This window comes from Pipra filicauda, unplaced genomic scaffold (genome assembly GCF_003945595.2).
Source record: "Pipra filicauda isolate LSUMZ 115617 unplaced genomic scaffold, ASM394559v2 scaffold132_size2486313_pilon, whole genome shotgun sequence".
Classification (NCBI taxonomy): Eukaryota; Metazoa; Chordata; class Aves; order Passeriformes; family Pipridae; genus Pipra; species Pipra filicauda.
The window spans coordinates 2069962-2214140 of record NW_024103796.1 but is presented as its reverse complement, the minus strand read 5'-3'; the positions used below and the strand labels follow the sequence as shown (position 1 = coordinate 2214140).

The window sequence follows — 144179 nt, the reverse complement described above, 5'->3', positions numbered from 1 at the left end:
GTGACCACCCTCACCCAGCTTTTTGTTTCTTCTTTTTCTGTCTCAGATGTCTTCCTGTGAACCTCCTTTTGTCCTTGTGCTCCTCCTGAGTTGGCAGAAGCTCAGTTCCTTCAGGTGAGGAAGGGAAGAACAGTCTGTTATTACTGGATGCGAGTGTAAGCATTCATTTCCTCACCCAGCGAAGTACCAAGGTGCTACCGACTAACTCTACATCTTCCAGTATTTTGACCGCTGAAGCTTTTCATTACTTCTTTCAAATCTTTTCATGACTCCTTGGGAAAAAGGCAGATGTGACATAAATGTGAGAAGAAATGTGCACAGATACAATCATGAAGGATGTTTATGACTTGGCAGAAGAGATCAAGTTCAAAGGCACAGGTGGCAGCACAAGTGAGAGAGTTCACAGGTGCCAAGAACTCCCCATGAAGAGTATCTGGGTACATAGGGCACTGTAAGGCAATGCCACAGCCTGATTCTCAGAACTCCAAGAAATAGAGTGACTAATTGCAGAGGAAAGGTTATACTTTTACTGACCAATAAGGGGGTCTAGAGCAAGTTTATAAAAGATCAGATTCATCAAGAGACTAACACCTGTGAATTAAAACAGTGTATTAAAACAGCTCCTCAGTACACTGAAAAACTGGACATATCATTTACTCATCAACCTTATTCTGGGCAGTTTCATCCTTTGTTCTTCTGCCTCTAACAAAAAATTACCTATGGATCTAATTGCCAACAACTAAAATAAAATATTAAACATATATTACCTTTCTCACACGGTAAGGCTTCTGCAAGGTCATAATAATGTATTATTGGCAGGTAGCTTTCACAAGACCTATTAAACGGTAAGTCTGTGAGTTGATAAAAAGGTATTCTTTAAGGTTTTGAGTTTGCAAGGAGTGCCTTTTCACCTCATTATATGGCTGTGTTTCTGATCCTAGTTTGGAATTTTATGGAGAACAGCATGGGTTCAGAGGAAAATAAAACACTGATTGCTTTGGTACATTCCCATGTAAATAGTTCTTCTGTTAGGAGGCAGCTAAAACTAAAAGCTGACTATCTTTATCATATAAAAGTAAGCAAATGGAAGCATAGGAAAATGTAGAGGCTAAGGAAAAGTGACTTGTGTGCCCAAAGTTTTTCCTAACTCACTCATTTTTACTGGAGAAAGAGAAGGAAGGGACAGTCTCAGACAACTTGAACTAGGCTTTTGAACAGATGTCTTTCGTAAACTGAAAGAAATGGTGCAACATTTTCCTAGTCTTGGACCAAGGGCTCTGATCCAACAGAAACAGGGCTTTTTCCATTCAGCAGGTATGGAGGGAGGGAGTACTTGTTATACATGTCATCATTTTACTACAAAAATACGTACTCTGAATTAGTAGGCCAGAAAAAACTTTTGGAGTATCTTGAAGAGGTATATGTGAAGTTTCAGAATAATTGGCAAGATGCTTTCTAATGTATGGCCCTGGAACTTAAGACATAGCAAAGATATTCTCTTAAGTTGGCATGTTTTCTGTTTGTTTTTCCTGCTTTGCAACTGATGTACAGGTGGCACTGTGCCATCACCTCCTCTGCTTCTGACATGTTCTTGTATTTTGAATCTAGTCAGAGTATTTGGTCCCTGGATCGATGTTTTGGATTTTTTATTGTTGTTGGGTTTTAATGCTGTGGGGACTGTTAAAGGAAAAACAAACTCTCTAGGAGATTTTCCATCTGGAGAAATTCCAAAACTATATATTAAAAGAAGAGTGAACTTCCCCAAATGCCAATGACTGCAGTAACAGGTCACATATTGCACAAGTGTGGTACTTCAAGCTTTGAAATGGAGCCATTAGAAAATGTAGCTTTTAGTGCTGACTTCACTGTAATGTGCACAATGCTTTGTAATCCTTGATAGGAAAAGCAATACAATGTTATTTTATATATCTTTTATCCTTAAACTCTCAGTCTGTTTATGCTGGGGCTAAGGGTTATTGTGTCCATTTACTATGTGATGAGCTCAGGTAAACACAGGCTAGGTGTCACACTGAAGCAGTCAATGAGAAAGTCAGAACCACTGACCACTGGGCACCTATGCTGTACTTCCCACAGCATATACATTTTGCCACTGACCAGCTCGTTCTTCACCAGAGATTCTGTATTTGATGAAGCATTCTGCACAGAAAAAGATTTGGCAACATGAAACACTGCTCTCTTTTCTGTGTATGCTGAATAAAATACACGTGTGTGTGATATGAACAAGTAGAGATATGCCAATACATAGATAAAATGAATAGTGTTCTTACAAATTTAGTTTCTATTGGCTTGCTGATGTATTGGCTCATCCTCTTTTGTGAAATTGATGTAAAGTACCATAGCTGAAGTCATTATTTACTTCTTATTTATTTTGAATTCTTACCAATAGCCCCAGTGAGTTGATTGCCAGATCACTGAAAACTTTGTGTCAAAACAGCTGACCCAGCGGAAGTCAAAGTGGTTACACTTTTAATGGCAAAGCATTCCTCCGGGCATACCTGTGATTTTTGTGTGGCCATGACAAAGGACACTGTACAAACATTAGGAATCTGAACGTTGAGTTTCATGTGACCATGAATTCTGAAACTCACATCCATAAAGAGCGATTAGGAGATCCAAAGTGGTGCAGCACAGCTAAGATGAGAATTATTCAGGCCACTGTAGATCACAGCAGAGTAATATCTTTGAGTTACTGGAAGAACATTGTCTTTGCCAAATCCATCTGCCATTTTTCATCATTTCTTCTGAAGCTCAAGCTATACTGTCCTTAGGTGAAGGTTTCTGTGTTGGCATACATGGGCTGTAGTAACTGACATGGAGGAGGAGAAGGTAAGGAAACATGACTGGAGATAGGGCAGGGGGGAAAGGGCAAATTGAGATATGACAGTGTGTGGAAGGAAGTGACCTGGTAGGTGACAAATCAGAGAGGTAAAAATGGAAGAAGAAATACGCCAGTCTAACAGCTTGCTGTTGCCAAGGTTGTGGTTCTGCTTCCCAGATCTCCACTTGGAGTAGCACTTCTTCCTCTTTTTCACCTGCTCTGGCACTTGGTACTGTCTCAAAGACAGTTCAGCTCACTAAACCATGGTAAAAACAGCCTTTCTTCTTTCACAGTTTTTTCCCTTAGCCTCTTTCTCCCCCTTTCCTCCTCCAATGAAGTCTGTTCTCAGCTGGACCACTGGGCTCAGACAGGGCAAGATGATTTCACAGGAGCTGTGATTCAGGGTACTGGAAGCAGGACTGCTGTTTTCTTGAGCATGCGGATAGATTCTGTTCCCTCCTGAAGCTTCACATGGAGCATAGCCATCGCATCTTCAGGAAGTTGAAGGCACCTTGAATCTGTACTGAACTACCATCCAAACTAAAGGAGGAAAGGGTAGGTGGTTGCCAGCCTGAGGTTTCAGAGAAACTCTTAGGAAGGCAATATTGCATTTAATACATCATTCTTTATTAAATCATGTGATTCAGAGAGTCTGAATCTATCTGTTTGTTTGATACTGCCATTCCTGTTACTTAGGGTTGCTAAAGAAAATTCAGTTACAGACTCCGAGTTTATATTTAATCCTTTCAATCAGATCATGCTTGAGCACAAAGTTATTTAACAGAAGAAAGCTGTTTAGTAAAAAGTACTATTGTTACACAATATATAGATATACCCCTCATATGCTGTTCATACAAGATTCTCTTCAGATTCTGACCTCACAAGAATTTTAACCTTGTCCTTCAAGCATTAGCCAGCTTTTGCAAATTCAGGCCAATGCTTCTATGCCAGAGTTGACACACAGAAGCATATTCTATCTTCTATAAGGTTACAACAACTTCTGGTGTTATGAGGATTCACATACCCAAATAAAAAATAGAAAAATCACAATTAAATTTATTCTTAACTCCTCTGTCCTTTAGGTATTGTTAAGACGTTGAATTCAGAAGAAGGCTACAAAACCAGCCTGATCTTAAGAAAAATCTTTCATGCAGAGAGACTGGTAAGAAAAACATATTGAAATTCTTCAACAGAAAAAATAGAGGAGATCTTGCCATACTACATGAGTAACTGTATGGAGAAGAGATTTCCAATAGACTGTCATTTATGCGTGTAGTGGCAGAGCAAGATTCAATGGTTAGAAGTTAAAGCTAAAGAATGACTGTCACTCCCTTCCTCTACCACAGCTTCCCATGGGCACCAGCGTGTGGACTGCATTTGCAGGAGTCCTCACTGTATTGTATCCAGAGTGCCTCAGGGTGGGGGAAGACAGGGAAGAAGAACCTCAGGGGCTACAAATGACCTTTGAACTCTGAATGGTCCCAGCCTTGGAGTCCCATTTCTTGTGGAGCACTCAAGGATCCCACACGCATCCCCAAGGAACCATGGCATGGATATTCTCATATATTTTCATGCCATACTTGACAAAAACGTGTAGTTCTGTACTTCCCCATATGTAATTGTTTCTGTCACCCTGGTTCCTTGGTCCCATAACTGTCGGTCTAATCTTTTGCCAGTTTTTCACCTTCATTCTCCTATAGTGTTACCTTCTTTTGATCCATGCCTCTGGTAGAGAGCTCTCTGTGTATACTTGTGAGTAAGTCTCGGAGCATTTCACAGGAGGTATAAGAGGAATTGCAGCAATAAAACCCAAGCCTTCCCTCCACTAGTGAGAGGAAGCCATGATAAAAAAAGATTTGAAGTTGGTTGTTTCCATGTAAAAGGCTCCTTTATAGTGTCATAATTCAGGGACATCTGTCGTAGTCTGACCATCTGCTAGTGATGTAGTGCCAAGAAAGGGAAAAGACTCTACTTCAAGAGCCCATCAGCCCTTCTGGTCCAGCTGCTGGTCTAGCTGAGTGCTGTCCATCTGCAGATGCTGGAGTAACAGCCACTGTATGACTGGAGCTGGTACCAACCCTTGAACAAGGACTGTAGAAAGAAATAAATGCCTTATCTGAGGAGTGCCAGAGTGGCAGAAACATTTCCTGGATCAAATTCTAACTCAAAACCAGACCTAAGAAGAAAAGTACAGTTTTACACCATTACGTGTGATGAAGCCCTGCTCTCACGGGGATGGCTGAATACATGTGTGGTGGTTTGAGCCACCACAAAAATCCAAAATCCAATTTCTAGGCTTCCCCCACCCCTTCCCACAATTTTATCTCAGCACCGAAGAGAAACTTTCAGGCAAAAGGCTTCTATAGGGGAAAAGGGGAAGTATATATACATTTATTACTATACAAATAAATACTGTACAAGCTAAAAGCAACTACATATATAATATTACACAGTTCTATCAGTCCCTTTAAGTCTCTCCTTTTAATTTTACTCCAGGAAAAGCTTTTCAGGCTGATAGGTAAAGCAGTCTTTCTCTTGTGGGAGTGTTCAGGGAAAAGAGTTCACTCCTCCCACCAACCTCCAGCTGTTTGCTGAAGTCTTTTTTTCCTCACGAAGTCCAAGAAGATAGCTCTGAGTCCTTTCTCCTTGGTTCCATGCCATCTCTACTGTGTGCTTCTCTCTCATACCTCAGTTCTGTGCTGCTGTAGTTTAGTTCAGCTTATCACAGTACGCGTCTTGGAATCTTCATTCCTCCTCCAAGTTTTTGGCTGTCCTCTGTTTAAATCACTGCAAGAACATCCTCCGGGCCTTTCTCTGGTCCGTCTCCAATTTCACTTGGGGTTATCTCCCTGACACCGGGCTGCATTCCGCCCGTCCACTTTGGCTCGGCTCCAATGCCAAGCCTCTCCTCCACTTTAGAGTGAGAGGGAAAAAGAAGCCCCCTCTGCAGTCTAGCTGCAAAGGGGAGGGAAGAGGGCTTGGCTGCAAGGCCTGCCTCTCCCTCTCCCACTTACCTTCATGTGCTGTGAGTCCCTTCCCTCACAACACACATTCACTCCAATGCTGCCTCCAACCCTGGCTTAGCCAGAGCTGAGGGCTGCAGGGCCCCCTTTCCTGGAGGGCAAGAAAGGGGGCCCTGCCACCCCTGGACCTTCTACACCCACACACTCACACAGCAGCAGACACAGCAGCAGCCAGACAGACTGATTGCCAACAACTTCTGTCGGTTGTGTATATATGATTTTTCACAGGAGCGAACAAAATGAGCAGTGACTGGCCCTCTAGGGGAGACTGCCCTGGCACCCAATCACCTCTAAGCCCCCCGGCTCCCAGGGGGGGCAATTTTCAAACCATGACAACATGCCTGCCCATGGAAGTGGTAAACAAATTCCTTGTTTTGCTTTGCTTTCACATACATGTTCTGCTTTACCTATTAAATCGTCTTTATCTCAACCCACGAGTTTTCTCGCTTTTATCCCTCCAATTCACTCCCCCACCCCTCTGGGGGAGTGAGCAACTCTGTGGGACTTAGTTGCCAGCTGGGGTTAGACCACAACAGATGACCAGGTTGTTTGACATCCATGGAGGTAAACAAAAACCCATTTACCTATTCTGTCAATTCAGATGTACAAGCTAGAGACTACAACAGCTACTTGTTAGATAATGAGTCTCCACTGTGAATTTGGAACTCACATTTTACTCATGTTTGTGTTCCCAATATAAGGTATGATGAGTATTACTGGTTAGAGATCCAGAAGATCCCATTTCTGTGTAGTGAAAGATGTAGAGCTAGGGAACTGGGAATCATATCTCTCTGAAATCACATTCATTATTACTTTGAAACTTGCACTTTAAATCTGGCATAGATACACTCTCTGTTTTTAATGTATCAAATAGGATAAATCAGTATTTTTAGCTCATTGCCTAGTAGTATCATTTCCCTGGGGGAGGCTTTTTACATTCCTTCCAGCCAAGAGAGAGGTGAACTTTTGAACCAGGGCTTCAAACTATTCAGGGTACTGACAACAAAACTACACATTCGTATTGCTCGGTGAAGCCTGCTACAGGCAAGTTTTGTTGCAGTAACCCACTCAGAGTAAACACAAGGACTCATATGGTGTTTCTGTGGTCTCTCTAGCACCAATAATAACTGCAAAATTCTGTGTGCTACCCTACTGAAGTCTCAATAACATAAAAAGATCTTTAAAGCTTTTTTTTAGAAAACTTCTGATATGGCCAGCTTTTTAATGTTTGTTTGTTTTTGTTTTAATCACTACAAACAAGCCAGCATTAAAGGTAGAGTTTTAGGGTACCATTGGCATGGGAGACAAGAACCCTATGCTACTTTGTTCTCTAGTATGGATATAACATCCATGTGTACCTGGAAAATTAACAGTTTGAGTGGGTGTGCGTTTTTAGGAGGCCTTAGTTCTTTCTCTCTCTTTTCTTGGTTTATTTAAAACCACAACTTTCAACTTCTGGGTATGGCCTTTATGTAAAGCCAACAAAAACTCTTTAGCAACACTGTATTACAAAGAATCAAACTTCATGACTTCTGCCTATAAAGAAAATACAACCCGAAGTTGTATGGAGTCCCTGGCACATGGACAGAAAACAAATTTATGAAGTCAGTAATATCTGGTGAAGGACCCAAATACAGGAAAATGCTTACTTGAACAAGTAATGAGTTGCTTAATGAAGTAGATCATAGACTGATTTGTTCTGTAGAACAGAAATTTTAGTCCCAGATTTGGGTATCTCATATAAAATATTGGTCTCCATATAAAATATTGGTTGTGATCTCAGTCAAATCTAGTATTAATTTTTCTCCCTTGCCACACATAAACTTTTCTCCTCATATACCTGATTCTCTACCAAAGAATCAGAGGAAGGAAAAGCTGAGAAAATATCTTCTTAGCCTGGCCCCAAACCAAATTTCTTCTACTCCTGTGTCATGCCAATTTTCATGCAACTCTTGATCATTATGTTAAATCAAATGCAAAGTTTTGCTTACTTGGTCTCAGGCAACCAGCATATCAAACCTTTTTCCTCAGAACTCAATAGCACTTTATTGTTTTCAAAACAGATATACTGAAGGATGAAGCATGCCTATGATCCAAACCAAAACCAGAAATTCCCTTGGTATTGGGAAAATGTCCTAGTCAGTGGTCCAGAGTCATTCACATTTTCTCTTCTCTCCCTTTTCTACTGTCAGAAATGTCACTTTTAGGAACTTGATAATAGAGAAGTGGCAGGGTTGGGTGTCCCAGCCCCACAGCGGCTTCAGAGTCTTGCTATTCCCAAACAGTAGCATCCTTCTGGCCTTGCAGATATGCATTTGAATCTGATCACAAGAAAAGGCATACTAGCTTCTCTAACTTAGCATTTCCTACAGTTAATTTTTCTTTACTCTCCTTCACTTCCTATGTTCATTCCAAACCCCAGTTGGAAATACCTGAATCTCCACTTTTGTGTATAGCAATTACTGGCTTCTAAGCTAGAGCTGTCAGTGCCAGTCCAGGGGCCAAACAAGGGATAAAGATGGTGGAAGTGTCACCATTTCACATTCCACACTTGTGAACCTCAGAGAACCTGTTCTGTGGTTCTGAACTGGGTATTTGCTAGACAGTACTACCAACACACTTATACAAGAATGTTTCTGCAGTCAGAAATAAAACCAAACATTTTATAGGATAAGACACACACTCTAAACTTAAAATAGTTTATTTTTAAAAACAAGGAACAGGAGTCTAATTCTTATACTTTGTGCCCAGAGTCAAGTTGGTTGTCAATGACAAGGTACAAATGGCACTCAGTACTGATCCAAGGTTTTTCTGCTATGAAATCAGAAAGAATTTGTTTCACTCACTTTGCCGCTCACAAACTACTTAGTATGAAGACCACAGAGAAAATTAGTCCAGACTACAGGGATGACTAATGAGCTTATGAGCAACCGATGATATAATAGGAGCATGAAGTTCATAGTTTGCTAAATTTTTACAATTCACTTACGAAGATCATTTATAATATTGAGTTGACAAATACCAGGATCTGCACTGCTCCAAAGTCTGTGTCTTCTTCCACTTGCTTGGACTACATTTGGCTTCTTGATCAACTGTAAGAAAAACAACTCATCACAATCTCTTCAATTTCTATTTAAGATATACTCAAAAATTTAGTTCTTTTCTATGCATGAAGGCATGGAGAACTTGTAAGTAAAGCTTGAATCTGTAGAACCTGGGTCCTTTTTGTAATCCAGAATTATAAAAGAGGGTAGCGACTATTTGCCAAAAAGCACCGTTGACCTACTGTTCAATTTCTTGTTGTCCACAATCCTGCCTTCTGAAAGAGAACTCCTACCTCTGTGCACAAGAGGTGAATCTCACAGTAAATATAAGAGGCATATCTAGTCCAGACTTTGTGCCACAGAACAAGCTATTTAATTGGATACTTGGAAAAGAAAGAGGTATAATTTTTATATAGTCCCACAATATTTAAGACATAAAGCTTTTCAGATTGGTTTGCCTTAAAACTGCACAGCAGCTCTTAATGACAGATGCTCAAGTCCTAACCCAGCTGAAACCAATGGTTGCTGTACCAGTTTTAATAGGGTTGGGAAAAGAGCTGGAAATCCCATGTTCATATGATAAAGATGTGACTGCATGTATTAATTAGAAGCAGAAAGTAAGAAATACTTCACTGACAGGATGGCCTTGTTTATGTAGACAACTTGCTTTCAAATTCCTCAAAGCATCTTTAACCCTGAGGTAACCCTGCTTCTCAGCAGAGATCATGTTGTTTCTCACGTGCATATAAAACATGGTTCATGCCAGAGAACTGTCCACTGTGTAGAGAAGCCTAGGGAGAGAAAACCTGTCTGCTATGTACGTAAACATGGCAAGTAAGCCTACAAACATCATAGCAAGTCCATTTAAATACAGTCTGTCCTAGCATCTCATCCACGCTTTCTTGTACAAAGAGCCTTTAAGAAAAGGAACACTTCTGAGTGCTGTCTACACCTACAGTGTAGAAATGGAAAGCTAATACAGCAGTTGGCCATCTTAAACTCTCTCTAGAGATTTTGTAACCCACAATTAGCCAGGATAACCCCAGCCACATAGTTTGTCTCCCATGAAAACTGTTTGACCTCAGATTTCTTTCTTGGAGCGTGCAGCTGGGTTTTTTTTAACATGACCCTCCCCTGGGCATTCAGTGGAATAGCTCTGTTTACTAGTGTTTCAGCCATTCCAAGTATAATAGAAGGGTGTCAAAAACACAATGTAATTTCAGGTTTACCAACTTAAATTAGTGTCGTGGTTGGTGGCATGTGATTAAAATACAGATAATGTAAAAACTTCAAAGGAATGTTACGAAATAATAAAACTCTCTCAAGAGAGACCTCACAAGTAGTCAGAGATTTTTAAAGGCTGCTTTAAAGAGTCTCCATTTCACGTTTAGAATAGTCACATTTTGAGCAGTATCAGATCTGTTGGACTTCCATCCAAGGCAAATGTAGGTATATATTGATGCAGAAGTCCTTACACTCTGTGAATAAATATCATTTAGCAGTGAAGTATTGAAGCATTTATAATCATTAGTCCTATAAGAAGACACCCAACTTATTAGTTCAGCACCTCACATTCTACTCATAATAATACTTCAACACTTTTTGATTTTATGATGCAAAAATCACAAAACTCACACAAAACTTTTAGCGAAGTGTTCTTGGACAGTAGCTGAATCCTAAGAAGATTCCCGGAGTCCTTCTGACCCTCAATTTTGTTATTATCTCAAGTAGTCATAGCCAATAAAGCTGATAAGTTTTACAGTATGCAATTTTATTATGCTAAACCCTATGATCATGCATAAATCACACATTAAGATTATTGCAAATACCAGTATAAGGTGGTCTGTAGGGGCTATTCTTCATTATGTAAGCCATTAGCATAAAATCAAGATTGTAGAGTTGAGAATTTTCTTCCAGAAAACTGCATTATTTTGTATAATCCAAAGTCAATAATTCATCTCCAGATGGCAAGTATTCGAAGGCAAAACTGTAAGGGGTAAGCAAGGGACTAAGTAGGTCTACATTTTAATTTAACAGTATTTTGATATCAGATAACTAATAGATTTTTGATAGATAATAAGGGATGCATATTCCAAGTTGTGTGTATGATTCACGTGCACAGGAGTTCACAGTATCAACAGTGGTATTGGGGTTTAGAAGCTGTGTGCAAACCATACTGGTGGAAAACAAAATTACATGATCCCTGCCAACTAGTTCTTGGAAAATAAACCACATGTGTATAACTTGTGAAACAAGGAGGCAGAGTTTCCATTAAATAAGCTTGACTGAAACATCTACAATTTTTGTTTTGTTCTCAACAAGTATGTTTATGTGAACAGAGGCTACAGACAAACCAAGTGGCTGCTAGGAGCTTAGTGTCATCCTGCTGAAACTCCATTTCAGGTGAACAGGTAGCCAAAAACATAATGAATAAATGCTTCATAGTATTCTGGGAAGCTGGGAGTAAGATGGACCTAAAATATCATAAACTGTCCCACAAGGATCAATTTTAATCATATTAACACATCCAGTAGCCTAGATTGCTTTGAATATGCTTTGGGCCTGCTGGAATATATAATGGAAGAAACAGCAGCTACATTTGCAACTTGCTGCTCTGTACTCAGGACTGTTACCATATGATCTATACCTGACCAAAACAAGAAAAAAATATCTCTTAACGCTGTCAGTGAAACACTCTGGCACAATGTGTTTCGTTTCTCCCCCTCGCTGCATTTGAAAAGGAGTTTATCGCTGTAGCTACTACCCAATACAGTGACACTAGAGTGTTTTCTAGATAACAAAGAATTGAGGAAGAAAGCTTTGTCTTTTCCAACATGTAGAATCTCAACCAATATTGGGAATATTGTTAAATTACAACTTGAAAACCAGGTTAATTTCCGCATTTTCACTGAGCAGCCTTTACTTAATACGCAAATTCTAGGGAAACAATAACAACAGAGAGGGAAAAAGAGAGCAATATAGCATTTTGTGATACTGTCCACAGTGTGATACAACATGGCTTACTATAATATAAAAAATAATTTGGTATCTTTTCTGGATAATTTTCTTTATCTGTGCACCTTTTAAACTGTTTTTATTACAACCTCTTTTGCTTTCAATGCTTATTTATCAGGAGGGCTTTTGTTATCTGAAGGCTAAGTAAACAGGAGGGAAAACAAGAAATACAAGATGTTGTATGTCACCAGACAATGTCTTACTGCCACCTTGTGTTGAGCAAAAATACCTCATATCTCACAGATATTTAAACAACAAAAAAAAATGCTGTTTGGAAAATAAGCAAGGATAAAAACTTTCAGGAAAGTGTGTGTGAATACATGAATACATATGTAACATTATACAAATGGTTTAAGAGCTCATAAACAGAGGAAAAAGTTTATTTTCATTTCAAATTTGTCCTCACAAGCAAGCAGCAAATTTTCAGTTACATCATGTATAATGGGATTTCTTCAGAAGCTAGAGAGATTTTTATCCTACTCTTGTAATGTTAAACATTGCAAACAACACCTTTCATACACATCAATACATCCAAGCAATGAAAAATTCCTACAGTGCTGCAGCTTTTTACAGTTCAGAATAAATTCACATGCTGCACACAACTTTCCCATGCACTGAATAAATCAAATACAATGACAGAATTGCTCCTTGCACTTGAACAACTTACAAAATCAACACCTAAAGAAAATCTGTCCTCAGGTAGCTCCACAGACATGTGGAGCAATCACTGCACAGCAGCACATGCATACACACAAACACACAGATACAAAGACAAGAGATGACAAACTCTTCTGAAGCAAACGTGACCTTGTAAAATGATGATAAAATAGTTTATATCTTAGAGATGTTACCATTACAACGTGGTTGGTCTCTATCCATCATTACTACATAATGTCATCCCTACTGTGATGGCTCCCTAAACACCATTCTTTATGCTTTGAATTTGTAGCTTTGAACTTTCAACTTCTAGCTTGCAGATATCTCAAAGACCTGTGAGCTGTTTCCAAATTGTCTACAAAACCAGATTTTTAAAAAGAGTGCATTTTTTAAAAGAGACTATCTCTTTTGTAATTTACTACATATGCAAAGTTTTCAGAAGGCTTTACTTCTCCATTGGCCAAAATTCAAAGATGCACAAACTGAAGGAGGTAGGAAAGCACTGGATTAAGGCTCAGACTTGATCTCAAAACCTTGAGCACCACCCAATATCGCAACGTTTTCTTTGGGGCACCATTTACTTTTACCTTCAGACCTGTTGAAACCAGTGAAATGTTACTATCACCTTGACTGCTTAGTACAATGCCAAGCAAGTTATAAACTCCATGAGGATTTTCAAGGTTGCCATGCTTCCATGGCCATGGATTTCTTTAATACAGCAGATAACATGATTATTAGACAAGTCTTCAGTAAATTAGAAAGTGTCTTGGGTTGGTAGTATTGATTGGCAAGAAGTGGTTCCACTAATTCAGTCATCATCAAACAGTTCCTAAATGGCAGTGGATGGAAGGTATGCAAGTTCCACCTCCCAGGAATTTAGTGCCTGTGATGTCATTATTCCCAGCACAAAAGAAGTTCTATAACTTCATGCAATATGATAAATGGATGAACCAGTTACTTAATTTTCTGCAGATGATAGACTCTTTTTAGGAATTTAGGATGGTTGCTTAGCCCAAGTCATAAAAATGAGCTTGTTTAATGTACTTGACAGACGCACAATGCTGTCTCTCAAGGTTTCACTGACTTCAGTCACTGCAGGCTGTCCTCATGGCATTATGTGCAGGGTTGGTAAAAGTGCTTTTGCAGCAATAAAAACAAAATCAATATCAAATAGTAATAATTAAATATGTATAATATTAATTACCACTTAGGTTTTTATGTCTGAAGCTAGACTTCCCACTGATATATTAACTCCTTGCTCATTATAAGTAACTTTTATCTGCTAATATTATTTCTAACCAGGAAAATCTGTTCTTTAGGCAGTCATGGGAACATATTGACATGTTCTAGATACAGTGAGCGCTGAAGATGCTGTGACACAACTTTAGAGGCCCAAAGCTGAGGATTGCTTCATATTCAAGTGAACAACAGTGCTTGTGATTGCTGAACAGACAAGATTAAAAAAAAAAAAAAAAAACACAAAAAAAAAATCAGACCTCATAGACAGTAACAGAGATGAAATAATCAGAAAAGGGGGCAGAAAACACATTATTTTCCCCAAAATCCTCCTTTCTGTTAAGATATTTCTGAGAGGAATTTTCATACACTACAACTCAGAGTCTTGACCAGTGTCTTACAGTACCCATGTTGGGGGTCCCACTGTTTCATGGCAATGCTTCTACAGCCCCAAACCTTCCTTTCTTTCTCTGGAGTCCTTTGAGCTCTGGTGACAGTCATATCATCCTGTCTAAGTTCTGCTGGTCAAGGAGAGGTTGGAAAGCAGCTCTCCATTTAACTACTGCTGTATTTGTTACTGGCCTTTCCTACCTTCATTTAGTTTCATTTCCTTTCCTTATCTTTCTCCTCTCCTTTACCTTCCCCTTTTGTTACAAAAAAAAGAAGCAAGACATATCCCTTTTTAAATCCCAAAATGCTAGGTCCACCTAAGTCAGAGACTCCTCTAGATATCAGCAAGAAAGATGACAGTAATGGAGAGTTTAGCAGACTTTTTTTCTCAAGACGTTTTCCATTCTGTCATTCTTTAAGTCTCAGTCAATTGTGGGACTTCTATAAATTTATAATACGTTAACATGTTTGTATAAGTCTCCCCCAGTCTGCATAACCTACTCCACGTATATATTCACAGAAATGCCTCATGGTCTCATTCCAGATCCCGAAAAAAACCCGACTATGCAGTCAAATACCAGGAAAAAATTAGAGGCTCATTCATCTAAATGTCCTTGAATGTAAAGGAGAAGTAATTGAGCTGGTCTCTACTGTGGCAGCATTGTCAAGTTACCAGTGGTCATTCAGATGCCATGCTTTCCTCTGGCAGGATGTGGGCATAAGTAAAATCTACGAAAAATGGTTGACTGAAGATGTCCCTTTCACACTGCAAGGAGAAAACCGATCCATATCCACTGATCCATATTTCACAGGTGAAATACCTGCCGATATCAAGGTTGCACAGGATGGATTTAGACCGTAAATCTATGGGAAATCGAACTGCTGTCATCTGATGCCAGCCAACACTTGACTGTGTCACAGCCTTGAAGGTGTTCAATTAGAAAAACCTATCTAGAAGCCCTGGCACACGAGCTATGCCATTGGTGGTCTTTGAATTAGATTTGTTTGATAGCAGCCATTGGTAACTTTTAGCAGACTAGTATTTTCTCCTATTTCTGTTTGTAAATCCAGAAAGTTGGAAGTCAGTAGGACAAGGTGGGATGGCTTTAAACTGAAAGAGAGTAGGTTTAGATTGGATACTAAGAAGAAATTTTATACTGTGAGAGTGATGGGGCACCGGAATAGGTTGCACAGAGAACCTGTGGATGCTCCATCCCTGGAGGTGTTCAAGGCCAGGGTGGATGGGGCCTTGAGCAACCCGGTCTAGTGAGAGGTGTCCCTGCCTATGACAGGGGGTTGGAACTACATGATCTTTAAGATCCCTTCCAACCCAAACCATTCTATTATTCTATGACAAGTCACTCTTTTCATTTCAAGAATGTGGTTCATCTGCTTTTTCTTACAAGAGTTAGAAGTATTTCTTCATTAAATTCTTAATCCTTTATTCAGGGTTTGGTACTGAAATAGCTCTATATTATTTTAACTTGTCCATGAAAAAGAAAATACAGGAGAAAATGTATGGTCACAGAGCAGCCCATTGTGCTGTATAGATTCACCCACATCATCATGGACAATGGCTGCTCAACTGCCAGTATTTAACAATAAACAAACATCAACAAACAAAAATGTTTGACAATAAATTTAACTACTGTTGGGAGAGCAGTTGCTTTTTTGTCTTACATAACACTAAGGAAGAACTTGTTCAGGAAGGACAGTAAATATTTCAAGCAGAGGAGCTATGCAAGTACATCATCAATGAAAAGAGATCCCTGCATCTGGGACAGAGGATAAAAGGGAACTAAACAGCCAGCAGGATGCAAAATGACAGCTGTTTAAACCCTGTTTCTAACTGCAGCAGCCAAAGGTTTGATATCTCTGAGCAACAAGCAGGCAGTTGTGGAGGGGTGGGACACAATAAAACAGAACAGATCAGTATATTGTTACTTCTATTGTGATCAGACTGTCTGTTCCTGTCCTACTTCTATAACAGCTAATAACTAACTGCCAGAGTTTATACCATCCAAACGTCTCATTATCCAGATCCTGCTTTTCTCTCTAAAGCTTTAATGAATTTTAACATGTTTGAAACAGCGTTTCCCTCTGGCTTACCAAGATAAACCAAGATATAAACAGTCTCCTTGGGCCTGGTACATCCTCTGCTCAGTAGTGTGCCAAATTCCCCCATTCTCCCAGGCAACTTATATGCCCCTGGATCACCTCACTTCTGACTTGTTGAAAAAAAGCGCCTAGTGAAATAAATGTCCTATACCTTATGAGAAGGACTATTCCCTACTCTGTATAGGAGCAAGAATAAAGCTGCTGGAGGGGGTACATCTTACCACCAAATACTGTGGTGAGGCTTTGCAGCAACAGAGGATGGTACCTCCTGGCTCTGATACTCTTCTGCATGCTGCCTCCATCCATGACAGAGCACACCTCTCATCTTTAGCATCCCATCTGTGAATGCTCATAGCCCCTAACTCTATTTTTATACTGTTTGCATCAACCAGACCTCTCCTGTCTCTAGTGAGAGTCTAAATATGACCCACTCTCTCTAAATCTGTCTGTCTGACAGGAGGAAGCTGGAAATACAGCTGGCAATTCAAGTAATTGCAATAAAAAACAGTCTTCTAGGAAAATATAGAGTTGTACATGGCAGTGGGAAAGGATGAAAGGAAGGGAGGTGAGGCAAACTGATCCAACACTTGGAATTACTCCAAACATGCTTTACAAGTTTCCCATTAAACCAAACACCTGTATACCTTCACACGAAAGACTGATTATTTGCTCATCCAACTTCTTATTCTGAGCACCGAAAATACCTCACAGGCAGGCAACCTGTTTGATCTAGCACTTTGTACTGTCAGCAGCTGGAAACCAGAAAGAATTGTGCCAGTTAATGTTTTCATCCAATTTCAGTAATGTACTTCTATACTGCTTTGGGAAGTCTTATTCAGCTCTTCATACATGTTAGTTTACACTGAAACCAGTTACATGAATAAAAATCTGGCTTCAGATTTTCTGCATATAGTATGATGCAGAATATGATGGTAAACAATACATTAAGTTTGACAAGGTGTTTGTTGAAAAGTCATAGGGTACTGGATGAAGCTATCCAGTTTTTTGCTGTTTATAACAACTACCACATTAGAGGAAAAGATGTTTTTAACAGTGTCCTGTAAGCCTACTGCTATGCCCACTCAGTACACACTCCATCAAAGGCACTCTGACAATAAGAACATTCAGAAAGGAGGAGAAAATGGTTACATGACTGAAGGATGGATTTCTCTGAAGCCACTTGCTTCAGAGCATGGATGATTACCACAGCTACTGCTCCTATGAGCTCCTGCTTCTCTTAGTTCCAGTCTATTTATTACTATTACCTCTCCCGCCTTCTCACTATAGCTGCCCTAAAAAACCATCTCAGCTACCTCCCTCTAGCACCTTCCAGACACTGGTGCATATACATCTCAGTTCTTCCTGCTCCCCAGGCATGCTTCACTGTAGACCCAGCAATGAGAAACACAGCAGAGGAGAGCAGAAAGCTTGTGATTTATACCACTACACCTTAGGAAAGCTCATTCCCCATTCCAGGGCCCACAGCACCCCATGAACCACCTGCAAATTCTCTAAAATCCTGTCCATTTTTATCTGACTAGGATGAGAAGAGATGAAAAGAGCATAACAGGAATGGCGTTATGGACAGTTTCTAGGATCCAAAAAGAATTTGGATTGTATAGATAGAAAGCATAGCTAGAAATTACATCACACAGTGAGACACTCTTAATTGTTGATTAAAACACAGCAATTGTTTTGCTTTGTTCTTTAGTCAGGCAACAGAATAAGGTAACAAGTAGAGCAGAACTTTGAGTCTGGATCCAAAATTCATTTCAGAAGTAAAGCATATCTGTCCCTTTACCTGTAAATCCCTGGGAAGAAGACATTTACCCCTTTGTCCCTTCTGTCTTAGGAAGTTAACTGACTTCATTTTCCTTTCCCCCTTCCACATCCCTGAGACAACCCCTTGTTCTCCCAGGAAGGCTACCCTTTTCTGTCATTTTCCCTTCTTCTCTGTTTTTTTTTTTCCATTCACAGACACATATACACTCAAAGTATTTCTGCTATAGTTTGTTACCTGAGTATTGTAGCTCAGGTTTTAGGAGGGCTTATCAGAGAAAAGGGAAAGATGAGACATTCAGTTCAGTGGACCTTCTGCAGCCTGCCAAAATTGAATGTAACAGCAACAGACCAGCATCACAGGAGGTGTCGATGATGGCTCCAAGGTTGGAGACACAGAACTGTGTCATGGGTGAACATTACCTGTAAATCTCACGTGTGGTTTCAGCTGGAGGACAGCTCTCAACTGTTAGTCTCTGTTTGGGGCAGGACTTCATGGTTCTATGTCATGTTCTTTTCAAATTTCATTTTTCTAGGAAAAGGAACACATTAACTTGCAGTGTCCAGAGATATTTTTAATACTCCTCCACAGGAACATTCAGACTATATTACAGATTTATTTGGAGATTCCCTTACAAAGGTCTTTGTGGTTATTGAGATGATGACGCTATGACACTTATTTTACCAGAGTTTGAGTACTCTTGGACATCGTTTGAATGCATCCCTATATCCACCTGATAACCACAAATTTTTCCCTGGCTACAGACATATTGGTGAGAAATACTGAACACATACATAGCTTTATATCCATATGAGGCCATTATATCTGTTAGATTCTGTTTGATGGACTTCAGGCACCCGTGTAATCAGCCTGTTATATAATGTGCAGGAAAAAGCAGCAGCACAATTACACAGCCAGACTGAACTGCGGCATTTCCTGATATTTAATAGTTAACTGTGTTAACACTCTTGAGTTAATGTAAGCCTTTGTATTCGATTTCCTTTGGATTTGTTGTTTGTTTGTGATTTTCTGTTGAGGATAACCTGTCAAAAGCCTAATCCCTACTGCTTCAAAACTATGCTGCTTAGACAATAATTACACAGCCACTGTGAAGTGCTGTTGGTGTTTGACTCTACACTAGTTCAATTCTATTACTTTATTCTGCTTGCCTGTAACCAAGCTGCCTTTAAAGTAACATATAAATGAATTGTGAATAGCATCTTTCATAGTCCCTGGACTGTCACAATTTTTTTTTTAATTATATCCTATCTAGTTTGTAATTGTTTTGGAGTTCAGGGAGCTTGGTTTATATGATGCAAGCACAGACTATTTCTTTCATGCTTTCCAAATGCTCATATTTTACTCAATTAAAAACTCATGTTCTTTGCAAAATACAGTGCCTTGCAGTCCAGGAAGGGCTATTTCCACATAAGTTCCAATCTTTAATTTTTAGCTTTTTTTTTGCTCAAAAATAATGCAGCTTTTCCACTGCAAATATGTGGGGGTTTTTTACTCCATCCAGTATCACTAGGAAAGAAAATGTTCCTAAACTCATTTAAAACCAATTGCCTTTTCATGGAAAATTCCAGGGAGTGGATTAGAAAGTCAAATGGTTATCTCTATGCTGGGGTCCCTAAAAGCAAGAGGGGTCTTGATTAAAAACAAAAACAAACAAAAACAAACTCTTTAATGTCTAAATCTTGTGCTGGTTTGTATTTCTTTTTGTAGAAGCCTGGCAGATTAATACTGGGTTTTATCTTGCACACGCCTAAAAGTCTCAGGGATAAATGTATCAGTGATTCAAGGTAAAAGCATGACACTGGCTTTCTTCCCATGTGGATGATTTACATCATGCTGATTGTTGTTTCTGTCTACTATCTCAGAATTTAAGGTTCCAGGCAAGTTGCTCCTTTTCATATGTGTTGATTTCTTGCTCTATAAACTGTGAAGAACATTTTGAGGGGTTGAGAGAGGAGCCTGTAAGACTGGCAGGCACATATCAAATAAAAAGTAGCCTGGAATAAAACTTCCTATGAAAGTGCCTGACCACTAGGTTATTTGCTATGATAGACTTTGGGTTCTGGAGTGGGTTTTTTGTTTTCTTTTTAACTATTATGGTAGTTTGGAGACTAAGAAAACTTCAGACTCCTTCCTGGCCAATGAATGATCTCTAGTACTTCAGTTTTCTCAGGCAAAAATTCATGTCCCTCCACATTCAGGAATGAAGACCCTAAAATTGAACATGATCATTCTAAGAAGTCTCAGTTTAAGCCAAGGCAAGAAAACTTTCTGCTTCCCCGCAGACTTCCCACTGACAAACTGAGTCAGTCAGGGACAGACAAGTTAACTCAAAGCACAGTATTATTTCTTTAGGAGAAATGCCTCAAGGAGAAATGGTATTATAAAACAGTAGACTCTGTATGAATGTCAAGCTAACAAAATAAAGTATTGTCCTCAATATGAACAGCTACATCACTCATAAAATTCTCTTAATTACTACAAAGTTTTTTAGGGATGACCATCCAAAAAAACTTTAGTCTCTCTCTGAGCAATGTGGAAAGAGACATCTCCAAGGAACTGATGTGAAATAAAGAGTATGTGTAAAAGACTGCAGGGCAAAAAACATGTTTCTTTAAAACAAAAAATAAAAATAGTCTGCAAGATATCTGGTAACTAATCAATATACAAAAAGGAGAGCTCAATAACTGTCAGACTAATTTACCAGATTTTTTCAATTTAAAAACAAAGAGAATTTTTTTTTATTTTTTTTTTACAAAGATCTACATGCAGAAGCTTGTTACTTTTCATTTTATTGTAAGTTCTGGGTTTTTTTTTTCTTTTTGAACAGGTATACAAAGCTCCAACTGGAAATAAAGGTAATATTTCCCTTTTAGTATTTCAACTGTCCTCTTGAGTTATTTCTCATTTGAAAAACAATAACTAAATATTAAATATAAACTTCTTACAAGTATGGATATCCTATCAACTGAGTTCTCTTTCCAAAACTTGCTGATTGAATGCACTTATTTTTCACAGAGACTAGTTCTTATTACTACCCAATACCTCCCATCATGGAATGTAGCCTTCTGGGTCAGTTTTATGCTGATCACTTTGGACTTTTTCACCAAGTAGTTTTTTTCTCGGCCTTAATCCTGCTGGCAAACTCTGACCCTCGTTAAAGTGTTGTGCAACACTCATTGTGACTGCCACAACCTTTGAAGAAAACAAAGTCCAGAGTAAAAGTAAACCCACCGAATGCACTCATGCAGTTGTTTTCTCATTTAGGAAATTTCATTCTGAGCTCTAGATAATTTCATTCTTTCTGCAAGTGATGAGAATGGAGTTGTCACTATACTAATCTTTAGATTGTGACTCTATTAATCCTTCTTTTAGATTAAGATGTTTCTAAGGGGGTGGGCACAATTCTTGTCTAAATAACTCAGCTAAAATTTCAAGCCTTATTCCTAAGAGATTCTTTCATCAGTTCATCTTTTCTCTCATCCCCATGAACATGCATAGAAAAGTGGAAATCATTCATTCACTGAAAAAAAACTGTCAATAATAATTTAAATTAATTTAAAATCCAAAGTAATGTTTCCCAGTTTGGGGGATGGTCAGTCCCATTGTACTTAGATAATATTATATGTTTGAGTCAGACAAGTAAACAGAACAAATTCTCAGTCAGGAGAACTCAGGGTAAATCAAGTGACTGTGCTGATCTGAACTGACTACATCACTTGAACACCAGTCTTAGAGGGGTACAAGAAACAGTTCTAGATATATGGTGAAATTCATACATTCTTTTGCCATCATAAAGTAGCATTTCCCATACAGTTTTTTGCTAACACCCAAAGATCACCTCTGCAAGTTTCAAATATCACTATTCATAAAGAATGATCCACTATCTGCGTATCCAAAGAGTAAACAGGTATGTGCTTCCAAAATCAAAAATGTCTTTGCCCAGCTAACGCTAACAGCAGCATCTGGCAAACAAGTAAGTAAGTGCTGCAAAAATTCTCTTTAACTCACCCTTCTACTGTCCTGATATGTTCCTCAGCTGGAAAATAGGTGTAATTTACTGAATTTAGATAATAACTTTGAATGGATTTGATGAGACTAGGTAGGAGTTTATACCTTTCCAAAATATTGGAGGGCGCAGGGGAGGGCTTGTTCTACAGTAATCTCCTCTCACAGCACATTAGGGCCTAAAAAGCATATGCAAAATCAAAACATGGTTGCAGATATTTTATGGGAATCCAATCCTTTTCATTTCTATGACTATCATGTGAGAAGCCACTGATGAGCAAACAGAAACAGATGTCATCATTTACAATGACAGGATCTTGGCAGGATAACTGTATCCACTAAATCCAGCTGCCTGGATAAACCAATGCCTAAGTATAGTGGCAGTGTGGGCAGGAGATTCAAAACTTTTTGTTCCCAGTGTTACGTGTTTCCTGGTGGTATCCTATACAGGCAGTGTCTGATATACAGCCCAGAGCTCATCAGGAAAAAATAAATATCCTTAAGGCTAGAATAGAGGCTAGTTAATAGAAAGTTAACATAAAACTATGATTTTTCATCTACACCTTTATCTTATGATTTATCCCATAGCTGGCCAACCAATATCTATCACCATAACAGCCTACTGCAGTACAGCTCATGGTGACAAGGGTGCCATGTCCTTCTGATTCACTGTTACTCTTCTACCTGTGGTTTTTATATTGAGCTGTGAAAAAGATGGTTATGTGGCTCACTAGGAGAAAAAACTCTAAGGCTTTCAATCTAAAGACAGATGTCCTGGGAACCACATTAAAAGTAAAAGAATCTGACTCGTTTATCAACACTCAAGAACCAAAATTTCAGCTCTCTATTCCTGATTGATGATTTGCTAGCTGAATTCTTTCTCCATTTCAAAGTTGCTTTGCCTTCAGCTTTACCTTCAGCAGGTATAATAATCATACTAGCAGAGATGAAAATATAGCTGTCTGAAACCCAATGCAGCTGCATGGAAGACACTAGTTTGGAGGTCTAGAATCCAGGTTTGAAGATGATACATCACATGAATTATCCCCTGAAGCACGCTGCGTGCATTAGAGGTTTTATCATGGACTACAGAGGAGCTTGAAAATAGTTGCTTTAAATGTGTGACTGTCTGAACGCAGATGACATAAATCCTTCTCCCAAATACCTTGAAGGGAAATTGGAGAAAGCAGGCCAGAACATTTCTGATCCGCCAGGTGAGATTCAGGCCTAGTCCCTTTGCTGTTGTCTCCTAAATCTGTTTCAGCGTTCTGTTTTGCATAACACCACGTGTTTTTAAATTAGGTGCTGATAAATGAAAGCCAGGCACTGTATCTGACAGGAAAATCAATCACTTAGATCACTAACAGCTATCAGTGTTGTAAACAAGATGCTAAAGTTCAAGCTGACACCCAAGGAACTCATAAAGAAACTCTCAGAAGAGAAGAGGAAGCATAAAAGAGAGTATAAATCAATCTGAATAAAGTTGTCTTAAAAAGAGTAGATTTGTGTTATGTAGTTTGGAAGAAATTCGTATTACGTGCAATAATATTCAGCAAATGTTTTCTTTTAGACATATTTTTTTGGAAGAAACTCTTCAAATGGAAAGGTTCCAGTTCTTGAAGTGACATTTTTAACATTAAAAGCATTTTCCACTTAAAACAATACTTCTCTAGGCCCAGAGTAAAGTTACATAAAGAGGTTTTGCCAAGACAGTCAAGTAATTTCTGGTTTATGTTGCTCAAAACAAAGCTGCTCCTTCACTATTATGTTATATATCATTACCCTAATATAAATATCTACAGATGATCTCAAACCTCTGCCTTTTATCCACTTTGGATATTAGTTACCCTGTGGATGTCACTGATTTCTGAATTTCAGGCTTTTATTCGTTCAGTTTGGGATATGTAAAAATGAGCACTGAAATTTGATATAAGTTAGTTCTGAAGAACAAAGTCTCTGCTTTTCATAGCATTTTAGAAAGCTTTTCTATTAATAGCAATTAATGGGGGTATTTTTGGCTTTATTTTGTTTTTCTTCTAATGATCATATTTTCGATTGCTCCAATTGAAATTCAAAATCAAATGCTTTATACAGAAATCATTGTGTAAAAGTGAGAATGCAGGCTGCACCACTTAGAACCTTCTGTCTACTGATTTAAATAAAAGAATACTATTATTATTAAAGGCAGAATTGACAGTGCACGTCAATATCATCCAATACTTGTTCACTACTGTTAAATTCCCATTTGCTTTGCCAGATTTTAACCAATTGGCAGAGATTTCATACAATAGGTGTCTGTCATTAACAAAAGTTTTTGAAACTTCTCAGGAAAAATGTTCTGTATTACTGGGAGCAAATCTAGAGGATAAAAATTTGTGCCATAATAACAAAATGGGAAATTCTTCTTTTGTAAGTCTAGTTTTGGACCAGTCACTTGAAATTTTGCTGACAAATAGAGATTTGTGTGTAATTTATGTTGGTCCTATGAAATTTGCCAAAATTTGTCTAAGGTAAAGCCTTGCAAAAATGTCAAATAGTGTGTCTCTGACAATTTCAAAAGGTTTCTGTCCATACTTACTGAAAGGATCAGCTGAACTTGCATGCTCTGGGGCTGTAGCTCTGGGACAAGTCAAGGCTTTCCTCATTAACTGAAAAGAGGAGGGTTCCTGTATTTTTTCTTTCATTAGGGAAGGAAGAAGGAGGCTGTAGATTTTTAGAAGACCAGTATTTTGATTGCAAAGCCACGCACCCAGGAATGAGAAAGTAGCAGAGCATAAATCGCCTTTAGTACCTTTCTTGGTTCTTTCAGGAAAGGACCCTGTTCAACCTGCACAGCCCCCTGCCTCATTTCATCCAGTTCTGGTGTTACCATGGGCCTTATCACACATTCATGCTGTGTTTCAGATGAGACCCTTCCTCAGGGTACAGAATGTCCTAGCTCAGGGAATGAATCAGCACTAACACATGTAGAAGAACTGCTGTCTTTGGATCAGTGCTCTTTATTTGTTCAAAAGCTGAGAAGCATGAGGTGACTGAAGCTGGCATTTATAGGAAGAGAGATGGGAGCTCTCATGTGTGTGTTTCCCCAGAACATACTTTATCTCTTAATCTACTGCATGTTTTCTTTGTGATGCTGCCCAAGCCATTTAAACTGAACTTTTTGCAGGGGTCTCACTAAGTGTATGCTCTTTATTCCCTGGGTACTTGACTTGAGACCTGAGATCTGGTTACCAACAGAGCTCAATACTTACAGCTGCAGCTGATGTCAATAACATCTGTGCTCTGAGCCTATTAAGAGTTATATACAAAAAAAGTGTATGGAAAGTAGGATATCAGATGTTTTGATTTGGAGTGCAAGAATTAGTTATTTTTGCCAAGTTACTGTTTATTAGTGTGGCTACATCTGCTCTGTCTTGTGCAAGTGTCCATTCTGAGACCACATTTGCCAGCTTCCTCACCACAGAAATGCTCTATGAGGAATCTCACTGATAGATCAAGAGATAAGACTCCAACTGTGTTCTGAAGTTCAAGCTCTCTCTAGGATGCCCACACACACAGAGCATATAGACTATCTGACCTTAGTACCAACTCTTCCCTGGCTCGCCCTGCAGCTCTTGGCACTGACTTGCATTCCAGCTGTAAACCCACAACATACCCATGCCCCAGTACTGGTAGCCCACTGCACTCAGTCCATTTCTACAAGAGTGCAACAGATGAGGTGGGATGCATAGCCTGATTTTTAAAGCCAAGTCATACTGCAAAGCTGACATGGACCTCAGAGGGCTATTACCAGGACTGCAAAGACATGCCAGTTTCTCTCCTTGTTTTAGAAGGGCTGTCAGGCAGCCATAAACATGTCATGTGGACTCAGAAGCAAGCATCCATTTGAGGGATTAACCTGCCAGCAGTGCTCAGAGAATGTAATAGCTAGATAAGTATTTCAGGACACAACAAATTCTGGAGGTTATTTGACACAGTAAAGCCCATTTCCAAAGAGGATTGGAGGAACAACAGTGGAGCAGAGAAAGCTTTATGCCTCAGTGTAGAGACTGTGCAAGCTTTTGAGAACAAACATCCTAAAAATTGGGGCATTGTAATAGAAGGCCCCTCTGACTGATGCACAGAAGCCTTTCAAGACGTAACAGATAATCAGCAAACTGACATTTTCTAGTATGTGGAAAATACAGCACAGGTCTCTCTATGAGCCTATCCTACAACTTCAATGCAACCCAGGACTCTAGTCAACCAGGTATACCTGAGATGGTGTTTGTCCTTGGCAACACGTGAGAGACATTCTCCACTTGTCAGGACTCAGAGATAATTTGCATCTAACACATAATCTCATACAGAATAAGAGAGACACCTCAGGGAAACACAAGAAAGAGCAAATGCAACAAGTGATGCTTGCAAACCCAGGAAGAAAGCTGAGGACTTTTCTAGCGAGCTCTGCTAACCCAAAGGACCTGCAAGGATATTGCTGTACGTACATAATCCTGGATCACATTATTTTATTCCTGGACCTTCCATCCTAAAGAGGTTGTCAGTAGCCAAAAGGCCAGCTAGGTGTGTTACAGCTGCAGAGAGGTCCATGACAGAGCTGTGAGGCACTTCTAGATAATGCTGCACTCATTTATTTCTCTACCCTGAGACTAAGCTTCACTTTTTCTCTAGAGATCTGTTTAGGTATATCAGCCTGAAGGCTACAGCTCAGCCTAAGTTTTGGGTTAGATAAGGTAGAAGACAATAAATTATCAGAATTGCTTTGCTCTTAAGAGGCAAGGCAGCAAAGTTGAGAACACATTTGGTCTGCTTGGATAGAGTTAGTGTTCTGGCAAACAAATGAGGCTACCCTAATGCTAAGGGTAAACCAAATGAGAGGATAAAGAGTTGGGCAGAGAAAATCTGGGGATCTCCTACATTAAAAAGTGGCCTTCCAGGTGAAAGGAGAGAGAACTGGCTGGAGCAGCTATTGGTCTACACTGCTGAGGTAACACAGAGCATAAGGTTTCAGCATACAGAAGCTTAGCAGCATGATTAATAGGCAAGTTCAGAAGGTGACTGCAGAGGCCAGTGAGGACATCTGGCTGTGTGCATTTCTGGAAAAAACAGGGAAGTAGGGCTGGAGAAAATGCTTAGGACAGACTTAGTTATGTTCAAAGTTAGGAGAGATCACTGACATGAAGTATCATCTTGATCCATAAAGGCACATAGGTCTAATCTGGAGATTAACCCTGGTAGGAGTCACCTAACAAATCCTGCAGCTGGTTAAAAGATCATGGTTAAGGCACTACAGTCCATGTCAGCAAAGGTCAAAGAACTGAAGCACTGACTATGCTCAAGGGAGACTAACAGAAAAGGATGCATAAAAGACAACTGATTAGCTTCAGATTGGAGGTGCATTTTGGAGTAAAGTTAGTTGACAGAAAGCTGAAATTTGAGCAAGATAAGCAGTGCCAGTGAATTCTGGGGAAAATGAGGGCAATTATGATTTCACCTACATCCATTCACCCCATAACTTGGGCCCCTAGGCCCCCAAGTTACACCAGAGAAGTGCTTAAACCTTTAAGGTAAAGGAGGTTAGATATAGTTTTCAATTTATAACATCAGCAAATGGGAAAGAAATAGAATAACTTCTTTTTTATGTAAACTAGTAGGTTAATTCAAGTATACTGATCATATCAAGGATAAGTCTCAGCTAGAATTTAAAAAACCAACCAACCAAACAACAACAAAAAAAACCCTCCATGGTCTCAGTCAGAATTAATTGATAAAAAATGACCTCAAAACAAAGTTTCTGCCTAACTAAACCCAAAGCCACCTAAACCAGACCCAGCACTATATGTCAGAAAGTAGTTCAAATGAGCCCTGATCTTAGGCTAGTACTCTAACTTCTTTCTTTTAGTAATATCTACCCAACTCTCTCTTTCAAAAAGAATTCCACATGGCAGCTATCAATGCCCCAGTATAGGTATTGGTATCTGAGAAACATACAGCCTTCTTTCTAGCCCAGCAATCTCTGTTGTCCTCTGAATTGCATGCAAGCAAACAGAATAACTATTTGAATATATTCAAACTATTTGAATGCTTAGACATTCAGAAGTTTGGGTTAGATTTAGATTAGGCTTCTATGAGCTAAGGAATAGAGTAATGTCTGGTCTGGCAGATCCTGTACTGATGTGGGGACTGGTGCTTGAAAAGGGCCACGTAGATACATTCATATCAGAATCTATGGGGGTAAAATCAGAGCAGCAGCTTTACAGGACAGGAAAGATTTCGATTAGACAGCAGAAGAGACTGTTGATGTACCACACAAAAATGTAAAGAATGCCAGGAGCAGAGGGCATACCACTCACTCTCCCCAACAGAGAGGTGGTTTTCCCCCAGGAAGGGTATCTTTGCTTGCTGACTGCCTGCCCCTGTCCCCCCGAGGCTGTACTTGGAGATTCTCACCACTCTAGTTTGCCAGCTGCAGTGCGCCCAGGTCTTTCCTGTGGGGTAGGAAAGGGCAGTTTTGAACACTTTAAAATCTCCAGACATTTGCATATTTTATCAAGCAACAAAGTCTGTCCATTTCATCGGATCCTGAAACTAATATCACCTTGAGAGCAGTACGAGTCAAAACAAAACAAAAATCAACCAAATGAAAAACCAAAAACAGCCTCCTCCAATCTCCCCACCAAAAAGAAAAAAAAAAAAAAGAAAAAAGAAGGAGAAAAAGTCTAATGTTCCTAAAAGTCCTTCTTAAACTAAATACATTTGTACTATCAACTCTCAGACAGGGTGAGCGCATCTCTTTTTCTTAGAAACAAACTGGATAAATACTAATACAAATACTGTAATACTGTCACAGTTTTGCAAATAAAGTCTTTGAGTTTGTTTTCTCACTTCTTTCTCTCAGAATAATCCACGGACACATCCATTGCTACGCAAAATCAAAGGCATTTACTCATACCAATTTTGGGGTATCTTGATTTGGTTTGTGGGTGAGTTTTGAAAAAAAAAATTAGAAAATGAAAACATTGTACTGCAAAGGTTGTCTACACTTGCAAGTGTTCACTAAGTCCTCTGAAAATGTGTGTTAGTTACAGAACAGATTTGAAGATTTGTAGGAGTTACTACTTCCTCCCAAGTTATATATCAAACAAACCATATTTTCCCAAGTTTCACTTTCAATTCTTCTGACCAAAGAATCTTTAAATCAATTCTGATGGTTTCTAATCAGTTCTGCAACACAACAAAACAGTGAATTATCAATGTTTTGATGAATTCTCAAATACTCTGGTACTAAAATTTTTGTTCAAAATCACTCAGCTAGTTAGCACATTTGTTAAAATTAAAAACTAATTGCAAATAGTATAACCTAGGGATATATCACTACTATACCTCCATGAAGGATGAACAATGCCTAGTTAGATCCAGCTGAATGAATCAAGACAAGTGGGGGGGGGGAAAAGATTGTTGGAGGGCAGAGCATTTAATCTGCTCTTGTAACTCCTTATATACCTACCTGAGATCTCTCTTTCCAAATTTTATCGATGTGAAAAGTCCAGAAATATATAAAAGGCATGAAGTTTAATCAAATGTATGGAGCATATTACCTTTTGTTTACAGGCATTGATCCTGAAGTCACTTCTGTCTGACCTGATAAACAAATCCCCTAGAAAAAATCTACAAGAAAAAATCTCGTTCCCTCTACCAGCATTCAGTAAGGAGGCTTTAAGAGAGAAAATGCTACTGGTAAAAGACTAGCATCAGTTAATCAAGCACTTCTTGAAAATTAGATTTAAAAGGATGTGACATATTGGAAGTTGGTGAAACTTCACTTGGTTGCTTTGGTAAGTTTAATCACGTAATTGTTCTGCATGTGTATGGCATATTTCTGCACCTTTTTTTAACAGTGTATTTTCTTTACAAATATTTTTTTACTGAGAGATTCTACTCGTAAAAGTAACGCATAAGTACTCCTAAAGAAACTCGTAAGTTTTGACTTATTAAAAAAAAGCTTGCTAAACTGAAAAGTAAAAAATGAGTGTATTTTTAATATCAGATTTCCATGAAATATCTTTAAACTTTTCTACTTCTGCAACAGAACATTTCACATGAATATCTGGAAACTGCATGCTGAATTGCAAAATTCTGCCTGGAGAAGGGAGAAGGGATGATCACTTAAAAAAAAAAATAAAAAAAAAAAATAAAAAAGCAAGGAGAATGCCTGGCCAAACAATAAGTGAGATGTGATTTCATTTCACAAAATAAAAGTCTTGAAATATTAAAAAGCAATATCACCAAATCTCAGAACAATGGTGCACAATCATACCTTCATTCAGAAGGTGAAAATAGTAGTAATTTGTTATTATTATCATTCTGCTATATCTGAAATGTGATTTTCAATAAGCATATGTGTTAATTAGCTCTTATCTATTAAAGACAAATTAATAGATTCTAATATATTTGTGGCTATTCACTACAGATATAAAAGAATCCATTTCTGTCATGAAGAATTGTGCTTTTTCTTCCTTTAAGAATCTGAATTATTATCTTCTACTGGCTGAAGAATTTGTAAAAAACAATACTTTGAACCAGGAAACTTGATGAAATAACTTGTTTCTAATCACTTTATAAAATCAATGCGATTTGACTGCATAATTAGACCAAAAAATATTCATATTCATATTCAATGTGAGATATTCAAGAAGACAGTCAAAATGTGTTTGAGTAAACTAATTCTAATAAATGGAAGTTCCTCAAATAGGCCAGCAATCATGGACAGATTTAAGGGTCCTCTTAGCAAAGAAGCTAAATTAAAGAGGCTAAATTCATAATCTTCATTATTACTTGAATTGTCAGTCTGGTTTTAGAGATTAGACAATAAAATATCTTAGAACAAAGCTTCATGAATCACAGAACATAACACTATATGCTGATCAATCAACAGATAATTTACTAATATAAACAATTTTCTTCCTTATTTGATTACAACTTATACATAATGTTTACTACAAAGTACTTTACCCATTGAAAAGAAAGCAAGAGCAAATAGACACATCTTACCTAATTGTTAAATTGTATTTGCTTAAGAATTCGGTATTTAGTATTTGTACATCAAGAATTTTGCAGCAAGTCCTGAGAGTTAGTGACTTCACTTTTATCCCTTGTACAGCGGTGTTACAATCTTACTTATCGATGGGGGAGTGGCAACTGGAAATTACGTGCTTGCAGTGCCACATGAGTAGAGTTTCTAGACACAGTTACTCTTTAGTAGATCAAATTAGATCTACTGAGCCATGCTGACACTGAGTACAGACTCAAAGTTAACAGCTGTTCAAACAGCTTGCCAAAATTGGATCCTGAAACTGTAGAAACCTTCATTTTAGCAGGATTCAATGTGCAGGTAATTGTTTCTGTACTAGTGCACATATCTACATTGTTTTGTTTAATTTTTTTTCAGTTTGCATATTTTCCCATTTAAAAGGTCATATGGCAAGATTATAAGAATGTTTTCTGATCATGTTTCCTAGGTATGCATAGCTATAAATCTTAATGCTGCAAATTAAGAATGCAACAACCAAGCTCTGATTATTCTCCAGACCTGATCAAAGAAATCTGCACCAGTGTGGAACTTCTAAACAGGGAAGCTGATCTCCATAAAGAAAATGTTTCTTTGTCTGGAAGCAGCAGCCTAGAAGATGTCTTCAGTTCCTATGAAATGCAGGCAGTACCACTTTGTATGGACACTACCTTGCCTCCAGGGGACTACATTCAAAGACAAGGTTATACAGAGTCTTCACTTCCGAAACCTCCAACAGAGGAGTGCATTGGGAGCCACCATGCACCTTTCCAGTTCAACCGTCATGCTCTGTCCAGAATCTCCACTTCTCCAACATTAAGGCGTCTAAGAATGGCCTCTGCCTCACAAGCACTGTCACTTCAGGACTGTTCTGACATGGGGAATCAAAAGGAATACACTGCCTCTCTCCACCACATTTGTAAGAGTCCACCTCGGTGCATTACAATTTCCTCATTGTCGTTGCCTTCTTGCATCCATGCAAAATTATTGTCTTCCAAAGCCAAGTCCGAATCAACTACACCAGCTCCAGAGTCTGACGTACCCAGATCAAAGCTTCCAAGCCAAGAAGATCCTTTCAGCTATGGTAGTCCCAATGAGCCACCCAGAAACTCTTGGAGAGCCAACTCTTCTACGCTGCCTAGGAGACTCCCCCGTCCAAGCCCTACACCATGGATGGGTGTCCAGGTAAGAAAAATAGGAGGATGCAACCTCTTTTTCAGTCTATCATATTTAGCATTGGTCCATCATGGCCCAGCACACATAAAAAACCCCAGTTCTTAACCTGAACTGCAAGCTGGGCCATGATCCTTTGATAGAAAAGACCAACTCTACACTCAAAAGGAAGAGAAATTTTTCTTTCCTTATCAGCAAGAGATGTCAGTTCCAGCCTTGTCTCTTGGTGACCAGGTTGGCCTAGTCCACTCCTGCACATGGCCACTCTCTCCCACTCCTGTCCATTCACCCTGGTGGGCCAGTATAGCTGTTGGTGGGGTTAAGGAAGAACAAGACTGAGTAATTTATCTGGTTTTGGATTGGGTTTTTGAAGATTATTTTCTTTCAACCCACTCTTTAATTCTTCAACAAGATTATTCCTGATAGGGAAGTTCTCTGTTCTGTTTTACTGAATGGCGTTACTAACTCAAATAAAACCAAGTATTAAGTTGTCTGAGCCAAACTTAAGGTCTGCTTCTACCAAAGGAGGAGGTCCCATTTCTTTTCTTTATTTTCACTTACCTAGCTCTACCACTCATTGCCCCCCCTCTTTTTTTATGTCCAGCTCCTTAAATGAACAGGCAATTGTGCAATCTTTCCTGGGAGGGAAAAAAAAAAGGATAAAAAAGAAACCCTGGTCCAATGAGTGTCAGCATCAGTAAAGACAAATCAGGAAGGGAGGAGCTAGCCTTCCATCTTTCCATGGCAGCAAACCACTATTCAGCTCTCCACAAGGACAAAAGGAAAGGCATTGTATAAGTCAGGTGTGCTACTAGATCAGCTCTCAATGACCTTCCATTATGTGCCCAACCAGTTAACTTTGCACACATGCTTGACTCTGTCCTTATGCAAACTGCCTAACACACATTCCACTGAAGGTGGATGATGCCAAATAGGTGTACAGCTCTTTACTAACTGGTTGGTTTTGCACTACAGACCAAAAGCTATTTTGCCCCTTTCAAATATAGAAAACGTTCTGGACATCAAATGCATTCTCCTCCTTTCTCCACAACAGTGAAATTAATTAGCCAATGTCCAAGTCTATGGAGTACATTTCTCTTCACAAATGCGTTCTTTTTTTCACAAAAATCATATTGCTTGCTTGCTTTCTGACCAAGTAACTAGAATATCTCACTTTCTTTCAGAAGAGCGGACTGCCTATACAAAGGTATGCCTATATTTGTTGTATCTGATTCTAAGCTTGACTTTTCTACACTTTTAATGAATCGGCTTCACTCTAAGACAAAACTGAACAGTGAGTCATATATATGCAACTCAAATTTAATTTGTAGATTTGCTATGTGAAATGCCTGTCACCAGCTCACTAAACTTTTAAATGAGATAACCTTTCAAAGGTGGCCCTCTCCCCAAAATATTTAGCTATATTTCACACAATATTTCAGCCGGATCATCGGGGAGCTCTGCAATAGGAACTAACTGCCCAAAGGTCTAGTTGTTTGGCTTAGCAGCATCAAATTTCAGCTTAAAGAATGTGAAACATCTCATAATCTTGAATAACATTCCTCAAAACTTTGTGGAAGGGAAAAGGGAGCAAAGAAGCTAGCAGAACAGCTCAATATTGTTCTCATACATGAGCAAAGCAGATGTAGAATTGTTACCGGATTGGGGGAGGGAGTTGGTGTTAACCCTACAAACTAAGAAGAATATATAGAAAACATGGATTTTATAAGCTAGTGCAGGCAAGATAGAGTATTGCATACTATAGACCTGTGCAGTGAATTGCATCAGGGTCTTACAAGCAATTATCAGAAAGTAAAAGTTTTATTAGAAATTATATCGATTCAGATATGTTTCTTTCCTTAAGATGTTAAAATGTTTACAGAAGGGAAAGTATTATTTTTTCCCCACACAACAGAGAGCAGGAGATAGTACCTCCCTTAATAACCATCCCTCTCTTGCTGATGAAGTAGTGTTCACTTCACTGCATGATCCCCTTGAGGATGTTTGGGACTGACAGGTTTGGAGCAAACTGATACAGTCTATGAGTCTTTACACAACACAGTTCCCTAGGCAAGGTTTAAGAGATGTGCATGTCCATCTGAAATTATGTAATCATTGCAGAAGAGGCCTCCTAGATATTCTGAATTGTTGCAATTTCCACCACTCTTTAGCATTTGAATTTACAATGGAGACAGAGAGAGGAGGGGAGGGAAAGATCTTTTCATCTGGATGTGAAAACAAGTGATCTGTACCTATAGCGGGAAGAGTCTGGTCTGATCCAGCTCAAAACTGTAATACAGAAGCATGTCTCACTGACAAGATGAAGATCTGCATGCTCTGTAGCAAACTTCTGGGGAGAAATGGAAGACATTGAATGCAGATGGCTAAACAGGAGAACACTGAACACCTTCTCTTGGTGCCACTTGCTTGTAGTGGCTTCAGAGGGAAGCCACTATATGCCAGCTAGGATATTGGCTCTGGACTCTATCCAGACACCTTTTAAAAACAAGAAACCACAGAAGAAAAAAAGCAAGATTTTTCATAGCCACCAGCAGGAAAGATTGTCAAAGGTGGTTTGGATGATGTATTATGACTTCTATCTTTTGTCTTGATCAATATTAGAATGTGCAAAAATATTAAAAAAAAAAAATCCCAACGTTCTGCTTTAAACCTTTTTCTTCAAGTTTAATTTGGTCCAAGGTCTGGGTTAAGTCTGTATTCAGCTCCTCCTTTATCCAAGTTATTAGTCTAATTCCTTAACAGCTAATCCCTTCTTATCACAACCGGTGAAAACTATTGAAATGTTAGATTATTCTCTCCATCTGGAAGCACATTAGGACAGTTGGCAACCCCTCTTCAAGAATGACTTAAATACTGTCCTGGGTAAAATCATACCTCTGTCTTTCAGTTTTAATGAACACCTCCCTGCTTCCAGGCTGTACTTTTGAAAACCTTTCTTAAAGCACCTATGCTCATTTTAAGCAGCCTTCCCCCACACACACCTCAATCAGGAATGCCAGCATGTCTCTCTCAGCATGGCAATTTGTTGAACTGATGCTAATTAAAAATAATCAGCCAAAATAAATAAACAAAAAGGAAAAGAGGGGCAGCACAGTGAGAGGTATATGTGGTAGAGAGAAGGTGAGATAATAAACCAACACTACCATGGAAGAAAACATTGATAAAACCAAACCTTGAGTTTACTCTGAGCTTATTCTCTCCTTGCACCATTCAGCATATCAGAGACTGGGTGGGCAACTGGATTGCGCTATTTCCAAAAGCAAACAAGCTGATGAAGAGTCTTCCCAGTAGCTGCCAAGACAGTTAACTTTCAATGACTTGAAGGAGCTGGGCTCATCTATCTTGAAGTGCTCCTCTTCCTCTTAATGTTTCATATGCCCATAAAGTGTCACAGAATCACAGAAAGGGTAAGGTTGGAAGGAACTACAGTGGGTCATCTGGTCCAACCTCCCTGCTCAAGCAGGGTCATCCTGGAGCACATTGCACGGGATCATGTCCATTATACTAAACTTAATTCCTTATGCAATCATATAAATAATTTAGTCTTGACAATAAGTCATTTTCCATGTTAACTCTTTGAATCACGGAGTGTAAATATCCTCCCTGAGTGGTTTGGTCAACAGTGCAACCACCTGGCATCTATCTCAGCACTGTGACCGCCCTATAGTGTTTACCTTAGTAACATTTTCTGTTGCTTTTATTCTCATCTAGTGAATATTCCTTTAAATAACATATCTGTTATTTAAGTGAGGTGGTTTATATAGATGTCTGTTCCCTTGGATAGCTGGTTAGGCTAAGATTATGGACAGATAAAGATACAAACACTTTCCATGCCCTAGAAACAACTATACAATAGGACATTTACTTTTCCAGATCATTAGTTTGTTCAATGTCTTTAATAATTTTCCATAACTTCCTGATGCAAATCTGTGATATTATCATGTTTAAAAAAACAAGTGGATTTTAAGGAGAAATTATTGCAGATGATATCTTCTCAGATGCTTGAGTTTGTCCCTGAAATACAAGCATTTCTTTCACTCAATCACTGCAGCCCTCTGACCCCAGTAAGAATAACAACCAAAAACTAAAGAAAAAGACAAAGCTACAGGGTCTGCAGGCCTGAGAAGACATTAAAATATTGTATACAGACTCAAAACCTGGTAAATTGTATTACACAGCACTTCAGTAATTCAATTTCTCCAGAAAAACCAACAAAATAATCTAATGTAGCTAATACATCTACAGGCATCAAGCCCAGAAACCACAGATACCTGTACTTTCATCTGTGAAGCATGAGTACATAATTTAGGCATGTAAGCCATTAATCAGCCCAGGCTTGCTCAATTGCAAAGGTATATTATAGATACACATCTAAGTGCCCTTGACATGCTCCCACACTCCACAGGCTTGCCCACCCATCTGAAGAGCTTGTTTAGCCATATGTGTGCCTGAAGTTCAAGGCCTTTTTGATCTGGGGAAATAATGTCATTTAACTCACTTACAGTGAAACTATGCTTCCCATTATTTATCTTCATAAGCCACTAGCCCTCAGCTTCAGATATGTTATGAAATTAGTAGCAGGCTAGGTACTTTAAAAATCAATAATACACTGACAAAATTTTACCATGAAGCCAACCTGAAATAAATCTGAATTTCCTAGCACAGTGATAACACCTTTAAGAATTATCCTTGTATTATATTGCAGCATCTGACTTGTATAACAACCCAGCTGCCCAAGAGATTGCATCTTAATAAAATGGTTAGGTTTCAATAGCATCTTAATTCAATCATTACCAATATTGAAAATTCGCATTGGGTAGCACTCAACACACCTCTCAGAAAGGTACTGCTGAGAGGAGCACTCCTTTCCCTTGTAGTGGTATGGGTTTGCAGACAACCTAGAAACAGACCCCATGCATAAAACCTCTCAAACTACATGCTAGGGGGCCAATTTCATGAGAAATGTGAGAGTTTCATTATAAATCCTAAAGCTAAAAAACCAGATCCTATGTTCCCCATTCAGTAGGACTGCCAGAAAAACTTTAAAAGAACTCCTGCACTGCACATTGTAACCTCCTCAACACACAGCTTTCAAGCCCCAATATGTCCATCCTTCAAGTGTTAGGTCCCAGACCTGGCCCTCCTGATAGCCTTCAGCCCTCTCTGTTGTTAGAAGCAACTTTCATCCATATCGTTCGATTGTTTAGCTGGGGCAATTGCAAGCAATGCCACTGTCAGATCATAAAAAAAAGTATAATCTCCATGTCCTACTGTACACATCAAATCCCAGTTCTCTACCTCAGAGTTCATCTGCCAGTTGATAAGTTATCAAGTGACTATTCATGCACTTAAGGGGAAAAATATACCTGCCAGGTTTCACATCAAGTGTTGGCAAATGGTTAGATATTCAAAGTAAGGTAACTGCTTAGGCAAAAAGAAAATCCCAGTAAGAATCATACTTATCTGACCAAAAATACCAGTGGTGACTGAAAAATAGAATTTTTATATATGTACACGCTTTTGTGCCTCCTCCCTCAGCTACTTAATTACTGACCCTTTGAACCCTAATGCAGCCTTCATGTGTCAGTCAATTGAAGGCAGCACAACAGCAGCTGTAGACACCAGTCCCCTTGCAGCAGTATACTTACACAATTAATTTGGTATCAGTGTGGGTTATCAGCAAAATCCAAAAAGGTTTTTGGTATGCACCAACAGTTTCTGTATGTGAATGCAAGCAGCCTCTGGCACAAATACGCCGTTGGATACAGAATGCCTGTGTCACTTTCCTTGATGGATCTACATCTCAGACAATGCTCTCTGTTAGGAGCAACAATAGTTCGAAAGAGCCATTTATTTTTGATCAGTAGGGCTACTAAGTCTTATTACATTCAAAATAAAAAAATACTTGAAATAGCAGAAAAAAAATGCCAAAAAGATTTAGAAAGAAAATAGCACAAACCAGCCAAAAGGTTAAATATTTTTTAAAAAAAACCCAACATTTTAACTCTTCTCTAGTGTGCTGTCTTTTCTTGAAATCATCTGATTTATATGAAGGTTAAAAGCAATGACAAGTCACATATATCAGCTAGGAATATAGTATTTTACTGCTCCTTTGGACTCCAGTGCCAAAACGTAGATTCGGAAATCCCCAATCACTTTTTGCCTAATCTCAGAAGAACTCAGAAATTTCCAATATTTAAATGCTCTGATCATTTGTCTGAGGCAAGCCATGTCCCTAAGCACCTTGATCTTAGCACCACTGAGGAGTTTGAAAGACAATTTGATATTTGCTGCTAATCACTGAAATTTTTTACTCGTTCTTTTAACACATCACGTCATAGCTACTGTGATTTGGTTTTTTAGCTGATTGCCTCCTGTATCAGCAAGGAGCACTTCAGAAGTTTCTTCTGCAGCCTCAAGCGGAGAGAGATGATGTGTGTTGTTGTTGCGTCTCACAGATCAGCCGAGCGCAGGCGTAGCTCCCTGGTAGTGAGTCTGCCGGGACTCGAGGTGTTCCCTGGAGACCTCCTGGTGTCAGACAGCGCCATGGACTACCTGCCCTACTCACCCTTCCTGCTAAGTGCAGGTCAGACGTGGGAGGGGGGAGAGGTTTGCTCCTCTGAGCCAGCAAAAGCCAGGACTGGAATATGGGTGCATGTGGGATGGGGAGGGAGTATGGGAACAATGACAACATGAGGCAGTGCAGCCTCCGTGGAGAATCCTGTTACCCCACATCAAAGTGATTCAATTTCCAATGCAAGCAGATGAGATACAATTTCCTACCTTCACAGCTTCAAGCAGAGGAAAGAAAGTGGCCCATACTGCCCTTTCCAGTAGTGTTCTGACAAGGGTAGCAGACCCAATTCATGGTTAGAGGTTGCTCACAAGACCTTCCAAAACTGAAATGTAGATCTGCAAGCAATTTCCACAAATATCTATTGTGGAATACAGTAATGTGGGAAGTGTGATTAGCGGAGACCAAAGATCCTGGTGACCAGAGATCAAAAGTTTCTCAAAAAGCAAGTCAATCAAGGTGACAACCAGCAGCTCCATGACAGCAAATAAGCCAGCCACTCCCAGAACAGCCAAGACCTCCAAAAACTAGAAGAACAAAGTTTTAACTGTGATTTCCACTCATTCACAGACCTTAAAATAGGTGCCACATAACAGAAAACCTGTTCAGATTGCTTGCTGAACACAGTCGTTCCCCACCATTCACCAGTGCATTCCTAAATCTAAATCCCCATCTTTCTCTGTTCCTCAGCAAGGACCACAAATTAAAGCCAGCTCCATGGTGCCAGCCCCATGACAGATCTGAGGCTTAGGGCTTGTACGATTGTTTATTCACAGGAGTTCTGAATTTCTGCATAACTCCAAATTATCACTAATGAGCATGCATGGACTAATTCTTGCTTCAAAACAATATCTTCAAGAATTGGCTTGAGGTATGAGGATTTTCCCATGTAAAGATTTGGCAATAAAATACTGATCATCTTCAACAAGTAGGAGTGTTTAGCATCATCCAAAATCCCATCACGGATAGTCATAATTCTTGCTAGAAGGAACCAACAACCTAGGGTTTTAAGTTTGATGCACAAACTGCCCAAACACAAGTATTAAATCTGAGTCAAGTAGAGTATAGTCTATCAAGCTTTACTCAAAAATAAATATATAAATAGATATAAATATATAAATAATATAAATGACAGTTTTATTTTTAGCTATTTGTTTCTTTACTGATAATATTTGTTTTACCCATTAGAGTCCAAAAAGTCAAGGTGGCCATTTGTCAAAAGAGGAGTTGTGAGTATTTTACTTTTTTTTTCCTTGCACCAATCTTCCCTTCTCCAACAACTAATGTGGGTAAAAATAGCTTCTTTACTTTCCGCTCTTGGAGAAAGGCAGCCAGCAGGTGAGCTGAACTCAGAGGTCTCAGCCCACTCACCCTTGGAATGCTTGGACATTAATCTACAATGAAGCTTAGGTGACACCAGTGCAGCCACCAGTGCCACTGCCCATGAGGCACATGAAAAGAGTCAGTGCCACTGCTCCCTATCCCTGTGGGCGGTGGGAGGAGAGGTGTCTTGTGGCACCAGGAGGGAAGAGCAGAATGGGCAATGCAGGAGGTCTCTAACAGAGTGTTCAAGGGTGGCAGCAGGTCCAATGCAGGGTAAGGTAGCAAAAAGTGGACAGGTCAGCTGCATTGTTGCTTTGACCATAGTGTATCCTGTATTTTCTGCATGTCTTAGGGCTCTGGAGTGTCTGCAGAACACCCACTCACATGGAAGAAATCTAAGCTTTACCTGTCAAAGTAGCTTTTCAGATGCTTTCTTAGGCCTTTTTTGTCCTCATGGGTGCCCTCACAGTTGCCAATAAAAGCATACACACTAACACAATTCAGTGAATGTCCTTGTCTAACACATTTCCTTGTCTTTTCCATTTATGAAAACTTTCACTGACTGAGGTATCTGAATTTCCTTTCTGCATACTGTTTGGGATTCAAAAAATTATTTACAAGTGTCTTGATAACTTCCCCCCCCAAGCATGTAATTGTGAACAGTCCCTTTCCAATATTTTTTTCATTTTATCGAAGAAGACTTGGTGCAAATGAAACCAATGTAAGTACAAGAGTTCCCTCTTCTTTTAATAGCAGTTCTATAGCATTTGAAGGAGCATGGCCTAAAACTGAGAATTTTTAAATTTGGTAATTTTTTTGAAATCTGAAATAAAATATTGATGTTTGATATTCAGAAAAAAAGTGATTTCTGAGGCTATTAAATTCCATAAATTTCTGCTCCATTTCAAGCTGTCTTTCAAAATTAAGAGCTGAACTTAAACTCTGAGTTTCAAATATTGTAATCAAACACATGTTTCAAAATTGGCTTGAGTTCAGTGCCTTGAGTTCAGTGCCTTGAGTTCAGTGCCTTAAGTTCAGACAATAGAAATCCACATAATATACTGTTCCAGAGAGCAGATAAAAGTCAGGCAAACACCTTATAAGTCTGCACCCACAGCACTTAAGTTAGTTCATAAATAATGATTAAACTTTTTACATGGCCTGAAAACACAAAGCCAAAACAAAAGCAATTGTTTTTATTTCATGATCCCTCACACAAACTCCTGCTGCCCTTTAAGCTTTCTGAAAGCTCATTTTACAGACACTACTCTACAGCTGACCAAGGAAGCTTATTCAATACATAGCTCAAATAAAAAAATAAAAATAAAGAAGTAAACAAATGTGTAACTTTTTATATCTACATCAGGAGGATGATTTCAACTACGAATCTGTTGTTACTTATGTCTGACAGTGCTAAAGGAAGCAAAATATCTTATTTGTTCAGTTTTCCGAGCGTAGTTGTGTTACATAAATAAGATCTTACACATCCAAATGTAAGGCACCTACACACTGCACCCCTACGTATGAAGAAACCTGTCATCAATGCCTTGCCTCTATTTAGGAGAGCTGGGAAGTATAAGGAAACCACTCGCTGAAGGGCAAACTTCTTTCAGATTAGAGCAAGGTTACAGAGCTGGGCAAACTTCAATAGTATGAATTAGGGGTGGTTTTTTGTCATTCAACAGGGTAAAGAAAAACAGAAGCAAGCATCTGATCTGGAAAATTGTCTTTCAACTGTTAAGATCGTAGACTGCTGCACATATGAATTTTTCTGCTTTAAGGTATCAAAATACTCAGTATGCTGTATCAAGGATATTTAACAATGGGGGAGGAATTTTGTGTTGTTTTTAAGTTAACATTTTTCAGCACATTAATCTGGATAAACTTTCTGTAAAATTAATACATAAGTTACATTAATACATAAGGTATATTAATACATAAGGTATATTTTTGTCATTTGAAATGGAGGGGTGAGGGGGAAACTGAGGGTCATAGAAGGTTAGCAAGCCTCAAGACCATCTGGATTTTGCCAGGGTTTCAGACTGTCTTAGGTCAGGGAAGTATCACCTTCAGAAAAAGGCCTCAAGACAACCCTCTCAGCAGCACATGCAGGTCTGGGGAAAGAAACCGCAGCATAACAGAGATGTCACTTGGGGAATAGTCACCCCCACTGCTGCCTTAGGGCTGTGTTCAGGGGCAGCCACAGAGAGATCAGTGCTAACACCAAGGTTCGGCTGCAGAAATCCCACCAAAACCTGTCTGCCAGATAAACAAGGCTTCTGGCCTCTAGCCACAGAAACACCAAGCTTGGGCTACAAGGGTGATATTCAGATAACCCACACCTAACACTATCCCCTCTCCAAAGCCAACCTTTTGCTTCTCATGTCAGGCTGTTATTTGCAGCTTCCCAGAGACACGGTAGTTGAGGACTCCTGTCAGTACCTAACTTATATGTGGACAACTGATGTTGGAGCAGGTCAGTGAGATGATAGTGGCCACCTTAAGACTAAACAAAACAATTTCCAAGTGACTATGAAGACATAGTCCTTTGGTACCTTGATTTTATCATCCGGAAAACAAGAAGCTATTGTCCATCCCTGCTTTCCAACAGCAGCACGATAGATTCAATTCCTTAGCGTCTGCAAGCTGCACGCTATTTTTTGATACAACATCCCACAAACATAGATTATCCTACTGAATTACTTTCAAATTCACTGTGTTTATATTATAAATATTTTGGAGAAAAATGTCAGGTTTTTAAGAAATCTTTAAGCTTTCAGAAGAAAAATCACTAATACTGGCAGATGAGCTCTTTATACAGGAAATAAAACATAGATTCTTCTCATAAGGTCTGAAGCAGTTGATGAAACAATTGGTGGTTTTCTTTCTTCTTCAATCAATAGAGTAAATCTTGGCATGAATTTATAAATGGACAACAGACTGAGCAGAAAGATGTCGACAGCCGGTTAGAAGTGAAAAAAGAAGCAGCAGTGTGGGAACTTTTCACAAGTGAATGCACTTACTTTCTGGATCATTTGTTGGTTCTCAAGATGGTAACTTCAGATTTCACTTCACAAAAATAATTACATTATTTGTTCTGCTGTCAGCATGACAGACACAAAGCCACCTGAAATTTCTCATTAGGTGTCTATGGGGAATGACTTAAGCACTTGGTTTTTCTCCCATCTTGCCCACTCATCCTGTTTTCACAGTTCCCTTTGGTTTCCACCTTTATTTTGGCATATTTCTTCTAAACATCACTTTCTAGTGATGCAATCTAGTGCTTTGCAATTACCATCTGATTTCATATTCATTCAGCAATTTCAACTGATATCCCACTATTCCTCTCACAAATGCTGAACTGAAGCCACTCTCCAGTTGGCTATTTCTGTACTGGACTATTTCAACTGAATGTTTCTGTACTACCAGTATGGAACATTATCCTCTTCGTTTAACTTCATATAGAGCTATAGCTAAATTATCCTGACCAGAGCATGAAATCCTCAGAACTCAGCAGACCTGTAGTCCTAATATTACATGAAAACAAGCATATAAAAAGCAACTCCTCTCCCAAAAAATCTATATTACCTCCATCCTAATGAAGAGCTTGCAATATGAACAAGAATATTACACACAGTTACAAGAATAGCTGCACTATTTAAAGTCACTACACATCAAAATTAAATGTATCCATTTAAAAAGATGGAAACTTCCATAAATATTTTCTTATATTTTTCTCTTATTCTGCACAGACAATTTCTGATTTTTATTAGTCAAAGGAAAGAGATTTGTGAAACATTTTCCATATTGCTGAAAAGCTAGCCTGGACAGTACAAGAAGTATTGCAAAGTAGTGGAAACAGAGGAGTGGGCTGAATTCCTCCTTGATGGGACAGGACAGGAAGTAGGAGGAAAGGGAATGACAGGACCAGCTATTGGTCCTAGGTAGAAGGAAAGATCTTTCCTTCTGTACACTTTGTTCAGAAAGCTGAAAAGATTAAAAAGTGGTGAATACTTGGAGGGATGATAATAGCAAACATGTAGGCCCCTTGGTGAGTCTGATGTAGGAAACCACAGACAAGCCTTAGCCAGCTCTGCATGACCCATGAATGATGAACTATTCAGTCCACGCCAACTTCCCAAACTCTCCTGCCAAAGAACCCATTGCATTTGGGTAACCAGTTTACAGATACCTACTTGCTTCAAAGCACAGAAATATTCCACCAATTTTAATGAATCTCCACAGGGAGCTTTAAGACCACCATAAATTCCCTTTAAGCTCTCAGGTCAACCTCTTCATGGTAACTAGAGAGTTACACAAGGCTAAGCAAACACTCTCACTAGCTATTCACTCTTGGCAACTGGGTGATGGGTTTTTCATTAATGCTTTTTACACATAAAAAAATCTATTTGGTAATCCATAAATTTTAAGCCTTTTTCAGATTTAGGTCAGATTCAGTACAGCTCAATCAGCTTAAATAACATAAAATCTTAAACAGCTAATAAATACACATGCAGTTTTCATGCAATGGAGGTTAATAAAACAATCCAAAGAGATAAAAAATCTTCACAGGGCCTCTACTTACATTATTCCAACAATATTTTTTTTTTCCCATAGTAACCCTAAACAATTTAAATACATGGAATAGGAAGGAAAACATTTAGAAAGGTCATAGAAATGTGTAACTGTGCCCTGATGTTACTAATTCCTTCATGCAGGGAATCTTCAGGTGGCTCAGTTGCCCCTCTTCTGCCAGAGGTCACAGCAGGGACATAGCTGCTTCTGTGGTAGCCACAAAGAAACCACAGAGACATCACTCATACCCTCTTCCACACACAAACCCCAATATTTAGCCTTCAGTCAGACCAGGAAACTTTTCTCAGAATGCCATATTCTGCCCTCCCCAAATCAAATGATCATTTCATAATAATTACAGTACAAATACATAATATTTTTTTTCGGGGGGGGAAGATACATTGAATTGGCACAAATTGTATATAATATGAATTTCTTTTGGTTTTAAAGATATTTATGAACACCCTAAGATACCTCCAGAGTAATGAGTTTCTCTTGGATGTGGATTTGTGGAGACTTTTTGCAAACTTAGAGGAGTTAAACAAGGTGAGTAAAAAAACAGAAGTGTTACTGAGATCAGAAATCAACCAGCCCAATAAAAGAAGACAACAAACCATCCATAAAGTTTCTATTCAGTTTCAGTGCTCACATTTGGAACTTTGTTCAAATAATCAGTGTTCTCATTTCTATTTGGTATATCAGTGAGGGTCAAATATAACCAGTGCAAATCATTCTCTTGTGTCTCCAGCAAAAGATAAACAGGCATTTTAAACACAGAGGAGAGCTCATTTGGCAGTTGTTTATGAAGTAAATACAAGTTTGAGACTATTTCTCATAAGCAGTGACCTTTTAAAAGGATTTGTGAAGATAAACTCCTCCTACACAATCCTTACAGCAAAACAGTAAGCATGGCAAAATAACTGCTACAATGAGTTCCCTTTTGCAAACAGACAGGCACAAAGACTTTGCTGTCTATTATGCCACTCCAATAAAGCAAGATAAAACAAAACGGTGACCTCCTTTCTGCAGCTGAGGTTTCCCTTGGCATGCGTGTAAGGATCTCTCCCACACAGACTGGATGCTCTGTGTTCATGTGCTACTTACCTCCCATGGTCCAGGAGGAGGGAGACCACAAGGCTTGGCTGTGATGTGCTCCAGCTCTTTGCTGCTTCTGGCCAGTTGCTGAGAGACCACTTTCAGCTCCTGAAAGTTAAGAAAACTATAAATCCATTTTACTTTAGAAGCAAAACAGAAGTTTTTCTTAGTTTGAGGGCCCTTTTACAGGACACCTTACGCTTAACAGCAAAATGAATTTTGGAAAACAGTCTTCAGCTGCCTTAATTGAATGACTGCTCACAATCACATCACTTGCCCTAAACCAGTTGTTGAGTTCAAGCTTCTTCCCGTATTGTATTTCCCTTGCCTTAGTAGTGAGTATCTCCTTTTTTAGCCAAAACAAGAAAATCGGGAAAGGTCTTCAAAGTAGGGACAATTAACCAGAACTCAAACACATGAGCAAGGCACTGCTGCTCAGTGACAGACCATGCACCTGGTGAGCTGCAGAATGACCAACCGAGCAGGTCTGGAGATAAAAGGAAAGAGATTTTTAGCTGACATGTTTCACCTTTTGTTTGTTGTGGACTAAGACTCTACATGCAGGCAACTACTAGAGTTCAGCAGATCTGTGGCTGTTGATTTCTTTGTTCTCATTCAAAGAAGAGAGTGGTATATATTGCTGTGTGCTCTGAGCTTGGCTGGAGCTTGGTCATGTCTTGAGAGAATTATCTTTAATACATTTCCTATTTTACTTTCTAATTTTGTTGTCCTTATTAATGAGGATGACAAATGATCATCTGTTATGCGTACTGGCATATAAAATAGTGATTAAATGTAGGAGAAAGTAGCTGCTGTCAATGCCTTTTATGACTTTTTTCTTGAATTTTACAGCATGTGTTTCTTCTTGGTAGCAGGCTGAATCCATGAAAAAATGTATGCTGTAAAAGATGTAAATGTCAAAATTAAAGAATAGGTATCATCCTATAAGCAACCTTGCCCCCAAAAACACATCAAACAAAGCAGTGTGCAGGTACAACAGTCCCTAGCAGTATCACAGTGGATGACGTGCCCTTCTGGCCTAAAATTTGGCCTAAAACTGAGCCCAGTCATGAATTCGTGTGAAAATATTGTGCTCAGGAGGCAAGTGTGGGCTTAGGAACAGGCTCTGACTCCCCTCTGACCTATAATGTGGGCACTCTTGAGTCCAATTCAAACTTATGGGGAATATGTGACTTTTTGTAGTATTTTATAGAAACTTCTTCTATCTTCAATTGCATGAGGCAAACTCAAACTATGAAAGATGGTTTCTTCCTCAAATGACTCTGAAGGCTTCCTTAATTGTCACACCTATGACACAAACAATCAGTCACCCATTTCATCCATTGACAATTTTCATGTCAACCTATATTAAATACTAAATGCTACCCTAAAACTAGTTTAAATGGAATAACTAATCTTGTTTCAAAGCTTTTATCACAAGTGGGTATTTCTATAGATTTGTTTTAGTTTCCAACTAATTCAAGCATTCTGGGCATAATTCTGAAGATAATTCTGGCAATGTCAGAGAGAAAAGTATAGACACCCACTAGGCTTGGAGCCTTTTGAGAGCCCAGGAATGGGAAAGAAAGTTGTTTTAATCTTAACTTCAGGTCACTGATGTTAATCTCTCTCTTTTTCCTCCTTACTTAGATAAGTCTCAGTTTTCTGAAAACTTTTTTTCAAACTGTGAAGGAGCATATCAGCAAGTCAGAGTCTCCCTTGGATTTCAGCTCCGTACTCAGAATGGTAATGCAATCAGAAATATTTTTGCTTTCAATAGCAGTAAGTCCTTGCAGCAGACCATTCATCATAGCATGCAGGTGCTTTAGAACAATCAAGTCAGTCAAGGACATGCAGTCTGTCACAGGCAGTTTGGTCTCAGCCTCAAGCAGCTCCTATCAGTAGGACATTTTTCTTTTTATTCATTAACATGTTTGAAGCAGTTGTGGAAATGTACTCTGTATGTGGAACAAAGTGTGGAAAGATTTTCCCTTCCTGAGGAAGAGCAGCCCAAACCCTGAGGAGTCTTGGCCACTGGCAGAGGAGAGCTTCCTGCTCTATGGAAGGTATTACCTATTACACTTTGGCCTGTGTCTGCTAAGCAAGAGAGAGGCAGAAACACAACTGCCCTGCTGCTGCCAAGCCTTGCTTGCCCTGAAACCTTTTTGGGTAGTCTGTGCGGTAATTCTCTAAGAGCTCTAATTCCCACACAACTTCCCAGTGCTTGTAAAGTTGGAAATATCAATACAGACAGAAAATCAATTGATGGACCTGAACTTTCCCTAGCAGTAGAGGCCATTAGAAAACTTCCGGGAAATACTAGAACAGACCCTACCTGAGTGTTAAGATTTTTAACAGGGAAAGGTAGGCTAAAGCTTGGTTTCTCACCCTGTTATCTCTGAGTTCAGGCATTCTTATTGATAATGTTTGTGTGAGACAGAAAAAATCCCAGACAAAACTGCATTTTATGATGGACAACATTCAACATCTCCAACCTAAATGATGTTATGCTATTATTTCTAAGAGCTATCTAGCATACTCAAACAATAAAATACTAAGCTGCATGAAGTCATCAAAGCTGTTTCATAGGTAGTGGTTTTATCTTCAACTTCTACATGAATTTCACATCATTTATTCTTAATGAGAACAAAGTCTAAAAATGTGTCACACCTCTGCAGAGCCGTTAGAACTGTGCTCCCATGCATTGCATGACTGATTTTTTTACTACTTTACACTTCTATTACTGTTTAACTTGCCCTTTACTTTTTTAATTCCCCCTTTTCCTCTTCCCCTATTTTCCTAGGTACAATGAAATCTCAGGTAAAATATTACAAAACCAAAACCATTGTTTCTCCTTTTGTCATAATATTTTCCTTTTCTGATAAATTTCCAAGTCTTTTTTGCAGTTTTTCCAGGGTGACCTCTGCCAGACACACCAGATTTATTGCCTTAATTATACTTCTGCTGTCTTCTACTTGGAAAAACTGAGACTGAGAGAAGATTTTGGCATCTACCTGAAAGTAAAGTGATGATTTTGTTGTTATTGTCTTCAGAACTCCTACCTTATGACAGGATTTTAACAGCAGACTAGGAAAGTTCATTCAGACTGTGTAGATAGCATTTCACATCAACTTTTTGAGCTGCGGAGGCTAACACCGATAAGAAGTCCCCCTTTTGAGTGTATGTTCACCTGCACATGTGAAAGTCTATACTTGTAATTTAGACCACATAAGAAGGGAAAGCCAAAAGGGAGGAACTGGCTGCATTTTTGCAGGTAGAAAACACATACTACTAGCCTCTGTAATTTAGATATTTTGCACATAATCCCTTGACTCAATGACCTCCACTTTAACAGAGTGAAATGGTTACAGAATTAAAAAAAAGAAACAAAAATCAAGCCACATTGTGAATTCTCTCTCAAAACAACACCATTAAGTAAGCATTTATCTCCCTCTAAGGCTGGAAAGAGCTATCAGTGACGTCTTTACCAAGTTGCAGCACTAGAGCAGGTTCTGTCTTTGCTGACACCACATCTGCAAAAGCTCCAGCCAGTGCAGTGGTGGAGATCTTAGGGAGAAGACTCTGCTCTTTCCAATATCATTAGCAGACCAGTGTGTCCTGTAAATACTAAGACTGATCCTCGACATTACAGGTTTAGAAAGAGACACCTGAAGTAGTGGGCTTTTCTCACTGGCAGCCCAAAACTGGAAGGACATGTCCTTGTAGCAGGTCAACTGCAGCTTGGGCCTTGGAGTTTCTCATCGCTTGCTCCCTGACAAGGATTTCATACATTCACTCCGAGGAAAAAGTTCCCCAGTGGCAAGTAGCAGTGACCCTAAAACCTAAGGTGGCCTTCAAACCTAACTCAGGTTAATTTTCTCAGATTTCCCTGAGAAAATCAAAACAGGAAATAAATAAGAGCATCATTTTGTGTGATAGCATGGACACATCATCTGGAATGGAAAGCAGCAATGCAGAAAGTGCATCTGGAGGAGTGCTGCAATTCCCTCTGTTGAAAACTGTCCTGGTTTTGGCTGGGATACTGTTAATTTTCTTCCTAGTAGCTGGTATAGTGCTGTGGTTTGGATTTAAGATGAGAGTATCTTGATAACAGTGATGTTTTATTTGTTGCTAAGTAGTATGTAAACTACATCAAGGATTTTTCTGTCTCTCACCCCACCCCACAAGCAAGGAATCTAGGGACACAAGAAGTTGGGAGGGGACATGGCAGGGACAGCTGACCCCAACTGACCCATGGGATATCCCATATTATATGGTGTCATGCTCAGTATATAAACTAGAGGGAAAGCTGGCTGGGGGGACCTCTGCTCTGGAGCTGTCTGGGCATAGGTCAGTGGGTGGTGAGCATTGTGTACCTCTTGTTTTGTATATTCTAATTCTATTACTTTTTCCCGCTGTTTCTGTCTTATTAAACTGCCTTTATCTCAAAACACAAACTTTATTTTTTTATTTCCCAGTTCCTTTTCCCATCCCACAGAGGTGAGGGGAGGAGAGAGTGAATGAGTGGCTGTGTCGTTTAGATACCTGCTGGGTTAAACCATGACAAGAGCCTTTATACTGCCCTTGCAGTGAGAGAAACTCATGTTTCACTAGTCCCTGTCTCATTAGAGTCAGCTAATGATGCAGAAAACTCTTTGCTACCTCCCAGCCAGGGAGCAAGCTGAAGCCTAAGGCAGGTTTTCCTTGTCTTCAGCAGTGGTGTGAGCAAAATGAACAGTGCAAGAGGTTGCGTTTGCCAGAGCTGCTGGTTGCTCCTCTGCATCGACTGACGCGCTATCCTCTCCTCCTTAACAACATCTGGAAGAGGAGCACTGATGAAACAGAGAAAGGCCTTATCCAGTCACTTAAGGAGAAAGTGGAAAAGTCCATATGTAAGTATGCAATTACCAACTAGCAAATTACCTGGCTTTTTTGTGCATGTCCTTTGGAGTGTGAATTGGTCCAGTCTGTCTGCAGAAATGCAGTGAGGATGTTCCTGCCTTTCTACAGTCCTGAGCCTTATTCTGTAGGGAATTACTTGGGCCACCTTGTGCTGTCAAAGCTTCTCTGAGCAATGCCACAGGACTCCCAAATCACTGAGTCACTTGTATTTTCTCAGAATCATCTGCATGACAGGCAAACAACTAAGAGCAGATCACAAATTGGAACAAACCAAGAAATATCTCAAACAAAGAAGTCTTTGAGTGGGATTTATGTCTTGGGAGGATTTTTTTGTGGCTGATTCTTAATAGGATAAGTTTGCACTCACAAGGGGAATAATATGTCCATGACCTTTCACTAATGACAGGGTTCTGCCATGTAAAGTAGCTGAAGAGTTGTCTCAGCTACAGATTTTCTCTAAGTATTGTGGAAAATAAGGGGTTGGTCTAGGTATTAATTTTTTCCTGCATTTTGTTTTAGGTAAATAATTTATTAATTCTATATAATTTATTAACTCAGTCTTGTTCAAGAAGCTTTAAATGCATCTCTAAGTGTCTTATGGTCATATAGTTCATTAGCAGATAGATTTATTCCCCAAAGGCTTCATTCAGTCCCCACTGAAATCAGACATGACATTACATCAGCAAAACACTTATCCCAGCAGTCTTGACAGGGAGAAGTGCCAAATAGTGCTTCATTCTCACAAGCTTCACACCAGGGCCTTGAGCCACCCAGTATGGTGGGCCACTCTGTGCTGCCATCCTTCTCCTCATGCCAGAGGCTGAAGGCTTGAGCATCTCCCCAGGAGACGAGGAAGAGAGAGAGTTAATGTATTCTACAGATACATAAATCTGGGGCTACTTCTTCATGGGTAAATACTCCCAATGACAGAATGACCACCTAAAAGAGAGACTCGGGTTCTTTTTCTTCTTGCCAAGTCTCATGAGGTGTCTATCCTAATGCCACGCAAGAAGCACGCTTTTCTGCACAGAACGGGTCCCATAGGAAAATAAAGAGGTCTTACTGATAGCCTGGAGATGTCTACTGGGAGGACAGCAGTTTTAAGTATGGCCCCAAAAGACCATGGGATATCCAGGGAATATTACTGGCAAAGAAATAGGTCCTTTCAGAAATTAGAGACCTCTGGGAAACCAAAGATAGAGGGGTGATCCCTCTTTATTCACAGACACCTGACAAGGATCTGCCTTCATTTTTTGATCAGTGAATCAGTGACAAAAAGAACAGTTGCAGTCTCAGCATTACCCTTCTGGTGGGGAGGTGTGTGTCTGAAACCATCATCTGCAATATCACTCAACCCGAAAAGTTGAAATGGAAGTTGCAGGTCCATTAAAGCTTTCCCCATATTGGCCCTAAATCTGCAATGACACAGTCCCCATTTTTCACATTCTGAGGCACCCCCACCCCAGTTAAATATTTCAGTCACTTCTGGCAACACTTCCTCCAAAATTAATTCTCAGTAATTTCAACAGTCTTTTTATCAGGCTGTAAATAATGAAAATTATTTTTCTCTCACTATACCACACAGTTTAGAAAGGCAGGACCTTTTAAAAGATATTTTTTAAGATTACAGTTTTATTGAGTTTTATATGATTTCCTCTGTTCCCCAGACAGATTAGTAAACACAACCTTTTCATTTAGCAGTGAATTTAAGCATCTTTGAATGCATGAATTGAAAATCTGTCCCTGTTGATCTGAGAAGAGTTCAGGCATTTTTTACAATGAGGCCAAGATTTCATCTGGGGCCTCACATGTGACGCACTTTGGTTTCACTGGAGAAAATCACTATTTAGCATCTTCTAGAAACAGGACTGCTTATGCCAACCTTGGCAGTAACTGAGGTTTCACACATTTCAGGGGACCTGGAAGGTAAAGTCAAGTGGCTGGACAACTTTCAGAAGTTCAGGCAGCTGCAAGAGGTCATAATTTGGCCTCAGGTCTGGGATCGTGACAAAAGGTTCTTTGTCCCAGAGGTAAGCAGATTTGAAAGGGCATTTTTAACCTGGGGAGGATTTAGTTTCCTATCTATCTTTATAATGTGGTCTAAAGTTGGCTGGTTGTCTGTATTCTATTTACTGGGGATGGCTCTGCTCTAACAGGAGCAGCTGCAAACACTGTAGCTGAACACACACAGTGCCTTGGATGACAGCACGGGTTGCGCTTAGTCTTTTCAACTTTCCCTTACGGTACTTGTTAACTATCAGTCTCATGCCTGTATTTAGCCCTAGATGGAGTTCACCGCCCACTTTGGACTGCGTCTAAGGCTAAATACGGGCACGAGACCGATAGCCAACAGGTACCATAAGGGAAAGTTGAAAAGAACTTTGAAGAGAGAAGAGAGCGAACTCTCTTATCTGCGCCTTTTTATACGTTGTGTTACGGAAAGGAATTATATGGAATACTTCCTTAGATTCCTGACCCCGTTGCTAAGGAAGGCCTAAAAATCTAAGAAACCAACCCACTACAGCTTAGCTAGCATCCAAGAGAGTGCAATCATACAGTCCAGGAAGACTCTCCAATATTTGCTTTTAGGGGACAGAATGAAATGGGATACATGTAAGTATTACCACCATTTTACAAAGATATTAATTAGAAATTATTTGCCTCTCTCACTCCTTGAGCTGAGCCAAAGAACTTTCCACTTACATTTTAGTAGCATTACAAAAAAATTATACATCACACCTTTCTGCTGTAGTTATACCCTTACCCAAATAGACAGACTTTAAGCAGCACTATGGTAACATCATCAAGTGAGTCTCACCTCAAGGATTTTGTCTGTTCACATACAGAGCTGCAAAAACTATTAAACTCACTTCAGAAAAGTAAACCCCAGCTTAACATTTCAAAAACATAAATACATTTAAGCAATAGCACTGCTGAAGAAACACAGCCGTGCTCAGTTATCAGCTGTGTGATGTATTTAGCCTGAGATATGAACACATGTACGCTCATCTTCTTTAACTGCTGGTTACCTCCCAGTTCACCATCAAATATGCAAGAATACTCATTTTCTCTCTCTCTTTTTTGGGTCAAGTGTTTGAAGCAAAGCTTAAGAGAAAACAGCAGTGAAAACATTTTGTCTTCAGCGAACAGACGTCTCCTTCACGAAGGGAGGCTGACGTTAGCAGGTAATGTTCCTGAATGTCCTGGTGTTGCGAGATAGCTTAACAGAATTATACATTGTCATGGCAGGTCCAGAATGAACCTCTGCAATAGCACATAGGCAGGTGCATGAAAGAAAAAGCAAATTTACAGCTTGTCAGAGAGAGATTGAGATACAGGCAAATTGCCAAAAGGATAAGTAGTCTGTATGATTGTTTACTGCCACATCTGGATACTCAGTCTGCCAGGTGCTGAAGAAATCAGTTTGGCTGGCCAAAACCAGCCACTCAAAGGAAGCCTTTGCTGTCTTGTTGAAAAATGTGGAAATAGGAAAACAGGCAGTTTAGACTGTCCTATACAAGGTGTCCCGCATGGCAGGGGACTGACTGATGTCAACATATCTCACTGCTCTAGCACCATGTCTAGTATGTGTTTCCCTGAATATTACTGAGTCCAAAGGTATTTCCTATTTTTATTTCAACATCGTCTCTACTAAGTCTGCTGTTCTGATAGATATCTTGGAAAAAGAAGGTTTTATCCTGCCAGGTGGCTTCCCTTTCATGAGCAGAGCTCTCATACAACATGCCATTAACTCCACAGGTAGCAGAGTGAGCCCACACAAGCAAGTTGATTTCTACAACACTTACTATCACCCTTGTATGATGATATCAATTAACATTTCATCACTGCAAAGGCATATGAAAAGGGTAGCATACCAGGAAAAGGTGGCACTTCCCTGTTTCTCTGCCATTTTCACAAGTTTCACTGCTTACCAGGCAGGATTTGCTATCTATAGCATGCTGATTGTTGTATTTGTACAACATTGATCCAGGTAATTTTTCCTGGCCGGCAAGTAGTTGTTTAATCACAATGAGGTAGCTGCTACAAGGCACAACTATTAGTAGCCAAAATGACCAAGTAACATATGATTTACTGTGTTTGACACAGACTCACATGAGGAAAGCATTTTGTACGATGCAGTGACTCACAGATATGCCTCATCTTAGAAGCAGCAATTCCTTAAAATAATCACACGGTAAAATTGATTTTTTTTGTTTTCCTTCTCAGAAAGCACAAGACTCCTTGATGTCTACCTCTTCCTATTCGATGATTTCCTACTAATTACCAAAATTAAACGTAACAAAAAGGTAATAATATATAGAGATATACATGGTTGCAGTTGTAATGTTTTTTAGTTTGGTAAGTATTTCGAAGGTACTTTAGCAGATTGATCTAACAACAAAAACACAAGATGACTAATCAGCATGAAGAATGGGTGATAATACCTTATGCTAACAGCAAACCGTAACACTGATTCAAAACCCTGCTTCTAGGCTCAGCATGTTACAGGAATGGTACTGCAGGAAAATTTATATTAAAAGACCTTAATGTTTTCTTGATGTTGTTCTCATGCTGGATTCCTAAATCTCAGAAAAGGTTCAAGAATGGAAAAAGTTTTCTAATGTTCCCTGGATGACTCAGTTCAGTAACCTGAGATTTTTTTATCTGAGAGATATCAGAATTGTTAGAAAGGAAGAAAAAAAAAAAAGAAAAAAAAAAAAAAGGAAAAATAGGGAAATTCTAAAATTATAGAAGGTTGGCTTTATTCTCAGTTCCTACATTGCCTGTTGTCCTCTCTTTGCCTTGATTTCCCCTAGCTCAAAGCTAAGATATAGTGACTCTGTTCAAGACAATATTTCTTGATGAATGGTGCTATAGAGTTCTATAAATAATAAAGACCTGTATTTAGCCACCAAAGAAAGCCACTGTATGACCCAAAATTCCTAAAGCTTCAGTGTAGGAGTGCATCTAGTTAATTCAGTTTATGAAGCTGATGTAAAAAAAGTCTAAATGGACCTTTGCTAAATCTCAACAAGTTTGTGTCTGATTAAAGACTTCTTGCAGTGTTTTTTTTTTTTAAGAAGCAGGTGTTCTGCTTCAGAGAGAAAGGAGATAGAGAAAGCATGCAGTGAGGGATCTGGGACCAGCAGCACAATCCCTTAGAAACAGTGGTGGTGGTAAAGGAAGAAGAAATTCAAGGGACCTGGTACCCTCGGGCAAGTCTTTTCGAGGGTTGTCCCACATACATGTGTTGGTGAACCTTCTGTGAAGGGCTGCAACTCATCTGGAGCTCTGGGAATCTTCTATCTTCTGCATGTATGTGAGGGCAGATGGTGAAACACACCTCCAAGGAATGGAGAAAAAGACCTGCTATTAAAATAAGGAGGGAAGGGGAAGAAATCCTTTTGAATGTTTTTGGCTGTTTTCTGCCTGTGGATTTGTATTGTGTTTCTATTGTGTCTTTTTGGTGCAAGGTGTGACCTTGCAGGAAAGCTCCAGGTACCAGTGAGTTTTTCTAAGATTCCTCAGGCAAATAAGCTGTCTGTATATCTTTGATAAGAGAAAACACATGATTTAGAGCTCTTTAGTGCCTAGACTTCATGAGCAGATGGTAGACAACAAGCTAACCAGCTTCATTTTCTATTCCCAGAAATATGGGGGCTCAGACACCAGCTTAATCTCTGTCTGTCCTTCCCTCACTCCTGAGCTGCAGTCCTTCATAAGAGAGGGTGGATTTTGCACAGTCCTGGACCAGCCCATCCCACTAGACAGACTGATACTGAAAAACATTGAACCTGTCCAAGTTACAGGTATGTGCCTGCATGCATCTGAATGCCTTCATAAACACCACGTCAGTGCACTCTGTGTGTGGTAGTATAAGGATAAGATGCTGTTTGTCCACAAACCCCCCCAGATGCCTGGAGTGCAAACACAAGTGCCTCAGCCACTGTGGCTTCACAGCTCTGCTCTTGCTGTGAGGCATGAGCTACTGCCACAGCCTTTACACCCCATGGCCCCCTGCCTCTAACAGTGACTTCCACACACATACCAGTGACTGTCAGGTATTATCCATTCACCCCAAAGGAGGAAATAAGACTCAAATTACTTCTTTCTCACAGGCCAAGTATTTCCCTGCCCTAACTGTCCTAATATGCTCTGTCAAACCCTGGGCCTCTTTCCCAAGTACATTTTCAATTCCATAGTAGTTATGCAGCATTTTTTCACTTTTCTCACTACATTGTTCTCCTGGGGGTCCTCCCACATGCACAGAAGCCATTCTCAAGGAGGCTGGAGAGGAGATTTACCGCCTGTTGCTACTCCTACTCACCTCTCCATCAGTCCTTGAGAGGATGAAAATCACCCACCACACATCAATGCTTCCTTGTTCTCAGACATCCAAATGCATCACTGAGAAAAACGACCTCCTATAACTGGTGCTGTGCAGTTGGGTGAGGAGGAGAGGAGGACTGACTTCCAGCGAGAGTGACCAGCCTTACCCTGCCAAAACAACATTCCTGAAGTCACCAAATTAGAGCTGGGGTGAGGGACCAGGCATGAAACATCAGACCTCCCCTTGGTCTGAGCTGCTGATGCAGACTCTCACACACCTAACCGTGGTGGTGAATGGTGTTACATGCAGTTGGTGGCCAGGCAGTAGTGATGTTCCCTAGGGCTCAGTACTGGGGCCAGTCCTGTTTAACACCTTTATAAAAGGCCTGGATGAGGGGAGTGAGGGCACTCTTAGTCAGTTCACAGACTACACTAAGTTGGGTGGCACTGTTGATCGTCTGGAGGGTAGGAAGGCTCTGCAGAAGGATCTGGACAGGCTGCATCAGTGGGCCAAGGCTTTGAAAGGGTGACATGCCAGGTCCTGCACTTGAGTCACAACAACTCTGTACACGACAAACCTGTGCGGTGCTATGGGCTTGGGAAGAATGGTTGGAAAGCAGCCCAAAGGAAAAGAACCCAGAGGTCCTGGTCGCCATCTGGCTGAACACGAGCCAGCAGTGTGCCCAGGTGGCCAAGGCCAATGGTCTGTGTCAGAAATTTTGTGGCCACCAGGACCAGGGAAAAGATTGTCCTCCCTCTGTACTTGGCACTGGTGAAGCCACATCTTGAGTACTGTGTCCAGTTCTGGGCTTCTCACTACAAGAAAGACATTGATGCGCTGGATTGTGTCCAAAGAAGGGCAACAAAGCTGATGAAGAGTCTAGAGGGCAAGACTTATGAGGAGCAGCTGAGGAAGCTAGGGGTGTTTAGCCTGGAGAAAAGTAGGGTCAGGGGAGACCTTATTGCTCTCTACAACTACAGGAGGTTGTAGCCAGGGAGGGGGTCAGTCTCTTCTCCCAGGCAACTAGTTACAGGACTAGAGCAAATGGCCTCAAGTTGAGCCAGGGGAGGTTCAGGTCAGTCAGGTTTATCAAGAAGAATTTTTTCACTGAAAGTGTGATTAAGCATTGCAATAGATTGCCCAGGGAGGAGGTGGAGTCACCATCCCTGCAAGTGTTCAAGAAATGACTGGACATGGCACCTAGTGCTATGATCTAGTTGACATGGTGGTGTTTGGTCAAAGGTTAGACTTGATGATCTTGGAGGTCTTTTCCAGCTTAATGGTTCTGTGATTCAGCCTAACACTGCCAAGATCACAGCAGCCTCCTATATCAAAGAGAATTAAAAGAAATACAAATCTCTTGGCTGCAGGGTCATCCTAATCCTAAAGACAGAGGAAAAGCTCAGGGAGCTAGAGTGCTCTGTAGGAAATCAATAGATAAGGAAAATAAACCTAGAGCCTGTAAAATTTATGATAACTTTGAAATATATTCACCCAGAGTATTTAGCATTCAGCATCAATGCTGAGAAGAAATAAAATTAGGCAATAAAAGGCAAATGACTAAATATGAGATAAGGGGATAAACACAGAATAACAACCCTTTTTAAAATGTGCTCCAGCACTGTCTGCCTGCCTGCCTAAGTCGTCTCCCTATGAACCCAGCAGAAACAGAGCAAACACATTAGCCACCTCTTGCCTGCAGGGTGGAGGAGAGGGCAGCCCCACATCCTGCGTAAGCCCAGGCTAGGTGCCAGGTCAACAGCTTCTGCAGCCACCCTCCAGTTTGCATCTAAAAGATTGGCCAAAAAATCCATAATGGGAATGGGAATAAGATTTTCGGATTTTTTTTTTCCAAGACAGCATTTCCTACATTCAGAGATTTCTAATCAGGGTCTTTCTATCTTTGTGATCCAGCATCAGAATAGACAAAGTTGCCTTCTGCATCCCAGGTTCTGTCCACTGGTTATGACATTATCTGCAACCTGGACCTCATTGCCTGACTTCTCTACAGCTACAGCTGTAGCTATGGCAGTCTCTGCTACTAACGTGTAGTCTTGCAACAACTTGGAAGCCCCATCCTAATACAGGACCCCTTGGGGAGGGGTACAATAAAAATAGTGAGAAAAATTACTATAGAGAGCTTGCAGTTCAGATTTCCACCATTCTGCGTAAAACAACAAGCAAACCTTCTAGTGTCAACAGAAAATGTCCCTTTGCAGGGGAAAAAAAATAATTAAATATTGTCTGGAATGTATGACCTTGGGGAACATTGCCAATCTATTTGCAGTCTCAAGGAGACTTTCATTGCTGGTAGCATTAAAAGATTAGTTAGCATGTTCTCAGAAAGCGCATGTGATCCATCGCATTAATCAAAATGAAATCCTGATTTTTGATCTAACTTTTGCATCCATTAGTTTGCTGAGGGTTGAACTCACTTTGGAAATAAACAAGGCTCAATACAAATACTAGAAAAAATATATATGTTGCGATATCATAGAAATACCCTTTTGGCAGCAGGCAGGAAGCTAAAAATTATGCGAGATAATTCTAGTCCAAAGCCACCTATGTATCAGTGAAGGGATAAGAGGTAAAATGGTTTGCTCATAACACCAGGAAGCTACCCCAAAAGCAGAACTATCTGCAAACACCATAACAAAGTTACAAGAGATGTAATTTTACATGTAAGTGTTACAGTAGGAACATATCTCTGAAGGTTGTAAGCAGCAACATAATTTCTGATTAGAAGATCACTTTCCTTTTATCATTCCACTCTGGATTTAATCTTTGTAACTACTTATTATTGCTCCATTAATAATGTTTACACTACATTTCAAAGGGTCAGACCCACTGGTATGTTACTGTATCAAAGACTGGTAATCTTTACAGCCACAGAATTGCTTTTAGAAAACATTATTGAGACCTTGATGCCAAGCGTTGCCCAGAAAATTCATTTTTAGAACTCTAAAGTTTTATTTCCTATTGACCACAGACAGGCAGAAGGCATGAGTTCAGAAACATATTTCCTCTGCTGCTACAAATTTCTGCTGCTGATTTGCTGCAGTACTTTACCAGTCTGTGCTCCATTTCCCTTTTCTAGAAAACTAGGATTATAGGGCTCTTCATCTTGCAGAAACATTCTGAGCACTTGGAAATGCTTGGACAGGAAGCATTACACAGCAGCAAGATACTGTACATAGTACAAGACTTCAAGCTGTATGGACTAGATGAATTTATCAAAAAGATATGTCAACTGCAGTAGGCTCAGAAAAATGCTGCCTTGTCCCAGCAGCTTGAGATCTGAGCTCTTCTCAGGCTGCATGGATTCAGGAGCAGGGCTCTGCTTAGGGCGAGCGCTCACAGGGAGGCAATCCCACACCTCGGTCACCATTGCTTCATTTAGAGTAACATCAACTCCAGTTAAAAAAAAAAGCAATGCCATGTGAATCCAGAGCATTAAAACAGGTTGCTGTGCCCCCCTCCCTGCTACTACCAGCCCACCCAAGTATGCCTGTTGTCTGCCACAGGGTTTTGACTGCCTGAAGATGCTTTTCCCTCCTCTTCCCCTAAACTTTCTTCATAGCAGACTTAAGCCACCCCTTCATTCCAGATGTGACATTCATGTCAATTTGTCCCCTTGCAAAGAAACCTTCCACATGATGCTCAAAGTCATGTTCAGGACCAAAAGTTTGGTAGAAAACAGAGTGGCAACATGCTTAGCCCTGCAAGATATTGCTGCCAGCAGCCAACTGGGGGCATCCCCAGAAGGACAACCAGCTCAGGCACACACCCAGGAAGAACCCAAACCCACCATTAGCCCAAGTGCAGCCACTTCCCTATGTGGCAGCCGTCATACGGACTTATTTAAATAAAATAAAAATAGGGCCTTTCTCTTCAATTTTTGATACTTGTTCTCCCCTAACTTCAGTTATGATTAATCCACTTTGAAGGGAAATATTTATTAATGATCCTCAGTTAAACTTAAAAGCACCTTAGCTGCACAATGATAAAGTATTTAAAAATAAAACAAATGCAAGTAGAATTAAGATTTTGAAATAAGAAAGCTTCCCACACAACAAAAAAAATTGACCCTATCAGGATTGAAGAGATGATTCCATATATCATTTCTTCAATCATAATCGATGTGATATAAAATGGGACTGATAGCTGTATGAGGTGCACCTATATCACTTCTTCACATTCTTCCACAGTCTTCAGCCTGAGAAATGCTTTCCTAATACAGCATGAAAACAGGTATCGGCAGTGTATAGCGGTCTTCTTGCTACAAGCTCCAACAGAGACTGCCAAGGTAAGTAGCACATCTTTTTTTTCTTTTCTAATTATACAACTACACTTTCCCCAAAGGAGCCTGGCAGCCTAAAAGTGGTCATGCTGTGATAGGAATCTATTACAGTTGTGACATTGACCAAAACCAAACCAAAACAAAGTAACACCTCAGTGCTTTGGCTCACACATTTGTTACAGAATTTTTGCTGTTGAACATGTACCAGCTTTATATCAGGGTTGACAGCAGGTCATATTCTTGTTGAAAAACATTATCAATTCTGATTGCTTAAAAAAAAAACAAAGAGCCACTTCTTGTGTCACAGAAATGAAGATGGTCAGCCCCTCCAGAGAAGTCAACACCAAACCCTGCCCACCAACTCACATGCAGTAGTACTCAGATCAGAAAACTGTCTCATGCTCATCTAGCACAACATCCATCTTGCAGTTTCAGACTGAACAGATGGTATGATTAATTTCGCTGTTATATAAATTTGCCCCTCATTTTCACACCATATCCCATTTCTAGTAACAGCACTGTATATAACATCTGAAAGCGTGTCAAGCACTTCACAGTATTCTACTTTCTCATGTAAGTTGAATTTCATTCTGCAATACCTAATGCACAGAAATTTGACCACCACTAATACTAATGCTTAAAAGTAAATGGCAGTAGACTTTTTCAAGGAAAAGAAATTAGTGAATTCTTTCCATATCCAAGTCACTGGTTGGTACTTGGAACAGGTATCTACTCAAGAAGTTGTTACCTTTTCCTGTTATTGAAATATGACCTTTCCTTTTCAAAGCTGCCTTCACACCAGGGCTGCCATCTTCTCAATGTCATAGAATTGGAGAATAGTTTGGGTTGTAAGGGACCTTTAAAGGTTTTAGTCCAAAGAATTAATCCTTTTAAGAGTAGTCCAATATCTAATCAATTCAGAGACAAATCAGCTTCTGTGATCAGACCATCTGCATTAGCAGAGAGAGAAGGAAGTTACATATTTTAAATTATCTCTCCAGCCATCATCCCCTGTCCTCGCGCCTGGATGACAGCAACTATAGAGCTGAATGTTGTCAGTACAATGACAGAAACTGGAATTCAGATGGCAGCACATGGTAGATCTTGGAAGGGAACAGAACTTGCAAATAGAACTGGGGCTGTCTTAATCAGAGGAACAGAGGAACTAATAAACATCACATAAAAATGGGTGAAATAGCCTGCAACAAACTTCACCATTACAAGCAAACAGAGCAAATCCTACCTTCCAATCAAAAAGGAAACATACACTGGAAACCTCTGGCCACAGACACAGAATCCAGCAGTGTGTAGTGGCCTGAGCAAGAGCCTGAAGAAAGGCTAAATAAAACTAAAGGCTCTGTGTGTTTATGCATCTGAACTAATGGAATTTTTTTAGGTTGTCTTGGTTTACAAATATTTTTTCTTGTTACAGAAAGCATGGAAGTCACAGATAGAAATGGCAATTGCTAATTACACCACAAGACATGAAACCAAGAAAAGCACTGAGTTCTGCTTCCCAGTTGAATCCTCTGAAATTTAATAATGCCAGCACTGCACTGACACAGCCAGTGGAAGATTGCTGTGGTGATAACACAGTTATCTCTTCCAGAATGCCTTAAGTTTCTGAAACTAATAGATTTCTGACTTGACAAAAATGAGCAGTTCAGACCATGCCATGTAGGAATAAATTGGAGGGGGAGAATGAGCCATGAAACAAATTTACGGCTCCTAGAAGCTCTTTTGCTTCATTTAGGGAAGACTGTGTCCATCCAGGGAAGCTTTAATACAGCTTGTAATTTCCTAGAAAGTGTGACAGGAAAAAAACCCTGTGTTGGTGAGGAGAATTCATTCACCAGAGAAGTCTAGAAGGCTTATTCCATCATTCAAACTGTATTAATAAATTTCATTAAACTACAATTGTGTAGCCATAGCTCCTGATAGTTATGCATCTCTACCTACTAAACTATAATATCACACAATGTGTATATATGTATATATATGTATGCACTTACCTGGTTCAGTCTCTCCAAATGCAGCCTAGGCTGCTGTAATACACACATTCCTGCTCTTCCCCTGTGCCTACGATGGGCAAGCTTCCTGGGAAAGGAACAGCCACTCAGGCTTCGTGCCAAGTGGTGAATGTGTGAAGCAGGAGAGCAGAACAGAGTGCAGACAGCAGATCTGCACAGGGACACCACACAAGCTGCAAACATTTAGCCACAACTTGGCTGACATGGCCGTGCTCCATGTCCCCAATCCCAAGCTCAGCTGCACACTGCATCATACCTAGTGCTCACCAGCGGCTCACAGTATCTTGAAACCAATGCTGACAGGACAGGCTCACAGTATCTTGAAACCAGTGCTGACACCTGACAGACTAAGCTCTGTGCTTTGAGTGCTGGCAGAAGGAAGCGAGTATTTCACTCTGTATATTTTTTACCAAAACAACCTTAAGCCAAATCTGCTCACTTTACAAAACAAGTAGTGCCAGAGATTCTGTAATTCCAGGAGGCCAGCATGTCTCCAAGGAGGACAGTAGTCACACACAGGCTGTCTTCATGGAGACGCAGGCTCAACAGGCTCCTCTGTGGTCTCAAGAGAAAGACGCCTCAGGAAACAGTCGAGGCAGAAACTGACTTCCCAACTCAAATTGCCTTTCAGAGACCTCTCCATCTTTGTCCACTTTAACACGGACCCCCAAGCAAGATCTGCTTCAATAGCCAAACACAGTTTTTTGTTAATGCTCCCACAATTCTATAGTGTCTCTCATAGGACTGATCTCCCACATTAATCATCTGGCTTCTCTCTGCAACACAGTTCCACCCCAAAGGAGCTTTCCATCTCACAAGTAAGACTTTCGTTAGTCTAAAAAATAAAACAAGTGCTACTTTTGAGTCTTCCAGTTATGCCAGTTGTGATGTCTGAATGTGATGTCTGAACACAGTCACTGGCAGAAGGACTCCAACCAAATGTGGGATACCCAGCAACCTTGTACAGCTACTGCAAATGGAAAGCCTACTCTGAATTTAACCTGTGAAAAAAACAGATTTGAAAAACAGTCATTATGACTCTGTCCTCGGGAATGTGAAAGCCTTTGTTGCAGCTCCCCCTAAGTCCAAGAAACTGAAGTGTTTAGCTTGTTCTTAGATATGTAGCTTCGCAACAGTTCACTTGTAAAAACTATATATCCCCCATTTCAAAGCAGCTTTGCTGCCTGAAATGGGGCAAGGTAGTTTTGAATGACATAACTGGTCTATTAGAAAGGTCTAATTTTTTTTATTGTTATTAATAATTCCTTCAACAGGTTAGAAAACAAATTGACATTTCAGTAACATTTCATTATCATTTATACAGAACCGGTTGATGCATGATGTCATCTTCTCATCCAAATCCACAGCAACCTTCCAAATCACAGAGTTTAAGAATTACAGTGCACAGTGGACTAAATTCTTTCACAATGTAAGGCACGACTACATGATCACAAGTAGTAAACACAAACACTGAACATAGAACTTAAGAGACTCAAACTTCAATTAAAAAGAAACAAAACCAAAACACACTCATGCAAAAAAAAAAATCTATCTATGCCTATCAAGATGATATGATCCAGTTTAAAAGAAGTACAGTACTCTGTAAGTAAAACCGCAACGTAAGTCTATTATTATACATTATTTCTAAATACCGGATAAAAACTTATAATTTTTTCCATTTATATTTTATACAATTATACAGAAATTAAGCTGTATGAACAATATTCACATCTGCAATAATAAACTGATCATTAAAATTCAGAAAAGGCAAATGAGACCATGTACTTTGTGGCACGCATCCATTACAGAATACCATTCATCAAGTTCATATCTCGAGTACTGAAGAAAAAGACAACCAAATTAATGGTACACTTGGTGTCTGAGGCTATCTATATCCAAATGACAAAGCTGCATACAAAATTGTTTTTACCCAGCAGACTGCAATTATGAAAGCCTGTGGTTATGATTTATTTTCTGTTCAGCAGCTAGAGTTTGCAAGGTTGAAACTACAGAAGTTAAAAGAATATAACAGAGTGTATAATAACTTGAAAATGTTGGATACTTTCAAACACACATTTAAAAAAAAGACAACTTTCTTTTCCTTTTTGGTGGTAAACTTTTGCAATTTTGGCAGTAAACTTTTGCAATTTTGGCATTCACTATAACTTTATTCACTATAACTGTAACAGTAAGAAAACCTTATTAAACTTACCTAATGTTTGAATTTCACACTGAGAGGTAGCTTAAATGAAATCTTATGTAATGGCATCAAATGGGGAGGTTTTATGATTTTTTTTGTGACTTTTTTTCTTTTCTTAGAAAAGTGACAATTGCTATACAAGCAGCATTTTGGACATATTACTATAAAAAGTTCTGGTATTTGCTAACCCAACGAGACGTTCTTTCAAACATCCCTTTTGTGCCAGGAATGAAGCTTCAGCGTGACACAATGGAGGACTTTGCCATAAAGCCAACAGCAGTAGCCTGGACCTGCCAGCACCAGCATGTTGACATATAACAATGAACACTTTTCCCCAGCCCTCTTTACCCAAAAAAGACAAGAAATACAGATGAATTTGGGTTTAGTGTTTAGTTTAGGCCATAGGGGGACGGAAAATTGGAAAACACCAGGCTTCTGCTTTCATAGTAACATGAATCCAAAGGGTTAGCAGGGCTCCAGTAATGTTCAAATGCACAGATACTTCTCGATCTGCTGCACAGTGAGTGCATAGTATGTGGAGAGCTACAGGCAATAGGTAGAGTTTATTACATTACCTAGTACCTGCAGTCTTCCTTATTGTGAACTTAAATGGTATCTAATATTCTCTCTAAACATGCAAAAGTCTTTATTCAGTGCCCCTTAAAAACAGAAACAGAAAAATACCCCCAAAACTGAGTTTCTGTGGTGAGACTTTATTATCCAGTTATAGCTGGTTTTGAAAAGTACATCATTTAGTGCTTTTGGAGAGGCTGTGGTTGGACAATAATTTTAAACTTATCCTAGAAGGGATGCTGAGGCCAAGACTTCAGAAGCTAAGAACTGGACAACTGGCAAGATCCTTGAAAATACAAAAAATTCATTTTTTCTCATTTTATAATCTTAAAATTAAGTTCTACAAAGACAACATGTATGTGACTAACATGGCTTTTGCTGTTACATGTGCTCTCAGATGATGACTGCGTTTTTGGTAAAAGGAATTGTGAGTACAATTCTCCTTACATAGCAAGGGACCAAACGTATACAGTGAAAAATCCAGCTAATAATAAACCTTCTGTCCAATGACTACAGCTAATAGATGCAATGCAAATTATGTCATTCCACTTACTGTAGATCCTATTAGTTAGACAGCAAAAAGTGCACAGTGCAAATGACAGTGCCGTTTCCTACTCCTGTGAGAATATGACAGCAGGAAGGGCAGTACTTGGAGGAGTAATTTATCAGTTTCAACATACTCAAACCATGATATCATTCTTCTTGGCATAGTTTATATTCTGTTGAACTTCAGCTCCAGCATTTTTCTATCCATCACTGAGCACTGACCATAAATTTTTAAAGTTTTGCAACAAGCATTTGTTCCAAATTTGTGGTTAACTGATACTTAACAATCCAGAAAAGCACCCGAGTTTTCCAGATCCCTTCTTTAGGAATGTTATTTCTCTTACACCTAGCATGAGAGGCTCAATTGTTCTTGCTCATGTAATACAAACACAGAAAGGTTACTTCATGCTTCTGCTCCCAAATCCCTTCTTGCTCCACTAAGAAAGCTTCTCCAGTGAGGATTCACAAATAATCCTCAAGGTCCCAAAGCCAACAAAAGTAGTTATTCATTGTTCTTGTGTACCTAGCGCTCCACGCTCCATGGCAACTTCGTTACTTGACACCTTCCAAAAACAGAGAAAAAAAACCCCACACAGTACCCTAGAGCCCTGGACTCTTGTGCCAGAGAGTGAAGCCAGCTGAAAAATGAGATCCCTGTAAACCTCTTGCCTCTGTTGGAAGCTCCAGCAGAAAATTCCTTTTGTCTCTTCATCTGCAGACAGCAACTTTTCCTACTGTGACTCACTAATTTTATCCTCTTTATTCAACCTTTGCAGAAGGGGGAAGATTACTGTAGGGAATACGGGGGGAGAAGAAATAAATAACAGAGAAATAAATACAGCCATCTAAGATCAAAAGCCTGCCACTGACCTCTGCAATCCTACCTGCCTCTAGAGGGGTTGCAAGACAGAAGTATGATGTATTGCTGACACGAGGACAGAGTGGAACAGTGGGATTTGACATTTTGGAGGAAAACATGCAAGGGACTGGGGGTCTTTGACTGGGAAGACAGGTGATGTCTCAAGGAAGTTAAAGAACCTCTCCCCACCCTTAACAAGACCGTCCTTACTGTACTTTTATGATAGCTTCCATAGCTTGTCTCTGCCCACATAGCAGCTAGTCTGTCCTATTCTGCTCTCCCTGAAATTCTGAATGTGGATGGAGTGTCCTGAAGAGGAGATAGTTTCAAGAACAAAGCCCACACTTCACTCCCATTCCTGATGCCATGGTAATAACTAGTAACCAAAGGCAGCTTGAGGAACCCACACTCCTACTGGTTTGAGTGCTGATTTTACCATTATTTTCACCTCTTCCTCTATAATGGCCAATTCTCAGTGAATCAGAGCAATCTGCCTCTTACTAGAGATTGTGAAAACACAACACCGTGCTTCCTCCAGTTCCAAGACTCTAGTCCCTTCTGCCATTTTATTAGTTTTTCCCTCTGTTCCTGTGTCTGTGGTCTGAAAAGTCAGTACACTAAACTATTTTGTCTGGAATCCTCTGACTTAGCATTGTAAAAGTCACCAGGTTTTTTACTAGGTTTTCCTATTACTTAGATTTTAAAGCAGTGAAACAAAAATCCTACATTTCTACTGAAACATGCCCATCATAACAGTCAGAATCTGTAGGCAGATTGGTAAATACAAAGCTTTTCACTTTCCAGTTTCCCTCATTATGGGACATTTTACTGAGCTTGAGCACAACTTCCAACCTGGCAGTGAAGCCAATCATTACAGAGTCTAGTACACCAAACACTCATCGACAAATACAGACCAGCACTAAAAATTTTAAGCACAAAAGGAGCATAAGATTCGACAATAGAGTCATAAATTTACTACAGTGAAAAGCTGTAGAAATCCTGACCTATTGCTGCAGACTCAACGCTCAGGCAGAAAAGTTTACATCCCACCACTATTCCTCCAGATTTTAACAATATCTCTTTCTAAAGATGCGGGTTTGAAAAGCACTTCCATCCCCTTGAAAAGCTTGTCATATAAACTAGTCAGCTAAAAGCAACTTTCAAAAATTGAGCTGGTTTTGTCCCTGAATGTGAAGAGCTCCAGACTAAGGTGTGATCTGCAGTAAATCAACTGCAGTGTTTCAGCTGTCTGTTGAGTGAGGTGCCTCTCCTCATTACACAGTGGGATCCCAAAAGGCTAAAGAACAACCCTACTAGAGCTTCTACCACTGCAGAAGTCTCTACTGAGCTTTCACACATTCCCATTCAAAAGCAAAATGCCTAAACATAAGTGAGTCTTTTAACCGTCTTCTTAGCTCCCCTTGAAAGATTTCCCTCTTCCTCTGCAGCTGTGGGTACTTTCTCCCTTCCCTCTCAAAATCTCTCCTGTTCCATGTGGTTGTCCTTCACCCTGAGGGCAGCATGAGACCCTGTGTGTTACACAATAGGACAGAATGCATCTAGGCTGGAGCACGATTGTCACATCTTTAATTTTCCCACATTTCTAAAGTCCTGTGTCAGACAAAAAAGACTCCACAGCAAATTTTTCGGTTGCTCTCAATAAATAAATAAAAAAACCCAAAATTTCCCAGAGGCAGAGATCTGTTTATATTTTCTATTCAAAAGATTCTTATGCCAAACAGTTACACTGATGAGGAGAAACAGGGAGTCCAGAGGCTCTGTTCACATGGAACTGTTGCAGCATTATTTTTTTTTTTTGAGCAAGCAATTCTCAAGTGCAAACCAAAAAAGCATGTCAGTATTTCACATAATGCACAGTTGTATCCCAAACCCTTTTACAGTGAGGAAAACCAGTTACATCATTCAGTTGGCTTTTGGGAAATAAGGATTTAATTTTAAGAAAACTCCTTGAAGCTGCAAATGTAGAACTAGACAGTTAAGAAGGGATATGAAACATAATAGACCACTACTTCTGGAATAGAGGGATTAAGAAGTTTCTTCACTTGACAGTTAATCAGGACAAGATATTTTTCATAAAGGAGACTCTTCTTCATTCACATATAGAGCTGTCAATAGATAAAAGCAAACAAATCTTCCTGATGATGGCTAAGCTTCCATCACTGTGACAGAATTTCATTCTCTACCTTGGGCAAGAAGTAGAGGAATTCAGAACACAACCCCTTTCTCTGAACAGCTGGCAAAATTTGGTATTAGGGTATTTAAGACAAAGAGTCCCTAAATACTGGAAGGCATAACCCCTGCTTGGAAGAAATAACCTTAAGGATTTTGAAATACCAGATACAAAGGGAAGAAAAGTTAGAAACAGGCAGGCAAAAACAAAGAGGTGCAAACAAAATCACAACAAAACAGAAGTTTGGAGCCTACATGAACTGTACAAGAAACCTCTGTTGCAAGTACAGAAAATACAAATAGGTATCTAAAGACATGTATATTGGCCTCTTAGAGCCGTTTGGCCTATAACGAAGCCAGTAGCAGGAGACTCACACCATCATTCCAAGCAGACTAAATCACATAACTAACATCACACTTCAGAGCCCCCAGTAACTGAGGTCAGACGGAGTAATGGAAAAGTGACATTTGTTAAGTGTAGCAGGAGTTCAGCTTCTTCCACCAAAAGCTGAGAGAAGGGACAGAATAAAAGGTCAGACGACCTGCAGTAGTCTCAAAAAAGACTTTTTCTTAGTGGGATACCTGGCTTGGAAGGTCTGGATGTCCCTTAGAACTGCAGGGATCTCTCAGTGCTTTCAGGGTACGGGCAGGAGCAGAGATGTGCTACAGGCTACTACCAGTATTGTTTGTTTGCTTTTTAAAACTCTGGTTTCTGGAATATTACAATTCATCAACCAAATATGTAAAAGTGAAATCAATCAATGGGATGAAATATTGTAATGTATCATGTAATATTGCTACAATGCCAAATAAACTTTGCCTCATCATTTGTTCACACATACTCTCTCTCAGCAAGACAGACACACTCACACACCAACCACATAATACAGTATATGTAAAGATGTTCCAGTACACAAGTGTGGTATTTGGATGAGGACTTGGGTGCTGATACTACAAGTGGGCAAATAAAACTGAGTTGAAGTTGAATCCAGCCATTATGCTCACTCTGGAGTTCAAACTTTAGAGAGAAAAATGCAAGAATCAGAGAGACAGAAAGAAAACGAAATCACAAGAGGTTATAAAGAACATCAGATATGCAATCAAATGCAACAATTAGTTATGCTTTCACAGCAACATCTGATACATAAAATCCTCACAAGTTTTTGCATCTTCCTTTTTCTTTGAAGGAAACAAGAATAAACTTCAATATCACAATAAACGCTGTTTCTCTTGAACAAAAAAATAAAAGATAAAAAAATACATTGTTACTCCTCTGTTTAAACTTTATTTACAAATAACTGGGTATTTCTAATCTAGACATAAAAGCTCTTTCCATGATAAATGGCAATAAGCTATGGATGATCTGAGCCCATATCTCACAAAAAATACAATAGTTTTGCTTGGTATCAATAAACATTTTAAAATATACTAAATCTTGCCAAGTGTTACAATCGTTGTTCAAACTGAATAGTAGTCTGAGTGCTGAACGAAGTGCATCAACAGAAATAGTAAATTTTAGTGTAACATTTCTTTGTCACTCACAATCGCCAGTTATCCTTGCAAGTCATTAAAGCAAGTATCACACACTCGGACAGGCTTCTTAGAAGAAGGAGTTAAGGCATTCTTTGCTGAGCACTCGGCACAAAAGATATTTCCACACTGTCTACAGTGATGCTGTGAAAGAGAAGAAACATACATGTTGAACATCAGTGACAGGGCACTGATCATGACAAGTCAACTCTCATGTTTGAAAAATTAGTATGAACTTTCAAATAGTAGTTACATAGCACACAGAAGGGCATATAAGTAAATCCTTTCTAAAGGGTATAGGAGTAAAATATTCAGATGTGCTTCACTGAGTCAAGAGAATACATCAGCTTCAGAAATTAAGTGGTTGAGGTTCATCCTCCTCTTGAATTTGTCCTCTTCATCATAAAATATGTTCTTCTTACACATATAACTAACTACTGGCTTTCACATTGAGAAGTATCCTTGAATCAAAGGATGCAGCAGTCTTTGTTCAAAGACTACCCAAAGAACATCATCAAATTAACACAGGTCAGGGGAGTCACCTAAGACTAAGTCAGGAAGCTCTGCAAAATGAACCTCACAAATACCCGTTGCCTACTTCATTGCCAAGTCACTTGTTGGAGGGATGGTAATCTCTGGAAGAAGGGCAGACCCAGCCAACTAAGGCATGCTAACATCTTAGCTGACCATAACTGGTTTTTACGAAGAGGGTCTGACTGCAGACCTAAAACACATTCAGTTGTTTCTTCTGTTTCATGTCAAGTTAGCGTTTATATAGTCACAAAGCACCAGATGATGGTGATATCTCTATTTTCACACATACCTAATTTCAAAAAATTTACACTCCTTTTATACCCATAAATCTAGATCAGACTGGTTATAAATATGTTCTCTGTAAATACCCTTACAACATTGTAATTTTGCTTGCTTGCTCAGGGGATTGATATATTTTGACACTGTTTATAAAGTGATGCTGTCAAAATGGAAAAAGAATCATGAATAAAGTAAGCTCCATGGCCTTTATTTTTAATACATTAAGGCACTGCAAACAATAACTGTATTCTGAAGTTTGCATCCCATCTAAGAGTTTGAAAACAACAGAAAATCCCCGCAGACACAAAGTAAAACACACCTACCCTTCTCACTGTCACCGAAAAGCCTTTTCCACAGGCCATACAATTCTGTACCTCATTGTCTTCTGCCCACTTCCTGTTGAGAGCTTGGGTGTGTTTGATCTAAACAGAAGATGTAAAAAAGCAGCATTTTTCTTTTAATGTATGTCTAATTCCCATTAATACCCTCTATTTCCACAGCATGCACTACCCACTGCAGTATAAAAGCACCAATTCTGTCATGATACTCAGAGCTTATATTTGTTCAGAAAGAAAACCTTCCAAGTTTCAGAACTATAAGCAGATTTAAGAACCCACAGACAGCAGGATGGCCCTCATACACTACAAATGTAACATCTTAATTCACTCTAGAAAGGTAACTCACCACCAATCTGACACAAATTTGAAATTCTCATAAGTTCCCAAACAGAATCAACAGGTTTAATAGCTACAAATCAAATTATACCTGTAATGATTGGTTTTCTCGGCCAAGTTCCTGCATTGCAGCAGTTGTGTTGTCCAGCTTTTTCTTCATTTCTACGAGTTTGGCTTGAAGCTTTTCAATTTCTCCCTCACTTTTTATACACCTGCAGAAAAACAATTAGTCAGTACAAAGCATTTAAGGCTATGTACACTGCCTCCTTTGGGCAGGTTGTCATGTCTGAGAATTTACTCCCATAAAATCCAGCCAAAAAAATCCTCGCTGTGAAAAGTTTTTGGATGCCTTGACTAGAAAAATGTTCTGTTGTAACAATCAGTTTAAGATTATCTGACATTGCTCCTAAGTATCTGCAGCTTATTAATATCTAGAGTTATTCCCAAAACTAAAAAGGGACAATGCTGAATGCAGTCCATCAACAGCAAGTCCCGATAAATACTCCCACGGAACAGGACACTCTCACAAACCACCTGCTGCAGATCAGGTCAAACAACAAAGCAGAAAAGAAACCACCCTCTTTTAGTAAGACCACCTCCCATCAGCTGAAATTCAGTTAACTGTTGAAAGCCAAATTTCAAAGGGTGTTTTTCTGCCAAGCTGTAAACGGCTATGGGATGAGTTCAGCACAGTACAGCGAGGGATTGCCAAAGAAAGAGGATCTCACTTGAATTGATCCCATCCTTTCCCAAGGTCTCTGCTCAAAAAACAAATCAGTAAGCTTGACAGTACCAATAAAAGTTTTCCACCCTGACCTCATCAAACACGTCAGGAAATAAGGATGAAAAAAGTCTTCTGTCTCACAGGCATTCCTTCTACCCTGGTAATCATTGCATTCAGGTAACTCCCACAACCTTTCATGCCTCCTGCTTCCTGAAGATTTAAATATACTGTAGAGACAATAGCAGAACTGGAGAAAATAAGACTGTAGATTTTTAGGAGGAAGAAAATGCCTTCTTTGTGAACTTTAGCCTACGTAATCCAATTACACGTTCAGTCTTCTAACACTGAGTACTGGGCACATCTAGAAGGTCCTATGCAAATTCTGTTACTGAAGATATTAAGGGGTCTCCTCCAGGCTTCTGGATGACTAGTGCATCTATTCTAATTGAGTCAAGGCATGGGAGCCTCAGAGTAATGGAGATGGATACTTAATTCAGGTAAGAGAAGTTCTCTCTGTCATGCTTCGCGAGGTTCACACAAAGGTCAGATGAGAAGCCACAACATACATACCTGAAAACCAAGAAGAGCCCAATGGATTTAGAAGGCTCTTACGGATAGGCATAAATCTTTGAGCACAAGCACAGAGCTGTGGCTTTGGTGATGAGTAAGATCCCAATAACCTGCCTTATTTTCTACAGAATGATCACCCTTTGACAGGGTGCCCACAAAGAGCATAGTTTGTTGCCAACACCCCTTGCTGTGCTTTGGCAGCAACAGAAGGTTGCACTCTGGAAACTGCACCCACAGCACAGGCAATAAGAACAAACACGGGTTTAAATAAAGCATGCATAGAGAATCCTGAATCAAGTGAAACAAGTTTTCAGTGTGAGGCTATCCATTTCTCAAACTATGATGCCACATTGTCATAATCACAGCTTACCTCTCCAGCAATGCTCTTCTCTCATCCTGATTATTCTGCACTGTTGCTTCCAAGACAGCAATGTCCCCACGTAAATCGTCCGTCTGTTTCTCCAGCTCACTCACTCGCCTCTGACTGCTTTGCCACTCTTTCTTCATGGTAGCCAGGTTTTCATTCAGGGCTGTGACCTGCATGGTGAGCTTGGTCTCCTTTTCCTCATGTTTCCGTTTTTCTGCTTCTTTGTCTTTTTTCTCTGTGTGCTACAAAAACAGCAGAAAACTGAAAAACAAGCTTCCAGGCATTCTTTCCCTATTCCCTACATTTAATTGAGGCAAAAAATCTTATTGTAATAGAATCACTATTTTTATTCAACAAACTCTACTGACAAGGCTGTCATCTCACTGAATTTTCCTACACCATTATAAATGCCTTAAAGATTTTTGATCTTGTCATTTAAAAATTAATGTAATGTGAAACTAAAGTCAACCCATTGCTTCATTTCTGTCCCTGGAAGAATCCAAAGGCATGTTCACAAAACAACAGTCTTATATTCTCTAACATACTAACCAGTTTGGCTTCAATTTCAGCACATTCTTTCTTCAGTTCCTCTTCTCTCTTTTTCAGCTCATCTTTGACAGTTTGTTGGGTTTTTCTCTCCTGTTCCAGACTTGAATTCATACTATCTATTTTGCCCTGCAGTTCTAATTTCTGTTGAATCAATAGCTGGTTTGCATCCTTGAGATTTGTCACCTCCTGTTAGGATACAGAGTTTAATGCTAAAGTAGTAACACAGAAAGTATAAATGGATTTAAATTTAAAACTACTGCAAATCTTTCCTAGGAGAGGACAGTAATAATTTTTAGTTTTATCACTGGAAGAAAAGACGATTTTATATAACAAGGTATCAGTGATTTTCATGATCAAAGATTTTAAACTTATATCTATATTAGGATCAACATTCTTTTTTTTTAAATAATTTTAATGCAAGTTTCTACTAAAGCAGAGAGGAAGATCTGCTGAATTGTTTTCTGCAGTTCTTTGAAAAGACACATCCATTGTCATTTTCTAGGGACTGTTCTAAAATTTACTTCACATTGTTCTCTGGTTGCAATAATGAGGTCAAAAACATCATAATGACAATGTAAAACCAAATGCTGATGGAAGAAAGTTGTTTCTGTTAATCCTAAATATATAAAAAATTACTCTATGTTTCAAGTAAGCAGGATGACATGCTTGGTTTTAAATAATGGTTTTACTTGTTCCTCTGTAACTGAACACAAAAAATCCTGAAATGGAATAGTTAGTTAAATTTATAGAAATTATTTTCCTTAAAATTACACAGCCAAACATGTAGGTACTAACAGACCAACAAGGGTGAACAGTTTTCCATAAATCAAAATTCACAACACAAATTAAAACCAAACCAAAGCCAGAGAAGAGAACATATCCCCAGAACAAGGGATGCCCTACAGATACATATACAGCCTTTCCTTGGTAGGAGATGGGAAACAGAATATAAATCTTTAGGAGACAATTACTGTTTCAGTCTGATTCCTTGTAGGGAGATTAAGAAATTACTATTAAGCTGTCATTGGTGTGCACACATTTTATATACATCTTTATAAAATTTCTTGTTTAGAATAGAGATTTTAGGAATGACAAGAACTAGAATACCTTTCCCCAAGCACAGATCACTTAAGAGAAACAAAGTACAAACTATCTAAAAATAAGAGACCATTTTCTAAACAGTGGAGAACAAAAGAACATCTGAAACTCACGAGTTACTATGTTATTTTCTTTTTATTAATGCATAGGGAATATACCTGCATTTATACTTGTGCAGCAGTTTAAGCTCTGTGTACTTAACAGATGCAAATATAACCACTAAGACTATATTATGAAAAATACAAACTACAGCCTTTTAGGAGTGTTCGTTTCTATAGAGACTAAAAAATGGCTATGTAGACTGTGGCAAGAAACAATTCATGTTACTGAAGACTAAAAATTATTTAATTAAAGCCACTCAACTTTTACCCTTTACAGAGCTCATTTGATTGTTGTGATTTTGGAAGTTTGTCTTTTGTGAGGCTCCTGACATTGTTTCTTCCCCAACTGTGACTTTTTAAGACATTTTAAGAAACCACAGCACATTAGGGGAGTTTCAACTCTACCACACATCCTTGAGAAGTACCAGATGTGCCTAGAATATCTGGAAAACGTCACAGTCGTGACTCTTTTGGACATCTTTTTTTCATTTCAGAATGGTAAAGCAAGGGTATGCAGAGTGGATTTACAGTGAAACTGAAGAAAAGCCAGGACATAAAACCCATCCTGAAGCTAAGACAAGTTATGTGCTCCATCTGGCCCATTGTGCACCGCTGCTCAAGGACTATCACTAATCAAAACGTCATTGCTGAGGAACCTCAATGAAATCTCTGCTTTGGTTCCCTTACCTGTAATACCGATATTTACAGCAACCACCTTTGCAAAGCCATTCCAGATAATATCTACTGAGTAGGCACATATTTCTCATCAGATAACCAAACACATGAAGAAGACTCAGTTTGTCTCAATGTACCTTCTGAAATTCTTGCTTGCAGGCTCTAAGCTCTTCACCCAGTTTGGCAATTTCTTTTTCAAGTCTACTCCTTATTTCCTGGAGCTCTGTTGTTTTACATTTTTCATTAGCCAAGTCTTTTTCTTTCAAAGTCTTGAAGAGAAATAAAAAATAGTAGAAAAGTTACTTCTTCCAAGTTCACAAAATAAAAAAGAAACAACCAATCAAAAAACATCCAGGGCCCAAAACCTACTTGGTGACTTTGTTATTATAAGGAAACGACTGCCACATATCTATCCACAGTTTGTAGTGCAATTAGCAGCATATTTGCAGTTTTAGATTTAGAACTAATAATATTTTCCCACCTGTCTGACCACTTAGAACAAATTAGCAGCCTATTTTGAACCAATTTCACTACAACTGTCTCTTAAAAGTCTTTTCACCAGAAGTTCAGTAAAACTGTCATTGCTATGCACTACAACAGAGTTATGCTCTCAAATTAAAGATGTAATAGAAAATAATAAAGGGTGTCTGCATGGGATGGATGTGTCTGTGTGAAGATTTCAAAAGACAGAGGCATTTACCCTGTCATTCTGAAGATCCTGTAACATTTTGGTCTTCTCACCCAGCTGCTGCTCCTTCTTTGATGCATCCTGCTCTAGCGCAGACTTTGCTTTCTTCAGTTCCTGAATCTGCTGATTATTGCTAGCAATTCGATTTCTGCTGGAAACTAATTCTTCTTGAGCGAGAGCAAGTTTTTCTTCTGTGGACTAATTACAAAGAGAGTTCTGCAGATTATCTGTCAGTATAAGAGTTTCAGATACTAAACAGCCACTTAAACATTTTCCAGGTGGAAAAATTACTACTTAGAGTGCAAGATTTAGCTTCAAATGTTGACAAAGCATGATTACAGAAACTTCTGGTTTACAAGTTTACCCTAAGTAAAAAGAAATTATCCCACCATCATTTCCAGGAGCAATATCTTGCTATACATATTCCAGCTTGCACCCTTCCACAGAGAAAAGGTGAAAACACGCAGAAGGGCAGAGAACAAAAGGTGACTGATAAAAAGAGAGTGAACTTGAATTTCCTCACACAAATTTACCTTATTATCTAGGCAAATCAACTATTCTATAACTCTAGACAGCTGTTACTTAAGAAGCAGTGAAGTTACAGGGTGAAAATTTCAAAAGTAATTCACTACTATTTTTTACCAATGACTTAATAAAGTGTTAGGACAATTGTAAAATTTTTTAAAATCCTGAAATAAAATATACAAGGTAAAAATGCTAATGTCAGGAAAAAAGGCTTCACGGTTTCAGCTGTATCAGCATTTTAAACATGAAATTTAAACTTCCATTCAAAATCTACAGATTATATCTTCATTTGCCTTCAACTTTCTCCACTACCTAGAAAAAGAACTCAGATTTATCTCTCTGAAACAGGTCACAAAATCCCAAGAAACAACCCAAAACTTGCACCCAAAGCCAAAGCTCATTCTATTTGTTCACAGCAAAGTCAAGCTTTGGGGTTCTTCTTGAGTTAGTATTATGGTGTTTATTTTTTTAAACCTTCTATCTTAGGTAAGGACTAGTTCTACTAGAAAAACTAGTAGAGCTTTTCTTCCCATAGAACCAATTAAAAAAAACCCCAAAACAACAGACAAACTCATCCTCCACTCCTCCAGAATACTGGTATTTTGTGGAAATTTTTGACGCTAAGATATAGAATGTGAGCTGAAGAGACTTATTATTAGTAACAAGTTTAATGTTTTCAGTGCAGCAGTAAGGATTTAAATTCTTTCAAGACAAACACAATTCTTTTTGAAGCTCTTACTTAAATCTTGTTCAAACCTTTTGTTGAAGGTTAGTGATTTTAAAAGGAACTATAAGCACAACTTTGAATTCATTCAATTATGCATATGCTTTAGCTACTCCCACGTTGATTTAAAAACTAATTGATTTCTGATGCCTTATGACCCTCCCTTGTAATATCTAAAGTATTTCGCCTGTACAATTCAGACTTAGTTTGAAACAGCGATGATGGAACACTGCTGATTCAACAGCATTTTCAACAACACCCCTGGCTCTTAAAAAGCTCACACTGGCTTTTAAAATTAATTTGCAGACAAATTATTCTCTTTCTGAGCTATTACAGTTCACTACTTAACATTTTGCAAGGTCTTGACTCATAATTTTTTGTAAGCAAAATATGAGGTGCTTTTGCAGTTTCAAGGTTTCAGCAGGATGAGTCTTTCAGAAAGCAAAATTACCCCTCTTTCCTCCACTGTGGGCAGTGGAATACCATATTTTCCTACCATTGAGAAAGCATAGGAAGTCTAGCATCATCATATAACATCTTCACGGGAAAACCCAACAGTTTCTGCAGTTTTAGAAAGAAACATAATAAAGCTACAGCTTTTATTCAAATTTCCAGCAGAAGAAATGTGGTTACATTCAATCTGCTAGCACCAGATGATGAAATTGGATGAAGTGGGTAGTGACACTCAGACTAAAAGCCTCACACAGGGGGTATTTCTCTCTCAACCCACCCCTGCAAAGTGTCTACAGTGTACAGGTTATCTCATTATGTCTATACCTAGGCTGAGATAAGGAACAGGTACAGAACAAAAGAGGTCAATCGGTGCTTGTTTTTGTAAATAAATAAAAATGCTAGATTGACTGGTATAGAGTTTAAATAAATGAAAATATAAGGAAATATCACAGCCTGATTCACTATAACTTGGGCTGTAACGGTGCAAATTATAGTGGCAACATCAGAACTGGTTCTAGTGGGGTGGAAGGACCCAGAGTCCACCTATATGAAGTGTACAAATCAGCATTTGAGTCTGCATGCTCCCTGATCCCAGTTCACAAGGACAGACATTAAATTATTCACAGATGCTAACCTGATCTCTCTTCACTTCCTAAGAAGAAGAGTTTGACTGTATGCAACTTAGGCTCCTGACTTACAGAACTGAGGTTTGGCAGCATGAATCTTGTTCCAGAATGTTCACTAAATATATACTGACAGCAATGCCAGTACTGGAGACAAAGACACATTCTTTTGAGAACATGGAAGAAACCAGGTCTGACTACAAAAAGGACAAATGCCAAGACTCAAGGATACTTGGCAAAGCTCAGCAGATCAGATTCACAGAAAGTATCCTTGTACTGACTCAAAATCAAGGCAAAAATAACAGTTACCACATTTTAATTAACTTTTCTATATAAAAAATGCCTTTTTCATAAAAAAATATTTTGTGTGACTACATACACATATATATTTGTATAAATATGTGTATCTATATAAAAAATTTATTTAGTGATATTCTTTTTTAATTATATGTGTCCTTTTTTATCAAAAACTATATCTTTTACTAGCACTCAAATCCTACCCAATTTCTTTTTCCAGTCACAAAGACAAAACTGTTTGTGTAGTTACTGTTAAGAGACAGTACATTTTTAAACCAAAGTAAATCTGCAGCAAATAGTATCCATAAAACATACATATGTAATATGTATACCTACATTCCCACTACTGATTTTGTTACACTTCTCCTGTTCCCTCTGAAGGACTGAAGAGCTTCACAGTTTGCATCTGGCTAGAGCTACGTAGCTCAGACATTCTGTTATTGAACCAGAAGCTCGGGCTCAGCCGTGCTGATGGCACTCCAGAGAGCAGCTACCCGCTCTGCAGCTCTTTCTCATGCAAAGGTGTTACCTCCAAGTGCAAAACTTCCCCGAACCGTTTGCTCCCTTTTCAATCTCACCTCCGTCTCCCAGCCAGAGATGAGCCATCGATCCCAGCAGTGATATTCCCAACAGATGCCAGCAGATGGTGCTCTGTGTACAGCTCAATTCCTGCCATGCCCTCCTAGGAACCAGGAACCAGACCACCCTACTCCTGTCACACACATGCTTTACATCTTTTCATAATCCATACTCACGCCTGGAACCTTGGCCTCGCCAACAGCATGGTGCTATGCCACGTGAGAATATTTAAGTTTTCCCTTTTAGTATTTTTAACTAAAGAAAACGTAGCATTGCTAGGATCTCACAATATGGCCTGGCTGCGTCTGTTCTGGACAATGCTGGGCTTCAGACTGTACTGACTCAATACAGCTGTGCAGGGAGTCTGTAGCTCTGCTAAAAATCCTGCACTGAAAGACTCCCAAGTTGACTCTACATAGAGACAAGTTTTAAAAACTTCTACTACTGCCCACTAAGAAGATTAAAACCAATCTAAGCCCAGCCCACCCATCAGCTTTGATTCCAAACTTTAATCAAAATGCACCGCTCTGGCTCAAATGAGCTACTTTTATGAAGTAACCTGACAAAGGCAAAACATCATGCAGACAACTCATTTTGAATAGTACTATGAAATTCTACCATAAAGTTCTTCTGACTTAAGTAGCATTTTGATATTCAGCAATGAAGACTAGCACCATCACACTGAGGCTGTCTGAATGTGCTTTTTCCTTTGTGGTCCTCTAAGGCAAGTTATCACTGCTTCTTTAGCTTAATACTGCAGTAAGGCAGCACAGCCATGACTAAAGATCAATTCCCCACCTTTTCCTTCTTCTATATTTTCCAGAAAAAAAAGTGGTGGCAATCAGACATCACTAATCCTCATTAACATATGGCTTTTAAAACACTTTTAAAATCAAGCAAACAGCCTCCAAGTTTCGTACAGCACTTCAGTACTTAGGACCCAAATCTCTAGGCTCCACAAAGACTTACATAATACATCAAGTTACCTGACTGCTCATCTTAAACATCATTTCCCCATTGCCATCACCTTATTTTACCTTTTTGCAAAGATGTTCTGTCTCTTTCTTGCTACCATCCCCATGAGGTTTAAAGGCATGTGGGATGCTTACTGTCCTATCTTATACTTGCCAGAATTAGAGGTTATCAAGCTGCTATAATAATACTTATTCAGAGCTATTTTTGCATCACTATTTTGCAATATTTTAATGAAAACTACACCAAAAAAAAAACCAACCAAGCAAAAAACCCACCAAAAAACCCTAGTTACTGAGCACATCCAATGCTTCTACGGGTCACTGCATTACCAAATGCTGATTTAAATGCATTGTAGGAAATAAACTCACAGACATACATATGCTATAGTAACAAAGCAAAAGGAAGAGTATGTTTAAACCATCATTGCTTGTTAATCATGCTGAAGTTCTTCACAATTTAACATCGCAATTGAACTATGTTGCTCTGAAAATAAAGCTTCTATAACCTTCAGGGAAACGTGGCAGGTAATATAATACTACAGTAAGATTATTAGACTTACTACAGTAAGTCTAAGAAAACTGCAATGGCCTATATGTAAAGGAGCTATTTCTCTTTTTCTTAAAATAACCCAAGGCTGGAGTTCGGCTAGGGCTCCACAGCTCACATGGGCGAAACAGCCACAAGACCTTAAAGGGTTTCAGTGGTGGGGCTGAAAGGCTCACCTTTGGGAGAAAGGGAACAATAAAATCCAAGCAGGCGACAATGAAATCTAAGCAGTCACCACAAGCTCCCTTTATACATAACAAAGCAAACAGAAGCTGATATCTAAAGCAGATCAGATGATCTGTTGTCCCAAAGCATCTATTTCTCTCCATAAACTTCAGAAGAGCCTAGAACAACGGTGTTGTTCATTGACAAAGCTGCAGTGGGATTCATCTGGAGTGAAAAGTGCCAAAGCTACAAATCTTGCCAGCAGACAGCCAGTCTCTGCAGCACAGTATGTCCTGGGACTAACTGGAGCTTAATACTGACGTGAAGGAGAGGGCCAGAAAAAAAAGCCAAAAAACACCTCTGCTGACTGGCTCAACTCTCAGCAATACCTCTTTGAAGGCACTGCACACTAATACAAAATGAGGTAACTTCAGTTTAGGAATAGCAAAAACTTCAAGGACTAAGTTCAGACACTTGTATTCCAGGCAGGTCTCTAAACCTATTGTTTGTATCAGTTTGACATCTCTCAACATCTATAATCAGCCAGGAATATTCTAGTTAAATCATTTAGAAGATAGCAGTTGCTCACATGCTGACAGACTTCGCTGTAATTAGATACACTGTTTAAATTAGTTGAAAGCAACAATATATAACAAGAAAAAGCAAAATAAAAAAATAATTCTTAAAGGTATATAAAACTAAATCACCTTGCACAAATGCAAGGATATTTCAGGTATACTAGCAAATACGCTTGGCTTTCAATTAGTTTCAGGATATCCTCTGTCCCAGGGGAAGGGAATGAACAGCACTAAAATCTATAAATAGCAGAAGAGATTTTTTTCACCTATTCAGTTCCTGCATTGTTTCTTGGTCTTCAAAATGGATATAAACATCTACTAAGTCACATATGACATTAAAATGACTGCAAGTACCTTAAGGTCTTGCCTGGTAGCCAGCAGCTCAGATTCTTTCCCATAAAGATCCAGCTGCAGCTTCTCCATGTTTTCTTTATGTTTATCGTGGGCCTTCTGTAAGTCTGCTAGCTTGCCTTTCTCTGCTTTAAGCTCCTGTGCTGACAAAATAGACTGCTGTTGTAGTTTATTCTCCAGTTCTGCCTGAAACATAAGCATAGGAAGTTTTAGTTAAAGTTACAGACAGTAAAGCCAGCTTAAACGTTTCGATAAACTGCATTTCTACTGCAAGATGAGAATCTTTTTCCTCTTACGAAATAGCAGTTCGGTAATCTAATATTTGTGATTTTACAGTAATATCTCCTACCTAATTAAACAACAAAATTTAATTTGTTGTAAAAGACTAAGTGAAACACATTAAGATCTAACATTAAAAATTAATAATGTTCCAAGTGTGTTGGTTTTGGCTGAGGTAGAGTTAAGTTTCTTCACAGCAGCTAGTATGACACTGTGCTTTGGATTTGTGTTGGTGTTGATAACACAGGGATGTTTTAGCTATTCCTAAGCAGCGCTCACAGAGAGCCAAGGCCTTTTCTGTTTCTCACACCACCCCTCCAGCAAGGAGTCTGGAGGTGCACAAGGATTTGGGAGGGGGCACAGCAGGACAGCTGATCCCACTGACCAAAGGGATATTCCATACCATATGGCATCACAGTCAGCATATGAAGCTGGTGAAAGAAGAAAGAAGGGGAGGGACATTTGGAGTGATGGCATTTGTCTTCTCGAGTCACCAAGCAGCTCTGTGGTGCTTAGTTGATGGCTGGGGTCAAACCACAACACCAAGACCTAATGTTTCCACAGGCTGCCTAAAGCACAAATATGACCATGTAGCACAGGGCAGCCAAAGCTGGAGCCACATTTAACAGTGCATGGCATACAGCACAACATTCCCTAATGTCATAAGACATTTGAACTCTTTCCATTGTGGTTCATGAGTTTCATACTGTCACCAAGATAAATTCTTTTTGTATAATAGGAGAAGACTTGGTTTAAACTGCCACGGACATTTTAAAACACTGCAGAGTTTGTCTAAAATACTCTCACAAAATTCTACTGCTTTACAAGAAAATGGCAGTTCTCACCTCATACCCCGCTCCCAGAGCAAAAAACCACACTCTAGCTAATTTTATCACTTTATTGAAATTCAATTCCTATGGAATTCATATTTCAGCACTGTTTCTTTTTATTACTGTGTTGATGTTGCTGTTTCTATCTGCAACAGCATCTGAAGACCTCATTTCCACATCCTTACCTTATCATTTCCAACAAGACTACAGCAAACACAGTTTATCAGAAAGATATTGACATAAAAACTTCAGTATTTATCAGAGAAATTTACAATCACTTTCTCATAGGAGTAAGAGAGGATAGTCTTACCTTTTCTAAAAGGGCAGTTTTTAATTCAGCTTGCAGTGTCTCACTGTGTTTTTTCTTCTGCTCAAAAGATTCCTTTAACTCTCTCAGCTTTCCCTGGAGGTGTTGCTCACTTTTTTCTTTGTCCTTCAGAAGGCCTTGGATTTCCAGTAGTTGTGCTCGTGCTGAATCAAGGTCTATCGACAACTGCTTAGAAATCTATATTCAAAAAATATTAAATAACTGTAGATAATTTTTATTTAAATGACTATTTGTACATGCGGTACACTGAAACAGACCATCCCACAGTGCCACTGCTCCTTAAGAGGTACACAGTTGAACATTGGCAAGAAGATTTTAAGAACTACCATAACACATTAAAATAATCTGTTATTCCCTATTTATTACTCATAGATCAACAGCACTCTTTTTTAACCATTCTAAATTAAGATGAGGCAACTTTTCTCACACCAGCAGTGCTTTGGGTTCTCCTGCTGCCAACTGTGCAGCATATACCAAAGTCATCCTCCTGCACTTTACACAGAGCACCATGGTGCTTCTGTTGAACCAGAGATGAGCCAGGGGAATAGGAGCAGTAGTCACAGAGCAATTACCATCACACCAGCATACACCTAAACCCTCTTTCAGACAGTAAGAGTCCATCACAGTCCACCAAACTACGTCCACTGATCATATCTTTTCTTATTCCTTTAGGGAACAGATGACAGCTTGGGTAAAGATATCCATGAAAGCAGACTTGTCCTTCAGGCTGCCAGCTGGACTACATGATTTTGCAGTTTGAATGCTCATCTTCAAAAAAGAAATACATTTGGTTCTTATGTAGTCACGAGCAAGTGACTTACACAAGTTTGAAAAAGCAATTCAATTCTTGAAGGATACCTAAAAATGTCCTGTCAACCACTCAGAGAACATACTGAATAAGCCTGAGAATAAAACAGATCTAAGGATATGAGATAAAAACTTTTATTGTATGGAACTAAAAACAAAAAATGGTGACACGGTAATATCAAGTAACTGTTTCACTAATGAAAAAACATAAAGAGCTAAAATCCCCCGCTAAGGTATGTGGGGCACAGAAAACTAAGACTACAACCTGTATTTTAAAGCTTTATATTACCATCTACGAAATTTTTACTATCATCTTATTTCAACTCCCCAGGTAGGTTACAATCTGAGAACTGAAGCCTCTTCAGTTCTCATCAGTCCCACCATGTGAAACTGAAAATGCATCTTTTAAACATTTATTATATTGGTTTGTAGATTTTTGAAACTAAGTGGACAGCTTACCCCCTCCTTTTTTTCCAGTGAGTTTTTCAATTCATTCCTCTCTTTAGCTACAGACTCTGTTTGTATCTGGAGCTGGTGTTTTAATTCTTGGCAAGATTTTTCCTAAAAAATATAAGACAAGGAAATATTCCTGTTAGTTTCTAAGACCAAGTACCAAGTATTTTTGCAGGATCTACAAAGCCTTGAAAAATAATGCTTTCATTTTCAGTGGGAAATCCTTCTCAGCTGCAGACATACTTTCAATTCAAAACTTCTCAAAACTTTAAGTGGCAAATCTAAGCTGAACACAGCTGATCCCCTATACTAACAAAACCAGCCATGTGCCAAAGAGTTTTTCTGATTAGAGATAGTCTCCCTGTTTGAAGCTGTGGTTGGCAGCCCTTCTCCTTCTTATGGAAAGCAGTAGGCTCATCACACTCCTCAGGATCCAAAATTCCTTCATGTTCTAAAACTCACAAGCAAGTACATTTGCAGGACTTGCATGCAAATACAACTACATGTTAAGCCTGAATACTACACATAAAAAAGAGTGGCAAGCCTTTAAGGGACTACAGAATATGAAGCAGAATCTGGAAACCTAACTTCAAGTCTCAACTGGGGAGAAAATCCTTTGAGTTTTTAGGAGAAACAAATATTTAAACAGCAGTAACTAAGAAAAGCAAATAAAGGAACTTATCTTTAAAAGGTGAATGAGTAACAGAAAAAATTTTATTTTTAACTAGGAGCAGATTTTTTTTAGACAAAAATAAAAGCAGCTCTGAACAGGTTCTGGGGAATGGTGACATTTAAGATGAGAAGGGAATGAGAAAGATTCCCCTACCGTGTCTGAGGCAAGGGTGTTGGAACAACTGCATCTATAAAACACGTATTCATGTAGTGCCCATTCATATTACCAACAAGGCAAAAGAGGTATATTTTAAAGCTAGTGAGAGTTCACTTTCTTTATCATAATAGGTTGCCCTAGTGGTCAAGCACTTTTTGTACCACCACTTGTGAGATCTTTCTGAAACTCAAACAGTTCTAGTACTCTGAAAATACCTTAATCTAGGCATTCAGATGATGTTACTCTCTCTGCCTGTAGTATGCAGCTTTCCAGCATGTCCAGACAAGTGCACAGGAAGTTCTATATACAATGACTTCAAAAAGGAGACTCAGATGGCCTCAGAAAAATAACATCATCTTCAATACAATGGTATTTTAGCAAAGATTCCGTAACTTTGTGTTGTTATAATACGGCTGATATATTTTTTCAAGGAGGACATTTCCTGTCAAATTGTTTCACCACTTGCCTCCATTTAGTTTCTTCACTATGTTAAAGGCATGTAGTAGGAAGAAAGGATCCTGTCATGTGCTATGACTGATGTTTACTACAGTAAACATCCAGACAAAAATGTAAGGTAGGAAATGCATATGAACTACCAAAAATCACAATTTTTTTTTCTTACAGTAGTTAATTTCCATGCATTGTCATCATATCTACACTGTTTTCAGGTAGCAAGCAAAATCATTTTATCAGACTGTAAATACACCAAACTTAATGTCTAATTAAAGAATCTACTAACCATTTCTGCCATAGCTACTTTTCCTTTTTTAATTTCTTTTTCTAAATCCTCCTTTCTTTTTTTGAAGGATTCAGAACTTTTGGAGAGCTTATCTTTGGTATCTGTAAGATCCTTTAACAGAGTATCCTTCTCTAATTTCATTTGTTGCAGCTCTGATGTGGCCGCTTGCAGTTTACAGTCTAACTCCTTAAGCTGTTTACTTGTATCTTGATTTGATTTCTCAAGGTTTTGTTTCAGACTGGCCTTCTCCTCCTCCTGCTTTGAAATTTGTTGGTTTGCTTGGTCAAGGGCCTCAGATTGCTTCTGCAAATCCAATTTAGCATTAGACATCCTGTAAATAGGAAGAGAAAAAACATATTTTTAAAATTTCTTCTTCACTTTTTTTTTGTATCATTAAATATTGTATCAATAAATATCTATTACTTAATATATAAACTGTACAACTACTTCAAAGCATATCTTTTTCATCCATGGGCATTATGTCATGCAACTCTAAAAACTAGCTTTCAGATGTATCTTTCTTCCTCAACTATAACGAAAGGAAACGACCCCTTTGCTGCTTATGCAGAAATTGTAACTTTCTACTTGAAAAACGTTACAGAGCTATGGATATTTAGCTGACAACAAGCACGGTGAATAAACTGAAGAACTGTAGAGAATCAGAGGTAATAGGGCAGATGGAGTGAAAAAAACAGGTGAGGTAAAACTCAGTTCTTGTAGCAGAACAGCACTTATCTATGACTTTATGAAATCACAGGAGAGAAGCAGAAAATTTTCACTCTAGTCCAAACCACTCCAGCTTTATGTCTGACTTTGAAAAGGACTAGAACAAGGAAATGCATACGCTTCTCTTGCTGATTCAAGTTGTTTACTCAGTTCTGCTGTTCGGAGGTCTAATTCTGTAGATTGCTGTCGCTGTTGCTGTAGCTCCTGAAGAGCTTGTTCTTTACTTGCTTTAGCATCAAGAATGTCAGCTTCAAGTTTCTGAGAAAAAAAAATCAAAAGCTGGAGTCATCAGAGCACAACCAACAAAATAAGAATAGTAATTAAATGCAGAAGCCATCTATTCTATGAGCAGCATTTACTGTAGACAGTCTTTACTGTAGAAAGCAGTCACAATTCTCACATATCATCTACCTGTTTCATCACTTTGCTATTTATCGTTTGTTATTTAGTTCTTGCAAATCTCTTGCTCCTCCAGAACTGTTCTGGTAAAACATTCTGAAACCATGTTTAAATTAAAGGTCAAACAAGCATTTTACTGCAAAGTAATAGATAAAAAGCTGTAATCTTTAAGGAGGCTATCCAAAACACCTATACAAAAAAAGGTCATACCCAGTGCTCAGCTTTGGGGCCATGTTTTCAGCCACTACTGAGTACTTTCAGCAGTTTCAAATGACTGTTGATTTACATATCATAACTCTGCTGTTCTTCATAGAAAAAGCAAAGACACAGACTACAGCTGTGAAGAAACCCTATGCTCACCTAGAAGAGGTTTTTCTTGTGTTATTTTTCCCAAAAGTTCTTGGTCACTCATGTGGAGTATAAAGAACAGAGGAGCCTTCAGCAAATGGGCACTGCTTAGACTCTTCAACACACTGGCTGTTTTACAGGGACTTCTGCTTGAACACAGTGGCCATAAAACAAAATGGTCAAGTTTCTCCAAGAAAATTCCTGAGGGCTTTTTGCTTTCTATTTCTTTCCTACTTTTTTAAATGCCACACATTCAACTGGAATAATCTCAAAGAATGGTGATGATGCCAAGAATTTACATAGAATGCATTCCTGTGGACAGCATCAAAAACCCTGCTCAGTTTCACACTTCAGCTACCAGAAACCTAATAAAATCATATGCAAGCAAGCTCTGTATTCCTCCCAAGCATTTGTGTCTCTTGGCTACTTGTGAAACTTTAGCAAAAGAATGAAAAATAAAAACACAAATGAAAGTAGGTAGAAAAAAAACCCCAGTGTTCAAAAGGAGAAATAGATGCACAAAATAATTTTGCTGAAAATGAAATGCATGACAGCTTTATTTTTTAATAGCATTGGATTTGAAATTTCCTATGGGGAAAACAATCTTCATTCTCTTCTACAGAGCTCATAAGCTAGGAAAAACACACAACTCAGTCTTGAGCATAAAGACTACTAATCTCCCTCAGAACAGACAGACAACACTGAAAAACCAGTTCTGCATTGCTTCCAAGATCCCTGTATCATATGCTTTTATGTGTTGTGAATTTTGACTACCAAGAATTTTTAACAAATATTGAACAAAGGTCAAAGCCCAAATTTTAAAGCTCTCAAGCATTAGGACTAATCCATATCCTTAACTGAAAATACTAGTATATCAAAACACCAAACGGTTCTGCAAAAGAAAAACTGATTTCAGAGCTAAGTGCAAAACTCCAGATCAAGTTAGAGATAAAATAGTGATAAATAAATCTTGCTAAAGAGCCTCTGTAGAAGATAATGAAAGGCTTTAGAGATAAATTAAACCAGATAGGTGGTGTTAGGTTGGGCTAACCAGTGTGACACATATTCCCTGCTACCACTTGTGAAGTGTGTTAGTTTGAACTTGAAGACTCTAATTCTGGGACATATTCATGTTCCCTCACATAAAAATTTCCAGGTAGCGCAGAGGTTGATAGAAGCACACACATAGAAGGAAATGACAGTATAGTGGCAATGTCCTAGGTCTATCTTCTTAGTGTGATATGCTAGCATGGAAGAAGAGGAGAACAGGATGAAATGGTGAATCAGGAAACATTAGTGAGAAAGAAAACCTAAAATTTTGATATAATATTGATATAATCCTTCCCCATAATGTGAGCACAGTTTTTGTCATATGCTACCAAACAGCAGAGATCAGTTTCTCTAAGCTCAGATACTGTGTTCAATACAAACCTTAAGTTGTCCCTCTAGTTCTTCAGTTTTCTGTTCTAAATAAAGGCATTTTTCTTTGTACTCTTTAAGACTGGTTTCCAGCTGAGTACAGTATTCCTGCTTGTCATTCAGCTTAGCTGTAACCTGATCCAACTGAACGCTGACCTTATTTAACTCCTGAGTAAAATAAAAATACAAGGGTCGTAAGTTTTGAAATAACTTCAGAAAATTACTAACATCATATATGCTTTAAATGATCTAGTGTGTTCAAATTAAAAAGGAAAATAATCTTTTTTATTCTGAGGGGCAGGAAACTGAGAGAGGAAACAAACACATGCACAAATTCCCTTCGTTACACTGAAAAAAATTCTTTTAAAGCTTCAATATTCCTCTCAAACTTTACAGGCTGTGGGCTAAATGTTAATAAAGGTGTTTCTAATTGTAAATGGAAGAGGAACTGTAGGTAATAAAGGTACTAGATCCTAAAATTAGTACAACAGTAACTAGAAAATAACATTACAAAACCTTAGATAAAATTTTTGCTGTCTTTGTTTGTCATGAAATCAAGCACCACAGAAGAGGAAAGCCAATAACATGGAAATGGTCAGTTCTCCACATACCAGAGATGATTTCAAAACATTTTGTTCAACACAAAACAAATAATTTCTGCAAGAGACATGGATACATTCACCTAGTAACCACTATGATGACAGCTACATGCCCTCCAACCAAGCTGATGTATTTAGTTATTAATTAATTATTTAATGGCTGCAAAAGGTTGTCTTCTGTTTACAGCAATTAATTACATTGCCATGCTAAAAAATGATGCTATATTAGCATCTGCTCATATTTCCATGGAGATCACAGAACACTGATTCTAACAATGCAAATATTTGATTTAACAGCTGGTGGAATACTTCACTAGGATTACCACACATTAAAACACGTAATTTTAACAACAGCCTTTTGAGTTTTTGTGTCAGTTGGCAGACAGATAATTATTTCTGAATACCTGCATCTGATTGGGAATTTATCTGAGTCAGCAGCAAGAGTTAAGAGTTTTCAGTTGTATTCAGTGCATTCTACAATCTTCATATCATACACATGAGAATTGAATAATACCTCAATAATACTTACGGACAGCTTAAGTTCTGAACCCTAATCCTATATCAAGGAGTGGACTCCCAAGTAAATTCTTTGCACTGCAAAATATATCTGGTCTGGATTACAGCAAAAAGAACTGAATGTATAGCATGTGGTTAAAATATCCTAAATGATCATTTCCAAATGCATATTCACATGTCCAAACGCATATTCACATGTTTATTTAGTTTGCAAACAGACTATTCTTAAGTTTTTAAGCAGTTTTTTAGGTAACATAGAAACTTTATATGTTGCTTATAACCTGTTGCTTATCTTGCAGTGCATGCTGAGCTGTGTCCAGATGGTTCTGGAGATCCGCTCTTTGAGCAGCTTTTGATGCTTCGGCTGAAAGTAGCAATTCAGTCTTTGCTTTTACCTGAAAGACAAATTGTATTTCACTAAAACACCTTTCTTACCATAGCTCATTGTAATTTTTTACAGGCATCAGTAAGTTTAATAATAAAATCAGCAGTTTTCATGTGTTAAGTGTTAAAAAAAAGGAAGAAAGATTTTAGAAATTTCGATAAGTATCAGGATTTTAAGTCACAGTGAGTTCTTACTTTGAGCCAAAAAAAACAGACAAAGAAAAAAAAGAACAAAACAAAACACAGCAGTTCCACTTATGTACAATTGTAGGAAAATATTTTTACCACTAACAAGGAACAATGTAATTTACGTACTGTATTCACACCCATGCATACCTTGATAACCTCCAACTACATGCTCATTTAAGGTCCCCCAGAAGTTTTAAAAGGAAAAAGAATAAATAACAACTAAAATGTGCTTCCATGTGCATAGAATCTTTTTCTGTTCCTGCCTGCCTGTTAGGGAGCAATCTTTCTCTTTTCAAAACATCAGCAAACAAAATTTAGAAGGTGGGTATCAATGGTGTTGGTGCAGTGTGGCAACATTCAGGGTCACCTGCAATTGTGTTTTACTGTTTTTCTCCCTAATATAAATGCTACATCTCTGAAGACTGTAAGAAAGCTCACATTGCCTTAAAAAGAGTTGCAATGGTCCACAGATAATTCAGTTCTAGCTCTAATGTGAATGTAATGAAAAAACAATTCAGATAGTGTACTGAAGCCCATCAAAACATCACAAAGCTTCATCAGAAGTTTCTAGGTCTGTTCAGAAACTGAGTAACACTGTAGTGTATCGATCCAACAACAACACTAGCTGCTCCAGGTGTACTGATGCAAGAACTTCTGATCAAATCTTATTTTTCCTTTAAATAGCTGAACATAATTAGCAGCTTGTAGCTTAAACAGCATTTAGTAGTAGAAGAGTCGATGTTGAGTCCATAACAGGGAGTTTCCTTATTTAGTAAATTAAATTGGTAACAAGGTGGCCCACAATTTTTGTTTTGTTTTTGACAAAAGACATCAGCATAGGAAATTTTAGGCAACCCCAAGATCTCAGTGACTTGACAGATTTTTCACTTTGGTGCACAGAATCCAGGACTGGTAAGAGCAGGGTTTTGAGCAGCCAAACATTACAAATACAAGTGATGCTTGAGGAAAGATTTTTCAACGCAATTATGAAATTTTATGATTCCACTTTCGTTTTCCTTCAATTTTATCTACCTTATTCTACTTCATTTATCTCTTAGTAGAAAAATGCAATTTTTCCCAAATGGCTTTGTACATTCTCTGGAGAGAATACAGATATCACAACCAGGATTTTACATCACCAGAAAACAGAGAGTTCCATTACCTGCACATCAAGTTGTGACACTTTCTCTCTACTTTCATTTAGCTGACTGGTTAGTTCACTGATGTTTGTTTCCAGGGAAAGCACACGATCTTGAGCAGCTCTTAGGTGTGCCTTTTGTTCCTGCACTTGTTCATGCAAATTCTCTTGGGCTTGTTTATGACTTTCCGATTGATTCTTCAGCTTCTCTGTCAGCTGAGTTACCTGCAGTGAAAAAAAATGTGAGAAGGCTGGAACAGTATGTCCAAAGAAGTAAAAAATTAATTTTAGTGTGTCTTATTATGGCTCTGGAGACTCAATGCTATCACATTTCTTTTCCTGAACTATTACAGAAAAGCTATATTAGAGTTTAAATAGGTTATCAACTGAAATTAGAAGCAAAAGGGAATTGTCAATTTGGCCTTACTGCAACAAAAACAAGATACTAAGGAGACAATAGATGCAGGCTAAACTGAATTTTGGTGTTGAACGCAGGAATTAAACCTCTTTTTAAAATAAGTGAAACAAACGTATATGTATATATATATATCCAACAACTTTTGTATATGCATAGCATATTACTAGTATATGTACACAGTAAACATCTAGGAATTCCTTTCCCTATGTTGATAGCAAGGAAGTCACCAAAACACAAGTCCTGTGAAATTTACAGTAAGATCTTTAAAGTAAGTATTAAAGAAACAGAACAGTATAGAAAAGATCAGTGTCATATCTGATGACATAGGAAAAAAAAGGAAACAAGACTCAATAATGAGAATGCAAGAAAAGAAACAAATCTTGAAGTTCTTACCTGTATTTGCAATGCATGGTTTTTCTCTTGTAGTTGGTTAAGAACTGCAGTTTCTCCTTCACCAGCTTGAATTTTTGCATATAAGTCCTCTCTTTCCTTTTCTAGCAGAGAGATGTTTTCCTTGCTTTTTTGAAGCAAAGCCTCAAGATTTTGAATTTTTTGGTCCTTATCTCCAATTTGTCGTAGTACTTGCTCCAGATCATTCTAGAAAATCATGTAATAACCTCCTTAATTATAAGGATCTTAAAAGTTAGTTCTAATGCATAAAATGTTGGTTAAATTTATTAAACACTTTCTGTATGTTCTGTTCTAAATTTATAAGTTAAATTATTGAAACTAGCATAATTCATGCCAATCACTTTTACAGAGAAAAAGTATTTAGAATAATGAAACCCTGAAATACACTTTCACATGAGGATACATAATTACGTTACCTGGGCTTCTCGTAGTTTTGCTGTTGTATTTTGCTGAAGCGTCTGCTGTTCCTGGTGCTGTTGTTTTGCCTTATCTAATTGATGTTGCAATTCTGTGGAATTTGCTGCTTTTTCCTTTAGCTGAAAAAAAAACCAAAACCAAATACCAAACAAACTAGACCAACGAATGGAAAAAGCACCATTCAGTATGCCAGTACTACTCAATGTTCATTCTAATTCTAGAAGATTTTAGTGTAAACATGGATATTTGAAAATTTGTATAAAAGTAATCTGTAATGCTAGTTAATCAAAATCTAATCAAAGTGCTCATTACTATTAATAGGTGAGATTCTGTATCACAAGCGAGAACTATAAAACAACTATCAGATGTAATTTAGCTCCCATAAAATCTAAAACATAAGAAATTTTTAGTATGTTTTTTCCAATAGTTGTTAAGACGTAACGTGACTGATAATACAGATACCTGTAAAACAACATTATTATTACTATTATTGACAGTTTTAGTAGCAACTTCAGTTTAGCAGTCTCTCCACTTCTACACTAGTCAAGGCTTTGCAAATTAGCAACAAAAAAGCTATAAAGCTTTGAAAACATACCATTCAGATATTTGGCCAATCCCCATACAGCCAGCAGAAAATCAGCAACATATACAAGATACTCATTAAAACAAATAAAAATTAATAAAACAAGTATTTTCTGCCCATCCACTCCACACAGATTATTAACTATCAATGACCTGCAGTGCCATGTTCAGTTTTTTTCATGTAGGGCTTTATCACACAAAAATATGTACACACAGTGCTACCCATAGGGGCTTAGGTGCACCTAAGTATTTTTTTCACAACATCCGTAGACAAAGCTCAGGAGTGCAAAGTGCACAACTTTTGTTCTTTTGTTAAGCACCACGAACACAAATGCATCTGATGAGCATTTAGCCTTACAAAAATCTGTAAAGACAAGCAGCATTTAAACATATTTTGATAATTTTACCACAAGACTTTGACAGATTTAGTCAAATGAAATTCCCACAAGGACAAACTTTATAAACTGCAACATCACCTCAACTGTGTGTACAGACATACTACCGGAACCAGAACAAACTATAGAATCTGCATAAAAACCCCTACCTGCTCTTCAGCACGAGAAAGTTTTAATTGTAGATCAGCCACCTGCTGCTCTTTATCCATCATTTTCTCACTGGACAGCTGCCTCTGCTCCTTGAGTCGCCCATGCGCTTCTCCTAACTGGCGCTCTGTTTCCAGAAGTTTACTGTGCAACTGCAAAAAAGTCATTCACTTTTCCAATCATTCTTTAGACAACACTGATGTATTTTAGACTCATTCTGTGCAATTTTTACCAAAGTTTTCATAACCCAGAGTAAAAGAAGAGCTCCTGAAGTCATGTATGAACTTCATACACCTCAGATACACAAATGTTAAGAAACAGCATCAGTTGCACAAGCATGAACAAATACTAAGAGAAGCGGGTTGGAAGGACCCAGAAACATCCTCATTTATCTACAGAAGCCCTTCAAAAGGAGTTACAGAGATTTAACAGAAACACAAAGAGGGCCATCCTTCAAAGGCATAAGGACTATCATGTAAAATAGTGATGCATAGAGCCGTCTCAGCTTATCCAGCTCACACACTCGCTCTTGTAGATTCAGTGGCTGAAGCACCATGCCTTTACTTGCTCCACTGCCTCCCACAATATACTCTTCTGCTAGAACAGTAAGAGTCTAATTTTTAGCTTGACCTGGCTACATCAATGGCATTCATTCTCTGCAGAGAAGAGATACACAAACCCTCACTGTAGTGTATATAGTAACTGATGGTTTACAGTACAGTAAATTCCAGCAGCAAAAAGTAGAGGGATGTGCTCTTCCAGCTGCACGTAAACCCATCTTGTGATTTTTTCAGTCATCAAAAAGCAGTACTGCACCATCTTCAAAGTGCAAGGATGACCTTTTACAATTCACTGTTCTAAAAAGCTCTCTTCATAAAATCAGCTTATTCTACTTTAAACTGCCACTATAGGTCCTCAGTTACCTCCTGCCTATTTCTACACAAACACATTCATGGACACACAAATGACCTTTTAACTCAATTCAAAACCAGAGAATGGATCAGACCCTGCAGTACAGCAAGAACTTTCCACAGGTATCAGTATGAACGAAGCTGGCTTCCCCTATGAATTTAGGTCTAAGCCCCTCAAACCGTTCACCTTCTCCAGGTCGTCCTTTCAATATCCCTACATCTTCCTCATGCTTTCCTCAAATCCCTAGCAATATCGAAGCAAAAGGCAGCCCAATTTTACTGATCACTGCAAGCAACCACTTTCTGACCAGCTGACTGCCTAAAAGAGCAGAAAAAGGAACAGTGGTTGTGGTACCATTGTATCTTCCACCCACGCATTAAGGGGGGTGAAGCATGAACATAAGCCTCTCTCCTGCTGCCCATTTCCACAAGAATTTAACACTGAAGGACCTAATGCTGAAGTCCTTTGGGTCATCTGTCAAAATTTGGCTCAAGTTATCAAATAATGCAAAAGTTAAAGGGTATGGAGACAGGGAAATAAATGTGTCCATGACTTATTTTCTTAGAAAATTAAGCTAAATTATTTATCTGCCCACAACCACAAAAACTGTGAGTGAAAAGCTGTTTGACATGTGGGCAAGATGCTGATTGTTAACTATGACTGCACAGTAAAGAAAGATGTAGGAGAAGAAGGAGGACAGGGTAAGAAAAGGGATCATAATCTCTCCTCCAGTAATCAAGAACATTTGTCTTTTTTTGCAGGAATCACTAAATTATAAATACTTCCTCCTCACTAAAAATACAAACAAGAGCTGGAGGTAAAAAAAATCTATTGAAGAAAGGGTGCAACACAATAACTATTGTAACTATTCATGGCTATGTTAATACCAGGAGAAAATACTTGGAAAGGGGGAAATCAGTAAACAATATTTTACACAAGTTACTTTTATTATAGTCATGGTTAAGTATTTTTGAAGAACTTTAAGATTAAGTAAACAGAATCATAAAATCCAGGATTAACCTATGCTACAGAATGCAAAAAATCATGAACAAAATACTTAGACTTTAAAAGATACAATCAATTAGATTCAAATTTTCTCAACAACAGTATTTAATAACAATTAGCATTTCTTCAAGACTGAAGGAGTCCATACTTTCTTGTGTTACCCTCTTCCTATTGTTGTGCTGGAATCAACACTATCACTGAAGTTTCCTTCCATTGTGAAGATCACTTCCTCCATGTCATATTCTAAAATATACAAACTTAACCAGACATGCACCTGTGCAAACGAATTTTGAGAAGACGACAAGGATTCTCTGAAAATGTGGTTTGACTAAACAGCTATACATATACCTCCATAAGCAGAATTCACTGTGTCAATGTAAGCTATTGGACTACATGCATAAAAAGATAATTCCACTGAAGCACTAAGTGAACAAATATGAGAAATTTAGTCTTTTCATTACAATAGTAATTGAACTCTTCTTTGGAGGAAGAGAGAGGAAGAGATGTTTCTGCTTGGCTTTTATTTTATACCACGTACAAAGGGCTTTTTGTCCTCCACTGTTCTTTCACTATATAATTCTAAAACACATCCTGAGGTCCAGCAGCTTGTTCTTGCTTAAGACTGTCTTCCTCCCCAGTGGTATCACCAGAGGATGTGTCATGTCTCCATATCCTTTCATAGCAATTCGTTCAGCAATGTTTTACTCACCTTCCTCCTCCTTGATTTTGCCACCCCAAAAATTCTTCCTGAAAACGCCCTCAGGCTGAAGCCAGATTTCAGCTCAGCTTCTTGGCTATGTTTCTTAAGTGTCATACATGTTGCCTAGGCAGACTGAGCCAGTTTTACCAAGTGCAGATTCCTAACAGATAACTAATATGATTATCTCCCCTTGCCCTGACAGAAGACTGATGGGAGAAGGATAGTCACTCTGGGGATGTAATATATACATAAACAAAGTTTTGCTAAGTCACAGTTCTTCCAAGATAAACTATACACACAGAGCTTGCAACATAATATATTTTAACTTGACAAAGGGTTGAAAATTAGTAATATTCTCTTTAAAATAAATAAGCTTTAGGAAGATTAAAATGAAGTACGTCATACTAACAAAAATGATATTACTTCTTCCATCTTAGGACTGGACAGGATTTCCCCAGTCTAACACATTACTCCCAAAAAAAGATAAACTAGATTAAACAGAATTCAATTGGCCTCAAGTTTCTCTATGCTCAATGATATATCAAAGTGTTGCTTCTATAAGTCATTGGACCCAGCAGAACAACATGTTCTGCTTGTGGGGATGTATGCTCTGAGCGCTCTCACAGCTATCAGCAACATAAAGAGAAGTTGTTTGTGGAGACACACTAAGGAAGCATTATCAAGACTTCACATTACCCTAGCTTTTCACACTATATTCACTACTCAATCTTAAAGCAAATCAAGCACTGTTCAGTTCCAATCAGTCTAGTAAAAAAAAGACTCACTTTTCTCAAACTTCCTATAGAGTAGTAAATTACTACTAGAAATGAAACTGTTACTGTACCTGAATTTTATTTTCTCATAACCTTAATTCATTATTGCTTCAGTTACCCTCCTCAACCAGAATAACTAACCTCGCTGCCTTCTTAGAATTTGTCTGTTACCATATTTGTCATGCAAACTCAGTATCCTGGGTTGCCCTCCCTCTCATCTGACAATACTTCATTTATTTCAGGGAATGCACCAACCAAAAAAGACAAGCGGAAAAGCTGTAGTATGAAAGAAGAGTTCATTTAACACTCTAAGACAAGAAGAGTGAACAAAAAACCCTGTCTCAGAAGAGCTAAAGCCTTCTTCCATTAATGTAAAAAAAAAAAAGTCAAATCAAAACATGAGAAATAAGCTACAAAGTTTATGCTCATTCAACCTTAAAATCTTTAAAATTAAAATCATATAGTTTTAAGAAGAGTTCCAGATAGAACAGAATTAGTAAGATATTTCCCTCTCAGGGGAATTATACTACAGATAGACAAAAATGACATTAGCCTTCCCAGACAAAAAAGTGCTGAGAGGTGATTATAACTGTGGATCTTGCTGAGTTTGACTATGACACAGGGGCTACAACTATCCTCATTTTCCTCCTGAGAAGAATCTGGACCTCCTAAAAAGATTCAGACACAATATCAAACAAATACCAAAGAATTTCTGCACTCTTATCACAGCCTCTTCTTTTTGCCTGTTCTTTCCTTTACTCCTCTAAAGGGAAGAGGCAATTGTATTTCATTTTCTGCAATGTTAGAAAGAACATTTTATATTTATTAAAATACCAGCTAGCTTTATACTTATTCAAATACAAGTACTGGTTAATTACTCCTCTTTAAAATAAGGAAATGCAAATGCGTGTGCTTAAGAAAAATGTATGTAGTTTAAAAAAACCCTGATGGGATGGCTTAAGGAATCATTTGAATAGGATGGTCTAGAAGGCTTAGGGAACATTACCTGACTCAGCTCACTTTGGAGTTGCAGGCCATGCTGCTCTTTTTCCTCCCTCTGCTGCTGGAGTTGTTTACATTCTGCCTTGAGATGTTGGTACTTTGTCTCTACTTCAGACAACTCTTCTTTAAGTTTTTGGCTTGCTTCCCCCTTCTCACCTAGCTCTGCCTGTAATCTCTGTACCGAGGCTTCAGATGCAGACAGCTTTGCCTGAAGCTGTTGGCAGTCAAGGTCCTTCTGGTGAAAACTTGCCTGCACGTTTTTCTTACTCACAGATACTTCATTGTGTTTTTCTTCTAGCTGGGTGTAGTCCTGTTCTTTCTTCAGCAGCTTCTCAGTCAGACTCTATGAAGAGGAGAGAGTTACACAGCAATTCAAGTACAATTCTGCTTGCAGCTATTCAATGCACTATTCAAATTTCTTTTTAAGTGTTGATGCTGAACAGTGAAGAACTTGCTCAAAAACATTATTAAATAAAATATTGACCTCTATCTTGTATTACACAAGTTATTTCTGGAGTCCACACAGCACACAGTTTCAACTGGAAATAGTGTTTTTCATACTCTCACGTAAATTCACTTCCTCTAACTGAGAACACCACTCTAACTATTTCTGTATCCTGAAGACTAATTTGCTTTCCCTGAATGTTCAAATTAAGGTTATTACAACTAGATTTTCTCGGGTAAAAGCTGAAATAGTACACACAACTTTTTTAAAGGCTGGTGTTCTTGCAGTTTCAGTGACTACTATATTCTCCAGTTCCCCTTCAATTAAAATACAGAAAAATAAAGAACAATTCTAGCATGTCAGCCTGAAAAAAATGCAAACACTGAGGTCAGTCTTATGTATCAATACTTTGAACAGTTCTCCAGCTTTGGAATAACACTGTTCCAAAGATAAAACAGTTAGTGCTGCAATTCTAGCTGTGCTGGGCATCTTAAAAGCACACTTCTGCACAGTATACAGGTACAAACTCTGTTTTGCCAGAAAAAAAAAAGTGCAAAATATTTAAGTAAGTGAAACAGTTTTGTTCCTTACATATTTCAAGAAATTGTAATGATATTGGTTGTTATAAATCATACACAGACACTTCTATTTTACAATCGATAAAAGAATTTATTTTAAAAAAGTTAGAAAACAAGCCATCTTGCAAGAGACAACTCTATCAGTCCAGCAAACTATGTAAGAAGAGATAAAATTACTGCCCTATGGTCAGAAAAGAAAAACAAACAAACAAACAAACAAAAAACCAAACCAAAACAAACAAAAATCAAAACAAACAAAAAACACCAAAAAACCCATCACGACTTTCTAAAGCATACAACTTAGAAAAAAATTCTGGCTCAGGAATAAAGTCTGGCTATTGAATTCTAGCCCTGAAGAAGTTTATTTTGAAATTTTCTTGAAAAATAAGACTTGTTGCAAGGTAAGCAATTTTTATATATGCATACCTAAAAATGCAGGAATAGAGCACAAAAAATCATACAGATTTCATCCATCTTTACCCTCCTGAAGACAGTGGCAAGGCTTCCACTGCTTTTAAAATATATTTCACACTCAGAACATAAAATAAAGCTGCAATTCTCTTTTTCATTAAAGAGAAATGACCAGGCAGGATTATTAACATTTGTAGTGAGTAGTGTTCCTGAAATACCAACACATCACAGAACCTTCTTCATCACAGCTGGGTAAATTAGAGCTAAGGTAAGCACACACAAGTCACCTCTCTTCCCTGAGCATCGATTTCCACAGAAAAGAAACAGGGAATGACAGTATATTACAGCACTCAACAAAGAATCCTGAGCCTTCAAAGCTCACAAGATACAAGAGAAACACCACACTGATCCCTTCTTTTATAAATGGTCCTTAGACAATTACACATAATACACCTTAGTAGTGAGAGTGGCCAGGCATCAAAGAACAAACTCCGTGACCACTGACCGGATTTCAAAATAGTTACATCAACAGGTTAGAAACTATGTAAACCGTGCATTTTTCCCTGTAAATTACACATCACAATCATTCCAAAAAGAAAAAAACCACACCAAAACCAAAAATCACCAAACCAAAAAAGCAACCATGCAATGGGTTTAGAATTACAGCAAGTCTTATACTTCAGGCATTATGCTGGTTTTACACATTAGGTCTCTTCCGGGCTACAGGCCCTTACTGGCCTCTGCAAGGCAAGCCAAGCTCCATAATTACAGTGCTTTAAAAATGAAGAAAAAGGAGTTCCTGGTGTCAGAGAACTGCTCTTATATACTTGTCACCTGTTCTTCTCAGTATAGCTCCTGAAAATATAAGAAAAAGCTTGCTTGCTTGAGGTTGTACATGAGCTTGATAAACTCTGCACCAACACACAGAAATATCTTCCCACATTGCAATTGGATTATAAATGGATGTCTATATCAAATATATTATATTCTATCTATTGTACATATATTCTATCCTGAATTAATGGCTCCTTCCTCCCTGACAGCTTCTTCAAGGATGTCAAACTGTTCAAAGCGGAAGCAATTTCTGTTATTGGAAGCTAATATTACCTTTTCCAATTCTAGGTACAACTCCTCCAGGGCCAAGATTCCTTAGCTAGCACATCATTCTTATGGATACCATCTTTCAAAAAACTGCATAAAGAGATAGCTGTAAACTGCTTTGAGTCACTGAGTCTGAAAAGAGGAAAAGTAGCTCACTAACACTTCTCTTTCTATTCCTGAAGTGGTGTTTGTCATTAACCTGACGTAGCAGAGGACTCTCTCTTAAAGGGTGATTATCTTATGCATCAATCTGTTTCACTCCACATTGCTAATGAAATAGCAATATACTCAGGAAAGGGCTCTATACTGTATAGCAATAATTCTGCCAAAAGCTTGATTCATTGTTGCTGGTCTGTGGAAAATTACAGTATGACAATTCTCCTCAGCTCAGTTCCACCCCTGATTTAGTGAGCCAAACAAGGAGTCATCCTACTAAAGGCAGTTTCATTCACCAAATTTTAATTGCATCTTCTTATATTCTTTGCAAACATTGCTTTAATATTAGATTACATTAAATACAGTCTGTTTGTCCCTGTCCTTTCCTGTTTTCCAAGACCGAAAAGGTTGCTGGCAAATACACGTATGTAATGTGTTCATACATAATGTTACACATCCATGCAACAAAAAGTAGCATACATCTTTGTCCTTGCCTTCTTTCCTCCCTTACCTTTATTACCCCAGAATACATGACTTACAAATGCAGATACAAAATGCAGCAAGCTCAAAGAGCTCTGATAACAATTCTCAAGAAATATTTATAAGCTAAGAAGTTTCTGGAGTTTATTTCCATTTTCTACCACTTATGACTCTGATAAATGGCCAGAAAAACATGACATGAGTACGGCCTAAAAGTTAAGACACTGGAAAACCAATGAAGAGAGCTCAAAACATCTTTCAAATCATGATTTTTAGGCAAATGTATTTCGCAGGGTACTACTTTTATCTTTTAATGTGTGAGATGGCAATACAGTTTAATGATATGTAAGCATAAACTGCAGCAATTAGAAATCTGCAATCATAACAACCCAAAGGACTTCAGTTGTAGCATATGAAGACCATTAAAATATAGCATTTGCTTGCACGTTATGGTATTCTCATGTTAAGCAAAACAGAAAAGGAATTCTCAACTTCTACAACATCACGAAGCAAAGTTAGTCTTCAGCGCTTCCCAAGACAATGTGTGATGTGTTTCCATTTTAATGTGAGCTGACAAGCATAGGAAATAATAGCATTCTTACCTGGTTTTTCTGTTCTAGCTCTTTCACTGAACTTTGAAGTTTTTGCAGCTCCTGAACATAGACGGCCACCTCTTGAGGTCCTTTGGCAAGTTCAGCTCTTAACTGGTTAATGGTAGCCTGAACAGACAAACAGAAAAATCCACATTTAAAACAAAGCTTTGCATGCATAATCCAACAAAAGCAAGATGTGTGGTAGCAAAATAAAAAGCTTCTTGTATACAAATAAACAGCTTAAGAAAAAAGTCACCTGTAAACTAATCTCAGAGCACCATCAGCTATAGAAGTAGCACTGAGCATAATTTCCCAGCTGAGATTCATTCGAATCGTGTCCCATTTCAGAAGACAAAAACCTGATCCAGTCCAATAGCAAATGCCAGGTTGAGCTCAAAACTGATGAAAATTGTAACAGATTATCCATTTATCATTATCACAGTTCTAGCTCAAGGTGAAACTTCTCCAAGTTATTGCAGTTACTAGGCCAAAATCTTGGTCACCCTGGTAAGGGTAATGTACTGGAAAAGGCACTAGAAGCAAGTCTGACATTTGATGCAAACATGGTGTGTGACTGCTGGACAGATCAACACTGCAGGTCAGCATAATCAGAGGAATAAAACTACGCCTTTAAACAGGACTAGTACAAAACAGAATATATCAATGACTGCACAGTATTTGAATATAGTAATGGAAGAAAACAAGAAAAGCACTTTAGGGCATGGCTGCCCTAAAGCATGCTGTGTATTAGTGCATTCATTTCAAATACACTATATAATAGTGACCTTTTTAAATAAGTTTTTCTGCCTATTGTTCTTGTAACCACAGATTTCCCCACAAATACGGAATTCAAGAACGAACTAAAGCAGAACAGAAGACAACACAAACACTATTTACAACCTTCTTACAGAAAAAGGAACACCAACGAGAACATATGAACACATTATATGACTACATATAGTTATTAATTGACTTTCTGTAATGTTGTGATTTACAAAGCTGTTTCATAACAGAGATGTTAGTTAAAACACACCCTAGGATCTGTCTTTGTCAGATAAACATTCCAGGATGTTATCAAAAAACAGAGTATGGATATTTCATACCGAGAGAATATAATTCAGAAAACGTGCAGAAGCTTATGAAGGACATCACTGCGGCCTTTCCAACTAGAATCATAATTTATATGCATAAAGATTCATTTCTCTTTCACAATTCATTAAGTCCATCCCACATTCCATTCTTAACACGGGAATACATCCTGGATAAATATTCATTCCTGATATTGTCTTGTTGCTGTGTCTGTATGATTAATGAACCAATAAAAAAATCAGGAATGCTTCTGTTTAACAGTGTCCTGAAATTATCTTGATACAACAGAAATCTGTGACAAGAATAAAATGCTTTCCAAAGAAATTTACCTTAAATTTAAGTGTCTGCATTAGAAAGCAGAAAAAATAAAATGGTTTATGAAAGATGGAAATAAGCAGTCACAAAAGCTGTTAGTAGACACACTTCTTCAACTTTATTTTAAAATATTCAGGTGTTTCTAATGTCTTTGCTTAGGGGAGGGGGGGGCTGGAAACCAACAAGAAGAAATCAGTACCTGCCCCTCCTCTTCCCCTCACAAGGAAGTTGTAGACTGCAATGAGGTTTCCCCTCACTCTCCTCTTCTCCAGACTGAATAGACCAAGTGGCCTCAGCCGCTCCTCATACAGCTTCCCCTCAAGGCCCTTCACCATCTTCACTGACCTCCTTTGGACACTCTCTAAGAGCTTAATATCTTTCTTACATTGCAATGCCCAAAACTGCACACAATAGTCAAGGTGAGGCCACCCCAGTGCAGAGCAGAACGGGACAATCCCCTCCCTTAACCGGCTGGCGATGCTTTGCCTGATGCCCCCCAGGACACAGCTGGCCCTCCCGGCTGCCAGGGCACTGCTGACTCAGATTCAACTTGCTGTTGACCAGGACCCCAAGGTCCCTTTCCGTGGCACTACTTTCCAGCATCTCATTCCCCAGTCTGTATGTACATCCAGGGATGCCCCATCCCGGGTGTAGAATCCAGCGCTTCCCCTTGTTGAATTTCATACGGTGATTGCCCAGTCCTCTAATTTGTCGAGGTCTCTCTGCAGGGCCTCCCTGCCTTTGAGGGAGTCAACAGCTCCTCCCAGTTTTGTATTGTCTCCAAACCTGCATAGTATCCATTGCAGTCTGGCATCCATGTCATTTATGAAGATGATGAAGAGCTCTGGGAACAAGATGGAGCCCTGTGGAACCTCACTAGTGACAGGTCACCAGTCTGATGTCACTCCCATTCACTATTACCCTCTGTGCTTGACCCGTGAGCCAATTGCTCCCCCACATGATGTGTTCACCCAGCTGTCTGCGGGACACTTTAAGAAGAGTAGAAAAGTTTTCACTACTATGACTTTGAGTCATTTTTATTTTCTTAAAAAGTCTAACCTGTCACTTCACATCGACATTTATTTTGAACATGTCTTAGGCTATTTTCACCATATGCTGAAATTAAGCAGACAATAACACTTCTGAGAAGAACCAGACTGCCACTGCTTACCATGTTATGTCACACAGCAACTTGGTCTTCTCTGGTTCACCCTACATTCTGATGATACTACACAGCTATATGATACTATCATAACTGCTGCAATGTAGTTTGTAAGCCTTCCATACATCTAAGACTTCTTATATGATACATCATAATAGCTAGGGGCATCACACAGCCTCCTCCCCCATCTGCTGTTACACTTCCAGGGGACTGAAAAAGCCTTTTTGTCTTTTTTCGTGTTAAAGGCTGCACTTGATAGCTACATTTTAAAATGGCTGTTTATGTCAAAACTTAAATATACCTAATTTGGGGGAACAGGAGTAATTCATGCTTCTGTGAAAATGTTTTTAAGACGAACGGTTTTTGTTATGCCCATGTCACTGTCATTTTGTCTTCACATGAAAACTAAATATCCAAAACTACAAAAAGACTAAAAAGACAGTATTCTGAAACGAAACTTGAATTCTGCAGCATAGTTGTGGGATCTCACAGTTAAAACCAAATTACAGTTATGCAGCAACTTACGTGACCACATACTACATTATATTCATAATGCCAACTTGATATTCCTTTTTCACATCTGATGAAGCGCTTGGCATACATAATTTTATCTTGAAAACAATGGTAGATTCATGTTTAGTACAATACTGTACATATTGTACATACTGTATTGTACATACTGTGCAAACTGTATAATTCCTGTAGCTAAACATACCTGTTGGGGGGAGAGACAGAAAGAGTGTGGAATAATACCCAGCAATATTTCTCTAAAGCTCTACAGTGCAAATGAAGAAATAGAAAGTTAAAACTTCAGTTCTGAAATCTAGGGCACATGAAACCCCAGAATAAAGTACGTCAGAAATTCTTCATATCCACAAATCTCAACAGGACAGAGAATACTAGGAGTCCTAGAGAAACCCTAGGCATTCCCGCATGTAAGCTGGAGAATTTTGCAAGGACCCCATTTTAAAAGGGACCACAGCTCTGCACTGACAAGTTTTGCTGGCATTGCTGCATTGGTAGGGGACAACAGAAGAGCTAGGGGGCAAAATTAAAAAGTCTCAAACACAGCTGACAGTCTTCTGTGAAGATTTTAACACTGTCAAGTCATCCACCAGTAAAACTGTATCAACCAACCCACCAGTGAGGTGCAACAACACCTAGCAAGAGAGGTATGGATTTAGCAACTCCTAAATAGAATAAATTATAGGTTAGATAAAAGCCTTTTTTGTGATACTGTATGTTTATTAGGATTTCTTGACATTACGTCTGTCAGAGAGGCAGGTGGAGGTATAAGCGCACACAACAAATTTTTCCCTTACACACAAAAATATTCCTCCATTAATTAATAGGTGTAAAAAGGCCTCCCCTCTGAAAGGAAAAACAAGGAAAAAAGAATGAAAATCAGTTTACAATATCCATTGAGATGTTTAAATCTTGTGTAAGTTCAAGAATTACATACGTCCTATACGCATATTGAAATTATCATCCATCTTGTGTTAATCTTTTTTAATGTATTTTAACAGCCTCACATCCATTTGCAGGCACATCAACTCAAACATTAACCAAACCCACCATTTTCAGTAACAACTGCTTTTATCCACATGTAGCTCAGTAAGAGAAACAAGCCTTTGAATCACACAGGTATTGCTCTCTATTTCTCTCTCCCTGTAGAAAGAACACAGTTCCACTGGGTTTTTTCCACTGCTGTTGGGATCTCGTAATAACATTTTATGCCAAAAAAAGGTTTTGCAATAGAAAGCATGAGGGCTTTTGGAGATTAAATATTGACAGAATTATGCAATTTACTGTCTATTTGATAAATGAGAAGATTCAATTAAGAAAAAGAGTTTTTCGTAATGATTAAGCAATGTATTCCATTTTCATATGATAATCATGACAAAGCTAGAACACACATCTTTAGGTATGATTATTACCTCAGAGTTAGCCTGCTCTGCCTGCAAGTGCTTGCACTCATCTTTCAGTTTTTCAGATTCTCTTTCACGTTCCAGAGTCATTCTATCCATCAGCGTCTGAACTTGTACCAGCTCCTTTTTCAGAACTGCCACATCTTCCACACCAGGCCTTTGTAGCTGAAAAGTTGAATAGCAGTGAGCAACATAATGTTGGCAGACATGCTTCCAGTGTCAATGTAATTTCTAAAAATCTATCAAATCATCAATTCACAGACAAGATGACATACACAGTATTACAGCTAGGCTGAGGAAAAAAAAAAGAAAAAAAAGAGATAAGAAAACCCACCCAGAACAAAACCACAGAGAAGTACTTATCACTCCCAAAGGAAACAGGACTTAAGAGCTGGTTTTCCATTTTCGCCTGCTAAACTTTGAACTTTTTGGTTGATTTCAACCAAATCTGACAAATAGAAAAATGTCCCAAAGATTAAATTTCTGTAATTTTTATGTATGTAGATGGTTAGATACAGGATACTGCCTCATCTTTCAGAACTGTTTCAGAAAATCACAAGAACAGAAAACAAAAGGGCAGCTGAAGGAAATGTCTTGAAGATACCATCAGATATGCCTCATACCAAACCCACAGGTAAAATCTGTTGGTAATCGCATCTAAAGCACCGTAACATCCCTCAACATGAAGCGCTATGGAGGGAAAGGAGACAGAAGGCAACTATGAGCACCGAAGAAAGCAGAGAAAAGGAGTGCTGGCATCTCTAGAAGAGAAAAGGTACAGGAAAAGGATAAGAATGCAGAAGGAAAAGGGAAGACAAGAAACAACTGAACAGAGAGGAATGGATAGGTCCAGTACCTGGGAATGGCCAAGAAGCCCTTCAGGGCACTCAGCTACAGGAAAGAAGGGGATAAACAAGTCCTACTGTCCTCCAGAGTCTAAGCAGTAGCTTAGTGGTGAAACTAGGAACTTCCTTTCACTACTTGTTTAGAAGTGGCCCAACTTGCTGAGTCACTGGGATTGCTCCCTGGAGCCATGGCTGTATATAAAAGTCAACAGGAGCCAAAATCCTACAATATGCACACATCGGTACTATCAGCCAAGTACAAGAGGGACAAGATTAACATAGGCATGATGATGACAGCTGCCAGTCTTTCAGCCACCATGTCACAAAACACCTCTCTGAGCACTTCTTACAAATGCAGCTGTCTAAGGACAGCCAAAGCATAACCTCATGGAAAAAGGGTGATCTAAAGATTTGGAAGTCAGCAATAGTGTGCTCCAAGTACAGGTCTGCACAGCACACCTATATGTGTAATACCCTGCAAAAATGCTAAACAGTAGAGCATCACGGTCTTAAGTTGTGGCAGGGGAGGTTTAGGTTGGATATTAGGAAGAAATATTGTACAGAGAGAGTAATCAGACACTGGAATGGGCTGCCCAGGGAGGTGGTGGATTCACCATCCCTGGAGGTTTTTAAGATGAGACTGGGTGTGGTACTTAGTGTCATGGTACAGTAACCACAGTGGTGTTGGATCAAGGGTTGGACTTGATGATCTCAGAGGTCTTTTCCAACCCATTTGATTCTATGATTCTATGATTGGACAAGCAGACTATAATATAATGAAGGGTAAATTCTAAAATACGACAGAAAAAACATATAGTTTCTCACTAGAAAAACACTGAAAATGTAGATCAGTGAAAGAGATCAGAAACAATGGTGTTTCGACCTTTTTCAGACCACAAGCAGTCATATCCTAGTACAACAGAGTTTGACTGCTTTAAAACTGTGTTTACAAGCATTTAAGTATACCCCTCCCTTGGCTTGAAAATAAAAAAACATTAATATGATGTGAATACCAGCTCTGTCTTTAAGTCTTCCACTGTACTTCTCTCTTTCTGAAGTTCTTGTCTCAGGTTTGTCAATTTCTGTTCTGCACCTTCCCGAAGGCTGATTTCTTCATCATACTTTGATTTAAGATCTAGTAAGAAGGAAGTTGAATAAATCCCTTGCACAAGTTGCACAAGTAAAGAACAGAATCAGATCTCATATTAATGTACTTACCCACAATTTCAGTGGCCAGTTGTGCCGCCTTTTGCTCAAATAAGTCTTTCATTTGCTTAATGTTAAAATTTTCTACTTGGATCTCTTCTAGTTGCCGTTCTAATGATTCTATTTCCATAAAAAGAACAGTATTATTTTCTAGAAGAGCTAGGACAATACAGTTCCTCATGCCCATGACTAACCACAACAGGTAAATACGTAATCCAAAATCCCTTAACGTCCAATCAATTTAGCAAAGTGAACAACTTTACTGAAGTTAAATATCTACAAGCATGATGCTGGAACCTGTCACTAGTTGAGTGCTCTGCAGGATTAAGTACATATTGGTTTTCACTGGTCACAAACAGCCCTTCAGATCACTGCAACATGCTGCTGAATTCCAAGCCCTGAATTGTGATTAAAAGTTTTAATCAATATCAGTCAAATAGTTTATGTACACATAGGGAAAACGTTATTCTATGAGTGCCCCGTGGAGAAAAAAGTAGAGCAAAAATTAGTGGTCTGCAAAATAAAAACAAATTTAATTGTTTTCTTTGATAGCAATGAGTAAGAAAAACACTAAACAAAACCACTCCTGACAAATGCTATGGTTTAAATATCTGATTGCTTGAATATATAGTGATTAAAAAGCTGTTCAAAATGACTCATGAGTACTGCTGTCAGAGTCAGGAGAACTCTTGCCTTGCTTTTAGAAATTTCGAACCCTGAGCCTCTGGAACATTTCCCCAGACTACTGCTTAAGATTGATAGCTCTTGATAGCTCTTACAATGAACTTTTTTTTTGCTGGTAATTGTACCATTACAGCTTTCTAGCTCTTTAATGTACCAAAAGTGCTATTATACCTAAGCTACACCAAAAGAAATTCCAAAACAGTGCAGAAGTTAATATAATAAAATGTTAGCCACCTGTAGATGTAGCTGTTGTCAATCCATCAGACTTAGAATCCTTAAGAAAACAGAATAAATGCACCATTAGACAGTAAGAATAAAAACTACTACTTCCAAAGTTCATCCAGTTTTTGGAAAAGACAGGGAAAGCACTTCTGTGTTCAAATACTGCACAGTATAAAAATACCTGATTTTAAACAGTTATATCTAGAAGACTGGAAAAGACTTTTCATTTCATATATCACTACACTATTAAGGTTTCCACTTGTAAAATTCCAGTAACAATCCCCTCCCCCTCCCTTTCCTCATTATAGAAATCTGCCCTAAAAACAGAGGTTACAGATATCTTTAAGTACATTCTGAGAAGGCATTCAGTCAGAAAGCAATTTCTGAGGTTTGTAACTATCCAGTATCTAAATAGCTCATAGTAATAAAAGAAGCGAGAGCTTCCTTTAGGGCACAACAGACCACAATTTGTCTTGCCTTGTTTATTGAGCTCATCTGGATACCTATAAAATCCCACTGCTGTTTTCCAAAAGTTCTTACAAGAAAGACTTCACTGCCCTTTCTCATAAATGACAAAACACCACATTCAATTTATTTTATTTAATAATCTAAGTTCTCAATAAGCCTAACAGAAGGAGAAGTCTGAACTGAATTTGTAGTGAGTAGCATGGAGGAATCATTACCTATTCTGACTTTGTTCTTCACATTTATAAATACAGTTACATTGTGGAGAGATAACTAGCTTTGTTTTACCAAGAACATGTCAATATTTAAATTACAGAACTAACTAAATCAGGCCACGTGCCTTACAAAAATGGTATTAATCTTCAATGTCAATGCTGATGATAAACCTGCTTCAAGTATTTTAAAGCAATTACTTGCTGCCGCTGCCCCTGCAATTTCTCTAGTTCTTTCTTCAGCTCTTCTGAATACCACCTCTCCTCCTGGGGGGGAAATATAACAACAAAAAACAAAAAAAGAAGATGGGAAGAGAGAACTATAAATTCGGTTGCTTAGGACAGTGGAACACTTTGCAATTTGAAACAAAGAACCAAGTGCAAGTAAAATACATTTCCAACCTTCAGCGAAGCTTGCAAGTCTTGGACTTCTTGTCGGAGCAGTGATACTTCATCTCTGAATAAATATATCCACAGAGTGAAGAAAATGAATACAAAGTGGTTATATTTTGTCAATTACATACAGGTTATAATGTGTGTTAAGTAACTGGACTGATAGCCATGTACCACCTAAATATAACTTACACAATTATGAATAGGTATTTTTAGATTTTTTTGAAAGTTGGAACAAACCAGATTAATATCACTTTGCATATCACTTGAAAAATGCTAAACATATTAACTGGATAAAGATACAAAAAAGGTCTCACGAAAAGAGAATGTAAATCTAAATCAGTGCATCAGTTCAGCCACATGAGTTCAGAGTAACAAAGCTGTGCATTGGAACATTTAACTGTTTTGCATGCCTCTTTACAAAAAGGACAGATTTATTCTCCTTTACTTCTCATATCATGTAAAGAAATATTGGTAAGTGACAACGCGCTATCTTACCCCTTCTAAAATATGCAGTTATGTAATTTTTCATCCACATGGCAATTTGGTATGCCTGGCAGACACATTTATTTAATGGTCTGAATATTTAAAGCCCAAGAAATTTAAATTCTCAAATTTCATACTCAAGCCTCCAGCCAAGATCCACGGCTACAACTGTTACTAATTGATTCACACAGCACCCTTCAAAATCACAAGTCTCCTTACAGAATTGCAAAACGATACATACGAGGATAATGTTGTATTACTGAGATACAGCCACTCCAAATCCAGAATACAAGTGCCATTAATATAATGGAAAAATACTCTTTCTTATTTTTTGCACAGTGGCAACACACAGAATATGTTGGTGCCAGTGCCAACAAATTCTCTCAGTTTTATATCACACAATTTTATTGCTGCTGTGTTGCATTACCCCTCCTCCACAGATGTTCTTTTAAGTTATCTCATACTTAGGAGGAAAAAAACACCAAAAGCAAGCTATTTCTTAGCTAAACTGGTAACAAATAGATTCAATCCACATTAGCCTATTAACAGCAAGTCAGGATCATCAAATAGCAAGTGAAATGCATGCACTTGAACCAGTAGAGCAAGAACTCCAAGGCAGACCAATTTTAACAACAAAACAAACACAGGATATCGGGAGATTTATTTTTTCCAGAAGAAAATTTTGTTATGTACACATTATTCTGCCAGTGTGATACATTCACTAGAGGTTTACAAATACAACTTTACTGAGGCAGGTGTAGCTGTAATCCAAAACCCATACACTGGTTGTGGGTGGAGAAGAGGGAGCAGCTTTCTCACTGGTACGAGTAAGTGAATCAAATAATATTCACATCTAAGATTATAAATAGCGTCTCAGGCAGGTGAAACAGTTAACTATATTGAAATCAGGTTGAATATATACCAGAACTGCAATACGAAAGCATTTAAGATGTTCTGGTCTTTGTAGTAGATTAAAGGGTTTGAGTCGTATAAAACTAGTTTGTAGTAGAGGGGAAGTAGGAGGGGAGGAGAAGGGAAAGAAAGAGTTTGTAATATGAGGACCCTTACAGAAGTTGCCTTGATATCCCCCACAAGATTTTGCTTGACAGTTTTAAGATGAAACCTAAATTCAGTTTAACTGACCACTGGAAAATAAATGGGTGATAATTAGTGTCAGGGATCACTATAGATACTGTAACTTTGCTTTTCTTCCTGTCATCCAAATCCTCACCAAACTTTTTTTCTGCTAGGGGTGTTACAATCCTTTCCTCCTCTCAGCACATCTGAGCCTTCCATCCAGCAAATCCTTACTACCTTTTCCTTATGCTCCACTCTGCTCCTCACTAGTGCCTCTGTCCTAGGATTGAGTACTGATGGCCTTGCTGAATTGCACTGGGGGGAGTTACATGATTTACTTTCGGCACTTAATCATGGTAGTTTATTGGGGAGTGGGAGGAAAAGGACACTATGTAATTCATACTAACTTACTTTCCCTATTGACTAAATAGGGAATTTCACTCCCAGTCTTGGTCCTACTAATTACACGTAAGCTTCACTCATTGAGAGCTAATGGAGTGGCTCCCTGCTGCAGGTTGCAATATTTAATATGGACTTCCAAGTCTTGGAAAAACATGTTTATGTTGAATGAGAGTTTTCTCAAGAAAGCATACAACTGAGAAGCAATAAAGAATGCCACACTAATAGGAAAATATAGCTCATGTGTTACACAATGGCTCTCACCAGATTCCCTTCACTCTATTAAAACTCCCTGACCTTGTCCACTTTTCCAATTATGTGAGAGTAAACAAAACCACTTGTCCTTAAACTGTCAAGAGCCAGGAAAAAAAAATATAAATTTCACCAGCCAACATCTGGTTGACATTGGAAACTTGCAAGCATAAAAACAAAAAGTTCATATTTCATAAACTATATAAACAATATAGTTATGACCAATAATTCCCCCATGTGAATGCTATTATCCTACTAAACTATCACTTCAGGTCTAAGTTGTATTACCCCAAAAAGGTTGAAACTGGGCAAAGAAGAAATATTCATTCTTGAATAAATGTGCACATCAGAAACCCAGTATGACTCCACTAGTACCCCACCACTTAATCCTATATAAAGGCCTAATTCTGATTTCTTTTGTTGCAACAGCTGACAGAGAAGGCAGCTACCCACAAGGAAGGAGCCATCCACGCATGAAGACAAGACTTCTGCTCACGCTGGCTCCTACTGGCTTGCCAGCTCTGCACAATACTGGGGAGATATGGATCTGCATCTGGATAAACAACTGAAATACGTCACCTTCCACACTCTATTATCACCAAAGAAACACCCTCTCTTGAGTTAGTTACATAAATATAGGTATTTCTTACAATGTAATTATCATTTTGGGTCACATTTCTGCTAGTGACGAAATACTTGAACTGTCTACTTCCAGCATCAGCAGAAGCCACAGGGTTGTGTGATGTGTACCTCCGTCCTGCCCACTCTGACCTCCTATGTAAAAACTGAGAAAGAGTCTGGGGGAGTGTCACAAAACAGCACCATGGACTGTTATTTACAACAGTGCAAAACAAGCAGTGAACGGAAAAAGAACTAGCAGGAAGCAAAAGGAAACTTATGTAAATTTTACCCCCAAGAGAAACCTTCCCAAACCAACACAGGTAGACTACTTAGTAAAACATTTCCAGAGAAGGTTTCACGTTATCAGTTCCTGCTACATACCACTGCTCTCAAAAATAAAACCACCTGATATGCTTCCTAGGGATATATTTAACAATACAGTTTTGACCAAACAATTAAATAAAATAAATTAGAGGAGATTTCTAAAGAACAGCATGGAGTTTCTGAAACACAGAAGGCAGATTAGAGGCACAGACAGAAACTTCTCAGATTTGCAAATAACTAGGTAATAAGGGAAACTATTTAGGCAAATACTGATGTTGTAATTACCCAGTAAGTACCCTACCTACCCAGGGACAAAATCGAGTTTCTTCTCTATCTTTAGGGTTGTCCTCCCTCACCCTCAAATGATGATATTTCAGCTCTATGTCAGAAGTTAGAAGGAACCTTTAGTTTTTCTGCCACACTTGTAAAAATCATTCTGGTCTGTAATATTGCATTGTCAGCTGCATCAGAAACAGGTGACCTAATTAATATCATGAACATGTCTGTCTGATTTTCATTTATTTTCAGATCCATATCAGACAATGTAAGTTTCGAGCTGCTTTTTAATTCTAGTTGGAAAAATAGGGCATGAACATTTAAATAGTTGACTACATAAGTAAGTGTTCAAATAAATACAGCCTTCAGTGTAATTAGAAGCAGCTCAACACTGATACAAAAGCACATGCACAAATGAGTACTGTTTCACCTTTCCGGTGACAGATGACTTTCCCCTCCATGAGTTGAATCAATGCCAGAATTATGAACTGCTTCATAGTGTTTGAACAGCTCCTCAGCTGATCCATGAGACTTCATACAAAGAGGACAAATAAAGCCCTATTATAAAAAGGAAAAGAAAAACAAACAAAAAAAAAAAAGATGTGAGATGCAATTTTTTTTTCCATCTTACTTTTACACAAAACTGTAAATTTTGTTTGTGCATCTAAAAAGTAGTAAATGCAATTTTTAAGATTCATACTAATTCTTTCATGCTCTGATAACAGTTTTGGCAATTAAAAAGTTAGAAAATGGCTACAAAAGTCATATCTCATTATTCAGTGAGGTTTTTTTCCCCAACAGCATTACATACTAGCAATAAAACTTTCTTTAGAAGTCATTTCAGAAGGACTACTCTGCAATTTCTTCTCCCCCAACAAAACAGTTTTCCATACAACTTTTCATAAAATCACGGTCTTCTTCCAAAGAGAAGGTAGCATTTGAAGTTTGGTCTTTAAAAGGGAGATATAAAAACCCACTCTAAAGCACTGTTATTCATACACATATTGCCACCATATTGAAACTACTGATTTTAATATGGGCCAGAAGACAGAACCACATTTTACCTTGCATGGAATTAATTAGTAAATCCAATTCAGATAAATACCACCTCAAGAAAATCAACAACCTTAAGAACCAGAAATCATCCATTTTCTTTCCAGTATATATCCTGCAGGCTTACCAGAGTGGAAATTTAGCAGATCGATGCCCTTGTTCTACCCATTAGCCCACAGACAAATGAAAAGAGTAAGTGTTATGTACCTCTTTATGTATTTCTAAACATTTTTGGAGCATCCAAGCTGCCACTTATCAGAAGTACCATCCACCTCATTTTTACAACTTATTACATCTGGTGTTGACTGCTGGACTTTGTCCTGGTTCCTTGTTCATTTGGTTATCAGGCCAACTCCGACCCAAATTCCCATTTACACTTCAGCCCATACACAACATGGTAGCAACACTAAGACCTTTCAGAGTGAGAGTGAAAAATTGAGTCTCACATTAAAGGCTTCCTGTAATTCCAAGCTGTGCAAAGAGAACCTCGTGTAAGTGAGGTTGCTGTTTCTTCAATGTTTTTTAAGCCCCTCTGTTTCTTTAATTCACTTCAGATACACATTTCTACATTTATGTGTTATCCTTAAGTCCATTATGCCACTACAAATGGTAGCACACTCCAACGCTAAACTAAGGTTCTCCATTATCCAAAACAAGAGTGGGATTATCACACTTCACTTAATCTAGGCTCCCATATGATTTATGAAGGACACACGAAGAGTTCTGACACTCCTTTTCTGCTCTTAACTTAGCATTTGGATGTTAATAGACAAGACACAAAACTTTAAATATTAGCACAAAGTGAACATACTGAATGTGTATGTTGACAACCACAACAGAACTCATTCTTTAACTTGACATTCATAGTGTTTTGTTTCACTAGTCACCAAGAATTCAACAACCAAACTTACATGGATTTAACCTGGGAAAACTATCATGTTCAGCCAGTCAAACATGACTGGAGCTCTGAACAGGGCCTTTATAACTTCTATTATTTATTTAGTGTTTCGGAAATTAATTACTAAATACAGTTGCTTATCAAGTTCACCACATATCATATTGAAGACTGATAGACCAAACAAAACAAATACGCCTTCCTAAGCAGATGACAGGCATTTAGCCTTAACAACCATTTTGCAGAGTTGATCAGCACAATTTCACTGCAGATTAAACCAAGTTAACTCAGACATAGATACACATGCCAAAATGGCTACAGAAAACTTGTTTAGCTACTAGGCACCTGGTAATGTTTATCTGATAGAATTAGCATACGATGCCAGTGACAGTCACTCTGAGTGAAAGAACCAGAGCAGTTTCCTGGCATACGGCAATGGCAAGGAATGATAGGAGGGGTCACAAAATAAGGACATGGGTTTTTTTCCTAGTATGTCAGTCAGAAAGCAATCAGTCTCATAAAATGACAGTGCAAGAGCATCCTTTTGGGATGAAATGCTACCAAGCAGTTCTCAGAATTGTGTTTAGTTTCCCAGTGACGCGAAGGTCTGCTGCTCACAGAGAAAAGCAAATATTCCTCATAGCATCAGTAAGTGTATCCAGAAAGAATGAATGCAGAAAATCACTCTGGCCTCTCTTTCCTTTTGCCCTTCATTGCTTTTCATTTAAACCGCAAAATCTGTTTCTCTGCTTGGATTTTTTTTTTGTGGTTTTATTGTGGTTGGGGTTTATTCTGTGGAAAGAGGAGGCCTGGAGAAGAGGAAAGAATAGATTACATGTGCAATTAGCCCATGGGGACAGCAATCGTTCATCTCACTTATTAGGCAAAGCCAAGATTTTTCAGGCAGGCAGGCAGATCTGAAGGCAAGGTCCACAAGGACAAGGGGCCAGAGGCAAAGCAGAACTCTGGGAACGTGTGTAGTTGGGAGCTTGCAGGGTGGATGGGAGCTCTCGGGAGGCAGGCATTGCTCTCATCAGCAGAGTAGGGAAGAATGAACAAAACCTCCTCCTCTTGATGCTAGAAACTGCCTTCCTCTCACGCAGGCAGGGATAAAGAGTGCATCAGCCACCAGTCCCTGCCTCTCCACCAGCACAGCCATGATCACGGCTGGCCTCAGCTGTTGCAGTCAGCACTGGGTTACAGCTCTCACACGCAGCCTTAATCTAACGCTGCTTTTTATAGAGGTCTAACATACAAGCTTTAACAGAGTAAGGTGTCACCCTTCTGCAACAGGGCATCCTCGCCACAGAAAACGTCATCCTTTCTGTACAGAGGTGGAGTGGGCAGGAACACAAGTTCCTACAGCTCAAGGCACCACTGTTCACTCATCAGAGCCCTAAACTGCACGAACCCAGAACTCAGCTGCATCTCATAGGCCGATAATAATCAATGTCAACTCTGATGTTAGCAGCAATAATTCAATTCTCTTTAGAGTAAGAAAATCAGAATCATCAGGATCTTCCTAGGCACCAGGCAGTAACAGGCAGAAGTGTAAAGATTTCTTGGGCCTGCAACTATCAGTCCCAGGTGACAATCTTGTTTGGAAAATTGGATTGGTGGGTGACTTATTTTCTCTCTTAAAAAAAAATTAAATACAGCCATAAAAGTATCTTTCAGTATCATCTTGAGATGAACTTTGCAAACATGTGCAAAAGCATATTTTACTATTCTAAAGACAAGTGTGTGAGAAGGAAGAGGGGAAGAAACCTGACAGTCTGAGATGCTTAAATTTTGTGAACATTTCTGTCAGTTTGCAGCAATTTATATCAAGTGCAATATATTCCTACTTTGGGACCATGCCTGTCCTGGATAAGGAGGAGATTTTGTACCTACAACCATGAGATATAATACTGGTCATCACAGCCTGGGGGGAAGGAGCTGAGGCATCCTTTCCAATAAGACTGCACGTGGATCCCTTACAGACTCCTTTACAGAAGAAGCAAGTATGAGAGCAATGTATCTTGTATTTTGGTAGGTTTCCTTTTAACATGCACTTAGGAATTACTTGGCATAAAGCACAGCCACAGAGAAGTGAAAGGCACTTCATATTCTTCATTTAATAAAGGCAAAGATATCACTTACAGCCCCTTCAATGCTGCACTGTAACTCATAACTCCCTAACTGATTTTTCTAGCTGGGCTTTATCTTTCACTTTATACAGGGAGAAAAGAGCCTAAAAGAAGTTAAATGATGATTACTTGGGTTTTATTTTTAGAGAGAGATCATCTTTTTATGAGGAAATGACAATTTATTGAATTCAAAGATTTTTACAGATGCCTGTCAGTTAACAGAAAAAAAATAAAACCACATGCACTAGTTTTTATCAGGAAAGAGTTCTTGAGATCACCACAGAATTTCTGAAGCAATACCAAGCAAGACTAGTAAAAAGAAAAGGCGTTCAACCCAAAACCCCATATACATGCACAAACAAGCAACTAGGAGTCAGCACACAACTTAATGCTCTAATAGCCCCTGGCCCAGAGGTCAAGGCATTCCAACGAGAATGAGTGAGATGCTAAACTTCAAATTGCAATTCTGTAATCCCAAGGAAATGTTTCTCTTTCAGGTGGATGCCTATGAGCCATGCCCAGTATCAAGCGTAACCACAGCACCACACTGTTCATAGTGGGACAGGTTTTCCTCAGTGCAAAGACTCCAAAACACACGTGGAGTAGAATAAAAATTGCTATATAGAGGTTTTGTAGGAAATTATCTTGCCTCAGCTTGAGTTATAAGGCAAAATTTCACCAAAGACCTCAGACTCCATGGAAGCACCAGAAGCTTTTTTACCTGCCTTTCTCAAGATAAGACTTACAAATAAGCCCAAAGAAGAAAAAAGCTACTTTTCCCCTCTACTAGTTAAGACTTACTTTCAGGCTTGATAAAGTTAAGCTTCTCAGTGGTCTATTTCCTTAAAGGCATACGAGGTAAATGACTTCTTTCCGGTAACGTTAGCATTCGTATGAATCATTAAGACAGCATTCTTCGGGAAGTCTGCCAGGATGCTAAAAGCAACATCGGAAGAAAAACTTGCTACAAAAACTAGCAGGTTTGGGTTTGGGTTTTTTTGGTGGGTTGGGTTTTTTGGGATTTGGTGGTGGTGGTGGTGGGTTTTTTAATTGTACCAACATACCTTTCAGGACTATGTTGGGAGAACATTGGCCTACCACATTGAAACATATTGCCCAGCAGCAGCAGCATAGACCCACAGGCGGACAAGTACATAACCAGAACGACTGCAGACTACCCTAGAGATCTCCTAATCCTCACACTATTTTAAAACTGATTCAGAAATAGTTTATGTAACAGAAAAGTAATGGATAGGATTGAATGGATTCTGGTTTTTTGTCTTTTCCTTATATTACTCTGTAGGACTACTGGTGGTAGGATCGGCTGTGTAAAGTTTCAGCCTTTTCAGATTATTATCTTACTTTTAATGATTTTTTCAACAGGTTGAAGGTTCCTAATTGAGATTTAAAAAAAAATAACTATTTACATGTAGATGTCGACTCCCCAATCACTACCAATGCAGAGCTATTCAACAGAGTTAATGGAGCAAGAAACTAGTGATCTGACTTAACAAATATGTATACCGTAGGTAGGGTCAGTATAACAGCTACCAGGGCTCCATCATCGGTAACTGGAGCCTGAGATACCTACATACAGATGCATTAAATCTGTCTTCATCTGCCAACTGCTCCTTTTTTCCCCAGAGCTTTAATAAAATGGTCTTTGTAAAGCTAATATGAAATCTTGTCTTAAGTAATTAATGAATGAAAGCACAGTTTACTCTACTCAAAGTTCCTTTTTCACAAATTAAAACTGGAGTTATCTGGCAGAAAGATGACACCTCTTGAAGGACAGTCCCATGGGCAAAACAGTTTTTACAGGATGGAATTCAGATGAGCTCATGTCATTGGAATCCAAGAAATAAGGTACCCTTACCTAACTTTTAAAGTCACAGCCACAGCAACTCAGTTTCCTCCATATTTTCTTGCAATATCTGATGACAGCGTAGTCAATCCTATTTTAATACTGCATAGATTGAACAAGTGGTCCCATCTAGGCTTCTATGATTGCTGCTGATCTACAGCTGTGTGTGGTAGAGAGCCTTATAGCAAAAACAGTGCACACAGAGCTTGATTTACTAATGCAAACAGAGCTTCTGTAACATCTTGAATTTTTAATCTAGCAATTATGTCATAAGTCAAGCTTAAAGAACCGTGGAACTCCACTGTTTTCCACTGAGAAGTCAATTTTATTTTGCAAACGTTCTTCTTGGAAAATATTTAAGTACTGTGGTGAACAACGAAAAAAACCCCAACCCATGCCCCCAAAAAAACAAACCCCACACCACAGAATTTCAGTATAATTGATACTTTTACCATATGGAAAACATTCATGATTATTCTACCATATACATGCTATAGGAACATCTTAGCCCAAACCAGTATGCACTTTAGCACACTTGGCATTCACATGACCAGGCTTTAAATTTAAATAGATTTGAGTATCTAAGTTTCATCATTGACCTTCCAGAAATACCAGGTCAGCACTCAAGGTTACAGCCTGTTTCCAGTGAGCTGCATGAACAAAAAGCCAATAGCAGTGATTCAAGCCCAGAGCTATAACACCTTCCAGCCGTGACCTGTGTTTGCCCATCTCTCAGATTCCAGACTTACATTAGCAACTCTCATGCAAGTGTATTGGCACAATAAGCTGTATGTTGTGAATAAAGTCCAGCATGTTTAAAAATCTGAAAGTAAGCTCACCATTCATGTTTTTTTCCATTGCAGGTGAACCTCCACAATCTTCCCCAATACCAGATACGCATATTCAGCAACATTTAAATAGTAAGTCTGAGCTAAAACTCAGATATTCTTCAGTTACACAGTGATTTAAAGACTGAAAGATTTTACATGAGAGAAGGTTAGAAACTCTATATACTTAGGGCCAGAAGGCAAAAACATACTGATATTGCAGAGCTGAAAGATGCATCAAGTAGTTTCTAGATTTTATTTCCCAAATATATATCAAAGCAATTAACTGAATCTTCAGGAAGTTCTCAGAGGCAGATTAAACTGTCTGCCTAGACAGCAAGGGCAAGACCACATTTCACAATTTGTTTCAGAATGCTTACATATTGATTAAAAGAAAATTATGAGATATTTTAAGTTAAAGAATAAATAAATTAGGTCACTCCCCAGGTCATTCCCCTTACATATTGTTAAAAGGACAATTGACATTTTTTCACTGTCTTTCACCAGAAAAAGCCCTTTCTTCTGTGTTTACGTAAACAGTAAGATGACAGTGGTTTCCTCAGATAACATCTTTATTTAATCACTAGCAAAGTAGGTAAAAATGTCCTGCAGTCCATTTCAATTTTACAAGTAAGTATTCACATTTCTGGACAAAGAGAACAATGGTATATTGCTAGTTTATTTTATACCAGACTGCAGAACTGATGTCTTCCTGGAAAAACAGCTGGATTCCTCCTGAGAAGAACGGAATCCATATAATTTCTAGTTCAGTTCTCTTCTGGTTCTATTGCTATTCATGAGTAAATCTAAAATTCTGTCACCTACAAGACTACAATTTTGTCATGAATTAGAAATTCTAATCCAGTGGATTCTCTATTTCTTAAAGAAAAGTCACATCATGCAGCAAAGTCATATCAAATCAGTATCTCTAATTCTTCATTCTCTTAATATTATTCAGATGTTGCAGAAAGTTAACATACTAATGTAGCTCAATCAATGATTTTTGTTCCTGTGCAAAGAAGAGAAGTAGTGCTGAGGTGAAAACAGCCAGCACAATCTAATTTGAGAAGCAACTGAAAGAGAATAAAACATCAGCAGTAAAGCATTGACATGATGTTCTGTGCAAATACAGTCTGCAACATTCCAAGGGCATGCATAAAAACAGATGATTCAATCAACTGCATCTACAATAAGACACAAGTAGGGAAAAAACACCATAAAGAATGAGGTTTTTTTAAAGACAGACATAAAAACCCCACATTTTTGCATAACCAGTATACCAATTTACACTATTGGCAATTCTGTTGTGAAAAGCCTATTCAGAAAACATCTTGCTTGTATTAGCCAAGAAATACATACTTACTAAACTTCTGGAAAGTTATGAAGACTACCCAAAAGAACTGCTTAAAAATTGCCCTAGATTTAGCTCAATGGTAGATAAGAAAACAGATATTAACAGCCTCTATATTCTAAACACTGCAGGGGTACTATACAGTGGTTGTTTTGGACGCCTCAGATAAAAACAGGACAGGAAGTCTCAAACTATGCCTCTATAACTGACTCACTGTTTAGATGTCCTGAACGTCTAACGGAGACTGTCAGGAAGTGCTGGGCATGGTTTAGAAATGTATCATTCCTTTGGGAAAAAGAAAACAAAACAGAAGCCGCTACACAGCTTTTGTTATTGACACCACTGTATACTTGAAAGCTGGGGAACAACATTGGGGGACTTGGTGATGTGTGTGACTTCTATAAAGCATTTGTTTGGTTGAGTTGGCTACACATGGACAGACACTTGCCAACATTTTGATGGTTGTTCCTGCAGCTGAATAAGCCTTTGTCTTCTAAAGTAAGGGTTCATCAATGCCTGAGGGGCAAGGGAAGGTAATACACTGACATTTTCAGCAGTTATCATATGTTTCAATCCCTAGTTTGAAAAATGAGGGTTGCACAGAGAGCTGTTTAAGAAGATGACTATAAATCAGACTGGCGAGTGGCAAGAAACCGTTCCTACAACAGGACACTGCAGGTGTGAAAAACAAGACCAACTCTAGATTTTGGATTTTTGTGGTGGCTCAAACCACTAGAAAATCTCACTGCATGGAGGACAAAGAGGAAGAACAAGAAGAAGAGAGAAGCAAATGATCTGACTTACTAAAATTTTCATCAGCAGGGAGGGTGTATCAGTGTTAGCAAAGAAACTATAGGCAAAAATTAAAGCAAAGCAGCAATGCTTTTGTTAACCAAGTAACAATTCTTCAGGTCCCTCAAAGTGTAACAAACACTGGCCTTGCAACATATCCTATCTCCTTGCCTTAAGGAGAATGCACTGGCAAAAAAACTGAACTCGCAAGCTTCTTCAGCGCTGTTTCCAATAAAATACCTTTGAACTTTTCCCAGTAGTATTCACAAGCAATAAAGCTAAACAGCAGTTTAAGTAAGCCAAACCCAGCAACGTTTCATGTCTGCTACACAAGATGACACTGACAACATCATATCATTGTTATAATGCTGTCCCAGGAACAACAAATATTGAATGAAGGGTGACAACCTGGCTGTGTTGCTGTTTCAATGTGTTCGCTACAAATGCAAACTATTATTTTCCATCAGCAAACAATCGGCTTCTCGGTAGTCAAGTATTTGAAAGTTTTCATACTAGCATTGATGATAGCAACTAACAGAATTCTCCACTTTTTCAATTCTTCTAGGCATGCTGATATAACAAAAGATCAAACTAGGAAAAAAAAAAAACATATATATTTGTTGTCTTTGTTTCTCACCCCTTACAGATATTTACTGAACCACTGTACAAAGAAACAGAACTTTAACAACAGGAAACAGTAACAGCCAGAAACAATGAATTTGTATTTCATGTGCTACGCTCCATACACAAGTTTTATCAAGTTAAAAAAATGTAATCAGTTGTTGATAAGTGAAAAGTACTGACTAATGGTGGAAAAAGAAAAACTTAAGGTGGGCAAGAACCCTGCAGTCATCTCCATAAAATTATGCAAAGTCCAACCAACTTAAATAAAACAGTAACTTCTTCAGGTAAGCAAACCATCTCTGATGGCTCCACAATCTACTGACACCATTGCATCAGAATGCCACAGCTTATTCAAGTACAGCACCTTACATTGTGACCAGATGATAAAGAAAGTAAAAAGCTGACTTGACCACAACAGAACACTACAGATGGTCTCTGCTTCAACAAGATGCAGTGAGGAGCCAATCAAAAGCCATACTCCAGTTGTCCTGGCTCTGAGGAGGTCCAACACCACTTCAGGAGAGCAACACAGGCCAGTTTTAGCACAGATCCTCCCCACTTTAACAGGTGACCTTTCACCCTTAAAATGCCATCTCAAGTTAACACTAGAATAATCGATGTATTGATGGCTTTCATCGTCTACCAGAATAACATCTCACAATTTGAAGTTTTCTTTTCAAAACTATAATGCAAATATACATCAAGTATAGGGAAGGGGAAAAGCACTACTTAGCAAATGTATACAACAACAAACACAATAAAATCATGTCACACACACAATCTAGAATAAACACTTCGATTTCAAAACTCAAAAAAGTAACATTGGCAGAAAGAATGCAAAACTTCATCTCCACACAAACCCAGCTGCCTGCCCCCAGAAGTCAAATCTACTCACTGAAGGTTCACAGCAGAAAAATAGCAGAGAGCTTTGTGCAGCTGGAGGCTGTTAACTTAAAGAATTTAAATTCTTCCAGTTGTGCAGTGTAAAACCACACACTTTGTTTTAATTGTGTGGTTTTACACTCCACAACTGGAAGAATTTAGAAATGCACTACAATTTATGTCTATTAACTGAAACAACCTTTGCATTTTCTTGGGGGCATAAAAATTCCAATAAGATTATGTATTAAAAATTTAGTTTTATAATTATTTTTATAATGTTGCTGCAATATAAACATGTTCAAGAAGAGAAGCTTCTGAGATTTCACATTTCTGTCCTCTGTTCTTTTACCCAATGTACCTATCTTGCAGTAGAAATCTGCTTTAAAAAGTTAACTAGTAAGAGCTCAAAACATTTCTTTTCACAAAGGATGTGCAAGATCCAACACCATGTTTATCATGATACTGAGTCTTATGTGAAATAAATCAAACAAGGAAACAATCTTATTTACAAGGAAATCAAGCAAAAGCTGTTAAAAAAAAAGCATATATCAGTGACTGCAAGTCTTCCAATACTGCAAATGTCTCATGTGACAGAAAACTGCAAACCAGAAAGCTAGACAAAGATTAATTCTTCTGCTGAATGTATACTTTGGAATCATGCATAAGAGATCAAATTATGTTTAAGCAAGAAATCAAAAGAAACAATTTAAAAAGCTAACACCCAAGCCACAAGAAAAGATGTAGATTCATTTAAAGCAGCCCATTACCAAAGGTATTGAAACAAAATAAACAAGACCCACACTAATATCTGGGAGGTCACGAAGCTCCTGTCTTCCTTCTGTCTCAGTGTGCTCACTCTTGTAATGTTCAGACAGATCAGTGGGAGTTACACACACTTTCATACATAGTGGACAGATGAAGCCCTGTGAAATGTATATTTGTTTTTAAGAAACTAATAAAGACCAAAAAAAAAAAAGCAGATCTGGAATCAGAAGTTCAAATTCTTATGCTGAAAGTTCTCTACAATCAAAAGCAAAGTCTGTTTTCCTTTCAGAAAGATAGCTTTTGTAAACATATAATACTACAGAGAAAGCAAGAAGGAACAGTTATTAAGGACAAAATAATAAACAAATCTAAAACATGCCTTAAAAGCTAGCACCATGCTAGCTATGTGCTTTGACACTCTTGTTACCCCCTTCACGTGACAGACAAATAAGCTGTGTAACAATTTGTGAAAGGAGCATTACTAGGTACATCCATCATGAGGTTTCCCATAAGGGTGTTCAGATGTTTTACAGAGAGAGGTAACGGTGGTGTGGTGAGGTTGCAGAAATACCTCTATAAATTAAAAAGCAAGTTTGCAACAGCAGCAGGTGAGGCTGAGGCAAACCTGTCTAGCTAACGCAGCCACATTACACCAAGAAAAGCATAATCTCACTGGTAGACTCATTGCAAGCATGGAGTATTTAGCAGACAGAGTTGCACTGGGACCTAAGCTACAAAGGTAGGACAGACTCAAATATTTCCTCCTTGGGCACATTGCACAGTGAAGAAAAGACGTATCTAGACTTGATTACGAGTCTGTGTGTGACCTGAAGTGCTGACGTGGCCACAGATCGGACTTAAACAAATTTTCACCTCTTCTTGAGCAGTTTGAGCAGTTTGAATTCAGATCTCCCCACTCCTTTTGTTTCATTCCACAATTCTCAAAAATCAGGATTTATCTCAACCAGGCTTGAGGAGGTAGAAGACATATGAAGCTGCACAGATCTAATGTTTATTCTTCATTTGAATCTTGAAGCAATACAAATTTAGAAAATCTAGCCAAGAAATTGGAGTGACTACATAATGCTGGAGAACCAAGTGGGAACATAATGATAAAACAAAGAGCGAACATTCTGCAGAGACCAACTATGGTGCTCCTGAAGAGAAGCTCCAAGAGAGACACCACCTCAAGTCAGCTGTGCAGGAAAAGGAAGACCCACAGAAAGATTCGAGTTGCATGCTGTAATGCAAGAATCTGAGGAGAATAAAAACCCATCACTAAGTGCAGAGCTCAGTTTGAAACAGACTTTGAACTTCTTTGCTAAGGATAACACCCAAATTGTAACTAATGCAACAAATGGTGGGATTATTGACAACCAAAAGATACTTTTTCTTGTTATACATGCATAACAACCAAGAGTGACAAAGCAGTTTTTGGTCTGACCCAATTTTGTTTCAGTAGCAAGAAAAGCCAATGGGGCAATAGTGCAGGCACAACACCACTTTGAAATCTCATCTGATGTTAAGAAAATACTGCTGCACTAGTATTGAGGTACCTTGTGACACCCACAAGCTGTACAGTCAGCAATCTTGCAGTCGCGTTAACAGAATTGTACAGTTTTAGCCAAACTTTGGAAAGAAGCAACTATCTCATTGCACATTTCATGCCTTAATTAACTACAAAAGTATAAAGATTTTAGTCTGCAGTTTAGGAATATTTATTTGCTTCAGGGATGGCTAAATATGCATACAAAACAGATCTAGACTAAAAAATGTGTGATATGTACAACATGCAGCAAAATATTAAGGGATGTCTGATTACACTGACTGCAATAAGGCTTCAAGAAATAAGAAATAAGCAGATGCATAGATGGAAGGAGATCAGGATTTTAAACAGCCCAGTGAAAGTTACTCTTATCTCTTATTATAGCCCAAACAGGAGTATTTGAATTGTCACACACTTTATTCAGCATAAGAAAGGGTACTTCGCTGCCTTTAGTGCTGTAATAGGAGTACTTAACCTTGCACTGTAGTTGCATGCTAAGCTCAAAACATTTTCATGTCATCAGGCTACATTAGCACAAACTAGCTTCAACAGCCAGTGAAGTCAGTTTGCATTTTTCAGAGTTAATATTTGACAACACTATAAATCTAAAGACATTATAATGTGGGATTGAAGCAAGAATAACAACTTATTCTGCTGATTAAGTATGGCAACAGCATATAAAAAACTGATAGGATTTACACGTGGTAGATTCAACATCAACACCAAACAAAACCCAATGTATTTGATATTTCACAAGAAGGACAAGGTTTCCAGTATACATTACAGCTTAGCAGAAGCAAGGTGAAAATGGAGTTAAGCCTTGTTTTTTTCAGCTCTCATAAAAGTTTTACTAACAAGGAGTCTTAAGCTTACATCTCATTGCTTTTAATTTCAATAATTCATCTCTAGAACTACAGGAAGGATTGCTTGTGACAAATTGATAAGCCTAATTAATAGTTACATATAAATATAGCCTAGCCTTCCTTTTTATTTAAATAAGAAACAATTTTTAGAAGATGACACTTGCAAGTATTTATTTAGTACAGCTGTTATTTAGGAAGGGCATCAAAGGTTACTCATAACAGGTTCATGCAGCAGAGAACCAGCAACCAAGGTTTAAAACGCCAGCCCCACATATAGTGCACGGTACCTCAGAGGAGCCTTCATTGTTCACATCCACAGCATTTCCAGGTGTGGCAGATGAATCCGAATCTGAGCTCTGAGACCCACCTCTGCCTGGAGTCTGAAATAGATGGGAAAGAGAAAAATGAGTGTCTACATTTCAATATTTTATAAATATTTAATAACGCATAGTATCAATCCTATATAAAGGATTGATACAGAAGTATTTTCCCTTCACAACAGTAATGAAGCGAACAAGCTGACAAGCAATTATACAATTTTCAGCACAACACTTCAACAAAAGCTTTTACCCAAGACTCTCCATACACAAAAGGACAAGCAGACACCATAAGCAAAGGCCAGGATTTTAAACCCTTTCCTCTCATGAATGCTCAACGCAAAACAAAAAATCTGGCTAAACTCCGCCCTTGTATCACTCTTGCTCATGTGAAAATAGGTCTCTATATCCTATAGGAAAACACTAGAAATTACAATCTAAAAAGTTTCGGAAGTATTAACCAGTATCACACTACTTTCTGATAACTTGTCTACAACCTGAACAAGCCTTTAAGTATTTGAAAGACAGAAAACTAAAGTGTGAGGACCCTGCTGATTCAACAAGCATACAAGCAGGTACACTGCCTTATTTCGAAAAAAATTAAAATAATAATCAAGTCTCTGGTAAAGTTAAAACCTGTTAATCAGTAAGACAACCTATAAAGATATACTCTTGTGAATATGCTGAAAATCAAAACAACAGTACTGATTTGAAACTATAGGTTTAGATTAAAAAAGTAAATAAATTTTAAATACTACATGATTCAAAATCTAAGTAAATGGATTGTATCTTATAATCCTTATTTAACTATAACTTTGATTTAAATTTCGTTTAACTTCTACTCATCTCCAGAATGTCACTGCTTGACTGATGGCAGAAGAGTTAGCATTCTCAAAGCAAACATCAGGCATTATCTTAATACAGATATGCAATTACAGTTTCAACAAACAAAAAGTTCATTATCTAATTCCCTTACAACAAATGGGATGAAGTAATGCTACCGCTGTATTTTAGCCCATCTGAAAATACATGTAATTCTATAAAGGATTTTATATTTTAATATAGGATGAAATAAAGATAAAGAATTTAAATATATAGATTGAAATAGCTTTAGTTATAGATAAATAGCTTTAGTTTCCAGATCTTGGTGTCTCCAAAATCTTACTTGGTTTGGAATTTTCTTGCTCAAATATATCCTTTTCTTGAAGACAAATCTGATATCTAACCTTTTATAAGACATCTGCAGCACACATGCTTTTCCATACTTTGAAAATTAAGTACATTTTCCTGCTTTGTTTTAAAAAGAATGTTCTATTTTCAACTTTCATAAAGATAACACCTTTTTATTACTAATCAAATAAAAAAATATGTAATAAAAATGTTAAATTTACTGATGAAGGACTTTATTCCCAGTGAGATCTATTTCAGTTTTAGAAAGGCCCTGAAGACTGGCCAAAGGGAAGAGGGGAGGAGTGAAGCAACAACCTATGGGGCCTGGTGACACTGAAAGAAGACAACTGTTTCTCATTTCAGCTTTCTCTGAGGTCGTCATTTAAGTCACCAACATGTGGTATTTTTCCTAGTCCATGTCTTTTTCATTTTAGCTGTTTTATATTTCTAAAGAAAATATGAACGCATAGTTTCCTTCTAGTACAGCGTACAAAAGCGATAGGCAAAGTGATGCAAGCTCTGCAAGTTGGTAACAGGAGATGCAAAAAAGGGGGTAAGCAGAGATACAATGCACATGGCAAAACACATCAAAGTGAAGGCATTGGTTAGTATTCTCCTCCCGGTCACTGATACAGACAGTAAACAAGGCACATCCCAGCATGGATCACAGGTGCACACTCATCGAGTTTCCATGTGATATCGAACTGGGAGGACTAGCTGATACACTCAAGGGCAACTCTCCCACTCAGGGAAACCTAGATGGGCTGGAAGAATAGGCCATTGGGAATCTCATGCCACTCAACAGGGACAAATGCAGAGTCCTGTGCCAGGGAAGGAAAAGACCTGGCAGCAACAGAGGTCTCCCTGCTGAAAAGGTCACTGGCCTTGTGTCAGACAGCAAGCTAAACAGGAGCCAGCAGCATGCCCTGGCAGCAGAGAGGGACACCAGAACCCTGGACTGTGTTAACAGGAGCCCAGCCAACCAACCAAGGGAAGCGATCACCCCCCACTGGCCAGCACCCATTGGACCATGGCAAGTTGCTGCATCCAGTTTCGACTCTCCCAGTCCAGGGAGGACACTGATAAACCAGAGTGAGTCCAGGAAAATGCCACCAGGACACCTGGAGATGGAGCATCTGCCCCATGAGAGAGGCTGAGGGAACAGGGCTGGCTCAGCCTGGAGCAGAGACAGCTTTGGGAGGGCAAAGCAGCAGCCACACTATCACCTCTTGAGGAGGCCATCAAAAGCAGAAGCCAGGCTGGTTCGAGCAGAACACAGTGGGAGGATCAGACACAGAACTGAAATGAGAGGTTCCACTGGATGTAAAAAACAGATTTTCCAGCATGAGGCCGGGCCTAAGCAGCCTGCTCCTGACCTCCAAGCTGGTCCTGCTCGCAGCAGGAGCTTAGACTAGAGAGCTCCTGAGTTCCCTTCATGCCCAAATTGTTCTGTGGCCTATGAAGTGCTGCTCATAGAAACACATATGTTGCAGGAAAGCTTTGAAATACAAGTTTAGTAACTCCATTAATGAAGATGTGGATTGTGTGCACTGACAGTCAGAATAATATCTAAAACGATTGGTAATGTGTAGCCAAGTTTCCCAGTAAGACAGCAAAGCTAGAATATTGCATCTGTTATAACTGATTTTCTTTATTTTATACAGTTCAGAAGTTCCTTTCCATGCAATGCATAAACCACAACCATGCAACCCAGCGGTAAGGCTCACTTGTGAATCTATTTTGTTCAAGAACAAAGAATCCAAAAAAGATGCAAACACACATACATCTACATAAGGGAAAATTAAGAGGTCAGTGTCAAAGCTTTCTTCCATGAAGGAGATGAACTTTCACGATATAAGAATAAATTTTTTATTGAGAGGAACTTTTAAAAATGTTTTAGAAATTTGAAAAATCAAAAGGCTTTTGTATGGTAGTTAGCCGTGGTGGCCAGAAAACTTGGACCCCTGTCTGTCCCAGCACCTACATGCACAAGTGAAATGGGATGTTTTGAAATGAAGGAAGTGTCAGCGTTAACAGATAAGCATGTCTTTACTAATGCTTTACATGAAATGGAAGTCTTTTGTTTCACCTTTCATCTCCAAAAACTGAAGAATGTGCCTTCACGTAGCCTTGGACAGAGACAAGAGAGCAGGGACAACCTGAATAGAACTTGATAACCTGGGCAATGGCAATAAGAGATGGTCAAACTCTCTTTAGACAGGCAGCATATACCTCCTCTTCTGCAATACCTGAGCAGATGCTTTCAGCACACCTAACGAATCATTTCGTACCAAACCCAAGAATCTTCTGAGACAATTAACACAGTATTTTCTTCACCTCATAACTCCCTATACAACGCTGCTGTACATTGTTAATCACCTATCCCATTTCATACCAGAGCTGACTGCATTTTGCAGTGGGATTCACATATTAAGTTCTGTCAGTTCTAGCACTACAAATTCGAGATTATTACAACCTCCAGGATGCAAGTTCTTATATTAAAAGTACACAGTTATTACTATAGGCTTGATTAAAGTATTTGCTTTATGAAACACTTCAGACATGCTATAATCACACTAATAGGCACTGCACGGCATGTCTTATTGCATGCATTATATGACAGAAATTATTACACAATACAGGTAAAATCCTTTTAACCTTTCAAAAAACAATGTGTACTCTTCAAAAAAGAAAGCATAATTCCAAGCTAGATTTAGAAAGTCTAGTACAAATAGGTGGCATTTTCTGATGAGTGCTAGGCACAGGAAAGAAGGGTGGGAAAAAAAAAAAAAAAAAAAAAAAAAAAAAAAAAAAAAAAAAAAAAAAAAAAAAAAAAAAAAAAAAAGCCAAGACCAAAGATCCAATTAACTTATCTTTCAAGGTTGTAATGTAATTTAAACATCCTTCACCATTCAAATAAAGAATGGGAGATTGGGAATGTTTTTTTTTAATTGATCATCACATCATCAAATTGGTTCACACACATAGTTAAGCTACGCTCACATACCACTGTTATATCATATTCCATTAAAAAAAAAAATCACAACACATTGAACAACTTGGACTTTGTAATCTAAGGAAAGACTCAGAATGACACTCTTTGTTTTCAGATGGCCTATACAGGTGAGCAAATAAATGACTTACTAATCCCATAGAAAATTTCTACACAGGCTTCTGTAATATGTACTTTTACAAAATTAACATTTGACCCCTGAAGTCATACCTGGAGCTGAAAGACTGATGCAAAATTAGTCTTTGATCCAGTATATTTCTCTCCTAGCTTTCTGAGTTCATTTGTTTACTTTGCAAAGAAACATGTTTCTACTACTAGCACTACAGTTGTACATAATGGCCAGTCTTCGCGAGCGAAGATTTTTGGGAAAGGTCATTAACCCTTCCAGCCTGCGCAGTGGATTTTTTAGGTGAGACACAGCGTGCGCTGAACTGAGCCCACCCTTTAGTCCTGAGGTTCATCTGCCGGGGCCGAGCAAAGCTTGGACAGTGGCAGTGAGGTCCCCAGGATGTAGGTTTGTTTAGAGTGACCTTCTCTTAGGTGGATTGCCTACCAAGGCTGACGAGCTCCACCTGCCCAGGGGGCCGGGAATCGAACCCGGGTTGCAGAGGTGAGAGTCAGGCACTCTAACCACTAGACCACCAGAGGCCCCCCACAGTTGTACAAGTAATATGCTAAACTTCATAATGCCATTCTCTGTGTTTCCTCAAAACTGCAAGCTAATAAAAAGAAACATCATTAACAACAAAAAGGATGACAATGATTGCAGCTTGTTTTCTGAAAAGGAATAGAAAATTATATAATGAATGAGTTGAGTTTAAGCTTTAAAATGATTGATAATAAATATGGGTCACTACCATGTCATTTTTGCATATTCATTTATCTGTCTATAGCCACATTCCTTTCAGTTATGATACTCTTTTCAGCAGTTTTAAATTCAGAATAAATTAAAACCTTTGAAAAAATATGTAAAGCCTTGAGAAAATGTGAACAAATATGGACTTAAACAGTTTGCCCAGCACAGATTTAAATATAAAATAAGGGTACTAGTACAACCATAAAAACGTCCTGAAGCAACAAGCAAAACACAAGAATGAGAAGGTAAGAAGGCGAAAGCCTTGTTATCAAACAACTCTCAGCGCTAGAAACGAGGTAACCTGCAATATAGAACATTAATATCATTTACTTCTAAAGAAGTGTGATGCTACTTTATGACTCTGTAAAATTAAGTTACTCCTGACTTCACAGGGCATAAAGCCTTTCTTTCCCATCGTACCATCAGTTTCACAAAAGTAGACCTTGTGCCCAAGAATGGGCACACATGCTCCCTCTGATTCCTCAGGAGAGGGTACAAGCACAGCTGCAGTTCAGCATTCATCCAAGTAAATATGCTATCTAGCAAGCCCGGCAATTATAAATGTAAAAAGAAAATTATACATAAAGCATGAGATGCAATGCATCCCAGACAAGCAAATATATCTGTTCCCAAGCTTGGAGTAAGAGAAAGGTGACTGTACTACCTGAACTACAGAAACACCTGCAAATTCCTGTTCTCCCCAAGACCCCAAGATCTCGAGACCAAGAACTCGAACATTAGTTAGAAACAGAGAGCAAAAGAAACTTACCACTCAAACACAGCACAGTTGTCAACAGTTGTAGACATCCAGTTAAACACAAAGAATGAAGATAAAAACTAATGTAAACAGTAGTCACACTGGCCCAGTAGATGAGTCCTCACTTAAAAACATGAGCAATGGGAAGAAGGCTCAGAAGGAGGTCAAAGTAATCAGTTTTGCATCAGCTGAAAATAAGTGCCTCCTCCTTGGAAATACAAAAAGTGAGCTCTGCTTTAACAAGCCAGAGGCAACAGCCACTGGCCCGCTAGAGATGAACAACGGAGAGAGGACACAATGCCCACAAAGGGCATTCAGAGTTGAATAAAGAAAAGACAGCTCTCCAAGGAATCCACTGACAAAAATCAAACTCTCTGAGCAGGAAAATTGTGCCTCAGACATTCCACACAGATTTGGGAATATCCACACAGACCTTTTGGGAAAGACCACCTTTTTCTAGATCAGCAGGACGAACAACGCATGAAACAAAGAAGTTGCAAGAATGAATGAAAGAGGGTTTTATGGTGCAAATGTACAAAACAGATGGATCCCTGAGATGTCACACCGAAAACATACATAAAATTTAGAAACAGCTTTTATAAGGAAAGGACCTAAAAGGAGGATCTAATTGAAGACCACATGGAGATACTAACTTCAAAAACTAAATGAGCAATGCTAAACATATAATACTTTCTATTTTGAAAATATGCCATTCAAATTCACTGTGAAGACACTTTTAAAAACAGCAATTACAACTGTGGAAGAAAAAAAAGGTGATCCAGGTACAGAAGCAGTACATCTGATGTTTCAAAAGTTCAGGAACCAGAATTTCAAACAAGTAACTAAAACTATAAACCATATCTTTGTACCTGTTATCCTTCTTGACAGCCAGCTGAGTTATAACAAAAACAAATGTAATAAAGAATTCCTTTTTTAAAAAACATTCTTTCACAAGTTATATCACCAGTAATGACTAGCTCTTGGACTAGGAAGGATGGCATCCCCTATAATCAAATAATAAACCAAACAGATATATAAGAAATGATGTTTCAGTGCCTGTAAGGCAGGGCGTTCTTTGCCAGATGATGCACAAAGAAAAGGGTCAAGAGCAGGTTTCTTAGCCTTCAAATTACTGCATGAGACACATGAAAGATTTGAATAATTATGTTCTTTATGGAAATATCTGACAGCTCCCAAAAGTTCACTTTTAATACCAAAGCAGAGCAGAATCATTTTTCAAGGCTTGCCAACCAGACTGTAAGTCAAAAAGGTATGTATGTATGAGGTTGTGCTTGCAATCACTACTTTTACAAAATGCCTACTGCCTCTTTTAATAAGAGGTGAATTTTTAAAAGCATAGTTATTTTCACCAAGTAAAAGATTAACACCTTTAAAAATCTTGGCATTTCTCTATTTCATTTTTGGGCAGGAAAAAGTCTGTTTCACCTTTGTTGACAATTAGCTCTGCGGTAATCCTGTAATTTTCAGGAACAACTGGAGAATAGTTATTTGTTCAAACTTTTCAGAAAAGATGTCTGTTTCTAACACATAAAAATTTTCACACCAACTATTAGATTTTTATAGAAAGTGTTTAGCTGTATTTATACTTGGGGCAAACATCCTCTGGCACTGCATCAAGTTTCTTCGTCTTTCACAGAAGCTTTCCTCGACGGCCTCTCAGAATCAATAAACATCCAGTTACCTACTGCCAATATTTAATTAGGTCGGCATTAAGTTTCCCTGCTTGTTAGCAGAGCTTCCCATAAAACTTGAGGAAGGAAGTTCTTCCTTGTAAACACGAAGCTCCAAATAGGCCAAGATCTTCACCTGCTCAGGGTCTAGGACCAAAAAATAATTTAGGGTATACTTTACACTGAAAAAGCTGGTAATATGCTTACTTTATTCCCCTATGTTAACTCTCATTCTTGTAGCAATGCTTCCTCGCATGGCAGATAAGGAAAGCATGCCAGCCTTTCCAATGAAACACCCTTTCACAGAGGTGTTAGGCAGACAGTACGCTTTGGAAGCAACACTAGACAAAACGGGGCGAGCAGCCGGTTTCTCCTCTATCCATGAGCGCCTCCTGCATGACACCGACACCGCTCTCCTGCGGTGCGGGATGTGCAGCTCCGCCTGCCCACCGCCGGCGTGACTCAACCCTTTTCGGTGCATTCCCCAGCCGAGAGCCCGCGGTGACGGACTCCTGTAGCCGGAGCCAGCCGGCACCTGCCCCGCGCCAGCGCCTCCCCGGCAGCTCCCGCCCGAGCCGCAGGCGAACCGCAAGGCGACTGGCACCGCCGCGGGGATGCGCGGGGATCCGGGAAGGCGAGAAGGGTTTCGTAAACCAGTGTCACAACTTGGCTTTCCGAGCCAGGCAGAGGTGCCGGAAAAGCCGGTTCCTTAAAAACGGCAGACAGGCGGACGGTGGCGGCCGGGCTGGCTCTCGGCGTTATGAGCCTGCCGGCCCCGCGGGGGAATCACGGCGGGTCCCCGCGGCGGCTCTCCCCGGGCTGGGCTTCCCCCGACCCTGCCCTGAGCGCTGGCGGCCGCAGCCGCGGCGACGGGCACTGGCGGCGGGCAGAGACGCCGCCGCGCTGCGGGAAGGGAAGGAGCCACGCCGGGGCAGGGCCGCCTTGCGCCCTTCCGACAGGCCTGGCCGCGGGAGCCCGCCCGTCAACAGCGCCTCCGCCCAGCCCGGGGGGCGACACCGCCCCCAGCCGGGACCACGGGCCAGGCCCGTCGGGGCTCGGGCCGTCCCCCGGCGAGGGGGCGGGGGCGGACAAGCTCACGGCCTTCCCGGCCGCCACGGCCCTACCCCGCACCCTGCGCCGCAGCACGGGCCGGGCCGGGGGCTCCGGCTCCCCCGCGGGAAGCGCGGCCCCGATCCCGGCCGGCCCCAGGAAGCGGCACCTCCACGGCACGGCACGGCACGGCACGGCGGGGCAGGGCACGGCACGGCACGGCGGGGCAGGGCACGGCACGGCACGGCACGGCACGGCACGGCACGGCACGGCACGGCACGGCACACCGCCCTCGCCGCTGGGGCGGGTCTCGCTGCCTTACCCGCTGCAGAATCCGCCTGAACATGGTGGCAGAGCGCGGATGCCGCCGGGCGGCCTCGGCCAGGCCGAAGGGAAGCCGCGGGGCCCCGCGCAGCACCGCCCCCGCCCCGCAGGAGCCCGGTGCGGCCCGCTCGCCCCGTGACAGCCGCCGCGGCCGGGGAGGCGGGGCCGCCGCCGCGCCCCGCCCCGGGGAGGGACGGGCCCCGTGGGGACGGGGCTGCGGCCGCCGCCCGGCCGCGGGAAGCCGGGGGAAGGGAAATGGGATAGAGAGGTGTAGGGGGCGCCGGGCGGCGGGGGCTGCCCCGCGGGACGGGATGGGGTCTGTGCCCGATGGCCTCGCGGGGGCCCGGGCCGGGCCGCCGCCCGCCGCACCGACCCAGCGCCGCAGCTCTCGGTGCGCTCTGCCCGGAGTCTCCGCCGCACGAGAGGGGTCCCGGCTGCTGAGGGCAGAGAGGGGGAGGAGGGAGGGCGCTGGTGTCTCTACCCCTCGCCATCGGGCTGCAGTGCCGCGCAGCCCGGAGGAAGCCGGGCCGGCCCCCAGTTCTCCCCTCAGGGATTGCCCCCGGCGCCCGACAGCTGCGGCCCCTCGCTACTGTCATTACTCTGGCATCGGCCGGGGAAGAGAAAAGACCGTAGTTTGAACTTGCAGCTTTGGGCTCACTGGATGAGGCAAAGCGCAAACGTAGCGCCGTGTTACTTTGTTACTCGTGCGGCACTTAAAGTACTGAGAAATGCGCGCTCAGTGAGGATTGTTGAAGCACACTTGTTCGGAAAACTGGAAATGTAATTCTGAAGGAGCAGTTCTTTCCTTCAAGCCCTCAAGTGAAAATACTATCTTGTGGCGTGAGGTTGTGTTTTAAATATCAGAAAAGGACATTCTGCTTGCACAAACATGCACCTACCTTCCAAAAAAAGCCCCTACAACCCAAAAGCATCAGTTTAATTGAGACAGAATCTGTACCTGTAGGTGCTGAGGCAAAACCCCACATCAGACATGGAGTTGATGGAACACCATTACCCTCTAGAATATGCAATTCAAGATGTTACAGTTCCCTGTTCTATCCTAAAGCTGCAACTTTGGATGCAAGACAAAGGGTCACAAGTAAATAATAAACCCGGTCAGTGACTAATTGTGTCGACTAGAACAAATATCAGAGCAGAGTACCAGTTGTGCTGCAAAGATCAAAAATATTTTTCCACTCAAAAGTTGACGTTTCCAAACACTCTAAAATCCTTAGACTTTGTGTGAGTTACAAGCACATGACCAGAAGGATTTGGCTGTTGCAGCTTAAAGCTTGAGGCAAGGCAGCGTTATATGACTGAGCTCATGTTTGCTCCTGTTACACGTTCCAGTGTGTTTCTTGTTAATGTCATTGGGTCCACAACCGAGGCAGGTTAAGAGCACACACACAGTGGGTAGTGGCTTCAGCTGATGAACGGTGATGTCTTTGGTCACAACCAAGACATAATTTTCACGTCCCCATAGTACAAAATAGCTTTGCAATTTGGCTATAAGGTTTGTTTCTGAATTTTGTACATGGGATTAATCGTGGGAATAGAATTGGTTTTGTAGAGCTGTATTGATCCTTAAATATCTAGGCAGGCTGTAGACATTTGCTCTAAAGCTAATCAAAATGACTGCAAATTTTAATATCTCGCTCCCTTTACCAGATATTTCAACAAGAGAGAGTGACAGCCTAGGCCATGAACTCCTGGAGTGCTCAGTTTGCCATACTCAAGTAACTTAAGCAGCCCATCTTCGCAGCACATTTTTTACTCTCCTAGGTTAGCAATTCGTGAGTGCTCAGAGGAAGATGATAGAGATTTGAGGACACTAGTTAAAAGTCTTACATTGGAGGAGGATTTTCTTAAACAAGTCTTGCAAGGAATACATGAGTGTGGACGTTTGAGTGAACACATGCATCTGTTTCCCTGTCCAACCACCATTCCTTCAGTAACTTCACAATCCATGGGCCAATTTCAATCAAATACAACAGAGCTAGATAAAGCTCAAAGATATGAAGTTCCTACAAATTTAAATAGGTGGCCAGAGAGAGGAGAGAGAGACCCTATTGATTCCTGCTTGCAAGGAAAGACTGCAGTGTGACAGCCTTTGTTACATACCAGAGAACGGACATAAAAATTCACCCTTGGGGCAGAGATCTAGGGGGAAAAATATTAAATCTGTCTCATTTCCAGTGAAAGTTCTTGGTTTTAATTATTGTGCATATGGTAATGCTTATGAATTCATACCATGGGCTGTCCTAGTATTGAAGTCTCAGGCTATGCTAGTATATAGGCTGTGTCCTCAGACAAGGGAGCTGTAAATTTTCGTTTCATTCAAGCTCATGAACTCTGTGAAGGGTTTGGTGACAGGCGGATTAAAAGGTGCCTTTTTAGGAGTCCATTGGCAGTGGAAAGTCTCAGACCACAATCACAGAAAAGATTTTTCAGAAACTAGGTGGGAACAGACACCTTATCCTCTAAACAGAAGCTGAAGGCTGAAAGTCTGAACTATATCAACCTCTTGCACACCTGTCAAAGCAAGCACGCCTTTATTTCAATAGATAACTGAAATCAGTCTTTTGACTACAAGCAGTATTCAGGATGCCCCTGTGAGCACCAGCACCTCTCATGTCTTCCAACAAATAACTGCTGGGTTTTGTTGGGGTTTTGAGGGGTTGTTGTTTGTCTATTTGTTTTAATGGCTACGCGTATAGCCAAATAAAAAGCAGTGATTTCTGGACCATGGCTCACAAGAATTGGTGTCCACACAATCTTCTACCACAACTGAGGGCTACAAGAAACCACTGTCACTTGGTACAAAATGGCAAGGAACATAATGTATATCTGTAGCTTGCTTAGACTTTTGGCCTATAAATTTGCAAAGTTTCTGGGCTATTGTCCTACGTGTTTTCAGTGTTTATAAAGATGATTATTTTCAGTCACATAAATTCCTGATCTCAAAATCTCTTGGTCACAAGCTCCTTTGATTCACGATATGCTACACTGGAAAAGTACCCATTTTTTCAAGATGTTATTTTTAAGCATCCTATTTATAAAATCAGCCTCCAATTAGTTTTCTTTTTCCTAACTCTTTAACTGTCCATTTTTGACTGTCACTATGTGCTGTTCATATACTTTCAGCAAGTAGCCTTCAAATTTACCCATAACTTTTTCTGAAGCTCTCTCCCTCAAGATAAACTCTATGAAGCTCAGTTGAGCACAGGTTGTTTAAAGGATATGGTTTAGCTGACATGGTGGTATTTGGTCAAAGGTTGGACTTGATGATCTTGGAGGTCTTTACAAACCTTAATGATTCTACGAAAAGCATATGATGAAATTTGGAAGATTTATGAAGTGCAGATTTGGGAAAAAATGCATTTTCAACTGAAGGCAGAGCTGCTTAGCAGCACAGATGGGCCACTGCTATATAATGGGGGTACATGGACCTTGCCAGACAGCTAAGGCTGGCAGCTGCCTACCTGCCTGTCACCTGTATATATAGGGTAAATCTGCTCCACAGTAGCCATAGGAGAACTAAGATATCCACTTCAGAACAGCTAAAAGGCTTTTCAGAGATCTCAAAATATGAAAATCTGTATTCATTACTGATCTATACTTTAAAATGGACAATGGCTAAGTGTTAAAATCTATCTTGCCTTCAAAACAGTTTGATAGTTTCAGTATTTTGTTATTGAAATTTTGTTTCCCCCTCAACTTTATTGGGAGAAACAAATGTGTTTAGCCTGAAAAATATTTAGGGCGGTTTTAAAGCAGTGTTAGCACATCAAAATTAACTTGTGGCTTTGGCTGCTAGTGTATAATTTTGTACTCAATCCAAAACTGGTCCTCTGAGTAACATCCCCCAGCTATAAAAAAGGAAATACTGATACCTCTCTATTGTGAAAAGAAATTGGAATCTTGTGATGAAGAGCATTATAGAAGAGTCCAATATTACTACTAATATTTAATAAATTAACAAATTTATTGGCAATCAGTTAGGTGATGGTAACCAAATGATTTATGAGCAGTGAAAGACATGAAGTCTATTGTCCCATGAAGAACATATCCCACAGCTTCACCTTTACAGAAACTTCATCTTCTGTCTCTCCAAGGCCACTCAGGGTCCCCACCACACAGGATACAGGATGTGCTGTGGTCAGTTCAGAGCTGCACAGGAGCTTGACTTGCTGATCTTTCCAGTAGCATAAACATGGATCTTTCACCTCTACCCAGTCATTAATTTTGTCAGAACCCCAAGAAATGTAAATGTCTTTGAGTTATCTATGCTTGTTTTAATTTAGACGTAAACTGCCATATGGGTTCGAAAGGTATGGAGCGGGGAGCAGAAGGAAAGGACACTGAAAGTCAAAAGAGGTCACCTCTGCTCCCCTTAGGAGCTAGGCAAAAACCAAAGGGTGGTTTTAGTCTACGCTTGAACTAGTCACAAATGGTTCCCGACCCATTCCCTTCTCATTCTCCCTTCCCATCTCCCTTCTCAGAAAAATAACATCTCTTCAATTCTTCATTCCTGGTACTGAAGAGGTTGGCCAGAGCATAAGTACTTCACCCTGCAAGTGTTACAGTGAGTGTGTTTGCTCAGCTGCTTTAGAACCAGGCTGACTCTGTGATGATGACTGGGGGCCAGCTCCTGTGCTACAGAAAGCCTCTTTCAAGTCAGTGCAATTAGTTGTATGAGTAACAAGCATGTGTACTAATAAGGGCTAAATGGCTAACATTAATACCAAATCCAAGATCTCAAAGTCATGACTTCATTCTAGTGTTACAGAACTTGAATGCTGTAAAATTTGCACAACTCTACCCAGGAAACTCCAATTAAGGACAGAAATAACAGAATTATCTCTATTAAAAACAAAAAAAATTGCTCCAGTCACTGATTTTTTTTTTCTATTCACCTCAAGACTGAATCCCTGTGTAGTCTATGCCATGTAGCTTTGGTGGAGTAGCTGGAGAGACAGGCACTGGAACTAGAGAAAGCCCAGCAGCATGCAAGAGAATGTAAGTCATAAATATGTATGAGTTCATGGAAAAAACAGACCTGATATTAATATAACCAAATCTGAGATGGAGAAGGTCTGCTGCTGAGTCATGCAGAGCACTCTTTGCCAAATGCCTCAGCTAAGAAATTATTCTACATAAAGTTGAAAGCTTGCCACAAAACAAACAGTTCCAAATTCCACCATAAAAAGCTGTGGTGATACCATGGCCATTCTGATCCAATTACTCCAGAGACATCAGGACTTGCTGGCAAGTCTCCTAGGCACTTTCCAGTTAATGGCACAGAAAATGGGAGAAAATGAACAAGAAAAGAGGTTTGTGGAATTCCACTGCAAACTAAAATTACAATATTTTAAAGAACAGATTTTTTGGGGTTACTTATCTTCCCACTTTGGCATATGCTAATATACATGTATAATTTCTCTTTCCCTGCT

At 39.0% G+C, this 144179-nt stretch overlaps 2 protein-coding genes across 3 annotated transcripts; one reads left to right on the top strand and one right to left on the bottom strand.

The window, feature by feature from the left end:
• Window positions 1-31684: 31684 nt before the first annotated feature.
• PLEKHG7 (pleckstrin homology and RhoGEF domain containing G7) lies at window positions 31685-63337 on the top strand. Its single transcript, XM_039378242.1, has 15 exons — window positions 31685-32380; window positions 38753-38975; window positions 40152-40192; window positions 41972-42067; window positions 43190-43339; window positions 45312-45407; window positions 47607-47702; window positions 48863-48976; window positions 50674-50848; window positions 52773-52888; window positions 53950-54043; window positions 55086-55165; window positions 56509-56668; window positions 61398-61495; window positions 62922-63337. Exons 1-15 carry the CDS (start codon window positions 31685-31687, stop codon window positions 63027-63029), a joined length of 2343 nt encoding a protein of 780 aa, XP_039234176.1. The 3' UTR covers window positions 63030-63337.
• Window positions 63338-64743: 1406 nt separating this feature from the next.
• Window positions 64744-138852, bottom strand: EEA1 (early endosome antigen 1). Of its 2 annotated transcripts, XM_027732239.2 has the most exons (30): window positions 138725-138852; window positions 129836-129928; window positions 127175-127297; window positions 116388-116515; window positions 112532-112586; window positions 112331-112396; window positions 111465-111504; window positions 110559-110666; window positions 110354-110475; window positions 108505-108660; window positions 104011-104127; window positions 100242-100580; window positions 95848-95997; window positions 94721-94840; window positions 94287-94490; window positions 93500-93700; window positions 92046-92159; window positions 90662-90817; window positions 88602-88741; window positions 87758-88088; window positions 86196-86297; window positions 84912-85106; window positions 83496-83678; window positions 77689-77874; window positions 77126-77257; window positions 75115-75300; window positions 74569-74807; window positions 72996-73116; window positions 72554-72652; window positions 64744-71561 (listed from the first exon to the last, which is right to left on the bottom strand). In XM_027732239.2, the coding sequence occupies exons 1-30, from the start codon at window positions 138746-138748 to the stop codon at window positions 71439-71441; spliced, it is 4353 nt and encodes a 1450-aa protein (XP_027588040.1). In that variant the 5' UTR covers window positions 138749-138852; the 3' UTR covers window positions 64744-71438. The 2 variants fall into 2 exon arrangements, with proteins under 2 accessions (XP_027588040.1, XP_027588041.1); XM_027732240.2 differs by lacking the exon at window positions 127175-127297 and having other exon boundaries at window positions 138725-138851.
• Window positions 138853-144179: the final 5327 nt, after the last annotated feature.

Coding starts and splice junctions, on each gene's coding strand:
- PLEKHG7 (XM_039378242.1), top strand. CDS start 31,685: ATGCAACAACCAAGCTCTGATTATTCTCCAGACCTGATCAAAGAAATC. Junction 52,889..53,949: donor AAAGGTTCTTTGTCCCAGAG/GTAAGCAGATTT, acceptor TTTTGGGTCAAG/TGTTTGAAGCAAAGCTTAAG. Junction 61,496..62,921: donor CTCCAACAGAGACTGCCAAG/GTAAGTAGCACA, acceptor TTCTTGTTACAG/AAAGCATGGAAGTCACAGAT.
- EEA1 (XM_027732239.2), bottom strand. CDS start 138,748: ATGTTCAGGCGGATTCTGCAGCGG. Junction 116,516..127,174: donor GTGACCTCCCAGATATTAGT/GTGGGTCTTGTT, acceptor TTTTTATAATAG/GGCTTTATTTGTCCTCTTTG. Junction 85,107..86,195: donor CACTGGAAAAAAAGGAGGGG/GTAAGCTGTCCA, acceptor TTTTGAATATAG/ATTTCTAAGCAGTTGTCGAT.